Genomic DNA, 144,179 nt, shown 5'->3' with positions numbered 1-144,179 from the left:
ATACAGCATGGGCGTCATAATTTTTTGACGTACAGGAGTGCACAGAATGCAGAGTCCAAAAATTTCCTATTAAAAATAATAGATTTATAAGCTGCATTACATGTCCACCTTATTTTCTATGATGCGTCATATTTCCATGCATACAGCATGGGCGTCATAATTTGTTGACGTACAGGAGTGCACAGAATGCAGAGTCAAAAAATTCCCTATTAAAAATAATAGATTAATAAGCTGCATTACATTTCCACCTTATTTTCTATGATGCGTCATATTTCCACGCATACAGCATGGGCGTCATCATTTTTTGACGTACAGGAGTGCACAGAATGCAGAGTCAAAAAATTTCCTATTAAAAATAATAGATTAATAAGCTGCATTACATGTCCACCTTATTTTCTATGATGCGTCATATTTCCACGCATACAGCATGGGCGTCATAATTTTTTGATGTACAGGAGTGCACAGAATGCAGAGTCAAATATAATTTTCATATTTGGTTCTCATATTTGCCAGCAAATTACATTTCTACTCTAGAACTGTAAACTCAGCCTCACACAAATGTAAGGGAACAATGAAGAAATTAGTTTTGACTCTGCATTATGTGCACTGTTATGCGTCAAAAAATATGACGCACAATCTGTATGCGTGAAAATATGACGCATAAAGGAAAAATAAAAACGGCGGCCATTTTATGCAGGAAGTGATGTAATAGGATATCCTGTTTACAGAATCTGTACTGTGAGTTTACTTTTACTTTCACTTTGCAGTCTCAGATTATTCTAGACTGTGTGGCTGTGTGAAAAGTGTTGTCCTGTGTTTTACTGCTTTTGTGTCCTGTGTACCTTGTCTATTGTGCTTTTGTGATCATAGTCTTGTTGTCTAATATTGTCTTAGTATGTTTTGTATACTTTTGTCAAATCCAGTGTTTCTTTTTTTTGTCTGTGGGAGTCTGTTCTGGGTAGTTTAAATTTGGGGTTAGTTGGGCTATTTTTCTTAAGTTTTCTTTTTCCTTCACTACTCTACCTTTCCCCATTTCCCCCTTTTACTTTTTGTTCACATTTTTTCACCTTTCTAATAGTAAAGATGTCAGGTAGGCCACGGCTTGCCAGGATGGGTGAGGAGGAATTGGGGGGATCCATTTGGCTTGTTTGCCATTTCCTCCCACTCATGCTGGAGGCTGGGGGCCGTGTGATACAGGGGTATCACACGGAGGCACGTAAAGTCCGGTGGGGGAAGGTGCGCCATCACTTGGTCCGGGTCTACGGTAGCATGAGGAATGACCATCAACTCAAGCACCGCTGGGCTGATCTGATATCCAGGGAACAGGATCTGCTGGACCACCTGGGAATCAGGATTGGTGGCCATTTTGGTGAGTACAAATCATTTACATGTGAATAATTGAAAGCTGTGTGGGGACACGTGATGATTGTTACCCAATCTGCTAGATAAGTAGCTGACTGTGTGTAATGCTAGGGAAACCTAATGTGTATTTGTTGCACAATGTGTAGGAAGACCAATGCTAGCAGTCAGATGGCTCATGTTTTCAACACATACCGGATGCCTGTAGCTGTATGTAATGTAGTGTTGCCTTTGTGTCAGACAAGCGACACGTTAATGCCTCTATTTGAACTCTACAGGTCATAATTGCCAGTGAAAAAGGGATGTTGAAACATCATACCTACATATGTAGACGCCATAGCTAGACAGAAATTTGTAAAACCATGATGATGCTATAAATGAGTGGTGCCTTCACGTCAATTGAAGTTAGCTATGTTTTCCACACATATGTCACATGTGTGTCTGGTTGGTGTGTGTTGAAAATGACCACCTAGCCTGTTTGAGTTTGAGGGGTCATGCAGTCCTCAAGTAACCAGCTTTTGGATGTCTCTCAGGGATGCACATGATGAGATGAATGCACCCCGATATTGTTGGGGCATACTAATGGAGGTGTATCTTTGACACCACATGACTGTCCTGGCCACTGCATGTGTGTAGTAGGGTGTGTAACTGTAGCAGGAGACTCATCCAATGTAAATGTTGATTAAGAATTCTTCCATGCAGTATGAGCATGTGTGAAAGTGTATCATTACGCATGTCATATTCTCACATTGTCATTGTAACTGCAATTGTTTGTCAGTGCACGGAGTCTGAGTATATTCTTCCTTCCATGCTTTACAGGTGGACCTGCACCGTACACCGTGGGAGAGGTGGCTCATTTTGAGGACCCCGACACCTACAGTGAGTGTGGCCTGAGTGCTATTTTTATTGTTTGCTAGTGATGCATGATGGACTACTGTGTGTTCAACAGAATTCAAGGTTTGATGCGCTGCCCATTCATTGGTATTGTTGCATTAGTGGGATTTCAAATATCACTTCAGTTTCTGTAGACCAATGCTTAGCCATCTCTCAGATTTAGGGGCTGTAGGTCATTCCAGTCGGCCCCGCTATGGGGAGTGGGATGAGTCATGTGGAATACACTGGTTAATGTAAGAGTTGCTCTGGGACTTGGCTTGGACTGAGTCTGCATTTCAGACTGACATTCTCCCAGATAGCTTCTGCAAAAGGCTTGTATTAAATATGCAGCTTCCTAGTTGAGGATGGACTGAGTACACTGTAGATTGGATCTTCCGGGGCATGTACTTCCACAAGTTGAACTAGAAGTGTGTGGGACTAGAGTGCAATGGCCTAGGTGTTCATTCTACTCATGATCATGGGTGTTCTTGCTCCTCTGTGTGTGTGTTTAAATATGCCTCAGTGGTAGTATGTGATGTTGGCCTGAGTCAGTGCATTTTGACATGTGTGGACCTTGGATAGGACAATGTTTGGCTGACTCCAAATTGTTGCTAGCCCTTCATTGGTGTTGTGTGTGGAGGCAAATACTTGTTGACCTTTCTATACACTCCTGGGTGTGCATTGAATCTGGGATTGTTGGTTGTTCTTCCCACCCCACCCTCAAAGACTGCCATGTGATTGGGAATAGGGTACCTAGGACTGTAGCAACCAGTATGTTACACATACTTGTGACCTTTTGCAACTTAGTTTAGAACCTAGTGCACACATTCGGTTATGGCACATGGGTTCAATTTTTGCAAACAACAATTTACAAATGGCATCGAGTGAGGGTTGTGATAGTTATCACATAGAGTGACATATGTAGTGAAGTCAGTATGCAGAAGAGGTTCAGCCATAATGTCAGCTGCATTAGCCATTATTTGGATGAGAAGTTTAGGCTGATGTCACCCATCATGTAGAGACATGGATATGCTAGGTGTGAGATGGCCTTTTGTATGCAGGCTTCACATGTACTTCCTCTGAGACTTTCAATGAACTATGTTGTGACAATCGCTGTAACAAATACAGTACAAGTAATGTGCAAATGACCCATTGTGCAATTCCACCCAATGCATTTCCTATGGTAAATAGTTGCCATATCTCTTCACAGCTGCAAACATGAGTGCCGCAGAGAGACACCAGTTTGAACGGCGTGCAATGCGATACCGGCACATCCTGCAGGTGCAGTCGGGGTTCAGGAGGATGGCCCGCAAATACCAAGCAGATCGGGCCTCTGGGGCATGGTGGGCCTCACCACAGGGTGGCCCTACATTGCCCACAACAGCCACCACCACCACATCCACCAGGTCTCCCCAAGTGGCCCCAGCAACGGCGGGGACAGTTGACCCTGCCTCGTCAGCAAGACCTGGACCCAGCCATTTCCAACACCCAGGACAGTCCAGTGGGCATACAACTACTGCCACACCGTCCACCTCGGCCAGCACACAGACTGCAGCAGCCCCTCCTGTAGACCCAGCGGCATTCCAGGCATTAAGCCGTAAATTGGACAAAGTTTTTTCAAAGGTGGACAAGCTAAGCCAGGATGTGGCATATATTAAGAAAAGGGTTCGTTCCATCAGGCGGACCCTACGGAGGGCCAACCTCTAGGACTTTTGCCATGTTTTACTTTTACCCCTCCCCTCTCTCCTCTTTCCTTTTTGTACTGATAGTTGGGTTTTGGGGATTAGTGTTAGGTTAGTGTAGGTTGTTAGCTTAGTTAGTGTTAGGGAGGAGGGTGGGGGTCCTTATTCTTTCTATTTTTCTTTTTTGTGTGGGTGGGTGGGGGTCAATGTTGGGATTCATGTTAGTTAATAAAGAAAAAAAAAAAATATATATATGATTGTTTAGGATAGTATAGTATGTGTGTAGGTTAGTATGTGTTGTCCTGCATGTGTCCTGTCTCATAATGGTGGGTGGGGGGTTGATGTTTAGATCGTTTCGTTATATGTGTAGAGTAAGTTTAGCTTAGGTTAGTTAGGGACAGTTGTGGGTTAGTAGTAGTCAGGTTAGATTAGTGTAGATATAACTTTTCCCTTAGTTGCCTCTGGTGTGAATAAATAGGAATAAACATATAGTTAACCCTTTGCATGATGCGTTAACTGCTACTTTATCATGGCCTTGACATCAGTGTAGGTGAATGTTTTTCTATGACATTAGTGTCCTATGCTACCCACCACAGAAAATGGAGGGTTAACATGCCAGCTACCCGTGTGCTAACTTGGTAAGTATCCACCATTTGGGAGACCCACCATTGGTAGTTTACATCGATCACCAAGGATTTGTATTGATGAGTAGGTATTCTACATCACAAAGTGTGCTTCCAGACTTGTTATTGTGGGTAATTTAATAGGTCGGACTGCAGTGTGATGTTCAGGGAGATCTTTGTGGATGAGGTGTTGTTAACACTCTTGTCTTGTTGCCTTCATTGCTGACCTAAATCATGTGTGTAATAATTCAGCATGACTTCCCTTCATGGAAGTATACTCAGAAAGGGTGATTGATGCAGTGGTTTTTTTTTGTTTGCTTAGATTTTGCTGCATAATTTCATGTTTTAGTATTGCATGGTGCCTACATTTATCAGCCACCATTAGTTGACTTGAATTGCTATAGATGGAGCATTATTCTGTCCAACACAACATGATTGTGTGTGGTTTGTCCCTTCATCAGTTATTTTCCTCAGGATGGTAAGGCTATGATGCAATCCTGGCCACTGCACAGATGTATCAGACTACATGATGTCAGCACAGTTGTATTGACAAGCTACTTGGTTGCCACACACGCACTTTAGAGTTATCTACTGCACAGTTGATGTGTCAAATAACACAGAGACATATTAGGTGTGCAAGTGCTATTTATTGATAGGTGCTGTAGTGCAAAATGTCCATTGTCCATGTTTGCTGAGTCCGTTCTAGTGCATTCTTACATGGTGATCCTACAGAAGGGGTGTGGATGATGCTCCTGACATGCTGAGGTGATGTCACAGACATTGCAGAGGGACAGGATTTGGCGAATAGTAGGAGAGAGACATTCACTGGCAATGGTGACAAGTCATACAGTGGTTAGCAGAACAGTCATTGAGTGTAGTTGTAGTGAGACTGGCATTTGACAAAACGTAGGACCTTGGTCAAAGTAGGCCATGGTGCAGGGACTAGTGCTTCCAGGTACTCTTCCATGAGAATGTGATCTGTTCCATGTCTTCTTCTTCTGATGTGTGTGTTGCCTGGTTTGTCCTTGTTGTTGTTGGTTGTGAAGGGGCAACACACACCTCAGTGTTAGAAGACGTGGAGTCAGACATCCCGGGGGCTGCTCCCTGTGAAGTTCTTAAGGGCAGTACTGCTGCAAGGAGGGCCTGCTGCTTTTTGAGAATAGCAGCCACATCACGATGGTAGGCAGCCAGGTCGGCCCTGAGGGGTTCAATGTTGCATTCGTGCACGCGTTGACTGGATTGCAGTTGTAGGTGTTGTGTCAACTGGATTACAGCTGTGCTGATTTCCTTCTGTGTTTTCGCAAGTTCCTGCCAGAGAGATGTTAGGGCTTGCATGGCAGCTGCCTGATCTGCAAATGACGTCATGCAGGAACGCTCCCCCTCAAGGCTGGCTGCCATGTTTTGCATACCCACCCGCACCTCCTTGGCCAGCTCCCGCTGTCCACCAACTACAGTTCTTTCAAAGCTGGTGCCAGTGTCGTTAGAGTCCTCAGCTGTGTTGGAGCTGGCAGGTCTTACAATTGGGGTGGTGGGTGGGTCTTCTGTGATGGCTGCTTGTTCTGTGCTCCTCCTTGTGACTGAAGGTGGGATCTGGAGGCTTTCAAGGACCTTTTGGATGGTCTCCTGGGAAATGTTTATGGGCTCGTCATCCATGTCATCAGGGAAATCAGGGACAGGCATATCGGCAGGAGATCCATGTTCCTCTGCAATGAAACAGGGTACAATTAGTGTGTCTGTGTTGTGACAATTTTGCCGTAACATGCAAGCCTTTTGATGACTTTACTTTGTGCTCTGGTTTGGTATTGGTATCTGCTGTCCTTCATATGAGCATTGTTATAGGCCTATGGCCCACCTGTGTGTCACATGTATGATATAGAGTTATCAGACTTGTCTGCCTAATCGCCTCTAGGTGTTGCTTTGTACCAATTAGGGAATAGCCTTCTTTTTGTCCTACTTGTCCCTCTGTGTATATCTATTCTTATGTCGCGTGGGCTCTCATTATCCTAAATTTGACTACTGGATTTCTAAGCAGCAGGATCGATAACGGTGTGGGGGACTGAGTCTGACCCACTTGTCACCCTAAATCTTTTTTTTTGCTCTGGCTAACTAGCAGTGCCTCATGTCTCCCACGGGGAAGAAATGATTAGGCAGCCGAGCGCATGACATCTTTGGAACTTCTCAGGGAAGTCGTGGTCACTCAGATCCAAACCAACTCTCTCATTTCCAGTATGATCTCATATACAAATGACAAAGACAGTATAAGTTTTATATGATGATTTCATAAAACAACTGTATTTTAGATAATAAGGCGTGAGCCGCAATAACCAGAACAATACAACATAGTAGAATTGAAATAGTCACCAGGAGAGTAAAACATAAGAACAAAGCTATCATAGTGCCTAACAGTTTCTACTCTCCCTCTGCTTGTTCTATTTAGAGCACAGCATGTTAAGCTTCTAGCTTGCCTTTCTGAATCACTGGGGAGACATCAGCCCTCATACCTGAGCAAAGGCCTGTGATCTGGTTCAGCATCTGCAACAAGGCAGGCAGCGTCTAGTTGTGGTTCTCTGTTCGGAAACTCCCTCTTGCGTGTATTGGGACAAGGAAGTGATTTTATAACTAACATGGCATCGTGATCACAAAATGTCCCTACGCAGGAATGCCACATCTAAACTCCTACCACGTCTATCGGCAATGTACCAGACTGTATCCTTGACTAAAGCACAGAGTGAATATGTTATGGAGAACTCCAGTGCTGAAGTAGGCAAAACAGTGTGAAATGAATAAAAAACAACACCGTAGAACTGGCTATTTGAAAAATAACAGTGCGAAGCCTAATAAAAAGCATTTAGTGCAAAGTGCACAGAGGCTCTAAGCTGTCAGCAAATGAATAAAATAGATTCAGGGCAAAGTGCACAAAGGCCTAAAGCCTGAAGCTAATGTGCAAAGGATACGTAAAACTTACCACACTACACTTTCACTGGCTGTGGGTGTTGTGATTGCTCTGGCAGCACACTTGCCTCTCAGGACCTGCCCCAAAATCTTTTTATTCACATTGACCTAAATGTAATTGTTATGTGGCATATCCTATGCATGGCAATGTTAGGATGTGATATGGATGTAAACATTGTTGATGTTTCCAGCTGATGTTGGGTAATGTGTGTTTAATTGGATTGCCCTGTTTATCGTATCAATCTCCTATTTGGTTCTCAGACTGTGCAGGTGTGTTTCAGTGACCAGTTGCATGTGTCCCCTCCTCAATGTTGTTGTCTGAGCAGTATGACATTAGTGATGTTGCCTTGTTAGCCAGGCACGTGAGGGACCCTGACGTATGCAGCATGTGTGTGTCCTTAGTGCTGTGTGGCTCCTATTGCTGTTTACTTTGGCTGATGTATGTGTCAACTATGGGCATTGGCATTTGAGTGTACTGGTGCCTTTGTCTTATTTCTAGAAATAGTTGCAGATGTCATCCTCACCCCCTAATTTAGGTAGGTATGTTCCATGGGGAGGTTCCTGCCATTTGCTACTATAGCTGCACAGAGATCAGAGGTGTTAGTGTCAACTGTTGTCGCAGTTACATTGCAGTTGTTGTTTTGGCTACTGGATTACTGATAGGGACCTAGTTGATGTAGGATACATTTTGACTGACGAGTGCCTGGATGTAAGTTTGACGTAGTGGCCTTCCCACCTGTCGCTGCTTTCCCTTAGCTCCATTGTTGTCATGACAGGATGGCCCCATGGGACTGTTGTTGGTGCTGTGTTTTGTCGTGCCCCAGCTTCTGTCTGTGCTGGGTATGCCCCCCTGCCGTGCACCTTTACCCATGCCACTTCATATATATGCTGACTTACATGCATTGTGTAGTAGGTATTCCCCACCACGGTTGCAGTTATCATTATTGCATTATAATTCCCCATGTGACTTACCCTGCATGTGTGTTGTCTCATGGTAGTCTGCGCTGTCCTGTCCTTGAATCCCTGTGACGATCTCCTCAGGGATGACGGCTGCGACCATCTCCTCCATGTGGTCCAGGGCCTCCTGTTGTGCTGGACTCCCCCCTCCAGTCTGCAGTGCTGCCTTCCTGTTCCTGGCCATTTTTTCCTTTGTCCTACGTTTGCAGTCATGCCAGCGTTTCTTACACTCGTGACTGTTCTGCGTTCTTTAGCCACACTGTTGATCTTGTCCACAATTTGTTGCCATATGGCCTCTCTCCTGCTGATTGGCAACTTAGAGGTGATGAACAGTTGGTGCTGGTGTTCCGTCACCTCTTTAACCAGGATTTCCTGCTCCTCTGCACTGAAGCGACACTTTCTTTTTTTTCTATAAATGTCCTGGTTCCTGTATGGATTATCCTGGCTGGTTCCTGGTCTGCTATCATCTTCCTGGGGTCTGTTGTGGCATCTGGGATCCATTTTGGCTCTCCTCTGCTGAAAGGGCAGTGTTCGCGGGTGAATTTGACGCTATTGCGTCAAAATAAACTGCGCTTTCCGGGTTGCGCTGTCGTAAATCGACCCACAGCCATTTGCGTCACGTTAACGTTGGTTTCCTTTACGACTTGACGCCACTATGTGCGTCACAAAATAATGACTCCCACCTGTTGGTTGCGCCGCTGTGCGTCAAAGTATAAATTTGACGCCCGCACAGCGCATCGAAATGGCGTTAGCCGGCGGTAATTTTTTTTACGCAAAACTGCGACGCGCAGCTTTGCGTCAAAAAGTATAAATATGGCCCTAAGTGTATCTTTGCTAAACGGCGCCACAACCTATAGCGGCTGGGTAACTTTGAAAGTGGTGGGGGTAAATACCTGCATCCAGTTGGATCGAGGTGAAACTAGCAAATCTGGCGTCCATTAAGGTGGTTTGGATGGTGGATTTTCCCTCTGAAAAAACGTTGAAGACTGCATTCCTAAATAGTGCATTTTAAATTTCATAAAATCAATGGGGTTCCTTCTGAAGAGCACAAATGAAATATGTCAGTACCTTTATGGTATGCCAGGCAGGTCTTATCAGGCACAGGGTGAAGTTTACCTTCCTCAAGACAGCTATTAAAAAAAATGGTGGTAAAATAATGGATTCTCCAGCATACTTTTCTGAACACTTTGCTAAAGGACAATACATGATGCAGGCAGTGTTTTTAGAAATGATGTTACACAACATCGCAATGTACTTCACTTCTTTTTCTCATGCTGCCTTGTGCCTCTTCCAAATAGATTCCAGATAGCTGGCCTATAACTGCAGTCTTCTGACTGTCCCAGAAACTAAGGGCCAGATGTAGGAATCGGTACCATAGCGAGTCGCAGAAGGTGTCTGAGACACCTTTCTGCATACAATTTTGCGAGTTGCGAATTGGTAGTCGGTCTCACTCGCAATTTGCAACTGGCAAAATTTTCTTTTGCTACATCTGGCCCTAAGACCCATATTTATACTTTTTTTAGCGCCGCATTTGAGCCGCTTTTTGACGCAAAAACGGTGCAAACTTCCAAAATACAAATGTATTTTGCAAGTTAGAGCCGTGTTTACGTAAAAAAATGACGGAAATACAGTGCTAAAAAAGTATAAATATGGGCCTAAGAGGCCAGCCCTAGACAATGTCCTGATTTTTCAGGAGAGCGCTTTACTTGCAGAATGATGACTTGTAACCATCATCTTTTGTCCAGGAACATTACCACTCTTCTGTCGACCAGTTGTAGTGCATCATTAGTCAAGGCCTGAATTCATTTGCAAATAAGCTTTAGAAAGATGATCTATTTTGGGCTACTACTCATAATGGTGCACACATTTCATACTGTAACCATTATCCCAATTTCAGCTTCAAGACTCAGGTCCGATTTGCCATATCTGGAGACCTCAAGTGTGCTTCCCAAAGTCATTTGCTTGAAATACAGAGGTTTTTTTGGAGACAAGGAACAGGCACATCTAATCTTGGATAAACAGGGACAAATCCACCAATGCCCTCCCGCCCCCAAGATTGGGTTTAGCTTTGCTTACAGTTCCTAAACAAAGATCTTGAAGTTTCATACTATTATGGTTAGTTTATAAGGACTGTGGTCTGGAACACATAATCGGAATCTCTAAGAACTGAGATTACACATTTTGGCAATGTGTGGGAACCTTGCTCTTTAAATCTGCCTTTTCATAGAGGCAATTTTAGGACAACTATCATCCCCTTTTCTTAATAACCCCGCCTCCTTAAAATTCCCACCAAACTGTGGCCTGTCATGTCATTCCTATCATGCACACCATGCAACAAGCTTTGAGGCATGCATATCGAGGTCTGAGTAAAGCACCCTGCCCTCCACTGATCAATAATATAGCATTCTCCGTATCTGGTAAGCATTCTATTGTGTAAGGAGTGAACTTAGAATGTGATCACACAGATGATATGGACATGAAGGAGGACATTGTGTCAAAAATAAACAGCTACAGAGTATTAAAAATACACTCCACGGAAATGGTTGTGGTTTCTTACTTGTTTAAATGGGGGCTTGTGTTTAGCTGCTGATGATGCACATAAAAGGTAATTATAACAATGTATTTTATTGTGCTGTTTGGTATTTAGAGGGCACAAAAAGTTCAGAATGCTGTGCCAAAAGTCCAAAGTAGGTAAACGGTCTATTGAGTGAGTGTGGAATGGGAGCGCCAGAGGCAGCATGCTCGAAGCAGCGACGGGGGAACTGATTATTAGAACATTGCTCATAGCATGGAGCGATTATAATAAACGAGTGTGAAGTGCACCAAGGCTGACACAGCGAATTATTCCAAAATGTATGTTCACAGGCTTGGATCTCGTACACTACAGCATTGTTTGTTTTCCATAAGTTGTAACATTACACATACAAAAACACATCATGCATTGCAGATGGAAAATTCATTAAAATGATTTAACATAAAAGACTAGAAGCAAAGCTCTCACCTTACTGCTCCTCCCTGTTTTTGCTTTTCTGAGCTCGGGCATTTAGAGCACGGATCCCATGCTCCATACTAGTCACAACAGAAAAGCTCAGGGGGTGTATTCTAGTTGGAAAAAAATTGTTTTGGACTCCTGAGAGTAACACCTCTGCAGGGGCGGTTCCTCTGCTATGGTGGAGGAGCATCGCCCCCTGCCAGCAGCAGCCACTGCAAACCTTTTACAATGAAAGGGGTGGCCATGGGAGATGATGAAGACGAGGGGAGTGCACTGTGCACTCCCCCAGTGCAAATGTATGTTTGGCCCCCCGTCTTGGGATGGCCAAACACACATGCTCACTGTACTCTCTCCAGCCTGGCACCGTGCTGCCGGACTGGAGAGAGCAGGCACAGGCTCTTAGTCTGCCTGGGACCGCCATGGCCGGGAGCCTCCAGCTAATCCTAAACTGCTCTGAGCAGCATCAGGCTTGGTCACAGAGCAGGCTGGGAGCCTGTGCCTGGAGTGACGAGGGAAAGAGGAGCAGTGTGGCGACAATGGAGCAGGTATGTTTTTATTATTTATTTTTTATTATTAAATGTTCCCCATCATCTCCCCGCATGACACACCCACCCCTTCACTGTGACTGCACCTCTGACACGATTATTTAAAGTGGAAAGAAACTATGCTGGGTCTCTTCACCTGCCCCAGCCCACAATCACACTTGAGTCATGACGGACAACAGCAGTTGCTAGTTGGCAATGAAGGAGTTAGAAGTCAGAGACACATCCACTCCTTCATTGTTCTGATGGCCTTCCCTACCCCTAGCCATTTAGTCGATGTCCTATTACTTACAGGTAATCTTCATTACTCCTGGAGTCCTCATCCCATTCATTATTAGTCTAGATGCCTATCTCCACAACAGAAAAAAGAACGTAAGGAAGCTATCCCCTACTCCAACCTCCTCCCCATGGGAGTATATAATATGCATTTACCGAGTATTCCTTTTGAACATACCAACCCCACAAAAGAAGGCTGGTCCTGTGAGAGGGGGAACGAGGGATAATGAATAAAATGAGGACTAGTGGACCAAGATTAATGAAGATTACCAGTAAGTAATAGGACATTACCCCCAGGTCCCTCTGGTCCTTGTCCCTATTCATTACTAGTGGAGAATACCAAAGCCAGAAATACCAGCCTTCCCCAACAAGCAAACGCAACAAGAAATCACAAAGGGACACCAAACTAGCAAATGCAGGATCTAAAAGTGATTTATTCAAAGCACAGGGAAAAGAAAAGAATAACCCACAAGCTGCTTAGGAGAAGACAGCATGCAGGACCCCCAAACCAAAATTAGTATAACCCTCCAAAACATTCTGGAGTTGATAATGTTGAACAAAAGTATTGAAGAAGCCCATGTAGCAGTATTGCAGATTTCAGCAATAGACACCCCACTCAACTCAGCACAGGAAGTAGACACCCCGTGTGAAAAGAGCCAGCAAACTAAACAGAGACAGAACCCCAGAAACAGATTACGCCAATTCAATAACCTGTTTCAGCCACCGACTGATGAACAAAGAAAAAACCTTCTCACCTTTAGAAGAAGCCCCAAAAGACAAAAACAGGGACCCAGACTTTCAGGATGGCTTAGTTGTATCCAAATAAATCTGTAACGCATGGTTAACATCAAGCAAAGCCCAATCCAGGTCATCATCATCGCCCACACCAGGGGCCATCACTGGTAAGACCACCTCCTGGGAATGATGAAACTGGAAGCCACCTTCAGGACTAAAGAAAAATCGAGCAGTAAAACCATACCATCAGCAGAAAAAGACAAAAAGCGTTTGTGAGCCATAAGGGCTTCCAACTCCCCAATCCATTTTGCAGAAGTAATGGTGACCAGAAAAACCACTATGCAAATGACAATTTTCATATCTGCCATCACAATGGGTTCAAAAGGAGAAGGCAGCAAACCCCTTAAAACCAATGGTAATTCCCAGAAAAGAAAAAGAGGCCAAGCTACAGGGCATGAGAGGGAAAAGCTGTGCAGCAGAAAAGAGACCAGATCATTCACATCCACCAAATTACCCCAAGGTGAATAGAAATCCTTGATTGCAGTCCAATGGGCTCAGAAAGTGAACACAGAAAATGCTTCTCATGACCTCCCCACAAGAATTGCAGGACATCAGATAAAATAAAATCATTTTTTTAAAGTTCCCCAAGTGCCTCTCATAGGATTTCAAAGAAGCAGGCTTTTTGGAGTTCTAGATGGCCAGAGCTAAGTGGCGGGGGAGAACCTTGTGCTGAAACCCCCGCCTATCAACTTCCAAACTGGCAGCCAAAGGTGATGGAGAGCCAGAGATGGAACTGACCGTAGAGGGGAAGGCAAGCAAGGAATCTACCAAGGACCCTGAATTGCCAATCTCCGAAGAGTGGGAGACCAAGACCTCTGAGGCAAGAAGGTGACCACCAGAATCACTACTGTGGATTCCCGCAGCAACAAGGCCAGAAACCGTGGAACCAGAGCAACAGGCAGGAAAGCATGCAGCAAATGATTGGGCGAAGGGACTGTCTGAGCATCCACCACCCAGGCTCCCTCCTGGCAAAAGCAGGCACAAAACCAGAGCATTTGAGCATTTAGCCAGGAAGCAAAGAGTTCCATGCAAACCTCTTGCACACTTGGGGAAACAACCCTGAGAGAGACAGAGTTCCTGAGACAGAGGAAAGAAGCGACTGAGAGCATCCGCTACTCCATTGTCCATCCGCAGACGTAAGTAGCCACCAAAGACTGCAGATGCCCCTCCACCTACTGAAACAAAGGACTTGCCACAACATTCTGGGAGGGAGCCCTGATATCCCCCTGGTTGTTGAGATGGGTAAACGTCACCTGGATGTTGGTCCGCACCACCAAGTGTTGATCTGCCAAAGTATGCTGGAACCCCATTATAGCCCTGAACACCACCAACAGTTCCCTCTAATTGGATGAATAACTGCCCTCCTTAAGAGACCACCGACCCTGAAGACACCGGTCCCCCAGGGTAGCTCCCCAACCAAAAGAGCTGCCATCTATGGTAAGGACCAAAGGACGATCCAGCTGCAGAGGAAAACCCTCTGGAGAGATTGCCCTGCAGAGACCAGCATTCCAAGGCCAGAACTACAACAGGAGACAACTGAACTAGCATGTCCAAGTCCTTGGAGCAAAGGTCCCAAGTTTACAAAAGATGAAGCCAGAGGGGCCAGAGATGAAAGTGAACTCATGGAACAGTGAATACTGCAGCCACCATGTACCCCAAGAGGCAAAGCCAAGTGCGGACAGGCACAACAGACAGATACAAGACCTCCAGAGCCAAGGACCACAGTGCAACCACCATGAGAGGAGGCAGAAACACAACGTTGAGATCGGTTTTGATACCAAGCCCTTATAAATGTCAGATCTTGGGTGGGAACCAGCTGACACTTCTCAGATTGATCAGAAACCCATGAGCATGAAGAGCAGAACAAACTGACTGGGCATCCTGAAGAACCAAGTCTCTGGAGGGGAGATTAATCTACCAGTCATTCAAACAGGGGTACAGGTGAATTTCCTGAAGATGCAGGCAGGCCACCAGAGGAGCCACCAGGTTTGTAAACACCCTCGGGCAGACTGGAGACTGAACAGAAGCAGCCTGAACTGGAAGTGGGAACCGTTGACACAGAACCTCAAAAACTGCTGGTAGAGAGGATAAATTGGGGCATGACAGTAACAGTTCTGCAAGTCCAGAGTGCACATCAAATGCCCTTTGACCACCAACGGAAAATTCTGCTGCAACGTCCCCATCTTGAAGGGGCCATGAGTCACAAACTTGTTCAAGGCCTTTAAGTCCAAAACCAGACAGAGACCCAGGATGGAATTTGCTACAAGGAAAATTATTGAGTTAAAACCCTTCCCCATCTCCAAGAGAGGCACCTCCAGGATCGCCCCTTTGGCTACAAGAGGGTCAATCCCCTGGACCAAAGCAGTGTACTTCACAGGATTGGCAGGCCAAGGGGTCAGTCTCACCCTTGAAGAAGGAAGGGACCACCCCAAACTCAATCCTTTAACCAAACTGAACAATGTCCAAAACCCAGACATCTGAAGTAGACCCCCTCTAGACAGCCAAAAAATGCTGCAGCTGACCTCCCACGCCGACATCCAGTTCCACCATATTTTCAGATGCTAGGCTTCGGGGGTGGGAGAGTTGGGTTAACTGTCATGACCCCATCTGTTGAAAACTGCCCCGGGAGTGAACAAACTGGCACCTGGAAGGCAGATGCAGCGGAAGACTTGCTTTGGGAAGGTTGACAGTACCCAGGCAAGGATTTAAAAGAGGAGGAAGGTTTCTTCTCTTTAAAAGGTGTATGAAGCTTCTCTTCCAGTTCAGCTCTGAAGAAAACCAACCCCTGGAAAGGCATCCGAAGGGCAGAAGATCTCTGCTCAGCCTCCGTCTTCCAATAATGCAGACAAAGATTACTCCTTACCACCACTCAAGCCCCTCTAGAGAGTGTTAATGCCCTCACAGCATCAAAGGACACATCTGACAAGAGCTCCACCAGAGCAATCAGAGGACTCATCCAAAGCATGATAAAATAACTTTAAATTAGAAATCAGTGACTTCGCCACATATGAGCCATAAGTTCCGTCTCGAAGAGCCAGATGGGCTCCTGATGACACATTCTTCAGGGTGACATCCCCTTTCTTATCCACAGCATCCCTGACAACAGCATCCTCAGCAAGAGAGGTGCACCCCACCAAACTGGCCACCAGTCAACCGGAATGGAGTCCAGCAGTCCTTAAGCATGTCTTGCAAGGGATACAGTTTTGCCATAAATATGGGCATCAAGATCTTATTGAGATGATTTCACTCCCGCTTAAGAACCTCCTAGGTGGACAGGTATATCAATAGAAGTAGAACACTGAAAACAGGGAACCAGAAGACATCCCAGGCACCTCATCATCTGGAAAACCCATATTTGTTTTCACATGACGAATAAGGCCAGATAATATGTCTTTAGAACTGTACTTCCCCTTTTGTTCTTCAGGGGACACATACTCCACCTCAGAACCTGAAGAATGAGATAACCACAGGCACTGTCCCCTCAGGCCTGCCAAACATCTCCATTTCCATAGGGGTCTCTTTTATGAGGCACTTCAGGCAGCATAATTGTCCTTTCTCCTCAGTTGATACAGAAGGGGTGAAGAACAGTAGAGCAGGAATCAGTGGAGACGGAAGAAGCAAGCTCCACATGCCTTTTCTTATGGATGTGCTTTCCAATTGCAACAACTATGCACACCACCACAGTGAGTAAGGCAAAAAACTGCTACCAGCAAACAACAGTAGACAAAAGGAGTACACCTGGGAGCAACAAAAAAATCCGCTGTGCGATACTTACCCTTGGGCCCCCTGTATTTGAAACCACAAAAGGCTGAAAATGCTTAAAACCAGCATCAGGCACTTTCGCACATGCACAGTAAAGACTTCTGTCCCAAATAGAAGTCAGGCAAGGCTCTACAATGGTAGCAACGCACCTAGGCCTGCATGCAGTCCAAGAGGCGTGCTCCACAGTCAGGAAACAATGGAGGCATACAAACACTAAGACCAGCAACAGAAGACTCAAATAGCAGTCTACCGGTGTCCATACCCTGCACCTCCCCACGAGCCCTGCAGACAGGAAGGCGCAGACCTAAACCTTCCTTTAATGCCAGGCAGAAGGGAAGAAGGAAACAGCAAAAGCCACTCTCACCCGGCAGGAGTAACTCCCTCCAGTCCTCATGCCATTTTGTAGTCGAGACAGAAAAAAGAAGCGAAGAAATGCTGGGTAACTATGCATTATGTACTCCCAGGGTGTGAGGGGAGGGTATAGCATTCCTTATGTTCTTTTCTCCTGCCGAGGATATAGACATCTCCACTACTAATGAATAGGATGAGGAGCGGATGGACTGGGGTAATGGCACTGTTTTAATCCCACCCTGGGCAGGTAAATAACACCCAAAAAGAAAACTAGTATGAAAATGAAAAGCCATCCTCCCCCCAAGTTTGTCATCACAGGCCTGATCCAGGGCAAGGAAGAAATCTCCTGTCCAACACATGCGTGCAGGAAGCCTCAGGCGATGCCACATTCCCATGACCCCTCCCCAGAAAAAAAAACAGAGATTCACTCCAGTTCATGATAAGCAGGAACTGCAATTTCTTTCAAGCTGCTTGGTCTTCTTTTGTATCTTTTTCAATCTTCCCAGGGTGTGTGGGCCACACACCTCATGTCTATTACCACCAGTCGTCCTTTGCCTCAACTCAGGATCCTGAACAAAGGTCAAATATCACTTACTTTCATTTTCCAAAAGATTACTGAATGCCCAGAGAGATTTCTTTCATTCTACATACACCAAACTGTTATTTACAAATTGTGCAATTAACCCCTTCTGTGCTGGGGAAGTAATGGTTACGTCCACCGGCACAGTGCTCATGTGCAGCCTGGAGCTCGGAGGGAGTGCTAGAACTTCAGGGATGGGAAGGGAAGCCCTTCCCCTTCCACCCCAGTCCCTCCCCATCCCCCCAAATGACGTCAGCACGCGATCACGCGCTGACATCATTACAGGGTGCTGGTCGCACTGGAAACCATTTGTTTCCAGATTGCGATTGGAGAAACAGGTAAGTTTCTCCTCTGGTGGGTGGGGGTTTTGAAACAAAGAGGCAAATATGGAAAGGAAAGGGTTTTCCTTTCTCCTGGTGTCTCTTTGAGCATTCCTGCTGCCCGATCGCATGCGATCGGGCAGCAGGAATGCCCACTAGACACCAGGGATTTGCTTTTTTTTTGTTTTACCTTCTTGTTTCTGTGTGAGGGAGCGGCCCCTTGGGCAAGAGTCACTCCCTTTTGGGGGGCATGTGTGTTATGGCCATTTCGGCCTAATATTTTTAGGCTGATCTGCCACCAAGGGAGCAGAAACCACTGGAACGGCCGGGATGTTTTTTATTTGTTTATTTATGTGGGGGAGCATAGCATTGTTGGCCATTTCTTCCCCCACCCCCTCGGGTGCAGATCGGCCTATTTTTTTTAGGCGCATCTGCCCCCAAGGAGGGCAGAAGCCACTTAGGCACCAGGACTAATGTGTGTGTTTAGTGGATGGGGGGACGGCCCCTTGGGCAAGGGTTGCTCCCCTTTGGGGGGGCTTGTGTTTTATGGCCATTTCTGCCCCCTTTGGGGGCAGATCTGCCTATTATTTTCAGGCTGATCTGCTCCCATGGAGGACATAAACCACTGGAACGGCAGGGATGTTTTTTTATTTGTTTATTTATGTGGGGGGGGCATAGAACTGTTGCCCATTTCTGCCCCCCTTGAGGGCAGATCGGCCTATTTTGTTTAGGCCCATCTGCCCCCAAGGGGGGCAGAAGCCAGTTAGGCACCAGGGATAGTGAGTATGTGTGTGTTTAGTGGATGGGGCGGCCCCTTGGGCAAGAGTCACTCCCCTTAGGAGGGATATTATTTATGGCCATTTCAAGCAGCCTCTTATTTTTAGGCTGATCTGCCCCCCAAGGGGGGGCAGAAACCACTGGAACGCCAGGGATTTCTTTTGTTTATTTATGTGGTGGGGCGCCCCCTTGGGTAAGGGGCAACCCCCCAAGGGGGGCATAGAACTGTTGCCCATTTCTGCCCCCCTTGGGGGCAGTTTGGCCTAAATTTGTAAGGCCCATATGCCCCCAAGGGGGGCAGAAGCCCCTTAGGCACCAGGGGTAAAGTGTGTGTGTATGTGTTTAGTGGACGGGGGCAGCCCCTTGGGCAAGGGTTGCACCCCCAAAGGGGACATAGAACTGTTGGCCATTTCTGCCTCCCTTGGGGGCAGATTGGGCTATTTTTTTTAGGCCCATTGCCCCCAAGGGGGGCAGAAGCCACTTAGGCACCAGGGATAGTCTGTGTGTTTTTTTGTTTGGGTGGCGGCCCCTTGGGCAAGGGTCACTCCCCATGGGTACACACTACTAAAGATATTTTCTGCGCCCCTTGGGGCAGATAGGCCTATTTTTTAGTAGGCCCATCTTCCCCTATGGGGGGCAGAATCCACTTAGGCACCAATTTTTAAATGCTTGATGGTGGAGTGTTTGTCAACTGGCGAAGTATTTGCATTTGTGATAAAAAAGTCTCCTTTTTGTTCTAGTTCAAAGCTTTTGCTTTCTTTGCTGTGGCTCCTTGTGGTTTTGGTTGTGTTTGACCTGCAGTTTGCATAGTTGCATGTTTTAGGTAAGTAAAAACAATTTAATCCAAAGGAGTATTGTTGCCATGCATGAATGACATGTTTGTAGGTGGTGTACTAAATGCAGGATTGTGTGTGGACTTGTCCTTAGATTTGTGCACAATGATATTTGTTCTGTCTTATTTCTAATGTGCTTTTCTTTCTTTCTTTTTAGTGGGATATCATTGGTGATTGCTGTGTCTGTGCAGAGTAGTTGCTGGTGAGTCAAGCTTTTTCAGGCAAGTGAGCGGTATAGTTTTTGAGTTTATAACTCTTAGTGATAAAGCTACACTTTATTACTTATCTTACACAGTGCTCGTTATTGGTTGTGCATTTGTCCAGGTACTTTTTTCAGGAAAGATCATGGCTAGCCGCAGGATGACCGCTCAGCAGTTTGTTGGTATGCTTTTTGAGTCATGTCTGATCATGATTATGAGACGGACTCTGCATCTGAGGCAGAGGAGGAAGTGAGAGATTCTGGCAGTGAAGTTTCTGTCGGAGAGGATCTTCTGATGAGGAAGCCACTCTCAGTGCATCTAAAGGGCCTTTTTTAGAGGAGGATACTGATGTGCCATTAGTGCAGCAACCTGGGGCTGAAAGGTTTCCTGTTAGAAGGCCTGAACTCTGGGTTGCCCCAAACATGAAGCAGCCAGAGTTGCCTGCCTTTACTGGTCTCCCGGGGTGTAGAGTCAATACAGAGAACTTTTTGCCTGTCAATTTCTTTGAGTTCTTTATGGATGATGTGTTTTTGGAAGAGATTGTTGAGCAGACTAATTTGTATGCGGAGCAGTATTTGAGGGAAAACGCTGCTAGACTGAGGCCACACTCCAGAGCTACCCAGTGGATTCCCACAAATTTGGAGGAGATTAAAAGGTTTTTGGGTTTGACTCCTTTGATGGGGTTGATAAGGAAGCCGTCACTGGCTTCTTATTGGTCTTCTAGTCCCTTGACTGCAACAGCTATATTTCCTGCAACCATGAGTCGTAATCGGTATTTGCTTCTTCTTAGGTTACTGCATTTTGTTGACAATGCATTAGCCTTGCCACAAGATCACCCTGATTCTGAACGTCTTTTTAAGATTAGGCCTGTCCTTGATCATTTTGTACATTGGTTTTCAGAGGTTTATGTTCCAGGCATTGAAATAGCTGTGGACGAGTTTTTGGTCCTCTTCAAGGGTCGTTTGGTTTTTAGGCAGTACATTCCTACAAGAGGGCATGATATGGAATTACATTGTATATGCTGTCTGAAAGTAGTACAGGGTATGTGTATCGTTTCCGTGTCTACACTGGTAGGGATTCCAGTATTGAACCCTGGTTGTCCTCTCACTTTTGGAGTTACTGAGAAAATTGTGTGGGAACTTGGTAGACGACTGTTCAACAAAGGTCACCATTTGTATGCAAATAACTTCTACACTGGAGTGCAGTTGTTCAAGGAATTATTTAGAGTGGACACTGATGCTTGTGGCACAATTCGTTGTAACCGGAAAGGCTATCTAAGGCAGCTTGTCTGTAAAAGGCTTGAGAGGGGACAGTGCAGTGCCTTGCGGAATGATGAGCTGCTTGCTTTGAAATTTTCAGACAGGAGGGATGTCTACATGCTAAGTACCATCCATGATGAGAGTATTTCCCCTGTGACTGTTTGAGGCCAGGTTGCTGAAGTGCGCAAACCTGTGTGCATTTTAGATTATAATAAACACATGGGAGGTGTAGATAGAGTTGATCAGAGGTTGGATCCTTATACTGCTATTTGTAAGTCTTACGTTTGGTATAAGAAGTTAGCAATTCACCTCTTCCACTTGGCAACTTTTACTGCTTTTATTATGATAGGTCTCCAGAGTCAAAGATGACATTTGTGAAATTTCAGGATCCAGTGATAGAGAGCCTTATTGTGGTGTAACAGGCAAGAGCTCCTAGTGAAGCAGTTGTGGAGGATGTGGCAAGATTGAAAGATCGCCACTTTGCTGAGCACATTCCTCCCACACCCAAAAAAAGACTTTCCAGCTAAGAAATGTAGTCTGTGCTCGAAGAGGTATCCGGAGGGAGACTCGTACATACTGCCCAGATTGTCCTTCAAAGCCTGGGCTGTGTGTGGGTGGTTGTTTCAGGAAATACCACACCAAGAAGAATTACTTGGAACTACCATGAGTGTAAACTGCCTGTTTTATATTTTCATGTGTTCAGTTTCATGGTTGGCATTTCTGTCATGTACTCAGTTAGAGCTTTTGTGTTGGAAGTTTTATAATTATTTCTAATTCGTTAGTGGTTTCTTTGTTTTTAAAACAAAAAACAAAGTGATGCCATGGTGTATGGAGTGGCGCTTGGCTGACAGTGTACATGTTGACTTGCTGTTGGCTACTGCAACACACTGCCAGCCAGTCCACACACTCCTATCAGCTGGTGTGATTGCTGTATCAGGCATGTGGGCATCTGTAAGTGATGGGCCCTTGAGTGGCATTGTCTGTCATTGCGAGTGTTGTAATGTGCTGGGCCCGTGGCTGGCGGCGTGAATGGTCTTGTGCATGTCATGTATGAAAGGTGTGTGAATGGACTCTAAAGCGGTTGGTGCCTTGTCGTGGCTTTACAGCCCACAAGCTGTGAGTCATTGGTTCAGTTGTTTAGCCTTTCAGTTAATAACAGTGCATTTCATTTTTGTGAAATCTAAAATTGGATCCACTGAACCATCACTCACCCTTGTGCCAAATCCAACCAGTATGTGTGGTAAAAATGACGAAACCTGCTCTGCTGTAATCAGGCGTCGCAGCACACCTGTGACATGCTAGGTGTCTCGGGTAGTACCCCGATGATGAAGCATGCCACCAACCTGGTTGGTCGGTGAGGGGTCTTTTTAACATAACCTAAGTGTGTTTCTTTTCACAATTTTATTGTTTGGAACATCACATAAGTATGTGGACACACCAAAATGATCTATTGCAAAACTACCTGTGTTTGGGACGGGTGCACCTATATTTTTGGTCCCGGGTGCGGCCTTCATCTAGGGAAACCTACCAAACCCAGACATGTTTTAAAAATAGACACCCCAAGGAGTCCAAGAGGTGTGGCTTGCCTGGATGCCCCAACAATTTCTTACCCAGACTCCTCTGAAAACCTCAAAATTTGCTTAAAAAAGCATATTTTCCTTCATTTTCTTTGTAGGGTCACCGCTGCGACACAAATTTCCTACCACCCAGCGTTCCCCTCAGTCTCCCTAGTAAAATGATACATCACTTGTGTGGGTCCCCAAAGCACGGTCAGCCTAAAAGATGTATAGAAGAAAAATATGTGCTTATCAAGTCCCTGTGCTATCTGCTCAATCACTATAGGTTTTTGGCATTTTTCTATTTCAGGCACCTGGGCCACCCACACAAGTGAGGTATCATTTTTATCGGGAGACTTGGGGGAATGCTGGGTGAAAGTAAATTTGTGGCTCCTCTCAGATTCCAGAACTTTCTGTCACCAACATGAGAGGAAAAAGGTTTTTTTGGGCCAAATTTTGAGGTTTGCAAAGGATTCTGGGTAACATAACCTGGTCAGAGCCCCACAAGTCACCCCATCTTGGATTCCCCTATGTGTATAGTTTTAAAAAATGTACAGGTTTGCTAGGTTTCCCGAGGTGACGGCTGAGCTAGATGTCAAAATCCACAGCTAGGCACTTTGTAAAAAACAGCTCTGTTTTCTTTGTGAAAATGTGATGTGTCCACATTGTGTTTTGGGGCATTTCCTGTTGCGGGAGCAAGGCCCACCCACACAAGTGAGGTACCATTCGTATCAAGAGACTTGGGGGAACGCTGGGTGGAAGGAAATTAGTGGCTCCTCTCAGATTCCAGAACTTTCTGTCACCGGAATGAGGGGAAAGTGTGTTTTTTTGGCCAAATTTTGAGGTTTGCAAAGGATTCTTGGTAAGAGAACCTGGTCAGAGCCCCACAAGTCACCCCATCTTGGATTCCCCTACATGTCTAGTTTTCAAAAATGCACAGGTTTGCTAGGTTTCCCTAGGTGAAGGCTGAGCTAGAGGCCAAAATCCACAGCTAGGCACTTTGTAAAAAACTGCTCTGTTTTCTTTGTGAAAATGTGATGTGTCCACATTGTGTTTTGGGGCATTTCCTGCTTCGAGAGCTAGGCCCACCCACACAAGTGAGGTACCATTCTTATCAGGAGATATGGGGGAACGCTGGGTGGAAGGACATTTGTGGCGCCTCTCAGATTCCAGAACTTTCTGTCACCGAAATGAGAGGAAAAAGTGTTTTTTTAGCCAAAGTTTGAGGTTAGCAAAGGATTCTGGGTAACAGAACCTGGTCAGAGCCCCACAAGTCACCCCATCTTGGATTCCCCTACGTTTTTAGTTTTTAAAAATGTGTTTGGTAGGTTTCTCTAGGTGCTGGCTGAGCTAGAGGCCAAAATCCACAGCTAGGCACTTTGTAAAAAACAGCTCTGTTTTCTTTGTGAAAACATGATGTGTCCACATTGGTTTTGGGGCATTTCCTGTTGCGAGAGCTAGGTCCACCCACACAAGTGAGGTACCATTCTTATCGGGAGACATGGGGGAACGCTGGGTGGAAGGAAATTTGTAGCTCCTCTCAGATTCCAGAACTTTCTGTCACCGAAATGAGAGGAAAAAGTGTTTTTTTAGCTAAATTCTGAGGTTTGCAAAGGATTCTAGGTAACAGAACCTGGCCAGAGCCCCACAAGTCACCCCATCTTGGATTCCCCTAGGAGTTTAGTTTTTAAAAATGTGCAGGTTTGGTAGGTTTCCATAGGTGCTGGCTGAGCTAGAGGCCAAAATCCACAGCCAGGCACTTTGTAAAAAACAGCTCTGTTTTCTTTGTGAAAATGTGATGTGTCCACATTGTGTTTTGGGGCATTTCCTGTTGCGGGAGCAAGGCCCACGCACACAAGTGAGGTACCATTCGTATCAAGAGACTTGGGGGAGCGCTGAGTGGAAGGAAATTTGTGGCTCCTCTCAGATTCCAGAACTTTCTGTCACCAAAATGAGAGGAAAATGTGTTTTTTGGCCAAATTTTGAGATTTGCAAAGGATTCTTGGTAAGAGAACCTGGTCAGAGCCCCACAAGTCACCCCATCTTGGATTCCCCTACATGTCTAGTTTTCAAGAATGCACAGGTTTGCTAGGTTTCTCCAGGTGAAGGCTGAGCTAGAGGCCAACATCCACAGCTAGGCACTTTCTAAAAAACAGCTCTGTTTTCTTTGTGAAAATGTGATGTGTCCACATTGTGTTTTGGGGCATTTCCTGTTGCGAGAGCTAGGCCCACCCACACAAGTGAGGTACCATTCTTATCGGGAGACAGGGGGGAACACTGTGTGGAAGTAAATTTGTGGCTTCTCTCAGATTCCAGAACTTTCTCTCACCGAAATGAGAGGAAAAAGTGATTTTTTTAGCCAAACTTTGAGGTTTGCAAAGGATTCTGGGTAACAGAACCTGGTCAGAGCCCCACAAGTCACCCCATCTTGGATTCCCCTAGGTGTTTAGTTGTCAAAACTGCACAGGTTTGCTAGGTTTCCCTAGGTGCCGGCTGAGCTAGAGGCCAAAATCTACAGCTTGGCACTTTGCAAAGAACATGTCAGATTTCAATGTAAAAATGTGATGTGTCCATTGTGTGTTTCCTGTCGCGAGCATTAGGCCTACCCACACAAGTGAGGTACCATCTTTATCAGGAGACTTGGGGAACACAGAATAGTAAAACAAGTGTTATTACCCCTTGTCTTTCTCTGAATTTTTTCCTTCCAAATGTAAGACAGTGTGTAAAAAATACGTCTATTTGGGAAATGCCCTGTAATTCACATGCTAGTATGGGCGCCCCGGAATTCAGAGATGTGCAAATAACCACTGCTTCTCAACACCTTATCTTGTGCCATTTTTGAAATACAAAGGTTTTCTTGATATCTAATTTTCACTTTTTATATTTCAGCAAAATAATTGCTGTATACCCAGTATAGAATGAAAACCCATTGCAAGGTGCAGCTCATTTGTTGGCTGTGGGTACGTAGGGTTCTTGATAAACCTACAAGCCCTATATATCCCTACAACCTGAATAGTCGAGCAGAAGTAACGGTATATTGCCTTAAAAAATCTGACATCGCAGGAAAAAGTTACAGAGTAAAACGTGGAGAAAAATTGCTGTTTTTTTCACCTCAATTTCAATATTTTTCTGCTGTTATTTTCTGTAGGAAACACTTGAAGGATCTACACAAATGACCCCCTTCTGGGATCCAGCATTGGTTTCTCACCCATTTCTGTCACTAACTGGAAGGAGGGTGAAAGCACAAAAAATAGTAAAAATGGAGTATGTCCCAGTAAAATGTAAAAATTGTGTTGAAAAATTGGGTTTTCTAATTCAAGTCTGCCTGTTCCTGAAAGATGGTAATTTAACCACCGCAAACCCTTTGTTGATGCCATTTACAGGGAAAAAAACACAAGCCTTCTTCTGCAGCCCCTTTTTCCCATTTTTTTGAAAAAAACTAACTTTTCGCTGTATTTCGGCTAATTTCTTAGCCTCATTCAGGGGAACCCACAAAGTCTGGGTACCTCTAGAATCCCTAGGATGTTGGAGAAAAAGGATGCAAATTTGGTATCGGTAGCTCATGTGGAAAAAAAGTTATGAGGGCCTAAGCACGACCTGCCCCAAATAGCCAAAAAAGGCTCAGTACAGGAGGGTAAAAGGCCTGGCAGCGAAGGGGTTAATTAAACTTTTGGGACCACACTGAGCACCAAAATTTGTCTAGCAGACCACAACATATCGCCGTCTATTTACACTTTTTTTGGATAAATCTTATACAAATTGGACAGATTCAGGACAAGGCTTTGCCTCTCAATTCACGGGAGACTGCCCTCACAACAAAGCCACATGTGTGGTTGAGTCCCTTTTTTGTGTTGGAGGTGTCTGAAGTTCAAACACATTATACTGAATTTCTGTGAGTTAATGCATGAACTTTACACAGAACAAATCAGAAACAGTCAGCATAAATTGCTTCTTTGTGTTTCCGACTTATTTTGTCTAAAATTCATACATTTAGGGCCCGGTTCACAAAGATAGTTTAAAATTTTGTTTGTTTATTCATTATTTACAAACTACACGTTTAATTTTAATTATAGTATTTTTATGACTATGGAGACTCTGAAGTCGGGGCAGACCAATCCGCATAAAAAAAACTAGAACAGGCCTTTCTTTTTTTGTGCGGTCTCTCCGCCATGAGTGGTAAATGTCACAAAAGTCTATGTTTAGTTTTGTGAATCAGGCCCTAACTTGGAGAATTATATATTCAAACTCATAGGCAAAAAAAAACCGACACTTGGCTCATCATGATTCATTTTATGTAAGGTCACCAAAAAAATCCATCTTAGTAACATGTGAACCCCCATCTAAATTTAGCATCTTTATAGCAGAACCTACACAAAGAGAAAAGGTGTGCTTTTAAGTCTTCAGAATGTGAGATATTAGAATCTAGAATTATCCTAGCAGGGGCTAAGGATCAACTAAACATGGCATCAATCAACACTAATTTACAGCGCAACCAATTTGGCTACACAATGAAAATCCAATTTAGAAATAAAGTTAAAGGGTTTTATTACACATTTATACTCAGGTTAATATAAACATTTCTCAAGAACAAGCAGTAAAGATACAAAATCACTATGGGGAGACCAAAATGGTGGAAAAAGTCAAGTGGGATTAGCATAAGGCGCAACCAAACATTCAATAACCGCAATGCAGAATATTACCAAAACAAATTGGTGTTCGGAGAATAAACACTGACCTAATCTTTTACACATTAGTGTAACTTAAAATCATCCAACAAAATAAGCTGTGGCCAACAGAACTCTATTAACAGGACCTAAAGAATGAGTATGTCCAAAAATACAAAACATGAGGGCAAAGAGTAAAAAACAAATATAGAGCCAGCATTTCAGAAGTGTGGCCAAGAGTCTTCTTAATGGGTCAGGTGAAATTCTAAGTCACTCTCATCCAGCATCTGGTACAATGCAGAGCAAGGGAAAAGAGGTCTGTACCTCTCCATTTACTATTGATTAGGGAAAGTCCTAGTGAATACTGTGATTAGTTCATTTAGTAATACCAAAAAATCAGGGGATCACGTCATTCAGTCTCCTGATATTACATGACAAACTTTGCAACACTCTTCTGCGTTCCCAAGACCACCGTGGGAAGGTAGCTGTCCTTGATCTCTTGTACATCTTTGCAACATCATGAATAGGGGAAATCTTCACATTCTCAGTCTTTCCATGTACCTTCTACGAGGTTGTTTTCTCAGGCTCTCTATTAGTACAATAATAGCACATCTATCCTCACACTAACATTTCATATGAAAGCCACCTGCAAAGAAATGTCACATTAGCAGAAATTAAAAACAATTTCTCATGTTATGGAAATTTTAGGCCTACAACAGTCAGGCTAACATAGAATCAGAATTGCACATGTAATTAATTTCTTTAAGCTTGTTGGCTTTGCATTATAAAATGTCAGTTACATTCTCATTTAAACTTCACTTCACGGTTAACATAAAATTAAATAAAACTGTTAATACATGTACATAAATACAGTGAAGACCTCAACATTTGACTACAACATTAATACACACATGAATATCAAAAGCATTATCATTTTAAATGTAAACATTCTCTAATAATATAAATATAAATATAAAATCAAATTCAATTATTACATTTCAATTATTATGGTTGTATCACACAATACATTTCACTAAAACTACAGAGAATGCCCTTCATTATGGACTTCGAGTGCACCACTTTCACATTAGTCCATCATTAATTCACATGTTATATTTTCATTATGGTCACACAGAGATCAACATTTTGACTACAAAGGTAACAGCCATTTCTCTGCTGCACCAATAGTCACAGGGTGGCCAGACTCGAATAGCTGTCATTTTTACTCTTACACGCTTCCACAGGCAGACCTCTATAAAGAGACCCCTCACTACAAACCCTCCCACACCCTCTGCATACTTTAACTGTGTTGGTGGCCAAAACATTAATAACATAAATAAGGACTGATTGCACCTTACAGGGAAAAGTACTTGTAGCAGGCAATCCTCTAGACAAATCTGATAGATAAAGGGAAAAAGCAATACAGTATCTATGACTCACCTCTGCTGAAACCCATTCAAAGCTGGGATTTTCCTAGCTACCTTGTGGTGCTAAGCTTAATTTGCATGCAGGCTACCTGCGTGTCAGTTTTTATAGCAGAAAGAAGTGCCCCAACCACACTGATTCATCAATAGGAAAGCACAATTAACAATACTGAAGTCTAAATGGAGGCAAATAAATGCCCATCTCAATCGGTAGGTGGCCATAAAAAGTGCATGACATACAGTCCTCATCCCTGGTCAGAAGCACTCCTCAGGAGATGAGCATCACAGCTCACCAACTCACTCTCAACCACCATCTCCGCCATCTACACATGCAGACATATGCATGTTTAGATGGTGGTCCGCAGGGCTGCAGGGTTTCTGAAACAGACCCCCTTCCTATCTTTTAACATATGCCCCTGAGAGGTGGGAGTCCCCGGGCTGCGGGGAGGGGCTGTAAGCCCCCCCTGCGCACAATTAAAGAAATGCCCCAGGGAGGTGGGGGTCCCCAGGGATGTGGGGAGGCGTGGCACCCCGCAACAAATAATAAAAGTGCCGGGAAGGTGGCCATCGCCGGGGTTGTGGGGGCCGAGCAGCCCCCTTGCACTTGAATAAACAATGTCCCCAGGACTTGGCCCACCTGGGAGCTTCAAAATGATGAAGCGTGTGAGCCTACACTTTGCTTTTGTTTTTTAGAAATGGTCTCAGCCGTGAATTGTGTCAAAAACATTTTTTAATTCTTTTTTGCTCGGGAGGTCCCTCTGGGACCCCAGAACCAGAGCTAAAGGGGGAAAGTGACTCTGCGATGGCCCCTTTTGTTTTTTTTAACACTTGTTTCTGGGACTCAGCAGAAGCCGACATGGCTGCAAACACTTCCTTGTTCAAGTGTTGGCAGCAAATCAGATCTCAGCACAAAATCGTGAGGGGTCACAAATCCTTTGCATCCATGTATATACATATTTGGAGTTTCTTTAATTTCTTGAAAACTACTGAACGTATTTACACCAAATAATAAAAAGGCTCCTTTCTGGGCCAAGATCTACCATTCTGCCAAATTTGGTCCCAGATTTAGACTTTTTCATGCAAAACTGCGCTAATGCAGTTTTGCGTGAAAAAGTATACTGCCGGCTAGTGCCATTCCAAGATACCGTCCGGGTGTCATATTTATGGAATGACAGTAGCTGACAATAAGGCCCGGCAAGCGTCATCAAAAAAGACAGGTGGGGGAGGCATAGTGGGAACAGGAGGTTGTGCGTCAAAGGCTGATGCAGGTATGGGCAGAGGCATGAAAATGTCTCTAACCAGACTAGCATCATTTTTTGACGGAAAACCTCCATGGGCATGACTCCTGTCCTGCCTCCTGTCTTAGTGTTACTCTTAAATTACATCAATTCTTGAAAGTCTGAATTTATTAAAATAATACTTTAAATCTCGACTTAAATTCACTTCCTTAAACATGTATACCCTCTCTACGTACTTATGTATCTATATGTTTATTACTTTACTCCTATTATAAAAGAAAAACATTGACTCTCTTCAATGTACTAATCTATGTCTCACCCCATGCCTCTCTCAATGTATCCTCTGCCTCCATTCTCTGACTCACCCAAACATCATTCTACCTATGATCTCCCCTAGATCCATCTAGACTCTTCCCTCTTGTATCCCTCCTTGGATCACCCCAAAACTCATTTTATTATTATGATCTCCCAAACAACCCTTTCTAAATTCTTCCCTCATATATCCTTCCTTTGACTCATCCTAAACCTCATTTTACTTGTATGATCTTCCTGATCCATTTCTAGAGACTCTTTCCTCCTACATTTCTCCGTACTCATCCCAAACCTTGACTTACTACTATGATCTCCCAAATATTACTTTCTAGACTCTAACCTCTTTCATCTCTCCATTATCCTATTAAAACCAACTAACAGACACCTCTCAAATTAATTTAAAAATCCCCACACTACAATTACAATTTCAATCTTGTTACCACTGCATTTTCCAAGATGAAGAAGCTGAGTTTAAGCTGTAGTAAAAAGAAGTGACATTAAACTGTATGAGGCAGGATTGTTATTATTCATTTTTTAGGTCTAGTGCTAGCCAGGAGCTTTTGATTTTACTAAAATCAAATATGTAATATACTTGCTAAAAGGGACTTTCGCACAACCTTCTTCAGTAACTGGTCTGGTATTGTGCAATATTTTTTTTTTTCATCCATTACAACATACAGTATGGGGTAATGTATGGGCCTACTTTATCTATTTGCTAACTTCAGCATGAGTGGAAGCATTCTGCCCTTTCACAAGCAGCATATTCACACACAAAGTAATTCCCTTACATGCAGGGGACACTTTGGCAATGTGTGCTTTTTGAGACAACAATATTTCCCTTTCATTCATTGTATTTAGATTGACCTAGTAGCATCCCCAAAAAACAAGGCTTTGCCCCCCAAAAAATGTTAGGTCAAAACAAGCACTGACTAAGCCAAAAGGCTTTTGACGAAACCCAAAACTAATGGCTTTGCCATTTCTTATATTAAGGTAGGTTTAAAAATAGACTCAGCCATGTTTCAAGAAAAAAGCTAGAGTTTGATAAAGTTGAGTAAAGGGAGGTACAATTTAGTTCACCATTTGGACGATGTCCTAATTACTGTACTATGGATTCCACTGATCCTATTTTTCCCTGATGGACTTAATGTAATATGCACATTTGCTACAGTAGGAAGGACCGTTACTGGAGATGCTGTTTATCAGAGTCTACTATTTACTCCCATTGGCTTGGTAAGAGTTGTGCGGAGAGTACAGACCGTTCCCATGCCCTATTATGCACATGCATTTTCTGAGAGAGAGGTGTTAGTGTGGAGGACAGTCCCTCTCCACATCCTACTATGCACAGCCATTATTTGAGAAAGCAGTCTCAGCGGAGGGGCCAGCCTCTCTTCACACACTCCTATGCACACCCATCATCTGAGAGAGAGGTCTGACTGGAGAGGCCAGTCCATCCACACACGTGCTATGCACATCTGCCATCTGAGAGATAGGTCTGACAGCAGAGGGCAGTCCCTCCCTTCACACGACTATACACATCTGTCATCTGAGTGAAATGTCTGAAAGGAGAAGTCAGTCTATCCACACAGCTCACTATGCACACCTGGCATCTGAGAGAGAGGTCTGACAGGAAAGGCCAGTTTATCAACACACTGTACTATGCACACCTGTCATCTGAGAGAGAGGTCTGAATGGAGAGGCCTGCCAATCCACACAAACTACTATGCACACCCGTCATCTGAGAGAGAGGTATCACTGGAGATGCCATGCTCTCTTCACATACCATACAACACACACCTGTCATCTGAAAGAGAGGTCTTAAAGGAGAGGCTAGTCCCTCCCCACATCCTACTATGCACTGCTGTCATCTGAGAGGTCTGTCAGGAGAGGCCAGTCTAACTACACATGCTACTACGCACACCCAGCATCTGTGACAGGGGTGTCAGTGGAGTGGCCAGTCTCTCTCAACCTACCCTACTACACACACAATCATCTGAAGAAAGGACTGAAAGAAGAGGCCAGTCCCTCCCCACACCCTACTATGTACAGCTGTCAGCTTAGAGAGAGGTCTTACAGGAGAGGCCAGTCTATCCACACACCCTACTATGCACATCTGTCATCTGGGGAGAGGAGGCTGAGCAGAGGGGCCTGTCTCTCTTCACACATCCGCAGCGGTCATCTCTGAGAAGTCTGAAAGGAGAGATCAATCCTTCCCTACGTCCTACGTCCTACTACGCACATCTATCATCTGTGAGAGATATCTGGCAGAAGAGACCAGTTGCTCCCCACACACTACTACACACACTCATCAGCTAAGAGAGAGGTCTGAAAGAAAAGCCCAGTCCATCAGCATACCCACAACAAACCAATCTTCTAAGAGAGGTCTCAGCAGAAAGGTTAATCTCTCTTCACACACCCTATTATGCATACCCATCATCTGAGGGAGCGGTCTGAAAGGAGAAGGCAGCCCTCTCCTGCCCTAATATGTAGAGCTGCCATATGAGAGAGACATCTGGCAGGAGAGGTCAGTCCTTCCCCATACACTACGACGCACACACGTCATCTGGGACAGAAATCTGAAAGGAAAAGGCAGTCCATTTATACCATCTAATATGCACATCTGTGATCTGAGAGAGAGGTCTAACAGAAAAGGCCAGTCAATCCACATCTGTACTATGCACACCTGTCATCTAAGAGGTCTGACAGGAGAGGACAGTCCCTGCCTACACACTTCTATGGACACCCATCATCTGAAAGAGAGGTCTGAAAGGAAAGGCCAGTCCATCCACACAATCTACTATGTACACCTGTCATCTGAGAAAGGCCTGACAGGAGAAGCCAGTCAATGCACACAACCTACTATGCACACACATCATCTGAGAGAGAGGTCTCAGTGGAGGCATCTGAAAGCAGAGGCCAGTCTCTCTCTACACGCCCTATCTTAAACACATGTCATCTGAAGAAGAGGTCTGAAAGGAGAGAGCAGTCCCTCCCCATACCCTACCACATACATTCGTCATCTGAGCGAGATTATGAAAGGAGAGGTCAGTCCCTCCCCACACACTACTACGCACACCCATCATCTGAGAAAGAGGTCTGAAAGGCATAGCCAGTCCATCAACACACTCTCCTATGCACACCCATCATCTGAGGGAGAGGTCTCAACAGAAAGGCCAGTTTCTCTCCACACACCATACCACACACACTTGTCATCTGAGAGAGAGGTCTGACACGAAAGGCCAGTCCGTATACACACCCTACTATACACAGCTGGTATTTGAGAAAGAGATGTCAAAGGAAAGGCCTATTTAGAGAGTCTACTGTATACAGCCATCATTTGAGAGAGGTGTCTGACAGGAGAGGGCAGTACCTCACCACACACTACTATGGATATATGTAAGGGTAGTCCCTTCTTACATCATAGTATGGAGAACTATTATCCAAGAGAGGGTTTTCAGTGGGGAGGTTAGTCCCTCCCATATACTACTATTGTCCTACAATTGTATTGAGATCCTGAGAGAGAGACTAGCAAGACTAGCTTGCAAGGTCCAGGGATCGAACCTTGCCTCATGAGATTCATTAAATCTCACAAGCATCTTGCGTTACCCGCATGGAAACTAACTGAGCCTGCCAGGAGGTGTTTTACAATCCCAGGAGCTTCCAGCGAGACCCAAATGGAGACTTACTGGGCCTGCCGTGTGGTATTCTACGGTCCTGCAAGAGTATCTCAAGATCGTAAGTAGAAAAAAGGGCCAAGGCTCAACCAATAACTATCATGCTTATTGCATGGTTGAAACAATACTGTGATGTGATTGGGTGCAGAACCAGTGATAGCTCAGATTTTCCTTAGTACTCTGGAGGAGAAGGATGTCTGTTTGAGTTGTGCTCAGCAGATGTCATTTACTATGGAGCTGAAAGAGGCTGGTGTCTTCAGCTGCTGTATTTAAGAAAAAACTATTAATTCAGGTAGTTAATCAAATAGTTTATAAACTCTCTTTTAAAGTGTCAGTAAGTGCACTAATTTTGGTAAACTTATTCTACAGAAGGTTTACAGAGTGAAAGGCTCGGGAGGTGTACATATATTAAGATAGCTTTTGAGAAGTAGCGATTAGAGTATAAAGAGATACCAGCAAGTACTGCAGATTGTGTTCAGAAATGAAATGCAGCCACCCATGACCTGCCTCTCCAGCGACCCATTCCTGGTACGGACACTGCCATGCCTGAGTTGGCAGAAAGGCAATAAATGACCCCAAAAAGTGTGCATGATGTCACATGGTTACTCTTGCCACACTTGGTAGCAGTATCTCCTGTGTATATGTAGCCACCTAATGGTGAAAGACCACATAACTGAGGGAACAGTTGGCTGCAACATTGACCCCACCCCTAGTGTCACCAGTAAAAAGGTGAAATTTTGGGCTGAACTAAACAGGGGGGCTGCCAAGAGAGCACTCTCTCTGTGCTTGCGGCCGCATGCACCTGCTCTCTGGGTTCGGCTAACCCAATGTTGTCCCGCTGCACAGAATTTGCTTGCAAAGGGATAGCACGGCTGTCGTCATTGTCTCCTTCAGACTCACTGGAAGAGGTGTCGTCGGATGGGACTCCGACGACTGAAAAATCACTCCCAGATTATGCCCCATTGTCCTCTCCCTCAGATGCTGTCTCAGTATCTGCTGTCTCAGTCTCTGAGCCTACATCAGAACTGTCCTCCATAACCCGAGTTAGGGCTTGATCAGCAGTCATCCAACTAGACGCCATCTCTGCTACTGGCTAAACTGTCCCTCTAAATGACTAGCCTACATAGAAGGCAGATAGTCACAAAATTGCTCGTGGGTATGTTTGATGTGTCCAGTAGGAAATGCCGTCACCTTACCTTCGCTTCTTCACCAATTCGTCAGATTCTCTGAAAACACTGAAAAAAACAAAAAAGAATGTATTACTTCACCTTACCACATACCAATCATCACAGCCTTTAGCACTGGTGGCACCCAGTGCGACAGTCATTTTTGGTGCTCTGCCTCCCATTACCTCCTCTTCTAATTCCCTCAGTACCACCCAGCAAAAGTGCCCCTCATATCTCTATAGTCCCCCTCGCATAACATTTGTTTTAAAGCGCAGGTAACGCTTGCCTTTACTAATCCACTCAGCTAAATACATATAAATGTATATCCTTTGCAGAAGGACAATAAACCATCTGCGCTACTTTAGGGTAACTGCCACTAGACAAAAGACAGACATATATATATGTATATATACATATATATATGTATATATACATATATATGTATATAGAGAGAGAGAGAGAGAGCGACACTAACTCTCTACATAATTGTTTTTTCATACGTGTGCTTTCCCTTGGCAAAGCACACATATATTTAAAAAAAATTGCCCCATAGAGGGTCAGCCGAAGGGCTGACCCCCAACATTTTCTTTTTTTTTTTTTATATTCCCTGGGGGGACCCGATCGCCTCCCCAGGGGAAACTAGATTCTTTTTAGATCCCCCAGGGGTCGACCCTTGTTCGGAGGGCCGACCCCGCCATTTTTTTTTTTTCTTTTTTTAAACATTTTACCTTTTTTTTTATCTGGGGTTGCGTGGTCATCCCCCAAAGCAACCCAAATGTATATTTTTTTAAAATAGTGCCCCCATGGGGGGGTGGCCCATTTATAAGGGGGCCGACCCCCCCAAAGAAGATCCCTGGTGTCTAGGGGCGTTTCCTGGCCATGGATCGCAGCCGCGGTGCGATCCATGCCCAGGAAACGGTGCCAGGGATGCATTGATGGAAAGGGGAGAGTCTCTACTTTCCATTAATGCCTCTCTGGCATCTGGGGAGGCCATTTTGGCTGACGTCACAAAGGGGCATGACGGGGTCAGGGGGGAGACGCGAAAGTTGTTCCGCGTCCTCTAGATAAAAAAAAAAGATCCTCCGTTGCAATGCACCAGAGGATTTTTTTACCCCCTCCCTGTTGTCGGCCACTGGTCGTGACCCGTGCCAGGGAGGTAGTGCGGGCATCGGCTAGTGGCCGACACCCACACTTAATGGGTTAATATAGTTGTATTAGTCTTGTATTGTTGATAAACTGTTTTGTTATGATTTCTTTGCTTAACACTTATTATAAATTTCAAAGATATTATACTATTGCAATATTCACTAAAACTGGCAGTTCCATCATCAGGGACTGTAAATATGTTGGAGCATGTAAATGTATCTCTTTAGTACTATGCACATCTTTTATGCTACAGAGACTATGCAGCTTTTGTGACTTGTCATGCAACAGTGTGGTGTTAGTAGAACGATCAGTTCTTGTCCACACTGTAGTGTAGGTACCCCTGATAAAAGAAAGAGGTCTAAGCTCAGAGGGCAGTGCATCTGCACGCCTATCAGTTGCTGGAGATGTGATTTTGGACAGGGCAGTTATTTTGCAGATGTTACCATATACATTTGTGACTCTGAAGAAAGTTTTAAGCGAAGCGTTGTGTCCTTGTGCACATCCTATTATGTATGGCTCACCTTTGGGAGATGTCTGAGAGGTATGTCCCCACAATCAAACATGGATACCAGTTGTCCAAGACACATTTCTTAAGAGAGAGGTACTCCAGTTTATACTCTACGATGGACATTTATCACTATGAAGAGAGGTATGCACAGAGATAGCAGTTTCTACCCTCAGCCAACTTTGCACATATGTTGGTCTGGGGAGATGTCTTAGCTGACTTAGCAGTATATTTCCATATCATAGCCTCTGTAGTTGTTATGCAAGACAGACTTCTCAGGATACGGTTAATTTCATCTCCATATCTTATTAGCATCCCTGTAATATTGGGGAGAGCTATGACCAAAGAGGTAAGCCCCTTTTGACACCATAATTTGCACACCCATCTTCCAAGGAACAGGTCACAGGAGAGAGGCCTCTCTCCCCACACTGTACTACATAGACTTATCAAGCAAAAGGGACATGTCAGCAAACAGGGAAGTTCCTCCCCATAGCCTACTATGCATACTTGTCAGTATGAAGAGGAATGAGCAAAGTGATACATTTTTCTTAAACCCTACTGCAGACACCTCTCAACTTGGTAAGACATGTTAGCAGACAAGTCCGTCCCTTCTTAGGCACCATTGTGTATCCCTGTTGGTCTAGGGAGAGGTGTCAACAAATAGGCCTTTACTTGTACACACCGTACTGCACATCCATGTTGTCCTGGAGATAGGTGTTAGTAGAGAAGAGAATGTTTCCCTACACACTACTGTATACATCTGGCATGCTGGGGAGAGCTGTGACTGGATAGGAAAATCTGTGCCTATACCCTAGTATATATGGTTATTTTCCTGGGGAGAGGTCCTATTTCGTCCTCTGACTGTGCAGGTGTATTTCAGTGACCAGTTACATGTGCCCCCTCCTCAATGCTGTTGTCTGAGCAGTATGACATTTGTGATGTTGCCTTGTTACCCAGGCACACGATGGACCCTGACATATGCAGCATGGGTGTGTCCTTAGTACTGTGTCGCTCCTATTGTTGTTTACTTTGGCTGATGTTTGTGACAACTATGGGCATTGACATTTGAGTGTACTGGGGCCTTTGTCTTGTTTCAGGAGATTGTTGCAGATGTCATGCTCACCCCCTAATTTAGGTATGTATGTTCCATGGGGAGGTTACTGCCATTGGCTACTTGAGCTGCACACAGATCAGAGGTGGTAGTGGCAACTGTTGTTGCAGTTACATTGCAGTTGTCGGTTTGGCCAGAGGATTGCTATTAGGGCCCTAGTTAATGTAGGAGGTATGTTGGCTGACGAGTGCCAGGATGTCAGTTTGACGTAGTGGCCTTCCCTCCTGTCGTGGCTTTCCCTTTGCTCCATCATTGGCATGACAGCATGCCCCCATGGGACTGTTGTTGGTGTTGTGTAATGGTGTGCCCCAGGTCTTCTCAGAACGGGCCATGCCCCCCTACCGTGCCCCTTTACCCATGCCACTCCATTTATATGATGACTTACATGCAATGTGTCGTAGGTATTTCCCCCCCCCCCGGTTGCAGTTGACATTAGTGCATTTCAATTCCCCATGCGTCTTACCCTGCATGTACGTTGTCTCCTGGTAGTCTGCGCTGTCCTGTCCTCGAATCCCTGTGATGATCTCCTCAGGGATGATGGTTGCGACCATCTCCTCCATGTGGTCCAGGGCCTCCTGGTGTGCTGGACTCCCCCCTCCAGTCTGCATTGCTGCCTTCCTGTTCCTGGCCATCTTTTCCTTGGTCCTGCGTTTGCATTCATGCCAGCGTTTCTTGCACTCGATGACTGTTCTGCATACTTCAGCCACACTGTTAATCTTGTCGACAATTTGTTGCCATATAGTCTCTCTCCTACTGATTGGCAACTTTGAGGTGACAAACAGTTGGTGCTGGTGTTCCGTCACCTCTTTAACCAGGATTTCCTGCTCCTCTGCACTGAAGTGACACTTTCTTTTCTTCTTAAAAGTGTCCTGGTTCTTGTGTGGGTCCTCCTGGCTGGTTCCTGGTCTGCTGTTATCTTCCTGGGGTCTGTAGTGGCATCTGGGATCCATTTTGGCTCTCCTCTGGTGAACTGGCAGTGTTTGCGTTTTTTTTTTATGCTATTGCATCACAAAACGGTGCATATCCGGTTTGCGGTGCCGTAAATCGACCCACAGGCATTTCCGCTGCGTTAACGTCATTTTCCTTTACGACTTGACGCCGCGGTGTGCGTCAAAAATAATGACTCCTACCTGTTGTTTGCGCTGCTGTGCGTCAAAGTATAAATATGACGCCCGCACGGCGCACCAAAATGGCGTTAGCCGGCAGTAATATTTTTTATGCAAAACTGCGCCGGCGCAGTTTTGCGTCAAAAAGTATAAATATGGGCCATAGTGTTTTCCTACACCGTACTGTGCACTGTTGGTATACTGTGAAAAGGTCCCATTTGAAAGTATACTTTCTTCCCACACCCTACTAATGGGACTATAAGCATTAGTATTGTAATAAAGGAAAGTGTTAATCCTTCCTCCCAAAAAAGTTTATGATCTTGTGAGACTCTCACAGGATCGTAAAAAAAGAAGTGAGGGACACAGAATTTTGAGGCAAGGTGTTACTGGAGAGACACTCTACTAGACACACTTGTAGCCTTGGGTAGAGGTTTTAGTGAAGAACTCAGTCTCTCCTAACACCTTAATATGCATTCTCTCATACTGTGTAAAGGTCTCATTGGAGAGGCCACCTTCTCTCCATACCCTACTAGTGGGGACTGTAAGGCATAAGTACTGTAATGAAGGAAAGTGGAAATTCTTCTGCCCAAAACATTTATGATCTTGTGAGACTCTTGCACGATTGTTAAAAACAATGTGGTGTAGAAAATCTGTCCCAAGAGGAAGGTTACAGTACATTAAGCTTGCGTGTCTGCACAATCTAATACTCACACCCTACAATACAGAGCTAATATGTATTCAATGTAGTTTGAATATTTGAGCTCTCAATATTCTTGAGAGAGATGGAGAAATATACAAGTTACAGTAGGTATTTGTGTTCCCCCACTCTTGCAAGTGACACACAGGTGGGGCAGTATTGTAAAAAATGGGATTTATGCAATTAATTCATCACATATTGTTGCAATAGTGTGGCACTGAGACAAACCTTTGTGTTTATAGTGTGTAATGTTCAGTTTCACATAGAATTGGATGCATTCCTTGATGTTATTAAGGAAGATCCTGTTCCTTTCTGCAGTGGAGTACAATCGATCTCACCTATGGAAACCTGGTATAAGAAACCGGATGTTGTTGTGATATATAGAGCACATGCCATGGTGGTGAAGGAATGCAGAAACTGTTTTATTGACATGCTTCTGAGATTCTTAGGACAATTTTTTTTGACCGTTGTCATTTCTGCTTTAGATATATATTAAAATATACAAAGCCAGTTTGAGGAAAGAGAGACAAAAATGTTGAAAAAGTCTCCTTCATTTGGATTTCAAGCACAACACCGGTGACTGTGCCTATTTCATTGTTACCACAGTGCACTATCATGAGGTCTGGGTGTTCACAATCCAAAATGCTCTCAACCATTGGTAACAATTGATGACACTTCATACCTCTGAGGCCAATCCCAAGTTATCTCCAAGTTTGGAAATCCAAGACTCTTGTCAATACCACAATTAATGGTATGTTCGCTAGCCAAGTGGATGAAGTTGCGTCCCACAATCCAGAGGCAAACCAGGGTGCAGTATGGAGATCTCAGTCACAACAGGAGTGCTCAGCAGAATGAGTAAACTCCAGGAGCAACATAAAAATATTTCAGGAGAGAGAAAATCGGAGGTGGCAAAATTACAAATGTAATTGGTAGATTTTTTTGGCAGTTAGAAAAGTAGGTTAGGTTGTAACCATCTACTGTTTGTATGGTGCACAGTTACTTGATAAACAATATACGCTTTTCTATTGGCTGTTTTTCATATTTTGGTATGATACAAAATGAGACTAGTGAGAGTCAATGTCAAACCTCTGCAGGTAAAGCTTGATGAGGGGGTTCTTGTATAGATCCATCAAGACTCTTGTGAGAGTTGCATCAAACTTGACAGAGTAACCCTGCACGAGCTCTTTTTTTTGATCTTCCAAGAGTCTTGTGAGTTGGATTGTACAGGTAGAGAAAAGAGCATTTATTACCACAGTACCAGTGCCATTAACTTGTTAAAACAACCATAAAACAATCGAAGTAAAGCACAGGTAGTGCATGTTAATTATTAAACTAAAATAAAAGGTTTAAAAAACCATTGAATGGAATTATTGCACATGTAGTGCATATACTGTAAAACATGCACATTTCTTCTGCATAGAATGCATGGCTGAGGTTATATTAGAGTCCACCAACCAATAGTTGACTTTCAATCTTTAATTTTTTTTTTAAAGCTTCAAATTGATTGGCTGCAAGGCTTTAGGGTTCAGATACTTATATGTATTGTGTAACGTCAGACACCTGAGATTACCCTTGGTGGTATGGAGTTTGACTTGTGCTTAGCAAAGGTAATTTGACTTTTGATTACAGCTGATTGGTGTATTCAGCTACCTTCAAGAAACAGCTTCATGTTCAGGTCATTAAAATATAGTGTAATTTAATTATGAAGTCTCTAACTAAATATTCAACATATTAAAATAAAATAATTTATTTAGAATCAACTTTCAATATATTTGTTTATTATGCCAGTACTAATTATTTGGATGTTTAAAATGCTAAATAGAAATTAAAATTGCTTACTATTAAATGTTAGCTTATTGTATTTTTCATATATTATTCAGTTCATAGATGATTATCGATATAGTTTTCAGATCTAGGTGTTTCTCAAGGGTGATTGATGTATATGCAGAACTTTTTAACTTACTGTATATATTTTTAGACACGGGATGTCCTATACACTATTAAACATATATTAGAGTGTTTTGCACTAGAGAGTGTGCACTAACTGAATTGAAACATAGGTGCGGCTTTCTCGTGTTTAGATGAGGAATGAATTGTTTACTAAACTGTTTAACACTTCGGTTTGACCCTACACAAAGGTGTTTTGTAGAGAGTGCATGTTTAAATGAAACTGAAGTATTTATACTCTAAAAAGTTGTATGTTGTGCACTGAAGGTGTTATAAAATTGCACAGAATTTAATCTGTTCACTATTAAAAAGTGTTGTGTTGTGTGCTGTAAACATATAGGATTCTGTTTCATAAAGTAATTATGCATGTGTTTCACTAATAGAAAAAGTAGATGGGTTTCTAACGAACATGGAGAAGTGTCAGTAGAGAGACCAATTTGTTAGTAAAGTCCATTTGTGGTATTGTTTAACTTGTAGAGGAGTGTCAGGATAGATGGTGTGCTCCTATAAGTCTGAACCATTCACTCTGTATGGACTTGTATAAGATGTAGTTACTCTGTCATGAAACACTACCACAACCAAAGTGTACCCTGTTTAATTCTGGTAGGAGAGGGTCTAGTGTTCGTCTAAAACCTCCTACACTAATTTTTCACTCTCTTCAAAGACACCAGTAGAGACCTTGCTGCTTATACACCTATTCATAAACCATATTGTGTCAGTAGAGCTGCCTCCTTGCAGGTGTAAATTACTTACTGAAGTCTCGTACACCAAACCTATAACCTTTGACAGATCTATTAGTAGAGAGTGAAAGTTCTGATAGAAGTGAGCCATTCACGCTGGATAGATGTATATTACAAACCTCTCATTTTAAATTAAAATTCACTAACCCTTGTGTCCCCTCTGGTAAAATGTAGAGCACAGTGGCTAGTGTCTGTCTGAGACCTGGTACACACAAGCTGTACTCTGTTCACAGATATCGGTAGACGGCTTGTTGTTTATAAAGCCATGTAACACAGGAGGTACTAGCTTTCAAAGGTCTTTTATACAAAACATTTGGGGGGTGATTCTGACCTTGGCGGTAAAATGCCCTTACCGCCGGTCAGAAGACCGCCATAACACCGCCGCGGTCAACCGCCACGGTCATTCTGACCCACAACGGCCAAACCTCCAAAAATCCGTCCTCCACTGCAGCCCGCCACATCGGCGGGCAGCGATAAACTGGAGATGACCAAACCTCCACCGTCACGCCAACAGAAATACGCCCATGCCATTACGACCCACGAATCCACACGGCGGTCATTCAAACGCGGTATTCCATTGGCGCTACACACCGCCGCGGTCAGAATACACACACATCACCAAAACACAGCCACATTGGCCAATTTGAAAAACACACACCTGATACACATACACACACCACTCCCACACAATCAACCAACTATAAAACACACACCCACATCACCCACAAACCCCTGCGACCCCAATTACTGAGAGAAGGAGAGAGAGACACAGCAGACAATCCAAAGCAAGACACACTGAGGCACACTACACCATCACACACACCACATAGTAGCACAAAGCACCACTCACCAACACACTCCTCATCACATACACCACCCCACACCTCACCCACACCACCCCATGGCACCCCAAAGGCATCCACGATTTTCGGACCAAGAACTCCGGGTCATGGTGGAGGAAATCCTAAGAGTGGAACCCCAGCTCTTCGGCTCGCAGGTGCAGCACACCAGTATAGCCAGGAAGGCAGAGCTATGGCAGCGGATCGTGGACAGGGTCAACGCGGTGGGACAGCATCCCAGGAATAGGGAGGACATCCGCAAAAGATGGAACGACCTACGGGGGAAGGTCCGGTCGATGGTCTCCAGGCACAACATCGCGGTCCAGAAGACTGGCGGCGGACCCCCACCCACCCCTCCCGAATTTACATCGTGGGAGCAAGAGGTCTTGACCATCCTGCATCCTCAGGGCCTCGCAGGAGTAGCCGGAGGAATGGACTCTGGTAAGTCCCATCTCAACTACTATATCCCCCACACCCCACCAGCATGCCAACCCACACCCCCACCCTCACCCCCAACCCCCCAGCACACATCCTTCCTGACAATGTCTCACCAGCACAACCCACCCATCCCAACACCAACTCCTGCATGCCAACACAAACCATGGGCACCCATCACCTAAGCATGACCACTGCACTAACCCCTCCCCCCCACTAAATACCCTCACAACACCTCCCTCCAGGGAATGCCTGCACTGGGGGACAAGGGCACCCACAACACGCATGCTATTGCACACACAGAAACAATAACCAAACTCTCTTACCCCATGCAGGACCCGAACGACAACACACCAGCCAGGAGGGTCCAGAAGTGTCCATCCCACCACCGGAACAGGCCCACACTGAGGATAGCAGCTCTGTCGACAGTGAACCTGATGACCAGCCCGGACCATCGGGGACCTCTGGGCAGTCGGTTCCCCTCACCCAGACACAGGCCACACCAGACCCGACCCCCTCTGCCGACACCAGCACAGCTCCCACCCAGCGGGCCCATGCCTCTGTCTCTAGGACAGCTCAATCAGCGGTGTGTCTGCCACTACAGGGCACCCAGGCTAACCCGACACCCCAACAACAACAGGGACCTGGGGGCAGTGGGAGCGGGCACACCGGCCAGGGGACAGAGGCCGTGGGAAACCGGGCAGCTCAGAGGGCTGCTGTGCGACAGGGGGGGGAGGAGAGGCCCAGGGAACCCACTCTCCAAGAGGCCCTCACCACCCTCATGGGGGCCTACCACCACTCCCAAGAAACGATGGCGACGGTACTGGCCAGGTTCACTGAGATCCAGGCACAGCAGGAGGAACGCTACATGGGCTTCAGGGAGGAGCTGAGAATCATCGGGATCGCAATGGGGACCATCGTCCTGGCCCTCCACAGGATAGAGGACGCGTTGCGGGACCATGGTGCACCACACAGGGCCCCTGTCACTAGGCCGGACCAGGAACAGCCTACCACCTCCGCCGGCGCTAGTGGACAGGAGGTCCCAACACCTCGACAGCCCCCCAGAACCCCACCTCCTGCTGAAGAACAACCACCCCGTAAGAGGAGCCTGAGACCAAAGAAAAAGACAGAGTAGGATGTCAAGACCCCCGCCAGCAGGACATACCCCCTCAAGTCTTCCCACTGTCCCACATTGCCACCCTGTCCAACCATGAACTGCCTATACTCCATCCTTCCACAGGCAAAAGAACAATGCACCTGTGAGACTGAGAACTGGACTCTGCCATGGATATTCCTCCACCCCCACCCATCACCCTTAGAATCACATGTACCGGTATCTAGCACTGTAAATAAATCACATTTTGCACACAAACCTGTTTTGAGTCATGCTGTATTATTAACAAAGGGATAACATATTACTGTTCAATTTCTGTTCTGTCAATTAGTCATGACAACATACCAATGTCAATACGCTGTATTTCATGGGCGAACCAAGCAGAAGTCAGGTACTGAGTCAGACAGCACTGAGAAGGGAAGGGAAAGGCATAAATTAATAAAAAACATCTGTGGGGAACTACAGAAAGTACAGATGCAGGAGGCTAGAAGCAATTGTGAAATGGCGTGGGTGATTCTTACCTGGGTGTTACTGGAAATACTGTTGTATCACTCTGTCCCTATTGTCTGTGTCGTCCTCAGAGTCTTCCTCCTCTTCACTCTCCACAGGCTCCACGGCTTCTACAACACCACCATCTGGACCATCCTCCTGCAGGAAAGGCACCTGGCGTCGCAAAGCCAGGTTGTGAAGCATACAGCACGCCACGATGATATGGCACACCTTCTTTGGTGAGTACATTAGGGATCCACCAGTCATATGCAGGCACCTAAACCTGGCCTTCAGGAGGCCAAAGGTTCGCTCAATCACCCTCCTTGTACGCCCATGGGCCTCATTGTAGCGTTCCTCTGCCCTTGTCCGGGGATTCCTTACTGGGGTCAGTAGCCACGGCAGGTTGGGGTAACCAGAGTCACCTATTAGCCACACACGTTGTCTCTGTAGCTGCTCCATCACATAGGGGATGCTGCTATTTCGCATCACATACGCGTCATGCACTGACCCTGGGAACTTGGCATTTACATGGGAGATGTACTGGTCAGCCAAACAGACCACCTGGACATTCATCGAATGATAATTCTTTCTGTTTCGGTACACCTGCTCATCGTCTTTTGGGGGTACCAAAGCCACATGGGTCCCATCAATGGCACCAATGATGTTGGGGATATGTCCAAGGGCATAGAAATCACCCTTCACTGTGGGCAAGTCACCCTCCTCGGGGAAAATGATGTAGCTCCGCATGAGTTTCATCAGGGCAGACAACACTCTGCTCAAAATCTTTGAAAACATAGGCTGAGACATTCCAGATGACATGGCCACTGTGGTCTGGAATGACCCACTGGCCAAAAAATGGAGGACTGACAAAACCTGCACCAGAGGGGGAATCCCTGTGGGTTGGCGGATGGGGGACATCAGGGCTGGCTCCAGCTGGGCACACAGTTCATGGATAGTGGCACGGTCAAGTCGGTATCGAAGGATTATATGGCGTTCTTCCATTGTCGACAGGTCCACCAGCGGTCGGTACACGCGAGGATTCCTCCTTCTCATCCCAAGTCCCAGCGGACGGTGCCTAGGAAGGACAACATGGAGCACAGAGTCAGCCAAACCACAGGTACGTACAGACAGCTTGCACAGTTAAAGAATGGCAATGGGTTGAAAGGCGTGTATGTGTGGCAATGCAAGGCCTAGGCCTGTGTGTCGCAGTCAAAATTAAGCCATGTGGGCCCTTGAAATGGCGGCTGTCTGACCTGTGAAGTGGGACAATGGGATGTGAGGTCACTGCGCTGGCGGGGCACACCGTGGCGGTAGGCGGTCGAAGACCGCGGCGCAAAGCCGCATTGGTTAACATTGTAGCCTATGGGTTTCAGGAGCCAATAACGAAGTGCGCCGGCGGTCGCGGTACGCACCGCCGCGGTACGCACCGCCGCGGACGTGACCGCCATTTTCTATCTGCTTAATCACTCGAGACCTGATCATCCACAGGAGAGGACCTATACTGCAAGTGCTGCTGTGACCTCGGTCTGGAAGATACAATGGCTGCTGTGACTGGGGAAAGGGCCCCTGCCTTCACGTCTGAAGAATTGGACAAGCTCGTGGATGGGGTCCTCCCCCAGTATGCGCTACTCTACGGTCCTCCAGACCAACAAGTGAGTACCCCGGGTGCTAATGGAATGGGCTATGCCTGTGTGGATTGGGGTGGATGTAAGTTGGTGGGGTGGGGGGCGAATGAGGAGTGCAACGCCCGACAGATGAGAGCATGTGCCATATGGCAAAGTGGGTGGGGGGGGGCCAATTACATCTAACATGCAGGCCATTGATGATTTCCTCCTTTCCACCCTGTACATGTCTAATAGGTCAGCGCCCATCAGAAGATCGATATTTGGCGTGCCATCGCCAAGGAAGTCCGGACCTTGGGGGTCCACAACAGACGGGGCACCCACTGCCGCAAGAGGTGGGAGGACATCCGCCGCGGAACAAGGAAGACCACAGAAACACTGCTGGGGATGGCCTCCCAACCTAGGAGGGGTGCCAGTCGCACCATGACCCCCCTGATGTCCCGGATCCTGGCGGTGGCCTACCCTGAATTGGATGGGCGCTTTAAGACATCACAGCAGACACAAGGGGGTGAGTATCAGCACATTCTCCTATCTTTCTGCGCAGTGGAGGCGTCTGGGTGGGGGAGGAGGGCTGTGGGTGACATTAGGCCAGGGCGCTTTCTGTAGTGTAGTCCTCTCCCTTAGGCATGGCCCTGTGCCCCCGGCCCCCACCTCTGTAGGGTGACAAGTACAGCCATTGAAGGTCCAGCATCTCCCATGTGCGCGTTTGACGTCTCTTGGCCTGTTGTCTTAGTCAGTAGTACTGAGTAGTGTACCCCGAATGCGCGGCTTAGTGCATTAGGCACCTGTGTCTGTCCTCTCCGCCAACGGTGTTGACATTGCATGCACTCAACCTGGTCTTCTTTTCTCTCCCCCCACCCTTTCTCTTCATCTTCTTGTGCATGTGTGCATTAGCATCATCAGGCGGAGGAGATATGGCATCGGAGCACGAGGGAGCTGCAGGACACAAGGCCCCGGTGGGCCCAGGAACAGACAACGAGGGCACCAGTGATCCGGAGGGCGAGGGGAGCACCACGACGGGGACCGCTGGTGAGAGCAGCGAAAGCGACACGTCCTCGGATGGGAGCTCCCTAGGGGTGGCGGCAACATCCGTGCCCCCCCCCTCTACAGGTACAGCCGCCACCCAGCGCACCAGCCCCGCCCTCCCAGCAGCCCCTCAGTCTTCGCTCCGTGCCGGTTCGCCCAGGAAGGCGCGCGTCTCCTTCGCCCCAGGCACCTCAGCCCCTGCCCCTGTTGCCCCTGCTGCCCTCAGTGCGGAGCTCATTGACCTGGTAAGGACGCTCATTGTTGGGCAGACGACCCTTCTGAATGCCATCCAGGGTGTGCAAAGGGAGGTGCAACAGAGCAATGCGTACCTGGAGGGCATTCATTCGGGTCAGGCTGCCCATCAACGAGCGTTCACTGCTCTGGCCTCAGCACTGACGGCAGCCATTGTCCCTGTTTCCAGCCTCCCTCTTCTGACTGCCTCCAGCCTGTCTCTGTCTCCTGTTCCTCAGCCTATCCCATCCACACCATCAGACCAGCCTGCACACACCTCAACACCCAAGAGCAGCTCATCCAAACACAAGCACCACAGATCCCGCAAATACTCACCCGAGCAACACCCAGATGCAGACATGCCAACAGCCACTGCCACCCCTGTGTCCCCCTCCTCCTCGTCTCCCTCCTCCCTCCCTGTGACGTCTACACTCACACCTGCATGCACCCCAACATCAGCCAGTGCTTCCATCACCACCTCACCCTCCAGTACAGTCCACACTCGTGCAGTCACCACCCCCACTGCCATGTACACGTCCCCTGTGTCCTCTCCCACTGTGTCTGTCACCCCCTCTTCCAAGACACACAAACGCAGGCAGCCACCCACCCAACAGCCATCCACCTCACGACAGCCTACAGCACCAGCACCTTCACCCAATGACAGCACACCTGACTCTCCTACAACCACCTCCTCTACCTCCACTTCCATCTCCACTTCTCCTACCCTTTACCTTGGCCCTAAAAAACTTTTCCTGGCTAACCTTAACCTCTTTCCCCCCGATGTCCTCCCCCCTCCATCTTCAAAGAGTCCCAAGAGCACCGCATCCACCACCAGCCCAGCTTCGGGTGTCACTGTTGTGCCTGGGTTCTGGAGCCCACCCTTTGGCAGCAGTGACACATCGATCAGCAGCAAGGACACGTCCAGCCCCCCCCCCCGGCAAGAGGACCCGCAAAACCAAGGACCGCCGTGCGAGGACCGACAGGGCTGCCCCCAAGGAGCAATGTGCGGCCACTTCACCACCCACACCATCTGGGGGAGGCAAGGGCCCGAGAGCCCCATCAAAGGAGCGGAAGGGCAGCAGGAGCGTGGAGAAGGTGGACCCCACATGCCACATCCCAGCTGGGAAGGAGGACACTAAGGAGGCCAGGAGTCCGTCCCCGAAGAGTCCAGAAACGTCACGGTCCGAGGGCGACTGAACAGGGAGTCCAGGCCAGGTCTGGCTCCCTTGACCTGCTGGATGGGCACCACTGAACAGGGCCCGCGGTGCAGAAGAGCACCGCTGAACAGGGCCCCGCCGTGGAGATAGGCACCGCTGAACAGGGCCCGCGGTGCAGAAGAGCACCGCTGAACAGGGCCCCGCCGTGGAGATAGGCACCGCTGAACAGGGCCCGCGGTGCAGAAGAGCACCGCTGAACAGGGCCCCGCCGTGGAGATAGGCACCGCTGAACAGGGCCCGCGGTGCAGAAGAGCACCACTGAACAGGGCCCCGCCGTGGAGATAGGCACCGCTGAACAGGGCCCGCGGGGCAGAAGAGCACCGCTGAACAGGGCCCCGCCGTGGAGATAGGCACCGCTGAACAGGGCCCGCGGTGCAGAAGAGCACCGCTGAACAGGGCCCCGCCGTGGAGATAGGCACCGCTGAACAGGGCCCGCGGTGCAGAAGAGTACAGCTGAACAGGGCCCCGCCGTCTCAAGCACCGCTCCGCTGGGCCCTTCCTCTCAAGCACCGCTCCGCTGGGCCCTTCCTCTCAAGCACCGCTCCGCTGGGCCCTTCCTGTCAAGCACCGCTCCGCTGGGCCCCGCCGTCTCAAGCACCGCTCCGCTGGGCCCCGCCGTCTAAAGCACCGCTCCGCTGGGCCCTTCCTCTCAAGCACCGCTCCGCTGGGCCCTTCCTCTCAAGCACCGCTCCGCTGGGCCCCGCCGTCTCAAGCACCGCTCCGCTGGGCCCTTCCTCTCAAGCACCGCTCCGCTGGGCCCTTCCTCTCAAGCACCGCTCCGCTGGGCCCCGCCGTCTCAAGCACCGCTGCGCTGGGCCCTTCCTGTCAAGCACCGCTCCGCTGGGCCCCGCCGTCTCAAGCACCGCTCCGCTGGGCCCTTCCTGTCAATCACCGCTCCGCTGGGCCCCGCCGTCTCAAGCACCGCTCCGCTGGGCCCTTCCTCTCAAGCACCGCTCCGCTGGGCCCTTCCTCTCAAGCACCGCTCCGCTGGGCCCTTCCTGTCAAGCACCGCTCCGCTGGGCCCCGCCGTCTCAAGCACCGCTCCGCTGGGCCCCGCCGTCTCAAGCACCGCTCCGCTGGGCCCTTCCTCTCAAGCACCGCTCCGCTGGGCCCTTCCTCTCAAGCACCGCTCCGCTGGGCCCCGCCGTCTCAAGCACCGCTCCGCTGGGCCCTTCCTGTCAAGCACCGCTCCGCTGGGCCCCGCCGTCTCAAGCACCGCTCCGCTGGGCCCTTCCTCTCAAGCACCGCTCCGCTGGGCCCTTCCTCTCAAGCACCGCTCCGCTGGGCCCCGCCGTGTCAAGCACCGCTGAACAGTGCACCGCCATCTCAAGCACCGTTGATGGTTCATTGTGCCCACCATGCTTCCTCCTTGACCAGTGGAGACTGTCATCCACCTGATGGACTGTGGCTTTGCACTCCCCAGGATGGTCCAGTGGGCAATCCACCCACTGCAGAGACTTGAGAGACTGTGGCTTTGCACTCCCCAGGATGGCACAGTGGGCAGCCCACCCACTGTAGAGACATTGAGAGACTGTGGCTTTGCACTCCCCAGGTTGGTCCAGTGGGCAGCCCACCCACTGTAGAGACATTGAGAGACTGTGGCTTTGCACTCCCCAGGATTGAACAGTGGGCATGGTGGCTCCTCGTGGATCTGGCGTCGTGGACTCATGTGGCTGTGGTGCCCCCCCCTTCCCTTCCCCCTGAGGTGCCTGTAGTTTTTACATCTGATGCCCCTGCAGTGTTCTCTCCAAAGGACTCAGGTCTCCTGTGTGGGCTTTGCCCTTGTTTCTCAAGACTTTGGCCCACGGACATGCTGAATTCGTAGGATGTGCCGGACTTGGTACTTCAGTTATACACTGATGTGTATGTCATTTGTTTTGTTGTGGATATCTTTCATGGTTGTACGCTAATTTTCTGGAGCTTTTTGGTACATAAATATTTATTCCAAATATGATTATGTCCTAGCATTTTTCAGGGGTGTTTGGGTGGTGTCACTGTGACTTGGTGCTCTGCATTGGTGAGTACATGATTGGGGGGGGGGGGGGTCGCATAAGTGTGTGCCCGTAACCTTTCGTCCTCCCCCTCCCGTGTGTCGTAGGTGCAGTACTCACCGTTGTCGTCTGCGCCGGACTTCGTACTCGTGGTAGATGAGAAGGTAGACGAGAGCAAGTAGGATGTTTAATTCGGGTTCCATGCTGTCCTCCGTACTCGTGGAGTGTGTTTTGGTGAGCGTTTTCCCGTTCGTAGTCTGTTTCCGCCGTGTTTTTATCGGCGGTGCTCCCGCCCCGGAAAAGGTGGCGGATTGGTGAGTTATGATAGTGTGGGCGGTACATTGTCTGCCGCCTGCCTGTTGGCGGTGACCGCCGCGCTGTTTGTCTGTACCGCCGCGGCGGTCGGAGTGTTAAGTTGGCGGGCTGTGTTGGCGGTTCCCGCCAGGGTCAGAATTCCATTTTTTGGACCGCCAGCCTGTTGGCGGGTTGGCCGCCACTTTAACACCGACCGCCAGGGTTAGAATCACCCCCTTGATCTCTTTTGAGCTGTCACTTAGAGAGACTGCTGTTGCAGGGCAGTATGAGATAGGATCACTGTTTGATGAAAGTATACGATACAGAGTGTGTTGCATGATTAAATATAGTTGCACATGGCCTCCTCGTTCTGTCAGTAATTCTAAAGAGACTGTGTATTCTGCTCAGAGGCATCATTAGAGTGGGTGGTCTTACTGTACTAAATCAAACACCCTATACTCTCAGACAAAATATCTTTAAAGATGGATGACTTTCCCAGTAAAGCCTTACGCCATCAGTTCTCACCATGGTGCAATGTCTCGACAGACAGGCTATGTATTCATAAAAAAGAAGAAGCATTTAGCCTGAGCACACTTATAAGAAAATGAGCCCTACTCTCTAGGAACTGAATCATACAGAATCTGTGGCGTGCTAAAAAGTGCTAATAGATTGCCTAGCATTTGCATCGATCCTTCTACATGCCTCCTTATCCTTTTGGGAAGTGTCAGTACACAAATAGCTCTTTCTGATCTGATCAGAACATCCTGTTCATTGTGAGAAAACATATGTTGAGAGAGATTGGTATATGGGATATTGGTATATTAGTAAACCCATTCACCTCCACCGTTTCAGGTGTTCGGAGCCATAGGGAGAGATGATGTACTGTCTTTCATGAAAGAGGACTACAACCAAAGTGTATCCTGTTTAAATCTGGTAGCAGAGGGCCTAGTGGTTGTCTAAAACCTTCTGCACTAACCCTTTACTCTCTTCGGAGGTATCAGTAGAGACATTGCTGACTATAAACAAATTCATATACCATGTTCCCTCAGAGTAAATAACTTTGTGAAAAGATGAATTACTCACTTAACTCTTCTACACTCAACCGTTAACCTGTTCAGACCTATTAGTAGAGAGGGAATGTTCTGATAGATGTCAGACAATTACTCTGTATAAAATTGTTTTAGAAACCTCTCATTTTACATCAAATTTACTATCCCTAATCTGTTCTCTGGTAAAAGGTAGTAGCACAGGGGCTAGAGTTTATCGGAGGCCTTTAGACACATTCTGAACTCTTTTTAAAGATAATAGTAGATAACTTTTCATTTTTCAACTTGCTGTTTATAAATCTATGTAGCATAGAAGGTACTAACTATTGGAGGCCTTCTTCACTAAACATTTGGTCTGTGTTGAACTGTCAATTAGAGCGACAGCTGGTACATGGTAGTGTAAAATTAGATCTGTGCTTGATGAAAGTCTACCATGCAGAATGTGTAATATGTTGAAATGTAATAATGTAGGGCCTACTTCTTCCGCCATTGAGTATACAGAGACTGTTTATTCTGCTCAGGTGAATCCTTAGAGAGGGTGGAGTTACCGTACTGAACTGAACACCTTATTCACTTAGTCATATAGGCCCTCATTCTGACCTTGGCGGGCGGCGGAGGCCGCCCGCCAAAGTCCCGCCGTCAGGTTACCGTTCCGCGGTCGAAAGACCGCGGCGGTAATTCTGACTTTCCCGCTGGGCTGGCGGGCGGTCGCCTTCAGACCGCCCGCCAGCCCAGCGGGAAAGAGGCTTCCACGATGAAGCCGGCTCGGAATCGAGCCGGCGGAGTGGAAGCTGTGTGACGGGTGCAGTTGCACCCGTCGCGTATTTCACTGTCTGCGCAGCAGACAGTGAAATACATGTAGGGGCCCTCTTACGGGGGCCCCTGCAATGCCCATGCCAGTGGCATGGGCACTGCAGGGGCCCCCAGGGGCCCCGCGACCCCCCCTACCGCCATCCGGATCCCGGCGGTCGGACCGCCGGGATCTGGATGGCGGTAGGGGGGGTCGGAATCCCCGCGGCGGTGCAGCAAGCTGCGCCGCCGTGGAGGATTCAATGGGGCGGCGGTACACTGGCGGGAGCCCGCCAGTGGTGCCGGTCCGACCGCGGCTTTACCGCCGCGGTCGGAATCCCCATTGGAGCACCGCCGGCCTGTCGGCGGTGCTCCCGCGGTCCTCCGCCCTGGCGGTCTTTGACCGCCAGGGTCAGAATGAGGGCCATAATCTTTAGAGAGGAATGACTTTCTTAGTAAAGCCTTTCATACCCAGCCCCTATCGTAAAGAAATGTGTCAACAGAGAGGTTATGTTGTAATTAAAAAAGAGAGATTTAGCCTATATACACTTATGAGAAAAGGAGTCCCTTTCACCAGAAACTGAACCATACAGGATCTGTGGCTCATTAAAGTGTGATAATAGAAGGCCTAGGACCATATTCATACCTTTTTAGCACCACATTTGTGCCGCTTTTTGGCGCAAAAACGGTGCAAACTTACAAAATACAATTGTAAGTTTGTGCCGCTTTTGCATAAAACAATTACGCAAATGCGGCGCTGAAAATGTATAAATATGGACCCTAGTGTTTTCATTGATACTTCTACATACATCCCTTTTCCTCTTGAGAAGTGTCAGTACACAGATAGCTCTTTCAGATCTGAACTAAACATCCTGTTCACTGTGCGAAAACATCTTGTTAGAGCTATTGGTATATTTCTAAATCCCTTCACACCCAGTGTCTAACCTTACCAGTGCTGTCTGAAGAGATTTGTGCTGTTATAAATCTGAAAAATTCACTAGCTAAGGGCTTGTGTAGGAGGAAGTTACTCCTTCATGAAACAGTATCGCAACTGAAGAGTGCCCTGTTTAAATCTGTTAGCAGAGGGTGTAGAGCTTGTCTACAACCTTATACTCTAACCCTCTACTCTCTTCAGAGGTATCAGTAGAGACCTTGCTGTCTATAAACCTATTCAGACATCATGTTTTGTCAGAGTAGATGCCTCTCTGCAGGGAGAGGTTACTCACTAAACCCTTCTACACAAAATCTTTAACCTCTTCCGACCTATTACTAGAGAGGGAATGGTCTGAAAGAAGTGAGGCAATTATTCTGTAAAGAATCCTTTTATAAACCTCTCAGTTTACATCAAACATATAACCCCTTATCTGTTGTCTGGCAAAAGGTAGCACCACAGGCACTAGTGTTTGTCTGAGACCTTTTGCACACATTCTTACCTCTGTTTAAATATATTAGTAGACAGCTTGCTATTTATAAAGCTGTGAAGCACAGAGGGTACATTCTCTGGGACCTTCTACAATAAAAACAATTGGGGCCTGATTCTAACTTTGGAGGACGGTGTTAAACCGTCCCAAAAGTGGCGGATATACCACCTACCGTATTACGAGTCCATTATATCCTATGGAACTCGTAATACGGTAGGTGGTATATCCGCCACTTTTGGGACGGTTTAACACCGTCCTCCAAAGTTAGAATCAGGCCCTTGGTCTCTGTTGAGGTATCACTTAGAGAAACTGCTGTTACCTGGTACTCTAAGATAGGATCCGTGTTTGATGAAAGTCTACCATGTATATTGTGTAGGATACTAAAATGTAATAGCACAGGGGCTACTTCTGTCAATGTTTCTACAGAGACTGGTATTCTGCTCAGAGGGAGCCTAGTGTCTGTCTATAACCTTCTATACTAACCCTTTACTCTTTTCAGAGGTATCAGTAGAGACCTTGGTGGCTGTTAATCCATTTATACACCATATTGTTTCACAGGAGACACAGTTGTGCATGAGTTAATTACTCACTAAATTATTTTTATTGCCAACCTGTAACCTCTACATACCTACCAATAGAGAGGGCACGGTCTGATAGAAGTGAGATTATCGCTCTGTATAGAATTATATTACAAAGTCTGGTTTTACATCAAACTTTATTATACCTCATCTCTCCTCTAGTAAAATGTAGCAGCACAGGGGCTAGTGATTATCTGATGCCTTTCACACACATTCTTTACTCTTTTCACAGATATTAGAAGATACTTTGCTGATAATGAAGCTATGTAGCACAGAAGGTACTAGCTCTCAAAGGCCTTATATACTGAGCAGTTGGTGCCTGTTGAGCTGCCACTTCAAGACACTGCTGTTACGGGGTAATATGAGATAGGATCACTGTTTCATTAAATGGTACCAGAATATGTAGTGTGCTGAAATGTAACACAATGCCTTTCTTGTATTTATTTGGAAGTACTCTTCATAAACTAGAAATAAATAATATGTGTCCTAGATTTTTTCTGTATTGTTTCCAGTCAGTTCAAGATGCCAACAAAGCAGCAGAAGACAAGGAAGAAAAAGCAACAGTACTACAAAGAAGTGCCCAATCATGAAACAGACACACAGAAAGAAAATAATGGTAAAGGAAAATTCAAAGATAATAAGAGTAACAAATGTCTCAACATCTTACAAAAAAAGTGTTACTCTTCAGAAAATAAGAGCCGAATCACACAGATTTAAGAACAAGAAATTTGAAGGACTCCATCAAACGTTCTTTTGTAGAAGAGTAATATATAACATTATGAGAACCATGAAAACAGTAAAGAGCAATAAAGTGTTGCAAAAACAGAAACATGTTGTTGAGTTGGCAAAGCCTCTGTACTAAAAAGAAAGCTATTTATTCTCATTTTGAAGAGAAAGAGATGTTTAGATAAATTGATTAATTCACTGAAACAAATGTGGGGAAAAGATACATTTGAGTAAAGCAAACATTTGCAGTATTTAACAGGGAGAGTGGAAACACACTTCCAGGACTGAGGCAATTTTAAATGAGTTATTTAGGGCCAGATGTAGGAAAGATGCAATTTACGAGTTGCAAATTGCGAGTCCTTCCGACTCGCAATTTGCAACTCGCAAATTGCTATGCAGTACGGTGTCTCAGACACCGACTGCAACTCGCTATGGGGTCGCAATGACCCACCTCATGAATATTCATGAGGTGGGTCGCAAATTGCGGCCCCATAGCGAGTATAGGCACTCGCTAACATGGAGGCCTGCTGTAGTCAGCAGGCCTCCATGTTAGCGACCTGCTTTTCAATAAAGCAGTTTTTTTTTTTTTTTAAATGTAGCCCGTTTTCCCTAAGGGAAAACGAGCTGCATTTAAAAAAATCCGAAACCTTTTGTTTCGGTTTTTTCAGGGCAGGGAGTGGTCCATTCACAAAGGGGAAGGGGTCCCATGGGGACCCCTTCCCGTTTGCGAATGGGTTACCATCCACTTCAAGTGGATGGTAACTGCGACTCCATTTGCGACCGCATAAGCGGTCACAAATGGAATTGCATACCATTGCGAATCGCAAATAGGAAGGGAACACCCCTTCCTATTTGCGATTCGGAAATGCATTTTGCGAGTCGGTAACGACTCGCAAAATGCATTTCTGCATAGGAAACACGCATTTGCGAGTCGCAAACGGCAAATTTTGACGTTTGCGACTCGCAAAGTGCTTCCTACATCTGGCCCTTAGACTCTAATAACTGAAATAAGAAAATCAGGTTGTCTTTGCAATTGACAGAGATGGGGTGGATATGAAATCAATGATAGCACACCGATTGAAAAGAAAAAATTAGTGGCTAGAAATGTGGAAGAAAAAGTAACTAATAAAGTATTAGGTCAACATCTTCAAAATCCAGTTTGTGAGTGTAAATGTAGAAATATATGCAAGATAGGACAACACTCCTTTGACAAATTTAGGCTCTTAAACAAATACAGCAAAGGAACTGTGAAACAGAAAATGAAACTACTCCAAAGTCTTGATCCTTGTCGAGTAAAGAAGCTCACAAACCTTCAAGGACATTCATTGGCTTGCTTATCAAAGGAGATCTGTGATAGTAATTTCCACTGCATCTGAATGCTGTCTGTGCACCACACTAAAATGCATAATCTTGTAAGAAGATTGTAATTTGTAAAAAGATCAGGTCTTCAGCTTTAAAAACTAAATTATATGTTATTAAGAGGTACTCATTCGGATGTCAGTTCTGTAATAGATGAAATATAGATGCAATACTTTCAGCCTGAAAGACGAGGTGAAGAGACTGAGATGGTTGTGGAGAAAAACACTGAAAATTTGAATACTAGCACAGCCTTAGATAATTTTAAAAAGGAAATCAAGGCATATGCAAGAACAACTACAGAAATTTCAGACAAGGTGTGTGTTTGTTGCAGGCAAACTCACTACAAATCACAAGTCAAAAAAGTTGATATTTGTGAAAACCAGGAGAGAGCAATTTAGCCCATGGTTAAAACTTGCAGTTTATTTGATTGCTGAAGATAGGTTTGAGTTGTGGAGAAGCCAGATTATTGATAAATTTTGTATTGACAAACTGCAAGATAATAAAATATCTGCTAGAGGAATTCATAACAAATTGAACGTTTTTCTAATTCCTATTGCGCTTCAAAACCTGAATGTGCATGAGACTATTCTCATACAAACAGTATATCCCTTCCAAGCTATTATTAGAATGGGCACTGAAAATATGAAATGACCTTCTTCTGAACTACTAAAAGGTTCGAAAGGATATAGACTTGTGTACTTGCGTTTGAATATGAAGGAGAATATTGAAACTATAAGGGCAGATCGCAAAGGAGAAGAACCATGGTGGTTCTAGTAAATGGAGTATGTGCCAACGAGAAAAACAATTGGCAGGAACTTGTCTTGATTGATATGGTTATGGCAACTTTACAATACCTTAAAATATCAAATGTATTTTACAAAGATATTGATGTAGAGGAACATCTTAACCTGTCTTATAACAGAAGGTTCATTATCAGCTTCTTCTGCTCAGTCTGAAAAGGTTGATTTAGGTGAAGGAGAAGAAATATATGAAAATTATAACATTCACCTTCTACATTCCAAAGATATGATGTTGGATGCTTTAGAATTATACCAAATAAAGCACGCAAAAGGAGAACCAGCAAGTGTGTGGAAAAATAGCTTAGAAGCACTATGTTTCCCCATGTTGTTTCCTGCAAGAGAAGGTGGTCGTTATGATGAACGTCCACCACAGACTCCTGCATCAGAATGTAGATGCAGTAAATTGCATTCTGATGATCCCCGCTTTAGGTAAAACATACCATACATTTTCCACCTTTTGTTTGAGAGTGATTTATCAGTGCTATCATAAGCTGTGGGCCATGTTATGAGAACAGGCACATGGCTTAATGACTTTACTGAAAAAGATTTTGTGCAAAAAGTACATGATAAGGAAGAGTGACTAGAAAGTAATTTGAATGGTATGGCTTGTCAATGTGGTACCAATGAATATTGGTTACGTCGTCATGGTGAACTGAAGTGTATGTTATGAAATACGCTTTGTTATTTCGAGCTGTGCAGCGTATGCTTGGGATGATCTTCATGACATTTCTGGGCAAGCTAGTGGAAATATACCATGGATTGATTTAAAGTCTGCAGGCAAATTGTGTTCCAATGATCCTGCTAATGTTTGTAGATACTTCAAGCACATATTTGCAGCATGCTTCTTTTATCTTCAGCAAAAAAATCCACCTATAGTTGAGTTTGTGGACTTCTTCTGGAGAAACAAATACCAAGGTAGAAAAACACCACATATATATGTTATTGTGGGTGAAAGATGAACCAAAGTTTGGCCAGGATACTAATGAGTCAGTGTTATCATGTATTGAGCAATATGCAACTTATGACATTACAGAAGAGTCTTAAAACAGAACTTTTAGGCAACAGGTCTTGCGATTCTAGTCCCATAATTGTAGCAAGCATTGTCAATGCAAATACTAAATTAAGGGGCATATTTAAGAGCCCCTACTGCCATTCTAATGCCACATTAGCATCATTTGTTATGCTAATGTGGCGTTAGAAGGCCAAAGACCCTGCACCATATTTACAAAGTGGTGCAATGCACGCATTGCGCCACTTTGTAACCCTTTGCATGCATTATGCCTGCATCAGGCATAATGCATGCAAAGGGGGCATTCCACCTTTAGGGTGCCCAAAAAATGGCTCAAAGAAATCTGAAAGATTTCCTTGTGTCATTTGTTTCGGCACGTTTAACGCCTGCTTGGGGTAGGCGTTAAAAGGAGGCTTCCATTGGTTACAATGGGCCCTTGGGTGCTTTGCAGGATTAATGTCAATATTTTTAATGCTAATCCTGCAAAGCGCTGGACTAGCGTCAAAAGTTATGACGCTAGTTTAGGCCTAGCATCAACATGAAAACATATGTTGAAGCCGTTTACTAAAATTGAGTATCTTGCTCAGTTTGATCCAGAAAGCACTGAGCTCCTTCAAACAAATGTGATGGACACTTACTCCCTAATCAAAGTGTACATCTAGAAAGCATGTGTTTGTATGAAGTACTGCAGTACTATACATACAGAAATAATATAGATGAAAATATTGAGCATGGAAAATTTGGAGTGACCAGTTATATTGGATGTTTAGTGAGCCATGTAAAACCCAGTCTCATTAATCATTGTAAGTTGAGCTGTCAGGTGAAAAATAGAAATCTTTTACTTAGCTCTCTTGTAGTGTTTTAAACCTTGGTGTTCAGAAAGTGAGCTCTTAAGTGACTACGGCCCTTATTATGACATTGGCGGTAAATGCCGCTTGCCGCCGTGCTGACAGCTGCCAACTTACCACTGTGCTGGCGAATATCCGTTCATCATATTATGACACACAGACACCAATCTCACAGAATACAGCCACATACACAAATCCGCCAGACCAAAGGTCAGTGTAAAAGTGGCAGTCCCAAAACTCATACCATTATGCCAACAGAACAATGCCCATCACATTATGACCAACGAATCACCACAGCGGACATTCAACGGACATTCAACGGTGGTAAACATTTGGTGGTACATACTGCCGCGCTCACAATGGACACCCACATACAAAACAACACCACATTGGACAATTCAAACAACACATACCTGACACCCATATACACACCACGCCCACACACCCACAGCACTATAAAACACATGCCTACATTACCCGCAACCCTTTACGAATACAAATCATTGCCACCAGACAGACACCAAGACCACTGCCTCAACTAGACGCAGACACCACTGACACCCATACACCCCTCACACCCTCTTCATCACCCATCCCCAACACATTACCCAACACACCCTCACCAACACACATCATATAACACCCATGGCGCCACAAAGGCACCCCTGTTTCACTGAGGAGGAGTTAAGGGTCATGGCGGAGGAAATTGTCAGTGTAGAGCCACAGCTATTTGCAGCACAGGTGTAGCAGATATCAATAGCAAGGAAGATGGAGATATGGCAGAGAATCATGGACAGGGTCAACACCATGGGATGCCACCCAGGAACAAGGGACGACATCAGGAAGAGGTGGAACGACCTACGGGGGAAGGTACGTTCCACAGCAGCAAGACATCAGCTCGCTATCTAGAGGGCTGGCAATGGACCCCCACAACTCACAGTCAACCTTTAACAACTATCAACCCCACTACCTGCATGCCATCACTCCCATCACTCCACTCCATTCCACACACTCCACCATCACATCACACTAATCCCAATGCCAAGCCCTGCATGCTGTACCAATGCATGGACAGCCCTCCCAGCCCTGCATGGACACACATCACCAAAGCATGCACAGCATAGGGAAACTAACATAACCACTATACACCAACATACACAAGAAAAAGCTGGCACGGAACAACAACCATAGAGGAGAAGCTACAGAAGTACAAATGTCAGACACCTGAAGCATAATAGATCATTTACATCCCCACAGGTACCCCAGCCAATGTCACTGGAGAAGAGGTGGCACCACTATCCAGTCTCTCAACAGAAGAGGCACACATTGATGACAGTAACTCTGGACTTCTGGATCTGAACGATCTATCTGGCCCATCAGGGACCAATGGACAGTCGATCACCCAAGCACAGTCACAAACCACCACAGAGCCTCCCCCATCAGGAACCAACACCACAGCACCCACCCAGCGTACCCACACCTTTGTCCCTAGGACACGTCAATCAGCAGTGTGTCCACCTGTACAGGGACACACAGGGTTGCTGGCAGACATGGCCAACATTATGAGGGAGGCAGTGTCACACCAGCGGGCCTCTACGACTAGCCAGTTACCTGTACAGCCCTCCACTTCAGCTGCCGCTAGTGGCCAGGAGGCCCCGCCACAGGACCAACAGGCCTCCAGCACCCCTCCCCTGGCAGAAGGTGAACCACCCCGCAAATGTTCCCTGCGAACCAGACAGAAGCCAGAGACACTTGCCGAAACCACTGCTAGGAAATGACACTCTCCTGATTGTCCCCCTTGTGTCCCACTCAGTCACCTTGTCCACCTTAAAATGCCATTGCTCCCCTTCAAATGTCCCCATGGACAATGCACCTGTGCTACAAACAGACTGGAACAATACCCTGGACTTTCCTCCATCATCACCCCATCCCATTGCACTTTCCCCTCTAGACTTCAGCACTACAATAAACACCCTTGGATAAAAATCGACTACTAGTAATTCATGTTATGCAAATTTGTATTGATAGAAACAGCTACTACCATTGCAAATGAACTGTACATAGAATGAGCATAGAATCAATGACCTGTAGGTGGCTGTTGAGATCACACCCGGAGAATGTGTCATATCAACATCTGTGCCTGTCCTCCAGTGTAGCCAAGCCCACCAGGGGTCTGTACACGGGGTATGTCTCCATCTCCTATTCATCTGCAGTGGTAGGTATCTAAGGGACACAAGAGTGAGTAGGCTGTCACAAACTGAACAATGGAGGCACAACAGCAGTCCACAATGTGCAAACATGTAATGGGTCAGTGTAATTAGTGAAGTATGTGCCTATTGATCCTGTGACGCAGCAATAATCGATAGGCCTGTTCACCTCCCCTGAAATGACGACCGCCTGCCCTGTGTGGATGGGTAGGTGGGAGTGAGGTAATGTTGCTGACATTGTGCGCCATGATGGTAAGCAGTCATGTACCACTGTGCAATTCCTCATTGGTTAATATTAGGTCCTATGGAGTACAGCGGCCAATGGTGATCTATGCCGGCAGTGACAGTATGCACCGCCGCGGACGTGACCGCCATTTTCAATCAGATTCCTCACTTGTTTTCTGACCTTCCATAGGAGAGGACTTACACTGCATGTGCTGCTGTGGTCTGTGTCTGGAACCTACTATGGCCAGTGTGACTGTGTAAAGGGCCCCAGCCTTCACTTCTGGGGAGTTTGAGCGACAGGTATGTACACTGTGAGCAAGATGCATGTGGCATGGTTGCTTGGAGTTGTGTGTAAAGGACTCGTGTAAGGGGGGTGGGTGGATGTTCTCTTGGCGGTGTACATCTTGTTGGCTGGGCTATGTGTGTACCAATGGTGATGCAAACGGGTACGATTGGGCCAGTTGTGTGACTTGCTGGACTGTTTGTCTAATGGTGTTTTCCTGTCTGTATTGTCTCTGCAGGTCAGCGCCCATCAGAAGAAGGGAATATGGTGTGCCATATTTAAGGACAGGCATTCCCTGGGTGTCTATGGCAGGCGGAGCACTCACTGTTGCAAATGGTGGGAGGACCTGAGACGCTGGGCACGAAAGACCGTGGAGGCCCAGCTGGGGATGGCCTCCCAATGAGGAATGGGTGCCCGTCGGACCCTGACACCCCTGATGGCGGACTGGCGGTGGCCTACCCTGAGCTGGATGGGTGCTTGCGGGCATCACAGCAGCCACAAGGAAACGGAGTTCAGTGGCTAACATTACCACTTACATCTGGTGGGGTGGTATGCGGGTGGTGGTTGTGTGTCCTTGGTTGCCCCTAGGCCAGGCCAGACAGAGCAGCATTGGTCCTCTGGTGGCTAAGGGTTTGAATGGGAAAAACTGCTTACCTAGCTTGTTAGTATTCACTCCTGGACAGGGCTGCGTGGGACCCAGGTGTGCTGCAGTTAGCAGCGTGTGCCCCTCCTGATTCCTTGGTGACTAGCCATTTTACTGGTAGTGCTGTGCATAGTGCGTAGGCCTGTTGCCTGTGTGTGAGGGTGCTGTGTACGCCAACGGTGGTGTTGATGCAGTCATTGACCCTTTGTACCCTTTGTCTCTCTCTCCCCTTTCTTGCTTTGTCATCCTGTCCTTATGTGCATTAGCATCATCTGACAGAGGAGCAGAGGCACCAGTGACAGAGAGAGCTGTTTCCCACAGGACCCTGGAGGCAGAGTCAACCAATGTTGAGGGCACCAGTGGGATGGAGGGCGAGGGGAGCACCACGGTGGGGACAGGAAGGGAGAATCCATACTCTGATACCTCATCACCTGGGAGCTCCCTGGTGGTGGTGGACACCTCTGTGACCATCCCAGCTGCAGGTACGGCCACCCCCCTCGTACCAGCACTACCCTCCCAGTAGCCTGTAGCAAGTTGCCCATGCCCTCTCACCCACAAGGGTGGGCATCTCCTTTGCCACTGGCACCTCAGGCCCTGCCCCAGTGAGCCCTGCTGCCCTGAGTGAGGAGGCCATTGCCCTCCTGAGAACCATCTCTGTAGGGCAAACAACCATTGTGAATGCCATTCAGGGGCTGGTATCCCAGATGCAGCAATCAAATGCATTCATGGAGGGCATTCACTGTGGATTGGCGGCCCCACAGAGATCGATTCAGGCTGTGGCCTCCACTCTGATGGCAGCCATTGTCCCTGTTTCAACCGTCCCCCTTCCAACTTCCACTTCCCAGTCTCATTCTCCTCAACCCCAACCCATCCCAAGCACACAGCCAGACGAGCATGCACACAAGACAACACCCAAGAAGGTCACAGGCAAACACAAGCACCACACTTCATCCCACAGGCACTCACACAAACACCATTGAGTTGCAGACACAACAACATCCACTTTCTCCACTGTCTCCCCCTCCTTCTCCCACCCAGTTAAGTCTACACTCAGACCTGTATGCACTACATCAATATCCACTACCAGCATCAACACCACACCAAGCAGAACACACACCTCACTGGCAGACACCTCCACAACATGAATGCATGTGTCCCCTGTGTCCTCTCCCACCGTGCTCCCCCTAAAGTACACAAACGCAAGCACTTAGACACCCAACAGCCACCCACCTCACAACAGCATACAGCCCATGCACCTGCAGACAAATCCAGCAGACAAACACCTCCAACAACCACTACCTCATCCTCCACTCCCATTACACCTCCCTCCTCCCGCCCCAACGTCCCTAAAAAGCTTTTCCTTGCCCAACTTGACCTCCTCTCTACCCCTCCCCCCATCCTGCACGTATGGGCAGGGTAGCACGGACTCAGCCAAGCACCTCAGCCAAACACTCCACTGGCCCATTGGTAGCACCACCTACTCATGGTGGTCGGGATTCCTCACCAACAATACTGAAGGGTGAGGAGTCTGCACCAGCTGCTAAGAAGGGGAAGGAGCCTGCACCAGCTGCAAAGAAGGGGAAGGAGCCTGCACCAGCTGCAAAGAAGGGGAAGGAGCCTGCACTAGCTGCACAGAAGGGGAAGGAGCCTGCACCATCAGGCAGAGGGGGGAAGAGCCCATCCACAAGTGCAAGGAAGGGTAAGGGATCCCCAACCTATGAGCAGGGAGAGAGGAAGCTGACAGCCAAACACCGCCACCACGAGCAGCTGTCACAGGGCCCCCACTGCCAGCCGTGGTTGTGCAGCTATCGGAGGCTGCAGGTACTGAGCAGGAGCCTCCCACAATCACCACCACAGTGTATCCATCGGAGGGTGCAGGGGCTGAGTAGGAGCCTCCCACAATGACCACCACAGTGCAGCCATCGGAGGGTTCAGGGGCTTAGCAGGAGCCTCCCACAACCACCACTACAGTGCAGCCGTCACTGCTGGCGAAAGCCATTCAGTCCAGCTTCCAAGGGATGCTGTGCGGCTTGCCCCCACCAGAACCAGTGGGCAAGACACCCACTTGAGAGACTGTGGCCTTGCACTCCCCAGGGCAAAGAGCAATAGGCATGTTGCCCCCTCCAGAACCAGTGGGCAAGACACCCACTTGAGAGACTGTGGTCTTGCACTCCCAAGGACAAAGAGCATAGGGCATGTTGCCCCCTCCAGAATCAGTGGGCAAGACACCCACTTGATATACTGTGGCCTTGCACTCCCCAGGACAAAGAGCACAGGGCATGTTGCCCCCTCCAGAACCAGTGGGCAAAACACCCACTTGAGAGACTGTGGCCTTGCGCTCCCCAGGACAAAGCAATGGGTTTGTTCCCGCATCCGGCTGAGGAGCCCCCCCGAGGTGCCTGCCTATTAGACAACTGATGCCCCTGCATTGTTCTATCCGGATTGGTGCAGGATTCGAGTGGGGCCTTGGACTGTGCCCTGTGGCCATGTGGGCCCTTTGCACTATGAACTGGGCAGTGTCCCTTTTTTAAACATGTGTACAGATCTGTATCATGTCCAAATCAGAATTTTCATTTTATTGTTGAACTGATTACAATCATTTTCTTAAATTCCTGTTGCCTTTGCAAAATTCTGCTGATTTTTGTGCTCAGATTGTTTTTGTGATACATAAGGTTGTGTGTATGCCGTGTGTATGTCGGGTGTGTGTGGTGCGTGTGTGTGTCACTCTCATTTTCCTCTCACCCTCCCTTGTGTGCTAGGCGTCTGTACTCACCGTTGTCGTCTTCACCGGCGTTGGTGTTCCAGGTGGAGCATAACATAGAAGATCATCAGAAAGACTTGCAGTTCGTGTTCCATGGTGGCATGGTTCTTCCCTGTGTCTCCAATAGTGAGTCCTTTCTCTTCTGTGATGTGTTTCTGCTAGGCTTTTGATGTCGTTGGTACCACCCCAAAAAAGGTGGCAGAATCATGTCTCAAAATCTGGTGGGCTGAACTTTGGCTTCCACTTGACTGTAGGCGGCTACCACTGTGGTGGCTGTTGTTTCCGTTCTGGCGGTCGTTGTGGTACATTGGCTGTCTGTTGGAGATATCACCCCCATGGTCATAATTTGGCAGTAATTACCACCAGCATGTTGGCGGTATTACTGCCACTTTATCACCGACCGCCAGGGTCGTAATGAGGGCCTATGACTGTAACGAAGATGCTTTCAGTGCAGTCACAGATAACATCCAATGTGAAGTGTTTCCCACATATCAGACAATGTTAAATGATGAAGTCCAATTGCTATAGAAGTGTCAAAGGACATCTCACAAGACATCCAAGCTCTGGGCCTAATAGTCACAATCCCTTTGACCAGCCTATCATTGAAAATGAGGCATCCTTAGCTATGCATGAAGTAGAAAATGCTTTGGCCAAGTGAGGAGTGAGAGCGTTGACTTAGAAATTTTGATCCCACAACTAAATGAGCTAAAGAATTTTCAGCAAATAAAATCTGTAGAGCATGGACTGCTACATGATAAGTCTGAATGTAGTTGTAAAATATTCAAGCCTAGACTTCTCTATGTTAGTGGTCAGACAGGTACAGGGAAACGTTTTCTGACTAAAGTGATCACTGCATTTGTTCACAGAAATACTATCTGTGATCTGTCATGTGTTGTAACTGCTCCTATTGAAATAGCACAACATTAAAGAAATCACATTGCACATACTACTTATGTTGCATGTGGAAAATGACAACAAACTAGAAAAGTTATCGGGTGGTGCTTGTCATGAGGTGTCCAGAATTCTCAAGTAAGTGAAAGTTAGGATTATTGATGAGGTCAACTTGGTATCAAACCTTATATAAGCTTTCATTCATTTGGGGATGCAAGAGGTCTGCAGAACTGACTATAATGTTCTGTTTGGAAGTTAACACGTCATCGTTTTTGGTGACCTTCTACAGTTGACTCCGATCAAAGGTCAACTAGTTTTTAAAAACCTTGTGTTTGAAGAAACTAAAATGCAATTAGGGAGTATTGGAAATGTTAACATTTGGTTACATTTCTGGTACACTGAATTGACAGAAAACATGAGACAGGCAGCAGATCTAGAGTATGGGAATATATAAAAGACATGAGAATGGGAATAATTAGCAAACAAGCTAAAAAAAGATGTTGCTTCTTACATTACAAGATTTCTATTCCCACACAAGAAGCCACCAGCTTCTATAATGCGACACAATAAGAAAACTCAGAAACAGATTGTGTACCTAATGCCAATATTACACAAGTGCAGACAATTTAACTCAGAAATGCTTTATTTGGAAAAACAGGAAACAGTGGCTCCTAATACTGAAGACTAAATGGAATATCAAGGTTTAAAATTACCACTATGCCAAACAGTGGTAAAGAAATTGGAATCTTTAGAGAAACAGTTTGACATACTGCTGCTTTAGAGAAGACTCTAAGGCCCATATTTCTACTTTTTGCTGCAAAACTGCAACAAATATAGTGCTAACTTGCGTCATTCCAGGGTGCCATCTGGGCGCCAAATGTATAGAATTCCGCAAGCCGGCGCTCAGGGTGGGCGAGCGTCAGGAAAAATGACGTTAGCTGGGTGGGGGTGGCAGTACGGGGGAAGGGGGTTTTGCCTCAAAAAGTTACACTAGGCTGGTTAGAGGCAAAAAAATGTTGTTAACTAACCTAGTGTCATTTCCTGACAAAAAACCATTCATAGCACAAGACACCTGTCTTATAAAAGACAGGAGTCATGCCCACCACCCCAAAGGCCCCAGCACAGGGGACCAGTGTCCCCTGGGCATGCCCATTGCACCCATTGCCATGGAGGGGGCCCTTTTCAGGCCCCCCAATGGCACTTTAACAAAAATACTTACCAATACTTGCCCTACTTACCTGGAACAGGGTCTCCCATCCTCCGGTGTCCCTCTGGTGGGGGGGAGGGTGTTCCTGGGGCTTGGGTAGGGCACCTGTGGACCCACTCCATGGTGTTGAACCATGGAAATGGGATCACAGGTTCCCTAACACCTGGTCTGACCCAGGCATTAAATAATGGTGCAAAGCAAGCTTTGCACCATTATTTAGCCCCTTCTCCCACCCGTGTGTCATTTTAGCACAGGGGGATAAATATGGGGCAATGGAGATAGCACCATTTTTTAGATGGGAACGCCTACCTTGCATCTCATTGATGAAAGGTAGATGCATGCATCCAAAAAATGGTGCTGACACCAATATTTTGACGCTAGATGTGTCTAGCATCAAAATATAAATATGGAGTTAAGTTTGCGCCAAATTTACGTAAAAAAATTAAGCAACTTTGGCACAAACATAGTATAAATATGCCCTAAACCTTTGTAAGTACTGCAGAATAATTTCGCGATTAAATCTAAACGTCAAGAAGGGGTTAGTGAATAGAGCAATGGGAAATGTGATAGACCACATTACATATCCCAACAGAATAGAGTATGAATATATTCTGATTAATTTTGATCACATTGAGGAAGGAAAAAAAATAGGAAGGTACACTGACAGATTTCTCCTGGGAACAAATCTGGCTATGAAAAGACAACAGTTTATCTGTGTTTGGTCTATGTTGTCACCATTCATAAATCTCAAGTATTAATATTGGCTGCAGCTATGATAATATAGGTCATGGTCTTTAAAAAAGGAATGCCTTATGTTGCTTTATCAAGGGTGAGGACAGATTTAAACATGTTAGAACAAAGAATCAGAATTGCAGTTACCATGAAAACATGTCAGATAAGTGTCATTATACTGAGCGCATATGCCACATTACCCAGCAATGTTTCATTGTCTCTTTGTTTTTGTTTTGCAGGCCTGAAGCGTAAATCCCCTGCAAGGGGATGACGCCGAAAGAAAACCTGGAGCTGAGAATGCCGGAGAGATGTGAGGATGCCAGGAAGATGCCTGAATGCCAATATGTCAGCAACGGCATGGGGAAGCAGAGGAACTGGGTGGAGCATTGTCAGGAACATAGTAACAGGAAGCCATGGGCTGAGAAACACTCGTATGGCAATCGGCTGTCTGTGGTGGAGCGCGCAGCTTTATAGGCTATGGGTTCTGCCTAGGAACCACACACAGAGAGAAGGCCTAACAATGTCACACTTTGACAACACTTTTCAATTTAGAACATACTGATAAATACACATGCATCTACTGCATTTATATGTGATATGGTTGACCATTGTAATGGTGGTACACAGTTCACTTTGAACTTGCAATGAGATGTACAGGAATGGTAGTACTAAATGTGTTAGAAAAGGAGGGAACTACAACTAATGATTTCTTTACTTCAAACTATTCATGGAACCATGCATGTGTAAATTGTTGCTATTCAGGCAGAATAGACATTCAATCAGAGTGATTTGTGTAAATTACAGTACTAGACTGCATGTCAGTGTATTTTTAAAAACTATTGGTGAAAGCTGTACAGAACTATTCTTGTCCAGACTGCACATCAGAACTGTTGTATACATTGATTTTAAGACACAGATCAAAATATCAAATTCTAATGCTACAAAGATGCAGAGCTGATGGTAGCAAAATCAACACTGATATCACCAACTTTAAAGCTGGTCAGATATCAATTCATAAGTAAACATACACTACTGTGGCTATTGTTTTCCATCAATGACACTCCACCAATTCTGGTCACTACTCAGTCTATCTTAACAATTCATCTGGCTGGACTAAAATTGATTATGTTTCTCTACAGTAAAGCAGGGATAACCCTGGAAACTTCCAAATTCCTATCTTATATTTCTTCAATCAAAGATCTAGAAGAAATAATATTTAGAAATATGTATGTATAAATAGGCACAAAAACATCAAAGTTAGTTTTAATTGTCATTATGTGGCCTACCAAGGATAATGACTATACAATGATTGAACTTGTTCTAATAATAATAATTGGACTTAAAACAAATAAATGAGTATCAATGTTTGCTATTTACCAATGTTGGTCTCATGCACAAAAGACGTGGGGTTTTTCATAAATCTAAGTGATTTTTTTTTTTAACTAAACACACTGTTACAATTCTGGTGTATATACATTTTACATACTACATCAGGATATATTCAGAATAAATGCAAATTCCATTACAAAAAGTATGATTTTGTGAGAGGTTTGTGAGAGAAAGCCAAGAAGCACTGCCCCCTTGGACTTAATGTGATTGCCTCTGTGGCTCTCGTGAGCTTTCGCAAGAGCGGCCCATTATGGTGGCCTTCTCTGGCTCTCGTGCGAGATTGTAAAAAAGAAAAAAGGTAAACATAGCACAAACAACATATATCATCAAACTGAAGGGTGGCTCTGAAAAGAGCCATTTTTGTTAACAGTTTTCAACAAAACTAAAAATGTTTTTGTGTTTTCAAACATTTAATTTATTTTGCTATTTTAACTTTTTTTAAAGTGTAGGAAAAAAACATACATCTTGAGATATTAAACAAACACCATCAGCATCTCCTTAAAAACAAAAAGGAGCAAAATTTACAACAAACTGTTAAAAAACACTACTGCTGGGGGGGGGGCTTGTGCTCTTGAACAAGCTTGTTTTGGGCAGACCTACTTGTCGCTGATAAAATATGATCTGCTTACACAAGCAGCAAAATAGCACTTTATTCAGGTAAGTAGAGTTATTGGTCACCTCTGCTCTTACAAACTGCACAGGCACCGTATTGCACGGAGCAAATGGTGTTGAAGACTATGTAGAGTTGTATAGCTCTGCTATAAGAGACAACTGTGCCCATGCAAGCCTTTGTGGATGCATAGATCTGAGGTGTCTCCACATCCTTGTGGTACTCATGCTATACTGTTTATTTTTGCACCCTCAGCTGAACTATTTGCTGCAAAGTTAAAAGGTAAGATAAGTCACTGAAACTTTCTTGCCACTTGGCCTCATGTCAAAGAATTGCCACACCAAGGATTTCTTGGGTGGCTGAAATGAATGAATTGGTGCAGAAGCACCTGGCTGTTCATTTGACTCTGATGAAGACATCTTTCTGCTGAAACAGAAACAGGAAAGGAGATGGAGACAAATATCTCAACTATCACCAAAGTCCAATAGTGATATAAAGCAAAAAGGATGGAATCTTTTCTGCTGAATAAAGACATCCATTTAATCCTTTCTGAGGGTGTGTGTCCTCTCCTGCACCTCTTGTGAGTGTCTTGTGGGGGTCTCGGGAGACCGTAAAAAATACTTACTTCATAGCTTCTATAGAACAATACATAATTTATTTTTTACCGGTAAGAACATGTCTAATGTTCTATTTTGTTCCCCATTACTGTAAAACACTGCAATTAACTTGATTCTAAATATGCATTCTCATGAGTGGTTCACAAGAGCAGAATAGGAAGTTTATGCAGCTCCTGTGAGCTTCTCATGAGAGCCATTGCTTTAAAAAAGATCCAACTATCTTTTATTCACTATTCTATTATAGAATAGCATTAAATAATAACTAAAAAGATGATAAAGAACCATATGCAATAGATAACAATGAAATTTAGAACTTTCAGATCTGGTGGGTGTCCCGCGCATGTCTAGCAAAGCTATAGCAAGAGTAATGACACTGCAAAAAAACATTACTGGTGACATGTCTTGATGCCAGAGTTACAATAACTGAGCAAACAAACAGTTTCTGTTGAAATATTGACTATTTAACTGTTTAGTCCTCACACAGATTTTTAAAAGATTTTGCAAACTGTGAACCATATCCTTTAAGGTCACAATAAAAAAACATTCTTTTGACAAAATAGTGTCTGAATACAACATGTAATATAAAATGATTTTACAATACATACGCTCACAAAAATAATGAATTTACTTTTTTTTTAAAACAAGAAATTAACTGAAAAAAACTGAGGATAAAGTAACGTTATAGTTAGATGAATTTCTAAGGGACAACATTAAAGTTTTGAACTAAAAAAACACAGACGTTCAGTTGTTATAGTTAGCAGCACTAACTATAACTTGCGCCCTGCCATTCATTGCTTATGACGTCAAATATGACATCACTCATGACATGTTTTATAACATCATTTATGGCATCACTGATGACATCATCCAAGCTTCACTTTCCGGCATATTGATTTATAACTTACTATGGCATTAGAGGCCTGCCAGTAACTACAAAATAGCTCAGGAGAATTTCAGCCACCATTCCTGCCATCACAGACACAACTTCCTTAGATTTAAAATGCATGCACTATGTCCAACATTGAATTTATACCCTATGCCACACACCAGGGGCTCCCAAGCTTTTCTATGGCCTGCATCCCAAGGACATGTTTGATTATTGTTTATACCCCCTACAAAAGTAATATCATATTTGAAGATGAATAGTCAATGTTCTTTTTTGAATCGCAGATTGAACTACATACAGTACTGTAGGTAAACAAATTGAACTAAAAAAAATATCAAAAATCAATCCCAATTGTAAACATAAAATTCAATGACTTATGTGTTCCTGCTTCATTTATGATTTTCTCAAAACGTGGAACTTTCTTGCTGATTGTGGTCTGTAGATCTGCCTGTAGTTTCTGGTGAATTCCTAGATTTTGCCTTTATTGACAAAAGAGAACTGAATCCAGATTCAGATGTTATTGATAATGGAATGAGAACACGGAGTGCTTGTTCACCAAGTCTTGGGAACATATCCAGTGCTGAACGCCAAACTCCTCCAAAGTCTTACTTTCAAATTGCATTTCAAGAGATCAATTTGTCTGCCAATCAGGCAGATCTTCCTTCAGCTCTTCATCAACGGACATTTTTGGCAAATTGTAGGTTTATGGATTCATGATCCATTCTTCTGAAATCTTCAGGTCTTCAACTGCAAAATATCCATCAATGATTCTGACATAATTTCCAAATGAGTTAAAAGTTCTTAATGGTCAATAGGATTAATGAATCATCAACCACCTCTTCAAGTGAAGGAAAATGTGAGAGATTGCCTCTTTTAATTATTCATATGCAAAGAGGTAACTTTTCTTTGAAGGAATTTAACTTTTCGAAAGCCTTCAATATGGTTATCTCTTTTACGTGAATTGAAACACTCAGATGATTCATACAAGTAAAAATGTCAGCCAAGTTAACCAACATTTCAGTGAATTTCTGTGTTTCCAATGCACCAACCAGATCACATTCACGCTTCTCAGGAAAACATTTGATTTCTTTCCGAAGTTCAAAGAAGTGGGTTTAAGTTTGCCTTGTGACAGCCAATGGACTTCTATGTTGAAAAGCAAAACTGAATGCTCACTTTTTTGATGTTCACAAAATGATTTCAAGATGCACTGGTTCAAAGCATACCCCCTGAGCCAGTTGATGATCTTCACATAAGTATCAACGTCTTTCTTCAAATTTGGAGGTAATGTGATCAATGCCACTGGATGCTGAAGAAGTAAACGATGGGTTACTGGCAAGTATGGAATCTCCTTTTTCTTCATTGCAGCAAAGTCAGATTTATTACAAACTCTTGCAGGTGCCCAGGAAGTTCACACAGACCCAATGACTTTCATATCTAAATCATGTGTGGCAAAGAAGGCTTTCACTAGCTGCATCACATCCTTTGCAGTTGTGGCACTTTTCAGATCTTCACAAAAGAGGAACTCTTACTTCACATCATCAATGACATACCTCACTAATGTCATGAGTTGACTACATCTGGATACATCAGTTGACCCATAAAACTAAATAGAGATGTTCAGAGCACTAGATCTGACATCTGGGATAACGTGGTCTAAAGTATCTTCACTCAAACCACTGATTTGGTTTCTTGCTTCTTTGCCCCAATAATTGTTGTCAATTCCAGTACACATGGCTTGATGAGATTTTCTGCAATTTTATGAGACTTCTTGGGTTTGGCAACCTGAGGTGCCTCTTGGTATGAAGGAAGAAGTAGTGATTGTTCAACATAAATGAAACCCAACTTTGGGAAAGTTCCTCCAGAATCAAAATGAGCTCTTATGATTTTGAATGACCCAACATCATGTCCTTCAACATCAGCTCCTCCATGCTTGTTCTTGAAGTTCTTGAAACTTGGATGGCTTAAGATTTGTGTTGTAAAACACAATGCTGAAAGGAATGCACCGGGGGTTTGATTTCCTGTTGTGCAAGTGAAACCAAAGCGAACATAGTCATCATTCCATTTCCTTCTTTTTGACATGATGAAAGGTTAAGCTGCGAAACAGAAAGAGTAAAATATGAACTCACTTACCTATTCCTAAAGCCAATTTTGGCAAATGTTTCCTGAACAATATTTCTCTAAAAAGATAGGCCCTCATTACGACATTGGTGGTAAGTCCCGCTTATCGCCATGCTGACCGCCGCCAACATACTGGCGCCGCGGCGGATTACCGCTACCCACATTATGACACACACATACCAATCCGTCACTATACAGACACACACACAAGTCCGCCAGACCAAAGGTCAGTGATAAATTGGCGGTACCAAAACCCACACCGTTCCGCCAATAGAACTATCCCCACAGCATTATGACCCACAAATCTTCACGGCGGACATTCAACGGCGCTAAACCATTGGCGGTACATACCGCTGCACTCAAAATACACACAACCTAACAAAACAACACCACATCAGACAATTCAAACTACACATACCTGACACACTTACACACACCGCACCCACACACCCACAACACTATAAAACACCCACAAAAAAATCCACAACCCCTTACGATGACAAAAAATATTGCCAACTGAGAGAGACAGACCAAGAGCACCCACAGAACCAGAGTCACTGAACACCATCACCCATACACCATCCACTCACCTTACAGTACACACCCCAACACATCACCTCACACACCTTCACACACACCACACACACTACACCCATGGCACCACAAAGACACCCCAAGTTCTCAGAGGAGGAACTAAGGGTCATGGTGGAGGAAATCATCTGGGCAGAGCCACAGCTACTCGGATCACCGGTGCAGCAGACATCCATTGCTAGGAAGATGGAGATATGGCAGAGGATCGTGGACAGGGTCAACGCTGAGGTACAGCACCTAAGAACAAGGGATGACATCATTAAGAGGTGGAACGATCTACGGGGGAAGGTGCGTTCCGCAGCAGCAAGACACCAGATAGCAGTAAAGAGGACTGGCGATGGACGCCCACCACCTCCCCCACAACTAACAACATGGGAGGAGCGAGTCTTGGCAATCATGCATCCTGAGGGCCTGGCAGGAGTAGCAGGAGGACTGGACTCTGGTAAGTCAACTCTCTATTACTACCACCCCCCCTACCTGCATGCCATCACACACCTCCGTCCCTGCCCTCACCCCCATCACCCCACCACCTCACATACACCCCACCATCACAACCCACTCATCCCAATGCCAAGCCCTGCACGTAACACCAATGTACGGACCCCCATCACAGACCTTCATGGGCACACATCACTAAGGCATGCACACTAGAGACAATCACCTAGCCCACCAAATCACTACTCACACAAGGCTAAGCTGCCATGGCAATAACAACCATAGGGGGCAACACACCCATGCACAAGATGGCACACACACAAACAATAATACTGCATTTACATCCCCACACGGTTCAGGGGACAGAGGCACAGGAAAGCAGGGAAGCTGGGAGGACTGCTGTACGACAGGTGGAGGACAGGCCCAGGGAACCGACTCTCCACGAGGCACTTACCAACATCCTGGGAGCATACCACCGTTCCCAGGAGACGATGGGCCAGATACTGGACAAGTTGCAGGAGACCCAGCTGCTGCAGAAGGGACAGCACCTGGGGATCAGGGAGGATTTGAAGCACATCCATGCCACCCTGATCACCATTGCAGGGGTGCTGGCAGACATGGCCAACACCATGAGGGAGGCAGTGGCACACCAATGGGCTCCTGAGACTAGCCAAAACTATGAACAGCCTTCCACCTCTGCTGCCGCTAGTGGACAGGAGGTCCCGCCACAGTAACAACAGGCCACCAGCACCCCTCCCTCCTACAGAAGGAGAACCACCCCAAAAACGGTCCCTGCAATCCAGGAAGAAGCCAGAGAACATTGCTAAGACCCCCGCAGGGAAATAAGACTCTCCTGAATGTTACCCTTGTGTCCCCCTGCCCACCTTGAACTACCATTGCTCCACTTCCTATGCCCCCTTGGACAATGCACCTGTGATACCAATAGAGTGGACTCTAGCCTCGACTTTCCCCCATCAACAACCGAGCCCATTGCAATAACCCGTCCACTTATTAGCACCTAAATAAACACCCTTGGAACAAATACAAGTATGGAGTCTGTCAATTGATTGAAATATGTATTCGTTTTGCAAGCTGTAAACATTGCAATTCAACTGTAGTGTAATGTATACATAGGTATGACCTGTAGTTGGCAGCAGTCAACACACTAGGAGCAACAGTGGGGCACAGATATCTGAAAATAGAGATGCCAAAGGGTACAGTAAGTGGCCATAATAGTGGGAAAATCAGCCTGCCATTTACAACGTCCAGCACAAAACTGTCAATGGAAGGTGAAGTTACAGTGTCTTACCTGTGTGTCACTGGAAGTATTGTCGTATGATTGATGTTCTGTTGTCCTCATCCTCATCCTCTGTCTCCTCTTTGTCACTGTCCACAGGGTCCACTGCTGCCCCCACCCCATCTCCAGCCTCATCCTCCTGCAGAAAAGGCACCTGGGGTCTCAAGGCAAGGTTATGCAACATACAGCATGCCACAATGATCTGGCACACCTTCTTGGGTGAGTAGCACAGAAACCCACCTGTTAGATGGAGGCAACGAAACCTGGCCTTCAGGAGGCTGAATGCCCTCTCGATTATTCTTCTTGTTCGCCCATGTGCCTCATTATAACGTTCCTCTGCCCTTGACCTGGGATTTCTCACTGGGGTCAGTAGCCATGAGAGGTTGGGGTAACCAGAGTCACCTGCAAATATCGATGGATACCTGTTAGCCAAACACTAACCCATAGGGCCAAGAACATACCCATACACCAACATATACTGGGTTGGAACCATGGGGTCACCTATTAGCCACAACCAGTTCCTCTGGAATTGAGCCATCACATATGGGATGCTTCTATTCCTTTGGATAAAGGCATTGTGCATGGACCCAGGATACTTAGCATTGACATGGGAGATGTAATGGTCGGCAAGGTACACTATCTGCACATTCATGGAGTGAAAGCTCTTTTGATTTCTGAACATCTGTTCATTTCTTCGGGGGGGATGGGACATATGCAATATGTGTATGAACAATAGGCCCAATAATGTTGGGGATATGTCCCATAGCATTCACTGTGGCCAAATCCTCCACCTGGTGGAAAACGATGTAGCTGAGCATGTGTTTAATCAGGGCAGACACTATTGAGAACATTAGCTGAGATATTCCTGCTGCCAAGCCAACTGTCACTTGGAAAGAACCAGTCACCAAGAAATGGAGCACAGATAGGACTTGCACAAGAGGGGGTATACCAGTGGGGTGACGGATAGCAGATATCAGGTCTGGCTCCAATTGGCTACCCAGTTCTGTGATTGTGGCCCTGTCCAGCCTATAGGTGAGGATAATATGCCTGTCCCCCGTGTTGCCGAGAGGTCTGTACACGGGGGGGGAGACCTCCATCTCTTATTCAACTGCAGCGGTTGTACTCTAGGAGGCAAAAGAGTGAGCAGCTGGTCAGTATTCCACATTTCCAAACTGTACCCTGTATTGCATATTCTGACAGTAACAGTATGTTTTTGGATAGGCCGAAATGGTGCCTATGTGTACTGTGACACAATTAGGTGTCATGGCCTGCCCCCCCCCTTAAATGGCGCCTGCCTGTCCTGTGTGGATGAACATGTGGAAATGAGGTAATGCCGCTGACGCTGTGCGTCGCAGCGGGAGGCAGCCGAGTACCACAGTGCAAATCCTCATTGGTTGTCATTGGGCCCTATGGGTTACAGTGGCCAATGGTGAAGTACGCTGGCGGTGACGGTACTCACTGCCGTGGGCATGACTGACATTTTCAATCTGTTCTCTCACTTGCTACCTGACATTCAACAGGAGAGGACCTACCCTGCAGGTGCTGCTGTGACTTGTGTCTGGAACCGATCATGGCTCAAGTCACTGGGGAAAGGGCCCCTGCCTTCACCACTGCAGAGTTGAAGAGACTGGTGGATGGGGTCCTACTCTAGTACCAAATGCTATACGGGCCACCAGACCAACAGGTGAGTACACTGTGAGCAGCGTGCTGTATGTATGGTGGGCAATGTCTGTGCGTAAGGGGATGGGAGGGCTATTGTGGGCCACGAGTGTAACAGGCCGGACTGTATGGCTGATACCTTTTTCTATGTGTATTTTTCTGCCGGTCAGCGCCCATCAGAAAAAGGGTATATGGCATGCCATCGTCAAGGATCCTGGGGGTCTATGGCAGGTGTACCCACTGTTGCAAATGGTGGGAGGATCTGAGATGCTGCGCACAGAAGATGGCGGAGGCTCAGCTGGGGATGGCCTCCCAACGAGGAAGGGGTGCCCGTTGAACCCTGACCCCCTGATGTTCTGCATACTGGGGGTGGCCTATCCGGAGCTGGATGGGATCTTGAGGCCATCGCAGCAGCCACAAGGGGGTGAGTACAGTTTCCAAATTACTACTTGCGCGTGGTCGGGTGGTCCACAGGTAGGCATATGGGCCTGTGGGTGCCTCTAGGCCAGGCCGGACATTGTAGGGTAGCTCCCATGTTGGGCAGGGGCTGATGAACACCAGCTCCTACAAAGCTAGTAGGCATCCACTACTGGGCAGGGGTCTGTGGGTGTCAGGTATGTTGCTATTGGCATTAGGTATTCCTGTCCTTGGACTGGTGACTAGCATTGTAACTGGTAGTGCATTGCATAGTGCGTAGGCCTGTTCCCTGTGTGAAGGTGCTGTGTACGGCAATGGTGTTGTTGGGGCAGCCATTGACCAAGTGTATCCTTTGCCTCTTCCCCCCCTTTTTGTTTTGTCACCCCATCCTTATGTGCATTAGCATCATCTGGCAGAGGAGCAGTGGCACCGGCGACGGAGGGAGCTGTAACCCACATGGCCCATGAGGCCGAATCCACCGACGGTGAGGGCACCAGTGGGATGGAGGGCGAGGAGAGCACCGCGGCGGAGACAGGAGGGGACAGTTCTGACAGTGATACCTCCTCCGATGGAAGCTCCCTGGTGGTGGCGGACACCTCTGTGCCCACCCCAACTACAGGTACAGCCGCCACCCCTGTACCAGAACCGCCCTCCCAGCAGCCCCTCAACGAGTTTCCCGTGCCTGCTCTGCCAGGAGGATGGCATCTCCTTTGCCCAGGCACCTCAGGCCCTGCCCCAGTCAGCCCTGCTGCCCTGAGTGAGGAGGTTATTGACCTCCTGCAATCCGTCTCTGTTGGGCAGTCAACCATAGTGAATGTCATCCAGGGGCTGGCAGCCCATTTGCAACAAACAAATGCATTCCTAGAGGGCATTCACTCTGGCATTGCGGCCCAACAAAGATCAATCCAGGCTCTGGCCTCCTCTCTGATGGCAGCCATTGTCCCTGTCTCTAGCCTCCTCCCTGCAAATTCCTCTACCTAGTCCCATTCCCCTCAACCCCAACCTATCCCAAGCACACATTCAGACCAGCATGCACCCAAGACAACACATAGGAGTGGCTCAGGCAAACACAAGCACCACACATCATCCCGCAGGCACTCACACAAGCACCATCCAGATGCGGACACACCAACATCCATGGCCTCCACTGTGTACCCCTCCTCCTCCTCGTCCACCACCCTCCCCATAGCATCTCCCTTCACATCTGCATGCACCACATCCTCATCCACTACTCCCATAACCATCATGCCTATAACTACACACCGCTCACTGGCAGTCACCACACCCACTTCTATGCACATGTCCCCTGTGTCCTCTCCCACTGTGTCTGTGCCCCCTCCTCCCAAAGTACACAAACGCAAGCACTCAGACACCCAACAGCCATCCACCTCACAACAGCATCCAGCCCATGCACCTGCACCCAAACACAGCAGACAGACACCTCCTACAACCACTCCCTCTTCCTCCACTCCCAAACCTTCACCCTCTTCCGGCCCCAGTGTTCCTAAGAAGCTTCTCCTCTCCACCGTTGGCCTCTTCCCTACCCCTCCGCCCTCCATCCTTCATGTCGAGCCAGGGTGGTCAGAACCCAGCCGAGCACCTCAGCCACCTAGTCAACGGCCACAATAATGTCAGCAGCTACTGCAGGTGGAAGAGGCTCCAGGGAAACAGCCATCAGCACTGACAGTGTGCCTGCACCAGCTGCCAAGGGGAAAGGCAAGGAGGCACCTCCAGCTGCCAAGGGCAAGGAGGCACCACCAGCTGCCAAGGGCAAGGGGCCTGCACCTGCAGGCAGGAAGGACAGGAGGCCTGGTGCTGGGACTGATTCTGAGCCCCCAACACCAACCATGGCGGTTCAGCTGTCCAAGGCTGCAGGGGAAGGGCTGGATTCTCCCACCACCACTGCCACCAGCACCACTGCCCGCACTGCCACCACTGAGCAGCCGTCACCGCCGGCGGGCAGTGTATAGTCCTGCCTCCATGGACTGTAGTGTGTCCTGGACCATGCAAATCCTGTGGGTGTGACACCCAGATGAGAGACTGTGACCTTGCACTCCCCAAGTGCTGCATCACAGGGCACCAGGCCCCCTCCAGAACTAGTGGAAGAAGCCATCCACTCACCCCATCTTTGCCAGGATGAAGCACACTGGGCACAAGGCCCCATCCAAAACCAGGGGAAGAAGCCATCCACTCACCACCTCCTTGCCAGGATGAAGCACATTGGGCACCAGGCCCCCTCCAGAACCAGTGGAAGAAGCCATCCACTCACCCCATCCTTGCCAGGATGAAGCACACTGGGCACAAGGCCCCTTCCAGAACCAGTGGAGAAGCCATCCACTTGAGAGACTGTGGCCTTGCACTCCCCAGGACCAAGCAGTGGGCAAACCACCCACTTGCGAGACTGTGACCTTGCACGCCCCAGGACCAAGCAGTGGGAAAACCACCCACTTGAGAGACTGTGGCTTTGCACTTTCCAGGACCAAGCAGTGGGCAAACCATCCACTTGAGAGACTGTGGCCTTGCACTCCCCAGGACATCGCACATGGCATGTAGCCCCCTCCAGGACCAGTGGTGTTGTACCATCTTCTGGCTGAGGGGCCCCCATTCCTCGTTCCCCTGAAGTGCCTGTGTATTTTCGACCTGATGCCCCTGCGGTGTTCTCTCCGTGTTGTTGTAGGAGTCAAGTGGGACCTTGGCCTATGTGATCTGGCCCTGGGGCCCACGGACATTGTGGACTGGGCAGTGTCCCTCCATTTGTATATATGGATATACTGTTTTAATTTCGGAGCACGATTTTCTATTATTTTATCTTATTACACTCACTTTAATCAATTCCTTTTGTCCTTGCATTATTCCTGAGGGGTACGGGGTGAATATGTAATGTTACTGCATCTGGTTATGTGTATGGTGTTGGGGGTGGGGGTGTTGTGTGTGTGTGTCACTCTCGTTTTCCTCTCCCTCCCCTGTGTGCTAGGCAGCAGTGCTCACCATGGTTGTTTTTGCTTGCGTTGGTGTTCATAGTGAAGAAGGAGATAAACGAGCATGGGGAACACCTACAATCGGGCTCCATGGCGGCATGGTTCTTCCTTGTGTCTCCATGGGTGAGTCCTTTGCCTTCTGAGTACTCTTTCCGCTGTGCATCTGATGTCAGTGGTACCTCCCCGGAAAAGGTGGCGGATAGGCCTGTTATAATAGAGTGGACAATATATTGTCTTCTGCCTGGCTATTGGCGGTTACCGCCGCGGTGCTTGTTGCTACCACCGTGGCGGTCCGTGTGTTAAAGTGGCTGTCAGTGTGAGCGGTTTCTGCAATGGTCATAATTCCATTTTTGTTACCGCTTGCCTCTTGAAGGTATTACCGCCGCTTTATCACTGGCCGCCAGGGTTGTAATGATGGCCATAATGTCAGATCGACATAGCACTTACAGCAAAAAATGAGCTACAAGTGCTGGCATACTACAAGACACCAACTGCACCACAAAAGAATCAGACAATGCACCTCACCCTTAGCCATCCAAATGCATACTACATTAGTGAAAATATTTTTGTGTGTTTAACATTCCAACACGTCAAATCTTGTCAATACATGTACTCGACAATCATGAAAGTCACCTGTTGATCAATTCTGAAAATTAATTGATCATAGTTCAACAATTTATAATGTGTTATCAATTTATTCTTGTAAGAAATCAGAATTTTCATTTTGAAATAATGGAAAACATTTTGCAATAATATTTCATTTTCAACTTTTCCATGAAAATAAGATTTTGAGCCTAAAGTTTTTGTGCAATAGAGCTTATAATTGCAGTGATTTTGTTTACATACACACTAAAGAAAGCTGTACAAAAAAACACACAGACTGCAATGGCAATCTGACGAGTGCTGGCACAAAACAATTGAGACGCAGAAGGAGAGGGGGAGGATCACTGACACGGCCATGAGATGCATGTGAGAGGGTGATGGTGAGGTGCGATCAACCCTAGTAACAAATAGATGTACATGTGCCTATTCTTGCTGGATTCCTATTATGCGTACAGTACATAATTTCCCTCTTTGTCGCACCCCCCTAAAATGCCATCTCACACCCCTTTGGTGTACGGGCACCCCAGGTTGAGAAACCATGCCATACACTTTACATCAAGCATAGTTCTCACTAACAATCAACCACAGATATATGGGAAACCCTCATTGAGTACGGTGCTCAATCTATATATAACTGTTCAGAGAAAGCCAAGTTCCTAAAAATAACGAATGTCAGTCCCAAAACAAATAACCTACTACAGGCAGCTGTTGCCTGTATCAAACACCTGAAACTCAATGAACTACAATGAGAAATTAAGTTGATGTCAATAGAAAACTGGGTACTGTAAACAGTGTTTACTCTATGGAGAAAGTTTCATTTTTACCACACGGTTTGAAAACAGCAAAGCTTTCATAAGATATACATCACAAAGAGTTAAAAAGTTTCTACTAAGAACAGTGTGCACTCTATGCAACAGCTGTCAGAAAAAACACTATTTGCTAAAAATAACCAATAACTGAAGGTGCTAAACATTCTAATAGCTGCACCCTCTCCACTGTCACGAAAACTACAGATAGCCTATCTTCTTAACAAAGACAAGCACCCATATTTAGGGTATTAGCTAGTGCACACAATCGTCTAAGTTATGTAGAAATTGTCATGCTGACACGATTCTGTCAAATATCTCAAGGCTGCTTACAAAGGTTAGTATCTACTATGCAGAATCTTACTCTTGTTGAAAGCTTGTTCTGCAGAACCAAAAAACGTGTGTGGAACATAACGAACACAAGTCAACTGTCACCTGCACACAGAGATTGTCTTCAATACAAAAATGTATAACATGTTCAATACCTCTACACACCTATGGTGCATTAGCGGAAGTTGTGTTTTATAAAGACACCCATTAACTGGACCCAGGATGTACAAAATTAGGTAGGCAATAAATATTGTACTTACTTGCACCTATGTAAACTATAAAACAAACTAGCCCACTCATTGGTTGATGTCATCAGTGATGTCATCAAGTATGTAATTTGAGATGTCATCAGTGCTGTCATAAAACATGTCATGAGTGATGTCATATGTGAGGTCACAAACAGTACTTGGCACGGGAGCAGGTTATAGATAGTGCTGCTAACTATAACTGATGAATTTCAGTGTTTTTTTAGTTCAAAATGCTAACATTGTCACTGAGAAATTCACCCAGCTATTAGTTACTTTAACCACTATTTTAAGATTGCCCCACAATATGTCAGTATTAACTGCAAATATGCCAGGATTATGCAGGAGTTGGCACAATTGTGCTAAGAATACCATCATGTTGCAAGAATTACCGCCATTATGCATGTTCAGATTTGCCCAGTTGCTTAGTAATGCAAAATCGATATTCAGATTTGCACTATCACTCACAAATTCTAACTGCAGGTTTAAATTTGCCTTATTATTTAGTAATCATTATTACACGTTTATATGTACCTCACCACCCTGTATACCCCTACATCATATCCAGTTTTTCACCATTACTTATTCATGTTAAATTTGTGTTCAGATTTGCACTCCAAAATCTTCACTGTTGGGGCAAAGTTTTACCAAGATTTAGATTGAAAATGTGTCAGCATGGGCACATTTGCACCATGAAACATTAATCCTAATACATGTTCCGATTTACATCTGTTACTCAGTAATCAGTGAGATTTTCTCCATCACTCACTAATCTATGCGCAAACCAAGATTTTTACCATCATTCAATAATACTGCAGCATTCCATTAGGAAAGATTTAAACAAAAAGTCCAAATTTGCTAATATTACAATAAGCTGTTTTCATCTGTAAATTACATTGATGGTAATTTAGCATTTGACAGAGTCACCAAAATTGGTGGTTTCCATGATCATCAAACCTCTGACTTCCCTTCTCTATTTAGAAGATGGCAGTGGCAGGTTTACAATGGTGGAGTCTCATCTGCCTCCACTGATGCAAACCTTTGACCTTCCTTTCTGTCTGCCTCAGGGCCTCTAGTCCGGGTTACAATCACTAGACTTCCCTGCCTGGGAGCAACATATGAGACATGGAAATCAGTTTGTGGCCCTTACACCCAGGGAGAAAACTCCATGTCTTTCAGGACCATTTGTTTTTTGTTTCCCTCCAAAAAATTAACACTTCACAGGTTTGTTAATGAAAAACAAAATACTTTTCAAATAAGGTGCAACAAACATGGTAACTTCTTTGAAAGGTTCACAGTTGTCATTGCATGGCATTTGTAAAGAAGACTTTAGAGATCCTCTCCCAGCAAGAGTGAAGGTCTGTGGTCAATGGTCCTTTGCTAGGAAAACGGAGACCTGAGCTCTCACTGACCTTGCAGGCCAGGGCTGGCTGCGTATATCAGGTCCTTATTATTTATGGTGAGGACCCTAAACCCCTAACAAAATTGGAAACACTGTAATTACACATTTTATATAATACAAAATTGCCAGCCTTCAAGCAATCTGAGGGACATGCCAACTCATGGATATGCACAATTACAATAAATTTTCAGGCATTCATCTGGGAAGTTTGTCAATTTCGAAGCGAAAATAATATACTAATCTCTCTAGAGTATGGCCCTCATTATGAACCTGGCGGTAATCACCGCCGACCGCTGTGGCAACGGTGAACAGAAGACCGCCATTGGCGGTGGACTGCACACCGCCGAATAATGATGTCAATAAGATAAACCTCCAAAAATCCTGCAACCTCCACCCACCGCCAGGGCATGCAACTACGGAAAGGCAGTACAGCCCACCCCGCCACCTCCATGCAGACAAATCCTCTGCCACCAAATAATGATGCACAAATCAGCATGGTGGATAGTGAATGCAGAACGACCTTTGGTGGTATGGACCACCACAGCCAGTAATGGGACCCACCAACAACAAATGCACACATTGGCAAGTCTGAAACCCACACACCTGACACACAACACTATAAAACACTCACATACACACCCCACAATCCTTTGCAATGCCAATAGCACGACTGATATTGACAACACAACATGCATACACTGAACCCAACATCACACAAGTCACACACACAAATATACCACCAAAACACATACATACCCCAAACACCATCACGTCACATGCACAACCACACAACAGAACCCTCACCAATACACCTACAACACACCACCCACAACACTCACCATGGCACCCCCTAAGCACCCCTGCTTCACAGACAGGGGGCTAAGGACCATGGTGGACGAAATACTCAGGTTCGAGCCACAACTATTCGGGGCACAGGTGCAGCAGACACCCATGGCCAGGAAGATGGAGCTATGGCAGTGGATAGTCAACAAGGTCAACGCAGTGGAAAACCATCCATGCACAAGGAACAACATCCCCAAGAGATGGAACGACCTTCGCGGTAAGGTTCGGTCAATGGCATCCATGCACAACATTGCCATACAGAAGACTGGTGGTGGTCCCCTACATACTCCCCCTGAATACACCGACTGGGAGGATAAGGTCCTGGCTACCCTGCACCCTGAGGACCTCACCGGACTCATTGGAGGACTGACCTCTGGTAAGTCAACTACAATACCTTAATAGTCACCACACCTGTAAGGCATGTATCACCCCATCCCTTCACTACCGCCAGGACCCCATCCACTACCCAGTCCACAACAGCCACATCCAAGTCCCCTGCATGCCCAGAATCCCACAAACAAAACACCATCCAACCCCTTGTGCACAGTCACCTACCCCTGCATGGAATCCCAGTGTCACTACAACCCCTACAATGCACCTCCACCCACCACATAAAATGCAACTAAACGTACACAAGGGCACCTTGCATGCCACGGCAGGGGAATAAAAACCAACAAATAGTGCAGAGCAGTGCAGCAATTGCCGATAAAGTACCTGACACCCACATGTCTATTCCCCCCACACACAGGCACCACCACCCATGCCACCAGGACGGAGACGTCATCGCATGCCGCCCTCCACCTGAAGACAGAGGCCCCACTCAGGAGAGTGCAGAGGGATGTCTGGAAATAGAGGAATTCCCTGACTCATCACACAGTCCTGGACTGTCACCCTCCATAAGCCCCACCCAGGATACCACTGCCACCCCTGCCACCCAGCCACCATCATCAGGTCTGGCCAAACGACCCCACACCAGTGTCTCCCGGCCACGGACAGGTGGCCCACATGTACAGAGGCCAGAGTCTCCACCCACCAACAGGCAGAATGATGAAGGGCCCAGTACAAGTGGGACTGCCAGACCTGTGCAGGGGACCCAGGCACAGGGGCTAGAGCCAGTGGGAGGGCATCAGTGGCCCGGGGGGGTGGCCAAAGGATGGATGCTGCAGCCTAGGAGATGATATCTGAAGTTCTGGGAGCATACCACCATACCAGGACAGGATGGGCCAGATCCTGGCCACCCCAGAGCAGAATCAGAGGCTGCAGATAGCACACCACCAGGAGGCCATGGAGCAATTGAAACAGCTCAGTGCCACCATGTCCACCATTGCAGCGCTGCTGCAGTGCCAGTACCAAAGGCAGCCTGAGTCCTGCACCCACCTGCAAGCCCCGACCACTAGCCAGGACACTGCCCTGCCATCTACATCTGCAGTAGCTACTGGACTGGTGGCACTGCCAGAGGACACACAGGAAACCAGCAGCCCTACCCCTGCGTCCGAGCTGCGCCTTCACAATCGTGCCCTCAGACCCAGACATGCCACAGAAACACCAGCCAAGACCAAGCCCAGCGCCAGGAAGTGACTCTGCCCTGAACTGTCTTCCTTGCGTGCCACTGAGCTACCGTGTTGACATGCCACTGCCATCACACCATCTTCCAATGGACACATGGACAAAACCCAACACTACCAACAGCTCTATGTACATATGTACCTGACTATGTATTTGCACCATGTGCCCACTCCCTTTCACTGTCCCAACACTTATGTATATTTTGCCATTTAATAAATACACCTATGCACTAACATTGTATGTCCCTCATCAATATGAGATAGGAATTGTGATTGTGTATGCATTAGCCAGTTAATATCATATTCACACCTTTATGGCAGGTGGGGATCCAACGGACTGTAGTGTCTGAAGTATGTCACACTATACCTAATATTGGGTTCCGTGGCACATGCCATTTCCGTCATCATTTAGCATTTTTTCTGACAAAAGACACCACAGTACCTATTACATGAGTCAGACTGTAAGTATGCAGTGGAGACGTCAGCATCATTGAACAGTACCTTAGAGTCACTGGAAGTATAGGCGGATTAGCTGGGTCCTAGATTTGATATCTTCGCCCTCTTCTTCATCACCCTCATCCCCTCTCTGAGGTTTCAGGGCTGGTTGGGCAGCACCCTCCTCTTCCAGAAGGTGGATAGCTTTCCTCACATCCAAGTTGTGCAGCATGCAGCAGGCCAACACTATCTTGCACACCTTGTCTGGGACATAGCACAGGGATCCCCCTGAGAGATGGAGGCAATGAAATCTAGCCTTCAAGAGACTTATAGTGTGCTCAATCACTCTTGTACGTCCATGGGCCTCATTATAATTCCTCTCTGCATCTGTCCTGGGATTCCTCACAGGTGTCAGGAGCCATTGCAAGTTGGGGTAACCAGAATCACCAGCAAAAGTGGGTTAAAGAGGACCTGAACAAACTGCCTTTACTTGCATACAGCCTGGCTGTCAGCTATGTACTGATCCAGCGTCATACACACTCACCTATGAGCCAACCTCTTTCCCTTTGTAGTTGTTCCATCATGTGTGGCACACTGCTGTTTCTTAGGGCAAATGAATCATGGACTGATCCAGGGAACCTAGCATTGACATGTGATATGTACTGATCAGCAGTACACACCAATTGTACATTCATGGAGTGATATCTCTTATGATTCCTAAAGGCCTGTTCTTTCACTCTTGTGGGTATGAGGGCTATGTGGGTTGCATCAATGGCACCTATCACATGGGGGATATTATCGAAGGCATAAAATCAAGATTTGATGGTGGGGAGTTCAGCCCTTTGTGGAAACTGGACATATGTTTGCAAGTGTTGAACGTAGGCATCCAGGAATTTGGCCAGGATTTGGCTGAACATTGGTCGTGAGACCCCTGCACCCATGCCCACTGTCACCTGAAATGAGACGTAGCCAGAAAATGGAGCACAGATAGCACTTGCACAGTTATAGGGATGGCATGCTGATTTTGATTTACCGGTTTCAGAACGGGATCCAGTAATGCACAGAAGTCATGGATTGTACCTCTACTGAATCTATAGGTGACAGTGATGTGACGTTTCTCCATAGTTTCCAGATCTACCAGGTTTCTGTATACAGATGGGGCCCCCCTCGCCACATGGGTCTGTACCTGTGGGGGAGGAAATAACACATTCTGAGCGTCTGCGTACACTTGCATCCCATGATGTCACAGTATTTTTCAAAATGCGACATGTAGGTAACGCACACAAACTGAAAGAACGAGGTACACCGTCAGGCAAATGTGTGCTGAGTTAACTCTGTCATAATGGCATCACAGTGTGGACACACTTCCAAAGATGGGTACATGTGAGGAATAACGAATGATGTCAGCAAGCAATGAAGAGGAGAGAGATTGGGGCCCTGGATGAGGCACCTGTCCAGGCTATAGAGAAGTGGTGGTAGCAAAATGGCAGCCTCCTGCCATCCAGGTATGATAGAGTGGAAGTGACTTCATTCCGCTGGTGTAAGTCATCATGGCGGAAGGCGGTGTTCACCGCAATGCACCTGATCATTGGATTACATGGTTTTCAATGAGGGACCTGGGCCAATCATAATCGCCACCGGCAGTGACGGTGCACACCGCTGCGGTACGTATGCCATTTTGTCAGACCCTTGACACTTGACTCCTGATTCCCGTGAAGGGTAGTACTCCAGTGCGTGTGCTGCTGTGTCCTGACTCTGGTCCCTGAGATGGCGTGTGTCACAGGGGAACGGGCCCCGGCCTTCACAGCGGAGGAGCTGAAGAAGCTGGTGAACGGGGTCCGAAGTTGTATGGGCGACCAGAGGAACAGGGAAGTTAGCATCTGTCATCCTTAGATGTGTGTGATTGTGGCGGATGCCTGTATGCATGTGGGTTCGATGTGTGACTCTCCAGCCGTAGTTTGTCTGGTACGTTCTGCCTATGAGTTTTAAAAATGCATGTCAACAATGGCTGTTCCATATGGAGCAACATTGCATTTGTATTCGGTGCACACATACTGATGTCTGTTTCTTTGCTCTTTGTGTCCCATGAAGGTCAGCGCCCATCAAAAGAAAGGCCTGTGGCAAGCCATCTCCAAGGAGGTGTGGACCCTGGGTGTCTACAACCAGCAGAGCACTCACTGCAGGAAGCGGTGGGAGGACCTGATGCGCTGGGCCAGGCCCAACTGGGGAAGGTCTCCCAACGAGAAAAGGGTGCCCGTCGGACCCTGACCCCCCCCTAATTGCCCGCATACTGGCAGTGGCCTATCAGGATCTGGATGGGCGCTTGAAGGCAGCACAGCAGTCACAAGGGAGCGAGTAGCAACACTGTTGTGATATCACTTTGATGGATGTATTTGGGTGCTGTGGGATGTATGCATTGTAGTGACAGGTGTGTCCCTGCAGTCCTGCCCCCTCCAAGTCCTTCGGATGGTGTAAGTGCTAGCTGTGGCAGCCTCTAATGGCCAATGAGGGGTCCCCTTTCTGTGATCTGGTATTCATTGTGGCCTTATGAACCTGTAAGTGCATTGGCTGGGCATGGTCTCTCATGGGTGTACTTCACACAGTGTATGAGGTTTGTGTTTCATGAGAGTTATTTGGGTTATTCTGGGGTCATGCCCATTAGTCAGGGGCACATTCATTACGTATATTGTCTGTGCTGAGGGTACGGTCGTGACCTGGGTGGGAGTGTGTGTGAGCCAAAATGTACATATATTCAGGATTTTACATAGTTCTCCCTTGTTTTGTTTCCCCACCCCTGTGCTCTTGTGTGCTTTGTGTACATTACCATCATCTGGGAATTTCAAATGTACTGGCCAATGGCCTTATTAGGACAATACTGTTTTTTCCTTAAATACATTTTGAGATGCCAGTAGTGCTGTTGGCACAATATAGTGACGTTGTTCAGTGTTTCACTCTGGGGGTGTGGTGTGCACATGTGTGTACATTGGTGCCGGTCTTTGTTGACTTGTGTCTGGTAAGTGCATCTTGTTATGGTATGTATGGCTTGGGATGTGGGAGGGGTTGGGAGTGCATTGCAGGGTGGGTCGGGTGGGTGTGTAACAGTGCCCTTTCTTCCCAGCTGTACTTGGCTGTGATACTTACCGTTGTCATCTTCGTCGTTGGTCACGGTCCTGGAGAAATATGGCAAGGAGCAGCACTGGCATTATTTCCAACTCTCGCTCCATGTCTGTCGGCATTTTCTGTGTGCCTCCAGTGACTGTTTCCTTTTATAATGTTCGTTTCCACCACGCTTTGCCTGGCAGTGGTTCCTGACCCGGAAGTGCTGGCGGTCTGGTGTTTCATTATTTGGTGGGCGGGTAGGTCCTTTCTGCAGGCCTGTGGGTGGCCTCCCCCTTCCTCGTCGGGACTGCTAAGATGGTGGTGTGTGGATGGAATGCCACTTGTTTTTCATATGCTTCATTATTTGGCTGCCCGGAATGCCAGCCTGTTGATGTAGTTACCGCCACCGCCGGTGGAGTGGTGTTTACCTCCATGTTCATAATAACCACCTATGTCGGTAAATCATTGCAGGATTTTGGCCCTTATTTCTGTAGGTCAGATTAACTTTTTAGCAGAGGCGTCACTTAATCACTGAGATTTGGGGGCTGTGAATCTCAAATTTACCAGATAAAAATGCAGTGGGATGCAGGGTGGAGGGTGAGATGACCAAGGTTTGGCTGGACTGTTTCCCAATGTGGAACAGGGTCAGTACTGATTTGCATTAGGTGGGTCTCTGTCTAGAATGGCACAGTGGGTGTAAAATGATGGGTTGAATCCCGAGCTATTGCCACTGGTACTCTATTTGAAAGCATTCATCCTTTTCAATGCCTTTTGAGTGTTTGAGTGACAGCAGTATGCCTGGAAACCTTCCAAGCATATTACTGTCAATGTTTCTAAATAACAAAAAGTTGTATGTTTTCCTCCATTAAAAGTAAGTTTCTAGGTTCCAATTTACTACTTTTGTGGTAAACTGGTCACTGTATCTATTTATTTAAGATCTGGTCCAAAAAAAGTGAACAAGTTATAACCTCCTAATGAAATGAGAACAATGAGAAACACCAAGGCAGGCATATCAGACCTGTCACATCCGAAGCACCCCCATTGAAGATGTGCCCCTGCCCATCCTTCCTGCATCTACTAGTTCTCGCTGGGAACTTATGATATGGTCACATGCAACACAGCGACATGAAGTCCCTGCCCTGGGGTCACTTATTTTAAATTGATTTTCACTGCACACACTGTTGTTCGTTTCTACTGCAGGAGACTTGATTGTAGAGTTGCCAAATCGGTGCATGTGTCAGGGCTCAAGACTGAGTCGCAAATAAAGGATGGTGTGTAGGCAAATAATAGACCCAGCTATGCCACTGCAGAGCCATGGATCTAGCTTGGCTTTAAGTGTCTGTGCAAACGCTGAGCTATGAACATGTTTGGCATGTATATCTTGCAAGACATATAATGTAAAAATATGAAACAACATCCTCAAAATTCAAAAATAAATATTTCTTTAACATTTCACCTTAGTACATCAGATTATATCACTGCACAGAGAGACATTTATTACAAGTGATAGTTCTTAGAAACATTAATGGCTCACTCCCCAACAACAAACCCATTTGTGAACTACCAGGCAATCCAGTAGTCATGTAAACTATAAATGTGGCCTAGGTTTTCATTAATTGTAGATGGAACCCATGCGTTATTTGTAAAATATAAAGTACTGGGGCCCAAAGCTCTGTTTAGAAGCTCATTACTGGTGCAAGTAAACGTTGGCTCACTGAATATTAAGGCTTGTCGTCTGGAATCCACCCCATGCCTCTTGTGTTCACTATCAGACACTCCCTACCCCTGTATTTCACTCTTACACATTCATGCTTTCTCACTCCATGAAGTTGTTTCCATATTTTTCTTCCTTCATTTTTCTGCTATGTGTGTTTTTCCAGTGGCGGCTGTTGACATTTGAAAGTGGTGAAGCGTAAAAGTCGATATAACTTTTATGTAGCAAGTGACGTGATCAAGCTTAATGGACAAACATGGGGTCCAGGTTGGGTCCTCCTCCTGGGAAAATATTGAAAAAAAGATTGTCAAATGGTGCATTTGAAAGCACATGATTAAGCAAGACTTATAAAACAGTGGGAATGTACAGTCTTGAAATATTAAACAGATTAAAAACTGCCACATATCTTACTGCATTAATATATTCTAAAGTTACTGTAATGTGAAAATTGTACAGTGCGACAACTTCATCCCTTTAAAGTGTGTGCTTGCTCAGTGTCTTGCACTGCATGCAGCATCAACTTTGGAAGAAAATGCTCTAACCAGGCTTCAGGAAGCACTCACAGTTGCTGGCTGCAATTAATCATATGGAAAAATTTGCACACGAGTCTTTAAGTAGGATGAAAAAAGTGGGGGGCTCTCTAAAACGAAACATGTAAGATAAATGTCTGTGATTTCCATTGTGTGCCACACGTATTTTGATTTCTCTATGAGATTTAATTGCATCCAGCTATATAACACAACAAATGACATACACCTAAAACCTGTCAGAAGGATTGGCTTTGTCAATGGTAGTTGTTTAAGATAAATGCGTAACAACAATGATTTGTTATAAATAAATAACATTGGAAATCTTTCAATTCTGATATTGTGAGTATTTGAATTAAATAGTATTGACACCTGTGGAAGGTGTTTTCGCCTTTATGTTAGATAGGTATGCTTTTTACTCTGCATATCTCGACCATCTACACATCTTCAACTGCCTCTTTTCCTCTTCAGCATCCTCTTTTCACTCTTCCCCAAATCCACTTCTTATCTTCCTCACTTCACCACTTTCAAACATACACTGCACTCACTCACATTTAAGCAATTTATTTCTTTTTGCGTTTGCCTTGTAAATATTTTGACATCTGTGTACCCCCTTCACACGCATTTCCAAAGAATTTCAATTGCAACTGGAATACATGAAGATAGTTCTGTGCGCTCTGTTGAAAGGCCAACCCACTGACAGGCACTTTGCTTTGGCTTCAGCATCAGCGCTCTCAATCAATCCCTAATAAACATCTGGCAAGGTTCAGCGTATGTACTATGCAAGAGTAAGTAGATGCACAAAAAAAAATACAGAAACACAACATGATAAAGTAGCTAACGCTCTTGGGGAATACAAGATAAAGTAAAACATGTGAAATAAAAGAGGAACTAAAATAGTAGCATACATTGCCTTAATGCTTAAAACATCCATTGTTCTTAATTAATATTTGTGCAGAAATGTGTAAATTTTTCAGTGGGACCTAGCCCTCAGCTCTACTGGAGAAACTGCCCCTGCAGTTTTCCCCCTCTTAGACTCTGTATATGTGAAATGTAGAAAAGGTGCCAGTCCCCAAAAATGAGTGTTGAATGATCACACAACTTGGACAAACAGGGATGCAGGGATTGATTCCAGGTTATCTGTTTTCAGATTTTGAAATTCTGCTGCCAGATATTTATATATTCACTGAAAAAAACAATGGTTATAGAGACGGTATAGTTAGCTTCTGAATTTTCTCACACAAAACCATAGAAATTCAGCAGTTATAGTTAGAGTTATATCAAGTATAGGGAGAGAGAGTGACAGGACCGTGGGGGCCATAAATAGCAGATCCCAGCTTGTGGGAGCAATGCTTTCTTCAGTTTGCCTGCACGTATATTTGTGTGTGGGGAAATAGATAAAAACTCTATTTTCTGCCAGCGGGAGCTGTTTCACAGCTACCACTGTCAGAAACGGACTTTGTTTGCTTTTGCTTGGTCAGAGCTGTCAAAACTCCCACCAAGCAAAAGTAAACAGCCATTTTCAGGACATAGAAGGAGTCTGCACTGGGGGGGGGGGAGGTGGCAGTTCCCAGGGCCATCACTGGCTCCTTGAGGGGGGCGGAAGCCCCCCTCTAATAACTATTGCCCTGAGGAGGTGGTGGTCCCAGGGCCTGTGTGGGGTCTGCGTGGCGCCCAGCTCTGTATTTTAATTGAGCCCTGTGGAGGTGGTGGTCCTCGGGCTGTGTGGTGGGCCACACACGACCCGCACTGTATTTAAATAGAGCCCTGGGGATGTGGTGATCCCTGGGACTGTGGGGACCATGTGACCCCCTGCATCATATCAGTTCAATGTCTGGGGGAGGTGGCATTCCCAGGGGCTTTGAGGGGCCGGGTGGCACCCCGCATCCATTTCAGATAAAAGCCCCAGGGATGTGGTGATGCCCAGGGATGTGAGGGGCTCGTGGCCCCCATGAAAAATGTAATTGCCCCTGGGACCTGCCCCACCCGGGGGCTTTTTATAAAACAAGCACAGGAACCTGTGCTTGTTTCTTTTTTTCAGTGGATCTGTGCTGAAAATTAAAGAAATTAATGCTTTTTAAGCCCGGGGGGGTCCCTCTGGTACCCCAGCACCAGAGCTATAGGGTCAAGGTGTCCCTACCCTGGCCTCTTTTCTTATTGTTTTACTTTTTTTTTAGGAACTCCGCAGCAGCCGAGTAACAAGATGGCTGCCAACACTTCCTTACTGAAGTGTTGGCAGCCAATCAGATGAGATGGGGAGGGTTTGCGGAGCCTTCTCAGCCCCATATATACAAATGTGTTTTTACTTTAATAATTAAACAAAATACTGAATGTATTTACACCAAATAACAAAAGGGGTGCTTTCTGGACCAAGAGCTACCTTTCTGCCAAATTTGGTGTAATTCCGTTCAGTGGTTTGGGCGCTACCACTGTTCAAAATCCGTATGGAAAAATTAATGGGGAAAAAGCCTTTTGGGATCCCCTTTTTTCTCAGCAAGTTGAATTTGGTGATAACCATGTGCAAATTTTAAAAATGCATTTAAAATGCATTTTTTAAATGTACATGTAAAGCACACATGCCCTTTCGGCATGTGTGCACCTTACATGTTGTTAAAAAATGTTTTGGGGTGCAGCAGAAGTGGCCTTATGCCCCCAGCACCCTGGACTTTGCATTTCCCAAAATTGCGAATTCCAGTTAGGAATTCGCAATTTGGGACATGCAAAATATTCGCAAATATGGGCCGACAGGCCCATAGATGCGAATGGGGGCCGGTATTGCTTTTTGAAATTCAGTAATAGCATTTGCAATTTTTAAGAAATCGATATTACCGAATCGCAAATATGATGCATTGCATTTTGCGAATCAGAAATAGCGATTTCTTAAAAAATCGCTATTTCTGATTCGCAAAAGGCTTTTTTCATACATCTGACCCATAATGTATGCCTTTTTTGCAAGGGCGGACGTCTTTTGATGTGTAACGTGATGAAATGCCTTCTAACGTTACCCAGTCAAAATACTTCTACAATTGTTTGCTTTCCGGCAATGCAAGTTGTTTCTCTTCCATACATTTTGAATTAATTATAATGATCCACCTATCTATCCATCTTTATGCCTGTTTGTCTGTCTTTGATTTTCATTGCACTTACCTAACCTGTACTCTACCGCGGTCTCTGAGAACACATCGCATTCTTATTATAGGCTGTAGTGGGGGGCCTTGTCAGTAATATTGCATTCCGATCGTTTCCAGTGCCCTGCTTGGATATGACTGAGAATACTTTCACATTTCTGAAATATCAACCTACTGTATTCATGCAACCACAGAGTTCATTCATCAGTTCATTACAACCATTTTATTACAGTGGCAATGTGTCACTAATATAGTGCCTCACATTTAATCAGTATTTTAAAGCACCTTATGAACGATTTCACACTGCATTATAGCTGCACATTTGGCGCTTTCCAAACGTCTAAAATTCAAGTGTCATTTTTTTCATAGCTTCCGCTATTTTAAGTTATTTCCAGCAATAATTTCCAAGAACGGCTTCAGTAACTCTATAATCAATGCTCAGAACAGATCTGATACAGACAGTAAATGTGACAAGCATTATTTTATACTCTGTGCTAATCTTCCAGGAAGGACATATTTCAGATAGATGCAAGCTGCTAGCAAAGCACTGAGACAATGGAAAGCGGAGCAGGGGAGATTGAAAGGAACAAAAGAGTACCTTTTGTAAGGCCTGTCTGTCATAATACGTCCATTCTGTGGATTAACAAGGCAGGTCAGCCGCATATTACACGTCCTCGCTCTCACTTTCAAAAGGTTAAATTGAAAAATTGCTAAAAAAAATCAGTCTATTAGAAAGTCACATTTATATTTAATATTGTGTATTACCCAGCTTGATGGTGGAACATTTCTTTGATTTGCGGCTTCTAAACGTTCAGCTTTCGGCTTCTAAACGTTCAGCTTTCTCTGAAATGTATGAAGTGGTCTTTTAAGATAAAATATAAAAGAAGGGAAAGGTCATCGTGGACTTGATCTCTTTTCGGGCTATAAGTCATTCCCCGTAGTGTCCATAGCTCTATGAAATGTCAGCTAGATAAATGTTAGTCTCTTTCGTTTTTGCAGCATGTTATAAAAAATGTATAAAAGTAGGCATATAAATGTGTCTGGACAAGGTGTGGAGCGAAAAGTATGGCCCTAGACCCCCCGTGAATGTTACATAAAACAAGATGTCACATACTGAGAAACTCATTCAAATAGATATACCTAAAGATGGTATAGACATGTTTTGGTGATGGCTGGCAGGCCCCAATCAGGTACAATCCCTCCCTCTAAGTGGACAAATGTTTGAAAGTTACCATGACATGGGTACATCGTAGGAGTCATAAACCATTAGTTCCCATTTGGTTTGAGTGTGCAGTCCACATCAGCCTGTGCAAAATTTTACCCCAAATCAGACAGGACAAGGTTTAAATACTACTTTGACAGAACAGAGTGTAGGAATGGCAGCCCTACTGAATCCAGTGAATTACATGAACCCAGGTGCATTGACAGTGCAAGTGACAATAGGTCAAGTTATTATTTTATATGCTCCAGGCATGACTGAAAATAATCCACACATGTTAAATGTCTCAAATGTTCAAAATGTTCAAAATGTCCTGAATACCCCAGTCGTTCCAAATGTTTTTTGCATCAAACAGTGCACAGGAATTTGTGAGCCTGAGTAGTTCTGAGATGGAGAGAAGGAATTATTTTACGAGAACGTTGACCCCATACACATTTTAGATCCAACTTCAATGAGAAGTCAAACAGGATTTACCACTGATGCAAGGCTTCCTTAGAGATCATCACCGTATTGTGTGCCCAGATCAGAACAGAGACAGAATATTGGTTGTAGTACTCTGACTAGAAGATTTCCCTTTAACACTCTCAAAGACATGTCTATTGCGAGGACCCCAGATCAATCAATTGCAGGTCCTTCAAGAACAGAAGTATTGCAGAATATGCAAATAAGTTTGCAAGGCTTCATTCCCAGCAATTAAATGAGTGACTGAATAATTTGAGTCCTGAGGGTACCACAGGAGTAACGAGTTGCAGTGCAAGAGCAAAACACACAAAGGAAGAGGTAGACCATTGAATATACCTAGATTGAAATTAGAATTCAATGAGATGATATTGGGAAATGTAGACACAGTTCACTTAGATATTTAACCTGAATAAAAATTATGGTTTGTGTGAAAATACATAATAAAATTTGCAGGGCAATTTTATGATAGTCTAGCTGAATTAACCCAGAAATATGATGTTGATTTGGAGAAATCAAAAGCCTTGAAGAGAAATTACAGAGTAGACTTTACTGAGAAGGACATATTGAACATGAGACCTCCTGGAATGAGATTGCAGATTAGGGGCCATATTTATACTTTTTGACGCAAAACTGCGCTAACGCAGTTTAGCGCCAAAAAAATTAGCGCCGGCTAACGCCATTCTGAAGCGCCATGCGGGTGCCGTATTTATTGAATGGCGTTAGCCGGCGTTAGCCGACCGGCGCTGCCTGGTGTGCGTGAAAAAAAACCACGTACACCAGGCAGCGCCGGCGTAGGGCAAAATGGCGTTTGGGCGTCCAAAAATGGGGCAAGTCAGGCTGAGGCAAAAAAATCGTCTTAACCCGATTTGCGCCATTTTTTTTTGGCGCCCAGACGCCATTAACATGACAAAGACAGGAGTCATGCCCCCTTGCCCAATGGCCATGCCCAGGGGACTTCTGTCCCCTGGGCATGGTCATTGGGCATAGTGGCATGTAGGGGGGCACAAATCAGGCCCCGCTATGCCACAAAAAAAAATAAAAGAAATACTTACCACAACTTACCATTTCTTCCCTGGGATGGGCCCCTCCATCCTTGGGTGTCCTCCTGGGGTGGGCAAGGGTGCAGGGGGTGTCCCTGGGGGCTTGGGAGGGCACCTCTGGGCTCATTCTGAGCCCAGAGGTCCCTTAACGCCTTCCCTGACCCAGGCGCTAAAATCCGGCGCAAATGCGGGTTTTTTAGTCCCGCCCACTCCCGGGCGTCATTTTTGCCCGGGAGTATAAATACGACGCATATGCATCGCAGTCATTTTTTAAGACGGGAACGCCTACCTTGCATATCATTAACGCCTAAGTATAAATATGGAGTTAGTTTTGCGTCGAAAAAAACCACGCAAATTCGGCGCAAACGGAGTATAAATATGCCCCACGGAGTATAAATATGCCCCTAGGTAACTAATTTGTTACATTTAGAAATGGGGAGCTTCAGATAAGTGGGAAGGAAGATGGGCAAAGAAAGAGATCAGAAGAAAATTAAAACAGAACTGCTTCCCACAGGAGCAAGCCAAGTTGAGGGAAATGTGAAAATGCCTCCCATGAGAGAAACTCCTGGTAGTGGATATGGTTATGTACCTTGGACTAGGAGTGATATTTTGTCCTACCCGAAATTGAGAGAGAAACCAGTGGAGTGGTGTAGGCAGACAGAACGATTTGTGAACCCTTCAAAATGCCTGTGGGAAGATTTCCATACTTTGTTTGACATTGTGGTTCCAGATGATTTAGGAACTCGGTGTAATATTGCTGTTGATTGGCCTGACAGTGAACCTCCAAGAAATCCAGTGACAATTGCGCCGTCTGAAGAGGTGATGAAAAAGAATCAGAAAGCGATGGTCTTTTTGAAAAACAAGGTGTCCCCTAAAAACATTGATTGGTTGAGGACTGACAGAATGACTCAGGAATCTAAGGAGTCGATACATTACTATTATTGGAGATTGTTGCAGGCTTTCAAACATTTCAGTGGTTCTGAAGCCATTTCAGGCAAAGGATATGGGTAATTTTGTGTTCAGATTTGTTCAGGGATTGAAGCCAGACATAAGTAACATGATTCAACAGCATTTGATTTGTTGGCAGAACACGACAATTGATGAGATCCTGCGGTATGCAATATATTGCAGCAATGAATTGGAATTGAAGCAGAAAAACTTGAAAGAGAAGGTGATGGTGATGCAGTTGAAAGCTGCACAGAAAGCTAGTCAGAATCTAGAGTTTGCAGGGAATACTAGTGGCATGCAAAGAGTGCAACAACAAGGCAGTGGCGTAGCGTGGGGGGTACAGGGGGGGCCGGCCGCACCGGGCGCAACATCTGGGGGGGGCGCGCTCGCGAGTGCTAAAATCCACGGGTTAGGGGGCGCAAATTACTTGCCTTGCCCCGGGTGCTGACAACCCACGCTACGCCACTGCAACAAGGTAATGGTTATCAACAGCAGGGTAGAGGACATAGCGTTCCTGTAGATCAGTTTGGAATTCTGAATGTGGCAACTTTGAAGAGAGCTGACACAGTTGTGGCCAATTCGGCCTTTTGGAGGAGGAAGTGGACGCATAATGATGTAAATAAACAGGTACAAAGCAATGGAGCTGTACAAGCACAAAGCAATAATCAGGTTCAAATTCAGAGTGTTCAGAGAACCCAAACGCAAAATGCAAATGTGTCACAGAGACAATAGATGCAAGTTCACAAGGCCCAATGACCCAACAAACAAATGTTTCCCAACAGAATTTAAATTAGGTTACAAAAGTAGATGCAAATCAGTTGACATCACAGTTTCCTTTAATTGATCTAGGTGACGATGATTTTACAGACATTTTTCAGTTGAGATGCCCCAAAGAAGATGAGGAATGCATGCTAGGTGCTTTCTTAGAAGTGGATCAGCATGATCCATACGTGGATGGTTATGTGAATGATCACCATGTGTAATTTCTAGTTGACTCGGGTGCCACATGTTCTACTATCAGAACAGCAGAAGTACTAAACTTACCATATTCCGGAAAGTGAATTCAAGTTGCAGGAGTTGCAAATAAACAATTGTCCAAGCCAGTAGCAGAATCTGTCCCCGTAAAAATAGGTTCCATTGAAGATGAGCATCAATTTGTGGTATGTGACTCGGGTCGTGTAAGTCTGCTTGGACGCGACTTGCTATGCAAGTTGATTTGTTCTATTAGTTGTACCACACGTGGTATTGAGAGCCACATGAATGATGAAGATGCCGCATTTAAAATTGTGAATCAAACTCCGAGTGTCACATTGTATCCAATGCTGACATGTAATGACTTACAGAACATTAGTAAAGGAGTTGAGCCTACCAAGATAACTATGAAACCGAATGTACTGTAGCTGAGAACTCCCTCATACAACATGACTTCCAAAACAATTGCAGGAATTACCCCTATGATCAATTCACCGATAGAATAGGGAATCCTAAGAAAGACAATAGATAGTTCATGTAACTGCCCCATTATGGGCTGTGGAAGTCCAGTGGCAATTACTGCATCATCCAGGATTTTCTCAAAATCAGTGAGATAGTTGTCCCAAGTTGTCCTGTGGTACCAAATCCAGCAGTGCTTTTATTTCATATTCCATGTGAAGCAAAGTGGTTCACCATGATGTACAGTGTCAAGTGTTCTTTTCCATACTGTTGCATAAGGAGAGACAGTTTCTCTTTGTGTTTTGGCTTGGCAGTAGTGTTTTGGCATGGTGCAGAGTCTCACAAGGGTATACAAAGATCCCCTCAATTTTAACCAGATCGTGAAAAAGAATATGGAGTCACTTAAATTCCCTACCATTCACTCTTGGTCCAGTATATTGATGACCTACTAGTGGCATTAATTACTCAGGAGGGATACCATTACCCTGTTGAACCACTTTACCTGAGAATGGACATACATTTTCCACAGCTAAAATGCAGTACTGTAAGAAAGAAGTCTTGTTCTTAAGTCACCACATTGAAAAAGGTGCAAGGAAGGTGTCACAAGAAAGAATCTCAGCAATTCTGAAAATGAATCCCCCAAAGATACAAAAAGAAGTCAGGATGTTTCTAGGAATGGTTGATTAGTGTCACCAGTAGATTCCAAATATTTCCCTTTTGCCCAAGTCTTTACAAAGAGTGACACACAAAGATGTGTCTGATCGATTACTGTTGGATGAGAACTGCAAACGTGCTTTCACAGAGCTGAGAGAAACTCTTTGTCGCATCCCTGCTCTTGGAATACCTGATTTAGAATAAATGTTTCACTTTGTACAGCTGCGGGAGGAATAGAGACACTCTCTCTTTTTTTACTCAGTTGCATGTAAGTCAAATAGATTTGTGGCTTATTTTTCTGCTACTCTTGATCCTGTGGCTTCAGCATTTCCTGGCTGTCTTAAGTCAGTTCCTGCAGACTACATCAGCATAGAACAGTGCAAAAGCATTGTTATGGGTCATCCTTTCAATGTCTGTTTGGTGGAAATTTTGTTAACCCACGCCAAAACTCAGCATCTTACTAATGCAAGTCTTACATGTCATGAGCAAATATTTTTGGCCACTCAAAATGTCAGTATTAAACATTATAATACTTTGAATCCAACAAATTTGATGTCCATACCTGTGAATGATAAAAATGTAAATGATGATAGTACTGATGAAATCCAGCATGACTTTCTGATGTCACTGAACTAAGCCAAGACCTAAGATTTAAATCATTCCCCTACCTGAAAACGATTATATCATGTTTGTTGATAGCTCATATTTAAGTGACAATGGTGGTATCCAGAGAGCTGGTTATGCTGTTTGTACAGTCTCAGGTGTAGTCGAGGCCTCCTGGGTTCAAGGAGTCTTTTCTAACCAAGTAGCTGAATTAGTTGCTCTTACAACAGCATGCTGTGATTCTGAACAGCTAAAGGTGACAATTTTCACTGACAGTCAATTTGGCTTTGGTGTTAGTCATGACGTCAACCAGTTGTGGTCTCAGGGAGGCTTTTTGACCTCATCTGGATCTCCTATACATAATGGAGATAAGGTGTATAATTTTTAAATGCATTACAGTTGCCTGCACACCGCAGAGCCACTGATTATGTAACTCTCAGCAACAACTACGCCGATGAGGTGGCTAGATAATGTGCCTTGAATTGTACTGCCTTTAATAGCGAGTGAAATAATAAGGCATGTCACACTCTTCTGTTAACTGCTACAGATACCTGGGAAGAAGTTAAGAGGTTGCAGGAAGAAGTGTCAGAGGAAGAACAGCAAGGTTGGGTCAGAGAAGGTTGTGTCAAAAGAGATAAATATGATGTTTGGGTTTTGAGTGATGGAAGGGCTGTGATGCCTAATAGTTTGTTACCAACCATTGCTAGGCATTACCATGAACCAGTTCATATTGGTTGTGATACTATGGTTAGGAGTTTCAAGCAAACTTGGTTCAACCACAGATTCGGATTGATGGCAGAGGCCCTATTCACAGATATGATACCTGTCAAGAAATGAATGTAGGCAAACATACGGCGGTAACACTGAGTCCCAAAGGCAGATCAGGAGGACCTTTCAACAGAATGCAACTCAATTTTATTGAGCTTCCTGCATGCAATGTACTGAGATACATCTTGGTCATTGTATGTGTTTTCTTTCGTTTGGTTGAGGCTTACCCGAACTGGAGAAATTACTTTCTTACAGTAGCAAAACTAAAGTCCAGGTTGGCAAAAGTATGTGCTTCTACCTCATTGAAATGGTGCATTGCCTCTTGTTTTGATGAGTTTGTGCATTAATCCAGACACAAAAACTGGCCTATTCTCACATGAACTTTTCATGGTGTGTGCTATGAGATTACCAGCTGTATCTGCAAATGTTCTTGTGAATATCAAAAATGACTTGCTACTGGATTATTGCAAAATGCTAGCTGACGTGGTTTGTTCTGTGTCTCATCAGGTTGGAGAAGCTACTGTAACGCCGCAGCAAGAGCTCTGCCAGCCAACTTGGTCATGGTCAAGAAGCATGTGAGGAAGTCCCACTTAGAACCACGTTGGAAGGGGCCACACCAGATCGTGCTAGTGACTACAATGGCTGTGAAGTGAGCTGATCTGCCCAATTGCGTTCATGCAGGCCATACTCACAAAGTTTCATATACCCTTGATGATACAACACCTATCCCTGAAGGGTCAGTTACAGTGAGTGGAAGGGATTAGCTTAGTGAAGCTGTTGGGGATGTGCAAATGACTGATACAGCATAATTGCGGTCGTGGGGGGGTCTGAGTGTGTCAATAGCAGTGGTTGGTACAGAAAGGTCGAGACTGAAACTGTTGGCTCTGCAAAGTTCAGATGCTGACAAAGGACCTAGGGCCAAATGTACAAACCCATTTTCCCATAGAAACAGAATGGATAAAACGCTTTGGTACATCTGACCTTTAGTGCTGTAGCAAAAAGAGTTGTACCCAAACACAAAGGGCTAAATGAGTAAATTGTATCAGTAGTGCAAGTGCCCCCAACGATACTGACAAACCAGTAGCTCGGAGATCAAAGAGGAAGAGAGTTCCTAAAACGTATGGAGCACCTGAATGGGCATATTTTGTAGCCAATAAATGGGACAAGAACTTTACAACCTTTTGCTTTAACAATATGTATCCAGTTGAACACGCTTGAATTTGTGCTTGTGACATAACTGAACTTTGAAATGTCATTGCCACTTGATGAACTGAGATATTATATCCTGGATGTGTTTATTGGTGATTTTTGAACTTCACATTTATCAAGAATATTTAACCTTTTGTTGGAGACTTTTGGTGGAGAAAACATGAAGATTTTAGAAGATCAAAAAGATTTTTGCCTTTAACATTTGAACTTTGCTAAAGAGACAATTTTTGCTATTTGCTTTGCTCACAAATAAAAAAGGACCGAAAGAGACAATTGATATTTTTGCTGCAGAAATTTGCATATTCTATTTTACATTTTTAGATTTTTTTGATTTTTTGGTCTGAAATTCGAGAACTCACGGAATCAAATAGAAACAAGAGTAGTAAGCTTAAGTACTTATGTTTAGGAGTGTTAGGTGTGACAGTTATAATGATTATTTTATTACTTATTGGATTAGGTTTATACACACCTATTAGTTCAGAAAAAGGTAAATCCCCAAGTGCCCTGAGTTCTACAAGCCTAATAGCAAATAAAAAGTCCTTGTTCAATTAGAAAGATTTACATGCAGATGGTTCCAGAGGTGATTTGTCTACAAATGTATATTAAAAACTGTTATAAAAATATGTAAACATTATGGAGGTTAAAGATTGTTAAGTCTGCACCCAATTGCCTTCATCAGTTAGTGAGGGAATCACACATCATAGAATCCCCTTGTCGTATGGAATTTCTTGCAGTTTATTACTGACTCTTTTTTATCTCCAGCATTATTATTCAAACCATGAACTAGTTTTCTCAATTGTCCCTATCATGAAACATTTGAGCAGCATTGCCGAAGCTAAAAACATCGACATAGTGGGAGGTTTCTTTGAACCTACTTTGACAATTGGTACAGTCTATGCCCATAAAAACAAAATGACCTGTATTCTTACCCCAGTAGAAAAGGAGTTTATAGAACAAGTAGAAGAAAGAAGAAGAGAAATGAAAGCTAAAGTAGAAAAGGAAGTACTGTCACATAGTTGGTGTAAAGAAGAAGAAGCTCATTTATTAGCAGGAAATCAAAGCTTGTCAGGAATAAGGCTGTGCGCGGTCCAGGTCCCGCCCGAAATTCCGCTGCGTGTGCACCACTTGTCATCCCTTCCTGTTCCAAAAGTGGTCATCAGCATCGCCTGCCCTGTGGTAAAGCTCATGTAGCTGCAGGGTCAGGATATTGGTGGACAAGATGCACTTATCAGTGCTATTATATGAAGGGACTACAATTGCCAGGTTTTTAGAGGCAGCAGCCATCTTGGGGTGTGGCAGGCCTATAAAGCCCAGCCACACCCAAACACCTTGCTCACTATTTTGAAGACTTCGATGCAGTCAGACCTCGTGGGGGTTCCTCTGAAGAAGAGCATATTTCCTGCATGGCAGATTGACAGTGAAGCAGAGTATCCTTGTTTCCATGGTGAATTCAGATACGAGTAGGTCGTACTCGTAGCGGTAAGATCTTGATGAGCCCAATCTTGAAGGGGGTTGTTACTTCCAAAAGTAAAGCGCCCCTTAGCACAACGAGCAAACCGTTTTCAGTTCAAAGAGTAAAGAGGCCTTGGCGCGACGATTAAAGCGCTTCGGATCACATGAGTAAAGCAGCCCTTAGCACAACGAGCAAAGTGCTTCAGGCCGCATTTGTAAAGCTCCCTGGGCACGGCAATCAAAGTGTTTCAGTTCACATGAGTAAAGCGACCTTGGCGCAGCAATCAAAGCGCTTCAGTCCACATGAATAAAGTGCCCTGGGCACGGCAATCAAAGTGCTTCAATCCACATGAGTAAAGCGCCCTTGGCACGGCAATCAAAGCGCTTCAATCCACATGAGTAAAGCGCCCTTGGCAAGGCAATCAAAGCATTTCAGTCCATATGAGTAAAGCGCCCTGAGCACTGCAATCAAAGCGTTTCAATTCACTTGAGTAAAGCGCCCTTGGCACGGTAATCAAAGTGCTTCAGTCCACATGAGTAAAGCAACCTTGGCACAGCAATCAAAGCGCTTCAGTCCACATAAGTAAAGCGATTGGGCACGGCAATCAAAGCCCTTCAATCCACATGAGTAAAGCGCCCTTGGCACGGCAATCAAAGTGCTTCAATCCACATGAGTAAAGCGCCCTTGGCAAGGCAATCAAAGTGCTTCAGTCCACATGAGTAAAGTGCCCTTGGCACGGCAATCAAAGCACTTCAGTACACATGAGTAAAGCACTCTTGGAACGGCAACCAAAGCGCTTTGGTCCACATGAGTAAAGCGCCTCTTAGCACAACGAGCATAGTGCTTCAGACAAAGCAAGTAAAAGCGCTCTGTGGTATATGGAATAAAGCGCTTCATGTATAACAAAGCGCTTCAAGTTCAATGAGTAAAACTTTCAGGCCTAGATAGTCAATGTGAAAAAGTTTAGGAGATAAACGAATTATAGTTTCATTGTTTTTTGGGAAGCATAATATGTGAGATACATATTTAAGTCTTTGAGAATATGTGAGATACATATTTAAGTCTTTGAGAATTTCTAGGCTGAGATCAAACGTTTTTGTTTATGAATGTATACTGGTTACATGATTGATATTCAGAGTATGTCCATAGTCCAAGGCCCTTGCCATCTCTAGGTTCAGAGGTTGCAGTTTGTTCTTGTTCCATGATTCAAAGAAGGGGCTACGCCCAATTCAGAAAGGGTCTCAATCTGATATCACGGAGACGCCTTTATTCAAGAGTCTATTAGTGAGTTAGACTGTTATGAATGAGTATGTGCATATTTGTTCTAACCTTTTCTTTTCAGATCTCTCTCCCTGCAGTTCCCTACCCTAATTCCCTTCCCCCCGCCTGGCTTCGTCATAACTCTGTGCTATAATAGCTTTCTGAGTTGGTGACACCGGGAGGTGGGCCTTTTGTTCAGCAGCGTACAGATCCCAAGGAAAGGGCACTGTGACAAAGCTCCATTGTCTTAGGTTGGCAACATGTAGGGAAGCTGTGTCAAAGACTGACACAAAATTTTTAGGAACTAGCAAAAGTAGACGTGTTTTTGTTTGAGAGTGTTTGGACATTCATGTTAACTGGAGAAGACCCTGCCATACCAATTGTTTATTTCATCTGTGGGAAAGGTGTTTATTTTAAGCTACCTAAATAGAGGTATGGAACGTGCTATATATGAGTAGTCTTCCCCAAGACTTATCATGTTGAGCCCTTCAGTGATCCTGTTAGGGGTGAGAAGTCAAACACACAAGTGAGAAGAAGTGCCAGCGTTTCAGAGATTGTAGGAGATATTTTTGGTGCCATATTTACATCTGTGGGAGTGATCTTGAATGATTAGAAGATAAGGAAGTTGTCACCAATTGTAGATAAGCGATCTAGAGATACAGAAGGTGCCTTCTTGTTAATAGACACAGAAATGATTGCCATAAGATCAATGGCTCTGCAAAATTGTCTTGCTTTAGACATCCGTCTATAAAAAGAGGGCAGAGTTTGTAAGATATTGCAGGTTCAACAATGTTGCACTTACGTTCCAGACAATAGTAAGGAGCTGAGAAAGTACATTGCAAATATGAAAAACTTGAAAAAAATCTTAAGGAGTTAGAGACAATAGGTGCCTGGGAATCAATAATGAATAGTTTTTCAGTAGTTGGAACGTGGTTTGAAAGTTTAAGGAAAGGGAATGTTGGTAGGATGCCGAGACCTATATTGATAATAGCTTTGTGTGCTTTAGTTGCATTTGGTCTCTACACGTTATGCAAGAAGTTGGAGGAGATGAGAACAAGGAGAGAAAAAAGAAAGAAAGACATTGAGATGAAGACTAGAAGACATATCTATTACAGTCATATAAATCAGTTAGAAGAGTTCAGAAGATCTTTCCCCCAATGACCTCAAAGATTTTGATCTGTCTCATTAAAATTGAGAGATTGTAATCTGATGTGAGGGTTTGATTCACCATCAGAGGGGAGATTGATGTAGAAGAAATGTTGTTGATAATCTTGACTTCCCAATAATCATCTATATGTGACAATTTTTGCATTTTGTTATTTGAAGTCTTAATAGATTAACTGTAAAGTGGTGCACTGAAAGCCCATGTTATTGTGCATTCACTGTAGAGTATTGATTTTAACTGTTGTGGTAAAGCCCTAAAATGTCATGTGTAATCAATTAATTCCATTCTATATGATTCTTTATCATGCTAGTTAATAGTGTGCACTAAAATGATATAAACAGTTATTTTGTTTTAAAACTACTATAACATGAACACTAACAAAGCTTAATAATGATGAATTTATAATTGTGAATAGTATATATGCCTTGCTTGATATAAATGAATTTGTCATTTTAAATCACTTTAGTTACCCTAAGTGAGGTCCACAAGGCCATGTTTCTTGACTGTGAAGAAAATGTTTAGTAACTCTTGCAAACATGGCTTTTCTTTCGGACTTTGTTCCCATGAAATGCTAGCTTTGAAATAGATGTCCTAATGTTTTACACATGGGGAGCCTGAAAAATGAACATGAGCCTAGTACATTCAAGAACTGTGGAAGTAGACAGTCTACATTTGTTTCAACCCATTTGGATGAGCTAAGAGGGATGCTTTTCTATGGTGTTAATGGGAATATTTACCGATGTTGCAGTTCCATGTTGCATGATGGACTTTAATTGGAGAGTTACACTTTCTGAGTCATGTGGAGTGGTGGATGAGTAAATCATCTTGCACTTTGGACTTAACTATACCATCCTCAAGCTGGATTAGCAGCATTCTTCTTGCCCTTCCTTTTAGGAGCAGACCCATTAGGTACAGACCTCTCTAGCCTTATTCATTCCAAATGCTTTACTGAGACCCAGACATTTTCCCAGACCCATGAAGAAGATTCTTGACAGAGCTTCTGAAATGCTGAAGCCTTCCCTTTTTACCTACTTTCTGTCAACTTTGATTGATAACTTTTTGCCCCAGATGCCATTTTTCCAAAATCTTTTTGTCCTTTTTCTTTTTACTTCTTGTCCATGTATTTAGCCCAGCACATGTTCACGTGTGACTTGCTAATCTGTAGGGATTTCCATTACCCTACCTAGCCAAGCTCAGATGACCTTCAAATTGCCTTTATGCATAAAATAACTGAACAGTGCTTGTTTTCTGTCCATCAGAATATCCTTCTGATGTTTTATATTGCTTTTGTTGAATGATTAGTCCTTTTGATGTCACTTTATATAAATCTTTACCATTGCCTTGGTCAACCCATGGTGATTCTGTATCTTTATAACTTCGTCTTGAGAATTGTCTACATAAGTTTGAGACTGAGCTTGTAATAAAACCCATTAACCTTATTTCAGACTGCAGTTTTCCTTGTGTGGCCACATGGGTCATGCTGTCATTTAACAATATGTTGTTTGAACTTTTGATGTTCTCCACCTGTTCATGTGGGGTGAAAGGATGTATTGAGTTTGTTAAAGCATAATTCTGGAAATGCTTGGTCAAGCCTAATCCAGGAGTATGTAATATGATTGAATTTCCAGGGTATGAAAACTACTCACACTGTCAGGATTTGAATTATTTGAAGTTTCACAAATGAGGAATCCATTAAACCTATGTATAAGATGATACAGTAGTGCAATCTAGGAAGGATGCATCCAGATGCCACTTGAGCATGCAGATGCCTAAGTAAAATACAATTATCTTTTTTAACAGATCAGTTCAATTAAAACTCCCATTGTTGTGACTTTGGTTGCATGGAGTGGGGACTACCTAAAGACGGGAGGAAAGGGAGCTAGGCCAACGGTCAATGTGGTTTCTGAAAAGAAGTATCTCAGATTTCTTGTCACTGATTTTTCGGTAGCTATTCACATCCAGACCTGAACATTTTGAAGACAAGTTGCATGATAATTTGCTCACAAGGAAGTGGTGGGATCCAGTTGATAATTAGTTGTGTGTCACTGATGTATAAAATCATGACATAGCAGGAAGATCTATTCAAATAAATCAAAGGGCACATTTAAACATAGAAGAGCATAAGGGACAGAGATGAACCATGCATAATGACATGGAATGAGGTAGAGATCATAAAGGGTAGAGAGCAACAGATTGAGAGTAATTAAAAAGAAATGTGGAGAATCACTCAACCACTGAGTCTTCAAAACAGATCTTCAAGACATTTTAAAAGATTAGAGTGATCAGTGGTACAAAAAGGCTGCTGAGAGAGCCATAAAAAAGGCTGCAAAGAGATCCAGCCACAGGCGCAGATCCATTGCTCTAAACAGTGTAAATATTTGTGATCCATTCACAAATGCAGTGTTTAAGACCTACATAGCTGACCGATTGTCTGATGTGCGCCCAGTGGTTCTGTTAGCTAAGCAGTCATCCAATTAACAAACACAAAGATTGGGAGCAGCTGCAAACCAAGAGGTTGAATCCCAGACTACTGTTTCATCACCAGTCAAGTCTTTTCATAATACTGTACACTCTTTCCATATTAAGGATTGCCCCAAAACAAATGTCCCCTGCCTTTTCCAGAACAAATCAAGAGAAAAACTGGAACCCAAGCTCGCCATAAAGATACACTTTTTATTTTACCAAGTAATTTGTCCCAACCTTCAAGTCGTTTTTAGTGCCCCAGAGTGATTTCAAATGGCTGTTGTGCTTCATTGTGTTTGGGACATACTATGGCAATAACCCTTCTACAAGCGTTTATTTGGCATGTCGTCCACTGCAGCAAAAACAAAGTAGCCTTTATCACAAAAATGCAGCAGCTTACCACTGTCGGCTAGGAAATAAGGTACTCTAGTGGGCTGTGCAGATTCAAGTTTAAGTCCCCCTCAGACGAAGTGAAGACATTTTTCTTGCTTACCCAGGCACAGTTTCCGAACTTCACAATGCTTCATGAGCATAGTCAAAAACATTTCCCTATCTTAAATAAGTATTACATCTGTGCCAAGAGCATACCAGATATTGCACGCACTCACGCAGCCAGAAAGTATTATCCTGCTGTGCTCAGGGTGTGGTTAGGAATCCTTGCTGACTAGACCACACAAGAGTTTCACAAAACGTCTGTCTTTATTACAGGCTCACACTCACCTCAGTGAAGGGGTTCCAAGCCGTGCATTGTGCCAGGTGTAAATGGTGGCGTTGGGCCAGAGGAGTTCTGCTCTGTGCATAGAATATCAGACTCATGGGATTCATGTGCCAATCCAGTGCCATACGTTTCAGGGAAAGGACGTAGACAGCCCTTACAGACTGCCCTTTCCAAGATGGAGGTGTATCAGAGGATTCAATTTGAGATTCATAATCCAAGATAAAGTGCAGTTTATTTTTACTTTGGTGTCAATTGCTGATTGAATCATGTAAGCAGCCATATACAAGTGATGGATGTTTCACAAAGCATTTGTTCTCTTTTTGGCACGTTCTTTGCTGCTTTGTTACTATTTGTGTCATGATTATTGCTTCGTGCAAGTGGAAATTCTACTGGATTACTTCTGAATATTCAATCTTGGCTTCTTTCCTGATGTCAAGGGGAGTTTGGTGCTTTCCAATTACCATCTTTGTTAATGCTAGATAATTGCTGAGGAGGCTTTTAACACTTTTTTTTAGCTTTTCAATAGAACCGTCCAATGGAGACTCTTGAGTCATTTCATATGTACTATGGAGGGCAGAGAGGCACCTTGTCTGCAGTGAGGAAACACACTCTCCTCGAGCAATCAAGAAGAGAGTAAACACCATCTCACCATCCAGTAATAAAGACAGACGTTTTGTGAATTACACTTTTTTTGAGTAACCATGTCTTACTCCCGTACATTGATGAGTATGATACATCTTTGGTCCGGCGGGCTGGGTCTGTAATACACGGATGAAGACTTGGTGGACTTGTTGGCTGCTCATGATGGCTCTCCCAGGGAAGTCAGATTGAAGTTCAGCTACTTCGTTGGCACTGGACACCTTTTCGTTGGCACCGCTCCCTACTACTCCAATTGGCTTCCTGCTGGCTCTGCGGTTCCGAGGAGGGCGACAATGTCCACCTGCTGTGGGAGTGTGCCCCTCTGGCTCCGTACTGGGCCTATGTGATTTTCAAAGTTAAGGACATTGTCCCTTTCCGGGGTCCTACCACACCTCAGTTGATCCTTCTGCTTGACATGGTACAGTGCCCTGACATTACTAACCAGCATACCCAATTGCGATGCACGGTGTTGGCTACTGCAAAGATATGTATCCTCCAGCTGTGGAGCTCTGCTTTTTCCATCCTCTGACTCCTGGCTCCAGGTCATCTACAAGCTGGCATCCTATGAACGCATTATCGCTAGGCTATATGATCGCTTGAAGAAGTTTCTGGATACTTGGGTTGTTCCTCAGGGCCCCTTGACACTGTCATGGCTTGCTTTTGTGGAAGCCTGCTTCTGGTCTGCAGGATTCCTGCGCCTGACCTAGGAGCCCCAGGATGGTGTCTGGCTACTGAGTCTGTCTTTGTTCGTTTTTCTTCAGTCTGTTGGGACACGCAGTGAACGATCAGCCCTTTTGCTTTCGTGTTTCCCGTGTTTTTTTTAGCGTTTGTTTCTTTTCAATTCATTCTGTTTCCTTTTTACCCGACCCTTATTTGTGTGTGACAAGTGAATACCAAATTACCAAATTTCTCCAAGCTATGCCAGCATACTTTAAATTTCACCCAGGCCTAGTAAATACCACTGGGTGAGATTAATTTCAGTATTACATTAAACAAACTTTTGTTTATCTCAGTGAGATGTGCTCAGACATAGGTCCTCTCAACTCACTCTCATGGGATTCAAAGAGGTTCTCACACATAAGGCTCTTTAATGCCAAAACCAATCTGTGGTTCCCTGTGTTCATGTTCAAAGATAAGAAGACCAAGTAATTTAGGTTGGACTGCGTCCCTGAAGCATGACTAAGGGTGCTTGGCATATGTTTGGTCACTGTAGTGGCGCTGTGTGCAAATAAACAATGGATCGGGATCTGGATAAATATCTGTAGTAAGAATATCGTTTAAAGTAATTGCCAGTGTTTGAGAATAATTCAAGCATATCTTTTCGGTGTTTCTGCTTGAGACACCCTATGTGCAGTAGGTATGCTAGACGTGGCACCTGATGTACATATGTTTCTATATGACTCAAAACACATCTCACTGTTGAACCCCATAATGGCCACAACCAGTCTGGGTTTGCTTGAGCTGCCATTCAGAGGGGCTGTGGCCTAGATGTCTTGGCTGAACTGATGCTGTTAGTGCAGAACAAGGCTAATTTTACAGGCCTGGGCCCTTTGTGTTGTGGGAGAGACAGCAATAACAATGATTGGGGCCAGTCACCAGGATGTATTAAAGCATTTCACCCATCACTATTTTGTTTTTCTCTGTGTGACGCCCCCCAAAATACAACTGGTATGTCTAGACATGGGCCTTAGCTCACTGCAATAGTTAGCAAACTTCACATCACTAATTGAGATCTACCAAGGTTGAAACCATGAGGAGGTTGCTTGAGTTCCGATTCAGTGGAAGGTTCGAACTAGCGGTTTGGGTTGCAGTGCTTCTCTTGAGGCAGTGCCAAGGATGATTTGAAGAATGTTTCAGCATTGGGGAAAGAATGTTAGTCACGAATTCTGGTGGTTAAAGGAAACAACCCATCCTTTACATTTATTGTCTTTGAAAGTGATATAGATGCAAGTGGGATATTAAATAGCAGAACTAGTTTTGCATGTAGGGAGGTGTTATGTTTACCGTTTCCGTTCCATGATTACAAGAATGATCAAAAACAGAAGAAAAAAACAGTCATAAAAACATAAACTAGTGCTCTAAAATTGCACGTGACATTTTGTTTTTTACATTTAAGATGTTGATTCTAGGGAAATTGCACATTTTAAGGTCTGCAGTTTCCCCTTCACAGGTCTGACTGCTTCATGTGGAAGCCCCTACCATTATTTCTTGCAAATAGCTTTTTCTCTTAAAGCTTGAATTGGGCCATGTGGAAAGCCCTGTCACATCTATTGTGCAAACAATACCACTGAGGAATTGCTTTACTTTACCTCAATGTTATTATAGTATGACATGGATACAAAATGCTCAAAACTACACATTATATACTGATAGATGATGTGAAGTCTTTCTACTGCATCATTGATGCACCCATGTAACTCCAAGCATGTATATTTATAGGTGACTTCTGGATAAAACCTCTGATACTTTGAAGCATTTATTTGATCCCATATAACAATTTTTATTGTATATAGTTTATTTTCTTCTCATCTTTGTAAAACAAATTGGACATCCTCCAGATCTCACCATGAACCCGCTTTCTTCAAGAGCTGCAGCGAATTATCACATTCTTGGACCATTACCAAACCAGTAGGAACAAATGGTTTGTTCAACCTTCAGGCAAGAACTCTAATACTGAAACCAGTCTTCATCTTAAGCTTGACCAGTGACATTTGATGATCTAAGTGGCCGTGGTGCAAGGTCAGGAGATGTCAGGAGTCACTGAGTCTATAGATGAATACAGGCAGGCAAAAGAGTGTCTCTAGACTCCCACCTTATGTCCTGTGGGATATCCTGTAGGAGGCTGAGGAAGTGCTTTCAGCAGCAGCAAGGTGCAAATTGTGAAATTTACAAAATGAAAGATGACAACGAGTAGGATCAAGATTTTTGTCACTCATTCATTTGGTACAACTCATCCACCAGAGACCCTGCCACAGAGGTGTCGCTGATTCTCCCCCAAATATATAGATTGTTGACATTGAGTCTTCCTTCTTGTTCTGGTCATTAGAAGATAGGGGCAATTTAATGTATCAGATACAGCAGGTGTCTTACAACCGGATTGAGGATGAGGGCCACTCATAGGCAATGAGAATAAGAATGAGACAGAATCCACCCGGAAACCCTCCTTGGACCTGTGTGTTCCACAGTCAAGAAACCTAACAGAAGCAAAATGGACAGCATTGCCCATCAGCTTGGACACTTCTGAAAGGTGTTTGTATTCCAGACCTAGGCCCTGATTCAGACTTTGTTGGAGGGGGAGGTGCTATTTATTGCACCTGATAAATAACAGTACCTTGGGGAATCTCACTTATCATGTGTAATGAATGGTACCTATTATGAGTTTTTGGGGAATGGCAAGCTGAGTTTGGTGCTTACTACATCAAAGTCTACATGGTATGGTAAATTCATTACACTTTTCCCTTGTTAAATTCCAGCACATTAACCAGCCTAATATTAACTAAGAAAGAGGAATTTAATGCACCTCATAATTACTGTATGCAGTAAACACTATACACTTCAGAATTTCAATCCTGTCAAAAACCGTGGTTCTACAAAAGAGTTGGAAAATTCCAACCAACTGGTAATCAGGACCCAAAAGGTAAAAGTAACTGCAGTCTATATTTAAATCCTTGGGTACCACATTCAGCTGTCCTTGACTGGTATCTACTTGCAGTGAAAGTCCATGGTTCTTATCCTGCAACAAGCTACCACTAACATGTGGATCCCTTGAATTGTGACCCCAAAATACACCTGTTTTCACTGGAGCGTGCACTCACTTCATGAAGCTCCTGGTTTAAATCAGGATTTCATTCTATTACATAGAAACTCCCTAGAAGAAACTGCTATTTCTCCTAGAAATGTACCCCCTTATTTTAAAGTGCATATCATGTGTAGTGTGTAAGTGTAATTACATTAAAATAGCCAACTATATCCTCTGCAGCGTCTTAAGTACATCACGAAAGAAAGGGAAACCATATGTCATCAATGAATTAAGCAACATGACCAACCTGAACCAATTGCTACCAAAGTGATGTGTACATTTTCAACGCACCCACTCCTGCTTCCCTAGGTTGCAGCAGATCCGAAATGAGGATACTGGGCAATCATCAAATTAGTTTTTATGACATTGTCTTTGTTACCAGATCCATACACAGGCTATTCCCTTTGGTGATGTAACCAACATTTTCATGGGTGTAACTCTCCCATGAGGAATGAAGTTAAAATTGTTTGTAAGTGTGACTTTCCTCTGTTGGAATGCAGCTAAAATTTGGACATGAGACACTTCTGTGGGAGAATGATTAAAATCATTGATGTGCACAACTCACCCTTAATAAAGTGCCCTTAAGTAGTAATTATGTAAAGGAGAGTGCTTCGAGAAACGGATGGTGTTCATGACTCTTCTGCTTACCATTGTTGGTGTTTGTGTGTTTTGCTAACTATGGCAGTACAACTAATCATTGTAATGCTGACTCTGTCCTGTGGTAATGTAAGAAAAAAAATGTTGGCATCCACAAATGTCTATTGTGGGAATGCCACCAAACAAAATTGGTATGTGCAACTCTCCCACTGGCAATTGATACTAAATGGAAAATGGTCATGTGCCACTGCTAGGTAATAAAATCAAATATTGGCTTGAAGTGTAACTTGCTGATTGTTTCTAGATTCAGAATTATCATCAATGATACTTATCAACTCATCATCACCTGCTTTTAATGATTTGGTGTTCACGTTATAAGTATCCTTATATAAAACCTTTGCTGAAAAATTTGCTCTGGCTAATTTGTTTTCCACGAGGAATTGTGATATTTTTATATAGACTTGGGGGTATTGTTGTTGTTGTTGTTCAAACACTGCTATTTTGCCATAATGTCCTTTAATATGGTGTTTATCAATTTTAAAGAATGCCATTTCTCTGTGATTCACTGAGACGTTTCTACTTTGTCCCTAGGCCACAGCACTTCAAACCTATTCTGATAACACTGTAGCAAAATCATAGCTAAAACCTTTCATGGCATCATGGACAAGTGACTCAGGTCACACAGACGCATTGGAGAGAGAGTGAAGCAGATCTTTATACTCTCTTGGCTACGTGAATGTCAAATGCATGTGAACCAGCTACTGTAGACAATGGCGTAGATAGGTTGAGCTGTCTAGATTGGAGGAATGGCCATCTTGTGCCTGCAGTACACAAATTCCCATTGAATCGGACACAGCGGACGTTAACCATTAGATAAGAGATTTCTTCTAGAGTGATCAGGATGGTGCTGTATTGCTACTTGCTTCTCAAGGCACCTGCTCTGCAGGTGTCCCTTTAGTGACTTGCAAAGCAATATATTTTTATGCATATGATGAAATAGGGTGAGAATGCATAACCTGGCTGTGCCATTATGTGCTGCAGGAGTGACACAAAAGGTGAAATCAACAAAACATCTAGGGGCATATTTATACTCTGTTTGCGCCGGAATTGCGTTGTTTTTTTTTACGCAAATCTGACGCAAAGCTAACTCCATATTTATATTTTCGCGTTAGACCCGTCTAGCGCCAAAGATCTTGGAGTTTGCGTCATTTTTTAGCGTGGACACCTACCTTGCGTTAATGATATGCAAGGTAGGCGTTCCCGTCTAAAAAATGACTCCAAGGCATGTGCGCCTTATTTAAACTCCCATGCAAAAATGACGCACGGGAGTGGGCGGGTAAAAAAAAATGACGTCCAGCCGCTTTTGCGTCATTTTTTAACGCCTGGTCAGGGCAGGCGTTAAGGGACCTGTGGGCTCGGAAGGAGCCCAGAGGTGCCCTCCCATGCCCCCAGGGACACCCCCTGCCACCCTTGCCCACCCCAGGAGGACGCCCAAGGATGGAGGGACCCATCCCAGGGAACTTAAGGTAAGTTCAGGTAAGTATTTTTTTTTTTTTTTTTTTTTGTGGCATAGTGGGGCCTGATTTGTGCCCCCCTACATGCCACTATGCCCAATGACCATACCCAGGGGACATAAGTCCCCTGGGCATGGCCATTGGGCAAGGGGGCATGACTCCTGTCTATGCTAAGACAGGAGTCATTTCAATGGGGGTTGGGAGTCCAAAAAAATGGCGCAAATCGGGTTGAGGCTAATATTTTGCCTCAGACCTGACTTGCCCCATTTTTTAACGCCCAAGCTCCATTTTCCCCTACGCCGGCGCTGCCTGGTGTGGGTCATTTTTTTTTACGCACACCAGTCAGCTGCGCCGGCTAACGTCATTCCATAAATAAGGCGCCCGCATGGCGCTTTGGAATGGCGTTAAAATTTTTTACGCACAACTGCGTTGGCGCAGTTGTGCGTCAAAAAGTATAAATATGGCCCCAAGTGTGTGTTTTAATGGCAATAATGTAAAGTGGTGCATTGAAATTGTATGATTTGTGTGTTTTAATAATTAATTTAATCACTTGAAATATAACATATGTATGCAAATATATTCATGTATCTAGATTTTGGAGAGCCTTTAGTGCTTCACTGTAAGTCTGTAGATCTTTACTGTAGTCACAGTATAGGGAAAAGTACACCAGAAAAACAACTTTAGATTGGCTTGACCTAGAGAGAAGTTTAATGCAGCTTCCCTATGTTCACAAAGGTTACACAAAGGTATTGGGAATATTTGTACTCATTCCCATAGTTTGTGGTTAGTCATATTTCTTTGAGGTAGCCAATTTTGAGGGATTAATATTGTGTGTGCACTTCTGCATAGGTGATTTACATTCAAACTGCCTCAATGGGATGTGCCAACACTATACAAATTCCATGGCATTACAACCTCTCACTTATTTACATTTAACGTGCATCTTCAACAGTCCACTTATTTAACTTTAATAAAAAACTCCAAGTTACAGGCTTTACATGAAAAAACTCTGACTTTCTGAAAAAAAATCCACAGATTTTTGTGTCTTGATGTGGATGGACCTTTATTAACTTCTTACTCGCACCTTGTTACAATATTTGATTTCCACATATGCATCATTATACGTCTTGTCAGAGCTTTAATGGAGAACATAATTGAATGGTGCCAGAACCTTCCCATACCTTTTTAACTTTACCAATCTAGTTCCTTACTTTTTACAACCATCTTGTGATAGTTAATCAGTGGCGGGCAGCAGTTTTAGCAGGAAGGGGGGCGAGCGGGAAGCACACTCACACTCATGCTTTCAAACACACACGCACACATGCACATTCATTAACAACACTCATCAACATTCAAACATACACGCACACACCAAACATTCATTTAAAAAGATCACATACACACACACACTTACCTTCAGCCTCGGATGTCCTAGGAGAGTTGGGACTGCTGCCTTCCCTCACTGGCTGACCTTAGGGCAGCCAGTGAGGGAAGGCAGCAGTCCCAACTTTGTCACAGGGTGGGATGGGGTCGGTGAGACTTCTGACCCCACCCCACTCAGTAACGATGTGTCACTGATTGTCACTCGCCCTGGGCGCTTCAGGGCTTAAACCTGAAGCACCCAGGTAGAGGGCAATGGGTGACGCTTCCCTCAGCACCCGCCGGAGGGCCTCGAAGCACCTTTTTTCAGCTGAGGAGGTCACGCCCACAGGAGCTGTGACCTCTTCAGCCCAGAAAAGTTCAGCTCAGGCAGCCAGGAGTCTGCGCAAACCGCACATTTCTCGCTCCTGGCTGCCTGACCTGAACATGAAGAGTGTCCGTCAGGCTTACCTTTGTTCAGCCTGACCGGCACTCTCAATGAGGGGCAAAAGATGGTGGGGCATGGCCCCTCCGCCCTAGAGGACGGGCCACGCCTGTAGTTAATTCTGACATTTGAGATGCCTCAGCCGAAGTGAAAGGAGTGTACTGTGCTGTTAAACCAAGGGAGGAACAGACAGCTGACCAAGAAACAAGCTCTCTTGCCATGTTCTCTGCTGCATGAAAGAAATGAAAATATGCCCACTTAGTTACTTTTCAAATGTAAAGGCTGCTTGGAAGCCATTATTGGCTTTAATTGATAGAGTAAATTGAAGAGTATTCTTTTTGAGACGGTATGGCAATGTGACCAGATGAGCTGTGGCGTAGGTGCTTTTATTGGACACAGAAAAAAATATCTGCACTAGATGCCATCTGCAAGTTACTGAGATCTATATTTTGGAAACAGTTCTTTTATCCTAAACTAAAAGGTTTTGCACACTTTGTGGAGGCCTATCTTATACTATGTGGAATGCAAGTTTTGAATAATGACATACATATTAACAGAGTTTTCTATCACAGGCTGGGATCTCATAACACTAAAATACACAAGTCACTGCTTCCCAATGCACTAACCAGATTTCAGTTATTTGACTGTGGTTACACTCGGTGATGCAGTCTGTGATTGATAGGACATGAAGGTCTAATTCACAGAAGGAATCGTGATGTTGGGGCCCTAGGCTCTCATGTTAGTAAAAACATACGACGCAGACACAGTGTTAGGGTTGTGCAAACTGGCTTTATTGGCAGGGTCACCTGACTGGTGACACCTTTGTTGGTTGGGTGTGGGGTACAAGGCCAGCCCTCAGCGGAGAGGCTGGCAGAACACTAGAACATGTCCAGCAGGACACTACAGGAATGAATAACTTCCATCTTTTCAAATAATTCAAAACACTGGCATCCACTGGCTCGTTGTTACGTTGTTCAATTATAAAGTCTGAAAATAAACTGAAATTTGACTCATTTAACTTTTTTTGACACAGCTGCTAAGTGGCCCGTTGTCATGTGTGTTAAATTCAGCCACTCATGGCTGGTCAGTTTCCAGCATGTTGCATTCTCGAACTTGTGTTTAATTTTTAATCATTCTACGTAGGTGCTCCAAATCCCAACGTAAAAAGCGTTGCCGTCTAAGGATGACATGAAGAGCCTTCGCAGCTGTGTTTTTTAAATTTTGCAAATCGGGCTAGCGCATTTTGAATAATGCTACTTCTTGTTTTGCATGTAAAACCAAGTACAAAGCCCTTTCACTTGTTTTACGGAAGTGCACTATTTCGTTTGCATCATGCATGAAAACAAGTATTGAAGATGCAATTTATTTTGGCTCGTGTAGTAAAAACATTGTTACTAAGTTTCATTAACAAGTAAAACAGACATAGCAAGCAGCAGAAGGGCAAACCTTTCTGAAACCAGCTGTTGACGGGAGCCGGGTCAGTGGGTCATGCTCCCTTCTTAATTTGACAAAAACAGTTCCCCCTAATTAACGTTAAAAGGCACGGGACGCTCCACAGTTGAGAAGGCTCAGCTGAAAAGGAAGGGAGGGCTTCTCCTGTGCTGGAATTCCGAGGGAGGGACAGTGTTAGGTGTCTGCTGCCTGAAAGAAATGTGAATGTGCCCATTTTGTTCATCTGCATATGCAAAGGTTGCTTGTTAGACTGCATTGGCTTTAATTGATGGTCACTTGACGAGATATTTATTGTAAGGTGACCTGATAAGCTTTGTAGTGCATGCTTTTAATGGAAAGTTACAAAAGATGTTTGCACTAGCTATAGTACACATGTTACTCAGATCTATTCTTGGAATGTAGTTTTTGTCTTAAACTTTTTTTGCACTTTGTGGTTGCCTGTCTTAAAGTGTGTGTAATGCAAGTTTAAAAAAATGACAGATATTCACAGTGCTTTCTGTCACAGATTGGGCCCTTGTAACACTAACATACACCTCATTAAGGCCCATATTTATACTTTTTGACGCAAATCAGCGCCAGGGCAGATTTGTACCAAAAGGTATACTGCCGGCTAACGCCACCCCAACGCGCCAGCCGGGAGCCTTATTTATGGAATGACGTTAGCCGGCACTGCGGCCTGGTTTCCGTCAAAATAAATGACTCAAACCGGGCAGCGGAGGCGAAGGGAAGACTGGGGTTGTGAGTCAAAGAATGGTGCAAGTCAGGGTAGAGTAAAAAATATTGGCTCCAACCTGACCTGCCCCATTTTTTGAGGCACAACCCCCATGGAAATGACTCCTGTCTTAGCAAAGACAGGAGTCATGCCCACCAGCCCAATGGCCAGGCCCAGGGGACTTCTGTCCCCTGGGCCTGGCCATTGGGCACAGTGGCATGTAGGTGGTCCAAGTTAGGCCCCCCATGGCACTCTAAAAAAAAATATATATATGCTGACCTGCACTCACCATGGATGGGTCCCCCCATCCATGGGTGTCCTCCAGGGGTGGGCTAGGGTGGCAGGGGGTATCCCTAGGTGCAGGGAAGGGCACCTGTGGACTGCCTCCATTGTCTCCCACCATAGTAAAGAGCCCACAGGTCTGTTAACGCCTGCCCTGACCCAGGCATTAATTTTTGACCCAAATCTGGGTGTACATCATTTTCCGGCTCCGCCTCCCTGCCGTGCGCCATTTTTGCTCGGTTGGATAAATATGGTGCACAGTGTTTAAGTCATTTTTTGGACGGGAACGCCTACCTTGCATGTCATTAACGCAAGGCAGTTTCACGCATCCAGAAAATGACGCACACTGAGAAATTGTGTCACTAGCGGGGTCTAATGTCAAAGTATAATTATGGTCTTAGTTTTGCGCTGAATTTGCGTAAAAAAAATGCAGCAAATCCAGTGCAAGCAGAGTATAAATATGCCCCTAATTCCCCACTTCCCAAACCTGAATTCAGTTCAGTGGCCTTCAGGTTATACACACAGATATCTGCAGTGACTGCATTAACCACTAGAAGTTTCGCAATGTAAAATAGTGCATCTCTAATTTATTAGTTTAACTTGCATTTATTTTTTATTTGAGGTGTGTGTTATTTTATATTCAGTTACTTGAAGGTCAAAGACCAACAAAACAGTTACAGAATATATATTTTTTTAGCCACACATTTGATTCTGCCACCACGCTCAGTGACTCTGCTCCGATTGGGCTCAGTATCACAGTTCCTTTACTTTTTTAATGCACTTCGACCTCTGTCTGAAACAATCCAAAGAACTCCAATATAAGCAATAGCACAACAGTGCAGATGTCTGTCTTACACCAAAAACTAGTAGCACACAGGCAGTGCAAGCTTTCCTCCCTCACAGACAGGTGCCAGTCAAGTAACAGCAGTGCAGTCTTCCTAGTGCTTTGAGACTTTGGCACAATGTCATTTACTGAAATGGCAACTACCTCCCAAATCTGATTTATCAAAAAACTGAAAAACATGGCATAATTTCCTAAAATAAATCTACCTTCCTGATAACCTATTCTCCCACCATTTAGGTGGGAAATAATATTTTTTTTTAATGCACCAGCTCTTAAGCCCCCTTTAATTTCTCTTGAACAACATACTGTGTTCACATTCTACTCTGTCAGTCTGCTACTGTAATTCTTTCATTTTAATTGAAGCATTTGCTTACAATTTCTTCTTAGCTCTTGGAAAACACATCCAATTTAAACTATTTTCTTCTAGACAGATGTTGGAGGCGGTGGATTCTGATTACCTGAGGTTGGGCAATAGCTAGGCAGAACTCACCACTCCCATCAGGGGTGGGTGATTACACTCACTGTATAACCTGCACTCACCCTTGGTTAGCTTGGCACAGAGCAGTCAAGCTTATCACAGGGACAATGTGTAAAGCAATGACACAGCAACACCACATAACAATTACGCTGAGCATCACAAAAGAGACTTCATGTGGGGTGTTCACAAATACATTTTATATTCAACACACATTGATAACACAGTATAAATAACATGTAACTCTGGGCAGGAATCACCATTTGAAACAACACTAGCAGTACTAGGCCCAACTGTGTTGGAGTATGCACACATGAGAAAAATAATACATTCCCTTCCAGCACCCACATGAGGTGCCAACCGTTCTCAGCACGAGACCCAACTAGCGATTACCCCAGCTCAATTATACACTTTCCTAGGGTGCACCCTGGTACACAACGATAGCAGCAATAGGTGCATACAAAGCAATGCAGCACTTTAGCCTAGCTCCGTGGCCTGGGCCGCACAGGTAAAATCTAAGGTCAACCATGTCAATCCTCTGGCAAGAACTATTGTGTCTGGCAACACTGTCATATGCTGTAACAGTCACCCACAATGGCTTCCACACACTCACTCCACACCGCCAAGCGGTGCCATGGATATCAGGTGGCTCATAACTTACGCACTCGCATACACTTGCTCCCACACCCTAATGAGGTGCTCTACTATCCGGCAGGATAGCTATCACTGCGCTTGCAGACCCCTCCTTTGGCCCCAAACCCTTCCTCCACCCTCCAAATGGCCCTACTACCCTGCCTCCAACTAGCTGAATATGCAAACAGCCTTTCCCTGGGTGCTAGGCCGCACACAGCTGTAGTCACTCTTGTTCTGGCATTTGGGAATGATATGGGGGAAGGAAGAGACACCAGCTAAGCAGATAATAGTCAACAAATGGAGGTTTGTCCACAGCACAGGAAGTTAATTGAGAGGTCTCTGCACTGTGCTTTATGCCACACGCCCAGGTCTGTAAAAGCATGGGGCGAGGATCATTGGGGACACACACTGGTAACAGTGGCACCCAGCCAAACCAGTCACTGTAATACATGATAGTTACCAAATCCGAGGCACAACGTCTGGGGCGCGATGACGCAAGTAGCCCTGGGCAGTCCTTGCTGAACACGAAAAGATACCAATCTGTACCTCCATAGATGGAGGTGCTACATCAAGTGCACAATGATTTGAGTCGCACCAAACGATTCTGATCACCAACACAATGTGCTCAATGTTGTACCTCCCTGAAACGAGGCATCATGTCTGATGCGCGATGACTTGAGTTGCATCAGGCAGGTTCCAATTGCTCACGCAAAGTCCTCAATGTCATACCTCCCTGGAATGAGGCACAACGTGTGGTGCATGATGACTTGAGCCACACCATACAATCCGGTTAAACACACAAAAAGGATTTCAATTCCGTTCCTCCCTGGAATGAGGCACAACATCTAGTGCATGATGACTTGAGTCGCACCAGATGACCCAGACACACACAAAAGATACAAGTTCCGCTGGGCCATACGAGGTAGGATACGACATGGCTCCTGGGACTCCCACACCTCCAACAGTCACCGCCTATGATACGGCAACAGCACACAACGAGGATGCAGTTGGGAGTCACATTAAAGAAATGTGCCACACTCAACAAAGGCGGGTCATGCGGGTCCCACACCGGTAAATCCGCTCACAACAAACCAGCAGCTTCTGCGTGTCATACCCCCACAATGAAGGGCCACACTCATTGAAATTCAGACAAGACTTTATGCTTACTGCACCAGGTAAAACTGGTCTCCTGACAGTGTACTTGCTTCAGCGCAAGGAAACCATCCAATTCATCACTAACAACTATGACCCAATACCCTTCATGGAACACCCAAGCTTCTGACCCCAGACCAATGCCAACACTACCCTTGTGCACAGACCCTCTGGACCATGTCCAGCTTTCTGCAACGCCATTGTCAACCTCATTGTCCCCCTTGCCATTGATTTCCTCCACTACGTCCTACTCGGCGATCTCAATTTCCACCTCAAGGACCCCAACAACACCAATTCTATCTCCCTCCTAGATAATCTCAGCAACATCGGCCTCACCCAAATGGTAACCACACCAAGGCACAAAGCCGGACTCATGCTTTATGCCATCTTCACTTCCAGCAATAGAATCATATTCACCCACATCATAGAACTGACCTGGACCGTCCACGACATTGTCTACTTTACCATCTCATCCTTAAGCACCACAGCAACCCTCACCAAAGCTGGGGCATGGTAACCGAGACCCTATAGACACAGGCCGGGGGCACCTCATTACCCGAGCCCAAGGCAGGCCTAAACCAGGCAGTCCAGAACTTCACCTCGTGGATCAAATGCACCTACCTAGTCACCCCACTAAAACCAGCAAAAAACAACCCCACCTCCAAGCAAGCTAGATGGTACACTCCTGAGCTCTGGAACTCCAAACACAACTGTCTCTGACTCGAGAAACGATGGTGCATGGCCAAGGACCCCTCCGACAGAGCAGCCTACAAAGCAGCTCTCAGCAATTACCACCACCACATCAAAGCAACCAAAGAGCAGCAAACACCACCCACAGCGACACTGCCACCAACCACACAAAATAACTAGAAAAGAAAGTAGATTGTTATCTTTAGTGAGGCCATGATCTGGCTCCCTGAGGCCAAGTGTCAAAACCCCTCCCTCTAATCTATCCAGCTAGGCCCACAACTTGCAGAGGTCTGTTGTTCCAGGTGCCCAAGTTTTATAGCTATCACTGGGGAATGCACAGATGTGCCTTCCCCAGCCCCCAGTGAAATGAAGTTGGAATTAAAATTGAAATGCACACTTCTTAGGGAGATGCCTTTTTAGGTCATTACTGACAAAACTGTGTTTACCATGGAAAGGGGTTAGCCCTTATGAGTCTAATGATAATAAAGACCATGAGGCTGCTCCACTGCAATCCACTGTTGCAGTTCAGGTTCAATTGTACCGTATTCCCATGTTAACCTATGGGAAGAGCAACTCTCATGTGTAGTGAAAACAAACATGGGTATTCTTTCACTATAGAAGCACATGTGCCCTGGCGCACACACAAGCCTGCAGAGGCAGGCTAGACACAAGTTAAAGGACAGCACACGGGTGCAAGTGCACCCTTTCAGGCCTGCTGTGACAGGCCAAGTACATAGGTGCACACTATAGTGCATATGTGGACATACTGGTAAGCGCCACTGTAGAAGCTTCAGAAAATCATAGGCAGGAACTCATCAGGAAAAATGTATTGTAACGTGACACAGAGACTATGACTTGACTATGACTTGCAGAGTCAAGTTCAAGAGTCTGAATTGCAGTACTCCATTAAATCTTTTATGCATGAAAACCACAAAGGCATGAAAATACATCATCCAATCAGAACAACAGAAAGGTCATTTATTCAGCAAGAACATGTTGTGATGTTGATCAGGAGATGCATAGTGTTACACATAAATTAGGCATCTATCCAATCAGATTAAAACAACATTTCATGATGGCAACATGATACAAGATGACCACAAGTGTGACCTTCACATTGCTCAGATGGTTGAGCCTTTCCAAGGCATCACCAAACCAGTTTCTTCATAACCTCTCCTCAGACCTATGTGGACATCCAGATGTCTGTCTGTTGCTGGGCGATTAAAGCAATGCATGCCCTATGAGGTGTCTCTTTAAGCAAGCCTTGCATTACAAGCTATCTATCAGAGTTAATTTAGTAAAGGTCGTCCATAATTTTGCATATGTTTTTCAGGCCTGTTCATCATTGAGTGTCACAGGATGAGGTCAGGCCTAGGGAAATATAAAATGGATTGTTTAGTCAGTTTCCACATTTCCCTCCTCTGAAAATCAGTGATGACATGGTGTTCCTAATCTTCCTGGAACTGTCTTACACCCATCAGTGTGGATATTGTGTCTGGTATGCATGCTGTTGCTATCTTGGGAATCATTACTGTTGCTGTCTTGCATCATCCTTTGTACCTCTTGCTCAAACTTCAGTGGATACAATATATATATCAATATATGTAGTTTTTGTGTAGGCAATGTTGCACATGGTGCATTTTCAAAACTCTAGATAGTCATTAGTTATTATCTGTTGTGTGTGTGTAATTAGGAACAAATATGTGTCTCCTCCACCTGGAATCTGAGAAGCAAAGTTGGGCCACTACTTACTAATCTAGTCTTAACCTTACAACAACCCATTCCTCCTATTATGATCCCTACACTTGTACTTGATATTATGCATTATTATCAATGACAACACTTATTTGACAGGAAATGGAATGTTGATGCTGTTCTATGTCTTTCACAGCTAAGTTGGTAAAGGTGATGTACGATATTACTCTGTATTTTGTTGTTCACTAAGCACTGTTGGAGCAGGTGTGCACAAACATCAAATGACAAAATACATATACCTTTGCATCATACTTCACTTTCAATTTAATATCCTTCTTTGTCCCTCAAAGCATGTTTGCTCATCTCTATGTGCTTACTTGCACTGATAATTTGTGAAAGAAGTTCAAATTCTCAAAGTTCAAAGTCTCAATGTCATTTAATGCTCCTATTTTGAAGTAAGAGAGATCCATGGAAAATCAGCAGACACCATGAGAAGTAGCACATAGAAAACCACTGATACCCATAGTCGTTTCTTGGTCGGATTGAAGAGGAGTCGGACAGTGTTGCCTTATTAAATTTCAAAAGAGAAAGTCAAACTGATAAATTTCCTATACCATATATTTTGCCCCCGAGGTCACCAGTACTTGAGGCAAAAAGGTATTGTAGAATGGAGGCCAAGGCAGTATAGAACTGAAGCTTTAGTGAGGTCTTTCAGACAGAACTGTAGGCAATCAAGGTTGTAAAGTTGAAGCTGATGGTTGGTGAAGTTGACGGTGCCCCTAGTCCTCGTAGTTCTACCCTTTGAAGGAGATGAGGAGATCCTTAAATGTTGCAGTTGTAGAGGACCCCTCTACCCGAAGCCAACAGCCTGTGGTCACAGTACCATGGAACAGCAATCAGTTGTGCCATAGTCCGTGGTACCCTTTCATTGTGGAATCAGAAATTAACCAGCATTTATTGCTCACTTGGGTACTTTGTATGAAACAGGGTCCGCTTACACCCTCTGTCTCTTGAAGGCGTGCAGCACGAGCAGCCCTTGTCGAGCGGAGACTCTGCCACAGTGGTGATGGTGGAGCCGCCAGTTTTTCCACTCGTATCTGCTGCTGCAGATGTCTATGTTCCTCTGCCTACTTGGTGTGAGAGTTGTGGATCCATGAGTTCAGTCCCTCCCACTTCACCGGTGACCAAGGCCCAATCACCTTGTTGGAGATCATGTCCAGGTGGGGTTGTCTAGCATGGAAGGGCCTGCAGCACCTAATGCTGAAGGCAATGCAGCATTGCTTGCAAAATGACTTGATACTAACAGTTCAACACTAGATATGTGCATTGGCCAGTCAACAGTATTTCAGTCAGTACTCAGTTTGGCCACTTTGTCAAAGATGCTTCTCCTGATCAATGAAGCAAGTCGTAGTACATCAATCCAGAACAACTCAGCAGAAACACAAAACCTTATAAAAGGACATATCTCACTGTTTTATGGGGGTAAAAGAATTAAATCAATCAATTCACCCCCTCCTCTTTGTGCACACCTAATTCCACAGTTTATTGTACCACCTGTCAGCTGTTACTCATATCAAAAGCTAGATCATTATAATGCATGTAACATACAACATCACTGTTAGTAGCACCATTCCTTTTAACTAATGTAGGCAGGACAGTAATATTCACATATCAAAGGCACAATCGTTATCATTGCAGACCATACATGTACTTTATTGGAAACCTGTAACTCAACTAGGTGAGGCTAAAGTGGTGCTAGGGGTAATATACATCTAAAATGTTTTTTTCCTTTTTTCTTATTCTAAATCAGGAAAGGCACGCCCAGTCTAGGTATGAGAGAGGAAAGGCTCTCTCTTCTGTGAACAACCACATCATTCTATAAGGGGAAAGGTATATTGAAATATGACATAAATCTGAACACAGACATAAAATAGCTCTCCCTCACGTCACTGCCCCACACTTGAAACATAAACTTCTCTAATTATACTTGAAAAATAATATGCAGTAATAAATTTGGAAAGCGCATTACCATCAATGTTAGGAGCCAACCATCATTGTATAGTCAAGTGGATAACCAATGCATCAAGTCCTTCTCTTATAGTGTAAGTGTAACACAGGACATACATTTGGAAATTACATAGTAAATCCACCAATAATTTTATATACATTTTTTGTTACTGTCCCTGTACATAAAGTCCCTTTTTCATACCATCACTGAGACATTTAATAAGTAAGAACAAATAGATGCTATTGGATAGCCCTTCTAATAACATATACTAGTACCATCTTAAATGGAAATCAGCACACAAAAAATAAATATCAATGACACTCAGTAACAGTCTAATATTCACACAAGCTATTTCAATAAACAAAAGGTAACCCAAAGGTCAGGAGAAAACAAATGTTACACCTATATACAGCCAGTATTGTTGGAATACAGCATTGTATCCTTTTTTTCTCCTTCAACACACAAAATAAATGCATTGAGGCCGGGGGAAGGGGGGACCTTGCAGACATCTCCGCTGTCAGAAGCTATTTCCCCTTTCTTGTACAAGTGTGATGTTGTGAAATGCAGATGTCCCTTTAAGACAAAATACGGGCAGAGTAGGAGACACACACCAATCTTTACTTGGTGCACACGGTCTGTAGTTGTTGTGTGGCTACACTCTTGCATAGTGCAAAAACACAAAACAGGATGCAATTCACATTTGGCACCCTTATCTTCAAAAGCACATTACTAACAGCTGTACTGCAGTACTACATTGCACATCTTAAGGTATGGAAGCATCCTTAACAATGCGCCCTAAAGGACGTGGACGATTCTCATGCAAGTGTAACCACACTTGCCTGAACAACGCATGGCTTTTTCTCTGCCTTAACTACGCATGTGCTAAACTATGCATATGTGTGGTTAAGGCAAAGAAAAAGCCATGCGGTGTTCGGGAGAGGATGCGGAGGACGCGGTGCGGTAAGTGGGGCTGGGGCAGGAGTGAGAGGTGGATTAAGGAACTGGGGTGGGTGGGGTTTTGGGGAAGGCTATTTTTTTTTACGGGGCAGGCGTGGGGCGTTTGGGTATTTTGTCAAGGGATTAGGGTGGGGTTGGGGGTATTTTTTATTTAGGGCTCAGGGTGGGGGGCTTATTGTAGTTTACTTTTAAAGGGATGGGGAAGGTTTAAGGAAGGGCGGGAGGAGGGAAGAGAGAAGAGGAGGAAGGATCAGGAGAGGACATGGTAAGGTAAGTGGGGTTAGGGCAGGGTTGGTGGGTAATTTTTAGCAGTGGGGGTGGATTTCGGGCTTAGGGTGTGTGGGGGTGTCCGGATACTTTAGTTTTTAGGGGCAGGAGTGGGGAGGTCAGGGTAATTTCTTTTTATGGGGTGGGGTAGGGGGGTCAGGATCATTTTTTTGGAGCTTAGGGTTTGGAGGGGAGGTCAGGGTAGTTTACTTATTAGTGAGGAGGTTTTAGCACTCAGGGCGGGTAGAAGTGTCAGGATAGTTTAGTTTTTGGGGTGGGGTCAGGATAGCTTTCTTTAGGGCTCAGGGCTGGTGGGGGGTCGGGTAGTTTATTTTTTAGGGCTGGGGTGAGGGTCAGGTAGTTTTTTTTAGGGCTCAGGGTCGGCTGGGGGATGTCAGGGGAGTTTACTTTTTAGGGGTGGAGGTCGGGAATAGTTTTTTAGGGCTCAGGGTGGGTGGGGGAGTTGGGGTAGTTTACTTTTTAGGGGTGTGGGTTAAGTAGGTTTTTTTAGGACTCAGGGTGGGTGGGTGGTGGTGTCAGCAAAGTTTAGCTTTATGGGCCAGGGTGGGTGGTCGAGGTAGTTTTTTTTTAGGGTTCAGGGCGTGTGGGGAGTGTCGCGGTACTTCAGTTTATAGGAGCAGAGTCATGGTTAGGATAGTAAATTTTTAGGGCTCAGAGCGGGTGGGGGCTCGGGGTACGTTAGGTATTGGGATGGGGGTAGTTTTGGGCCTCAGGGTGGGTGGGGAGGTTTCATGACAGAATCATGCATGCGGTTTTGCATACATTGCCACACATGCCTTACTAGGCCTGCTTTTACAATGAAATTTGTTGTGAAGGCATGTGTGGTAAAGACATGCGTGGATACGATGCGGTCGTGGTTCTGACTGCATTGTTAAGGCATATGTTGTTCAGACATGTGATTCCATCATACAACCCTTAAGGTGGGAATAACTCTATTCTAATATAGGTATGGTCAATACACAAAACCAGTATGGAAAGTATGTAGTTGCAATCTACCAACGCATGAACGCAATCCATGTCACTGTATAATATATATTAAGATGTACCCCCAATTCTCCCATAAATTATGAATACATAAAACGGAACATATACAGATGAATACAGAAAACACATCTTCTCATTCATGTTCTAAAACCTAGGAAAAAACATGGATAGAAAAATACTCCTCCCCAAACCAATTATATTAGTAATCGATATACACACATATACATACACATGCACACACATATATATATATATATGTGTATATATATATACATATATATATATATATACATATATATATATATATATATATATATATATATATATATATCCAGCATCATCAATTAGCTAGAGAAAGCACGCATTTCAGAACTTTTTAATACTGCCCACCTTAGGCGATATGGATCTGGACTTGCTGGAGGAGTGGAGAACCCAAACAGCTGACTGTTCCACCAAACTCATGGGAACTTTAATCACCCAGGCAAAAAGACGAATGGATGAACAAATCATTAAGATTGAACAATTGACCAAAGATTTAGAGAAAATAGCCAACCAACAAGAAGTCTCTAATCAGCTTGCCAAAATGGAAGAACGAATTAAGAATAAGGAAGAAGAAATTAAATCACGTAAGGCACATAAGTTCAATAGAGACAAAGTGGATTATGAACATGGAAGAATCTATACGTTTGCTCGGAAATATGACAATGTAAGAACCAAAGATGTGTCAGCAGAAGTTGCCATACACCATACATCCGCTGATGACAGTTCGGAGATAGGCTTCTCTGCAGATGAGGCACCACGTAATAAATTGGATTTTCAGGGGGAAATGCGTCTTATACAAATGATCGCGCCACCCCCTGGCCAAAACCGCAGACGGGGGCGAGGAAGCGGAAGACGAGGTGGGGCAAGAGGAAGAAGCAATTAACACAAGGAATAGGATTGAATTTTCATTCCTCCATTAGTTTGAACCACTGGAGTACTGTTGTTAACATCTCCAACAGCATCCTAACAGATAATCAGATACGCATTCTCGATTTAGGACTTAGCTTCTGTCCTAATGTCCAATGGGACTATATCAGTACACAGATTGAGCTCTATAAATTTGTTCGCAAATTATGATTAATTAAACATTTCTCCAACAAGGATAAAATCCGCTTTGTAGAAAATGTGAAAAGCAGGGCTCCGTCTTCAGGATTTAATATTGCGGACAGCACAGAATTGATTGCTATTAATGATCTAGCTAAGGAAAGCAACAAATCCAGAAGCTCGGCATATGACGAAACCAACATCAACACCTCTACGCTTAATGAGATGGGGTTCATCACTAATCTCTATGAAGCCAGTCATTTAAAATCGTCGAGCAAATTCAATCCTCCATTACCAAGCAGAAATTTGATTGATAAATTTCATGAGCTAGTAATTGGTGATATTGACAAATTCTGCATGAAAGTTCCATTAAAAACTACAAACAGATCCAATTTTACACAACAAGACTGGAAAGATTTGAATGTACTGAGAACCAATGCATCTATTATCAGCAAGCCCTCTGATAAGGGCGGCAATATCGTCATCATGTACATACGAGATTACACCAAAGAAGCTTATCGGCAACTGATGAACACGGATCATTATGATAAGTTGCGGATTAACCCCATAACTCAATATCAAGTGACGTATCAGGAGATGCTTAAAGAATGCCACATCAAACAACTTATTGATTATGATGAGTTTACATATTTGAAGATTGACTATCCTAGAATTCCACGTATTTACATTCTGCCCAAAATCCATAAGAACAAATCACACCCCCCAGGCAGACTGATAGTCAGTATGAACCAGTCTCTGCTAGAAAACACCTCGCGATATCTAGACCTGTTGTTCTTTGCACCTTTGTCACCGAATTGCCATCTTATTTACGTGACACCAATGATTTTCTGGCTAAGATACATAACATTCCTTGGCATAAAGATTATTTAATGGTCACCATGGATGTGACCTCTTTGTACACCTCTATTAAACATCAATATGGGTTACAAGCATGTAGATATTTTTTACAAACATGACCTATTGAATTTCTTGAACACACAGACATGCTTTTATCCATGTTACAATTTTGTTTGACCCATAACCTGTTCTTATTTGACAATGATTGCTTTTTACTAAAACAAGGGACGGCTATGGGGGCTTCTTTTGCTCCCACATATGCCAATTTATATATGGGCTGGTGGGAGAAAGAGGTGGCATGGTCTGCAAACAATAACATCTATATGGATAGGGTCGTTCTGTGGGTGCAATATATTGATGATCTTTTTATTATTTGGGATGGCTCTGATCAGTTACTTGAGGAATACATAAACACACTAACTGATAATCAATTCAACATTCATTTGGAAACCACCTTTAGCAGAGAGACTATTGAATTTTTAGATGTCTTACTACAAGTGAGAAATGATCAGTTAGAGACCACCATATATCGCAAACCCACGGCATGTAACTCTATCCTCCATGCCAATAGTGGGCATCCCACAACATTAAAATGGAGTATACCATATAGCCAGTTTCTGCGGGCTCGCAGAATATGCTCTGATGAGAGTAGATATGATTTAGAAATCAGGACAATGAGAGAAAGATTTCTAAATAGAGGATATCCTCTCAAAATCTTGGTGGATGCACAGAATAGAGTCAAAAACAAAAGCAGAGATGAGTTACTTTTTAATAACCTACACCTACAAATAGTGAGATAAAACAACTGTCCCCTAGAATATTTCTGCAATATAACCAACAACATGGCTCTTTGAGAACTATATCACAAAAGAACTGGCACATCTTACAGAATGATCCCAGTATTAGGGATATTATTGACCCACATCCATCCATAAATTTCCGTAAGGCTCGCTCACTAGGGGATCATTTGACTAGAAGTTTTTTCGCTACAAAAGAAAACACATCCTAGTTGAGCAAAAAAAGTTTGGGATTTTGGAAGTGTGGCCACTGTAAGGCGTGCAAATATGCACAAAATACGCAAAGATACCAAACTTTTGATGGTTGCCATTGTGACATCAAGGATCGCATCACATGTGACACTGAATTTGTGGTTTATGTTGTTGAATGTGGATGTCACAAAAAATACATTGGCAGTACCATCCACAAGTTAAAAGTTAGATTTTTACAACATTTTAGAGCCATTAAAAACCAAGATAGAACATATCTCTTGGCTAAACATTTTTGGGATATACATAAAGGTGATTCTAGTACACTAATATTTTATGGTATTAAATCTATCAAAAACAATCCTAGGGCTGGTGATAGAACATCTGAGCTCAGACAAATGGAATCCAAGATGATTTTATTACTTGGTTCAGAATCCCCCTGGGGGCATAATCTTGATGCGAAATTACATGTCCATTTATGATAAACCACAGAACATGTATTCCCTTTATGAAAGGAGAGGGATTTAAAATGGTATGAAAGTTTGCTTATATTGGACTGTGGACATAATGCAATTTTCATAACTGCCGTCCATAAGGGGTGATTATAATGATGTATACGATTTTGAAGAATTTATGGTAATATATGTTTGTCCCTGATTGATTTTTTGGTCCTTCGACCTTTGATTGTTTGATTTTTTAATATATTTTTTGGACTTTGCCTTTGTTGCCTTTAGATCTTTTCTTCCCTCTAGATCTTTTCTCCCTTTCAAAATTGAAATCTTTAGAAGAGTAGATGTATAGATATACGTTTTTACTACAGTTTTTCACCTGTAATAGACATGTAATTTTATATAGAAGTGGTCGTGTTTAATCAGCACCTTGCACTTTATCCTGTGGCCTTTTCTATCTTCATTTTTAATACCTGCATTAATTATGACTCTGCAATATAGATTGTAATAGAGTAGATCAGCCTCATAAAATAAACTAATTTTCTTTCAGGTTATCAACCTCAGACCCTTTGAAAGATCTAGGTAAATTCAAGATCTAAAGAACAAAATGATCACATATAGGGGCCAAATTATAGGTTGGCATTAAAGTTGTAGGCTATACAAAAGACAAAACTTTTAGCATGGTTTAGCTATATATTGTGATTATTTGAATATATTTATTGCACTTGACACTTTATAATCGGTTTGAGATTATGAATTCAACAATGATTAAGATTTTATTTACTGTAAAATTGTAACAACAATGGATGCTATTTTAGTACTTAACTGTAGAATTTTAGCTATTTTGCTGATAGGATTGCATTCATTAATAATTTACAACATTTTATAGTATTTAAAACATTTAAAATATTTAGATTGTTTAAAATATTTAACATATTTATATATAAAAACCAACATTGGAGAATACATTTCATAAATATTTGATAAATCAGATTGATAATTGTTGATTAAGACAAATTAATGATACTGGTTTTAAAAGTGTAACAATATAAGCCCCTTTAAAATGTCAATTTTGGCATGAGATTGAGATAATGATGATAGATTTATGTGCAAGGATTTTGCTGCACACTAGGCGAATATATTAATGAGACATAGAATTGATTATTAATTATTAATTGTTAATGTTTTGTTAGGTTTCTATCACATTATTGGCATACATCATGTATTAATGAAATATGTGTGGGATACACAATGACTCAATGTCTTGATTACCGAAAGTAACTTACGTCAATATTGTTGAGTTGGAATTAGGCATTTATATGTTGATTGTCTCTAGCTTTTTGCACGTTTAAAGATGGCCGCTGTAGTAGATCACACTAGAATGTAATGAAAACAAATGATGGAGTTTATCTTGTATATATGGTGCCGGTTTTATGGCTAAGTTTGTCCAGTAGAAGGCGTTTTGCCAAAACGCGTTGACAGTCACTGCAGGATTCTATGTAACCACTATATGGAATAAACTTGATACAATTTAACTCTAAATTGTTGAACTTAACTTCGTCCTAATGATCGGAATTTAACTAAGGGACTGGTGCAGCCGTCGGATGGTGATTGCTCCATCTGTTGAGGATTATTATATATATATATATATATATATATATATATATATATATATATATATATTCACACATATATACGCATATACGTACATCCCTGCGTCTAGGGTGTAAAATCATACAAACCTTAAAATTAACAGTATCAAAATATATATTAGGCATCGACATTCCGCTGTACATTGGCTATTCCTGGCTTAGGTAGGAAGGTGTGCGCAATTTTACAATGTAGTCATAGCCGGCTGTGTGAGGCTCAGTGTACATTTGAACATCATTGTGCAAGTGTGCACATACTGGTAACCAATGACAGCACCGGTCCCTTATTGGACACCATAGGGGAAAGGGTGCACATACTAACCTGCCAGGCCAGGTTCAGCACATTTCAGAATACCATTGCAAGTGTGCCCACTCCAACCCTCAGTGGCAGGTCCAGTGCATTCTGGTTAGCAACACTTCCCACCATGCGTAGGAAGGGCATTGGCACTTTCACACTGTACTCACAGTGGGAGAGTGCCCTGGGCCCTAATGCCACTCACCTGAAATCAGCGTAACCTATGGTAAGGGACGACCACCTAGGTAGGGAGAACCCACATGGGGGTTCGTCCTTGCCTGATCAGGGAACACCCTGGTGTCCCTGCCCTGCCTTATGCCAACCACCCTACCCCCCCTTCAGGGGGTGCCCTAGGAGTAATGTTAGGCATGCTTCAGATTGGTCAAGACATTAGAGATGCCACCTTGGGCACAGACACACCTGCACCTCAACTGGCCTGCACCGTCAGGCCTGATACACGTAGGTCAGGCTATTCTAGTTAGTGGCACACATAATGTATTTCCCACCAGCAGCCAGGCCATACCTGCCCTGGATATGGGGAGTATCTTTTACAGGGCACTCCGAGGTACAGTACCTCAGTCACCCACATACCTGCCCCTTACTGGCCTATGTAGAAAGGGCACGCACACTTTTCCACTGCAGTATAGTGTGGGAAAGGGCCCAGAGTCCTAAGACCAGGCCAAGTGAGTCAGCAAAAAGCCGGGAGGAAAAAGCTAAACGTTTGTGAGATTGCTGGGATAAAATCTTATGTGAAAACCTGACTTCTGTGCTATTTCCTGCACCTGAAGCAATAACCAAATTGCTGCAATAATAGAAGTGTAGAGAGAGCCAACATCCAAAAACTTTATGGGTCAAAAACTGTACTGGTGCTGGGCCTAATACATGTCAGATACAATGTTACTTTGCACCAACAGCACACCTTTGGAGAGTAAGTACTTGAGAGGAAATGTGGTTCATTATATGGTGTGGTTGTGCGACCTTACTGTGTGATAAACACAACTTGTCTTGAGTCCAGTCAGGCTAGTTGGTAAAACCTTATCTCAACCCTGGGTAGCTGTTCCTTCTAGCCATCACAAAGGAACTAGTGCAAAGCATTTAAAAATACCAACACAATTGAATAAGGAAGAAACTTGAAACAAAGGAAATCTGACACCAGTTTATAAAAATAGAACTTATTTGTATGAATTTTAGACACCAAAACAAACAAAATCCATTGGAGGGTTCCAGAGACATGAGTTTCTAAGTAGGTCGTAAATCACACCTTTTCACTCAGAATGTAAGCATTTGCAACTACCGCAGCTAGTGGTTATTTTGAAAACTTCATAAAAAGTTTTGTTCTGATACTCTGGCCCACTTTGGGCAACTAACTCTGGTATGGACCCGGTCACAGGGGCCAGCAAGCTTAACAGGACAGTCAACTTGCAATCAAAAGAAGCCTCCAGTTCAGTTCCAAGTCCTATGGACGAATTACCCGAGGCATTAATGGAATGATCATGATGGTAGGGATACAGGATACTCAAGATCATTAGGCTACTGATCCTGTCAATGGGCGTCTTCCTCAGGACATCCTTCAATCCACAAACATCGAGGAGTGACTTTGGTCACAGCGTTTGATATCCCTTGAAGTTGAAGGAGAAGTCCAGCCAAAAAACAGCTTCCACTGGTCTAGTGGTCTTTGGTCATAGCAAAACCAGTTGTTTCCTTTAACTGTGGCTTGTGTGCATTGAGGGCAACCAAACTGCACTCTGACAACTGTCTTGTGTCCAGCAGACTCTGGTGCATCTTTTGAATTCCAGGGTTCAGTCTCCTAGGCTGCACTTCAACAGTCAGTGGTAAAAAGGCATTTGTGGCTATCAATTATGCCAAGGAGGCTTCTTCAGCTTTTGTGGCCCTGGAGCTTTAACAGAAAGTCAGCCAACTGACTCTTGGAGTTCACCTCTTCCAACAGGAGCTTGGGGATGACTTTTCTCAAGCAGGACACTACAGGCACATTCCTTTATTTGCTGGCCTAAGGAGCAGCAGGTGCAGTCCAGTTTTTGGTGCAGCCTTCTTTTCCCAAGGAATGGGTGGGGAGTCCTTCCTCATTTCTTTTCCAGTGCAGATGTAATCTGAGGTGAGGGTAACAGGAGTGCCATTTTTATGCTCAGAATGTGCCTCAGGGGATGCAGTGACAAACAGCTAATGGACTACCAGGTCCCCTCCATCCTGATGTAGACTTCCTGCAAAGTGTGGCATCTATCTGTCCCAGAGTGGCAGAACCCTTCTCGAGATGTGTAGAGTTTGCTAGCCCACCCTTAAGGTTGTTTGGCAACTGTTTTCCCGCCCTCTATGTTGGCAATGCCAACCTGTCTACCAGAACAAAAGGGTAGCCCCGTTCGTGTATGTCCACCATTTGTCCTTCAAAGGTAGCTTCCGCTTTTAAGCTCACCTTCTGGGCTCACATCCGGTTTGGCTTCCTGCCAGGGAGAGGTAACATCTCTTCTAATAGTAGTACTCTATTGTGTCCTTCCCTGGGAGTTGTTCACACCTGTCTCCAAAAGGGGAGAAGGTTGTCTCATAGGCAGCACCTGTAAATGGGCACTAGAAAAGTTTGGCAGCACAATGGTAACTTTCAAATGTTGCCTTTTACCCAAAAGTTACAATAAATTCGACTTGGGTATTAAGCCAGGCTTAATGCAATGATTCTCTTGATACCTTGAAGTACCAAATGTATTAGTACCAGTAATAGGTAGCAGAGCTTGAACCCTATACTTGCCTATGGGACTACTAGCCTTTCTACAATGAAAACAAAAGTTTGGTGATTTTACTTTTAGGACATGTAAAAACACATGACCTACTTTTTAATATACAGAACCCTGCCTTATGGCTCAACAGATTATATTTATATGTAGTAAAAAGAAGCCCTGTCCCTTTGAGACAACAGTTTAAAACTGCTCTACCAGTCTGCAGTGGCAAGCTGGGATACATGATTTACTTTGTCACACTTGTGATGACACAGTAAGTGCTGGAATCCATGAAGGACACTTTAACTTGCAGTCCCTGGAAACCCTTATTGCCATTTACTCAGGTCTTATGCGTAAGCTAACTGATGCCAGTTGGGTATAAGCCAACTAAACATACACATTTAGGGGTCAGAGCACTGGCAGTGAGGTATTGTTAGCAGGCCTCTGTGCACTCATGGATTCATTACACTAGCACCTAATAGTTAAAGAGGGCAAAAGTGGTAACAAACCTGCAAAAAGCCATTTCCTGACAGTACCTATCCAAACAAAAGTGTGTAACCTTGGAGTGATGTGAGATGGCGACCTCAGTCTGAATTCCAAACTGGAAGCAGATGTCAAAACTGCATATCATCAAATGAAACTCATAAGCAAGACTCTCCAGTTCTTTTGCATCAAATCGAATACATGGTATTTGGTACCCCTGTCAATTGAAAAATTGACTGCTGCAAGTACTTGTGTGACCGTCTACAACCATACAAAATCCAAAAGGTTCAAAAGTACAAGTTGAGGCACAATTGGGCAGGGAAACTTTTGTGACCTTAAAAAAACACTATCAAACATATCCAAAGAATACACTGGCTCTCAGCTAAATACAGAGTCATGTTCCAAGTTCACTTTGTAATGCAACTTACAAGTACCTGAGGGGCAAATTGTGCTATAGGCCCTGTCACCCTGGCACTCAATCCCCACCATCAAAGGGAAAGCTCCTGATCACCCTCAAAACTAGATGAAAAAACAGGAGGAACAGCCCCCCCCCTGCCTCTGGAACAGCCTGCTTAGGTAAATATGTGATGTCCAATCACTGATAGAGTTTGTGACTCAAGACACATGCTTTTACAATTTTGCAAGCACCTCTCATGCCTCTTCAAGTATCCAATATTATGGCTTTCTTTTTTTTTTTTTATGCGTGGTGCCTATGTCTCCTTGTGTTCACTCAATGAAACCAAGTTGCTCACTATTGGATGTCCCATATATTAAGCCATGTCATGGACGGACGCAATAGTTGAAAAAACAGAGAAAGGAAGAAGGCTACATTTATGGTTTTTCTTAGTGACTGCCTGTGTCTATGCATTGTGTTATTTTGTTGTTTATGTAAAAAGTGACACCATTTGGTAACTGATACTGTTAAGTGTACCAAAGTGGTGCCCCAGAAGTCTTGATATTACACAACGTGTGATTTTATTAATGTAGACCTTTATCAGCTCGGAAACTTCATTAAAGTTCTACTTCACTTTCTACAGAATCGTTGCCTGCACCCTGCAACAATCACAACAAACACATTTTTAGCTTGCTTATCACCATTAATTTGCACATCATCTTTCTAATGTCAGCAAAAACCTCCTGTATCCAAAAGAAACTATGTAAACACCAACCAGCTTGTGGCATCATGCATAACATAACCTATGGAACTTGTACTTAACATTGTGGTAACTTTACATACTATGTAACCAACAGGGGCAGCTTCTTCACAATGGCGAAGGATTGTTGCCCCCTAGCTAAGCCAGGACCTGAAAAATAAAACAATATATCATTATTCTTTTGTTTTTCAGCTCCTGGCTCAGCCAGAAGCATGTGAAGGGAGGGCGAGGCTGGGCTGCGTAAAGGGAGAGAGGGGAGGAGTGGTGGCGTCTGTGCACTTGTAGGTGCGCATGTGTGTTTGGCCGGCTGTCTCAGGCTGGCCAAACACACATTTGCACTTAGGTTTCTCCAAGCCAGCTGTGCTACACAGACAGACGGGTTGGAGAACCTGCACAGGCTCCTGTGCACTGTCTGAGTGGCAGAACAAGCCTTCCAGACCAATCCTGGTGCTCCTCTCATGCTAGGTTTATCATGAGAGCAGCTCCAGGATTGCTGGAAAGCCTGTACAGGTGTCCCAGTGAATGCTGGTACACCAGAAGAAGAGGAGAGGAGCAAAGCGGCAGGTGGTGACGACGGGTACAGGTGCTTTTTTTTTTATACTATTTTTATATTCAATCCGTCCCTCCCCCACTCCCTCCTCCCCTTGAGATTTGCAGAGGCCGCCGCTGGTAACCACTGAACTAGGGTTGGACAGATTGTTTACATTGTGAACACGCTAATATCGTGGAGTCATGTATGTGATCTATATAACTCTCAAATCAATAAATAAACAAATAAATAAACATGATTAGCAATTGCAGTGTCACTGTTCTTGATAAAATGTATTTTGAATCAATTCCTAACTGGCAAGACTAGCCATTTTTTAAACTAGAGCTACTCTGATCACCCCGTTGCAACATTTGCCCGAGCCAAAAAAACTAAAACAACTGTGCTATCCAATATGTTATAGAGTGTTTTAAAGTGCATATTTTTTTGTGTGACAATTATTATTATAGAATAGTCATGATTTTTATGTTGGGTTCAATATGCAAATAATGAATTAGTACGTGTGTATTTGAAAAAAAAATTAATATGAGGTTTAGGAGTGGGTTTAATAACATGATTTAATTATTCCATAGATTGGTGAAAACTCCATGTTGGATAAGATGGAATTTGCTGCTGCCTTTGCTTTTCAGTCCTGCATTCACCCCCACATCTTTTTCTACCCACAAGCTGGACAAAAACAAAGACTGCTGATTTTATGTTTTTTTTAAACTGTTATGAATACAAAGGCTTAATAAGGAAACCGTTAATGTACTCAATAGGTTGTAATATATATAGGGGCATATTTATACTCTGTTTGCGCCGGAATTGCGTCGTTTTTTTTTTACGCAATTCCGACGCAAAACGAACTTCATATTTATACTTTGGCGTTAGACGCGTCTAGCGCCAAAGTCCATGGAGTTTGCGTCATTTTTTAGCGTGGACACCTACTTTGCGTTAATGATATGCAAGGTAGGCGTTCCCGTCTAAAAAATGTACTCCGAGGCATGTGCGCCGTATTTACACTCCCGGGCAAAACTCACGCCCGGGAGTGGGCGGGTCAAAAAAAATGACGTCCAGCTGCTTTTGCGTAGTTTTTTAGCACCTGGTCAGGGCAGGCGTTAAGGGCCCAGAGGTGCCATCCCATGCCCCCAGGGACCCC

The sequence above is a fragment of the Pleurodeles waltl genome, chromosome 2_2 (genome assembly GCF_031143425.1).
Source record: "Pleurodeles waltl isolate 20211129_DDA chromosome 2_2, aPleWal1.hap1.20221129, whole genome shotgun sequence".
Taxonomy (NCBI): Eukaryota; Metazoa; Chordata; class Amphibia; order Caudata; family Salamandridae; genus Pleurodeles; species Pleurodeles waltl.
This window is presented reverse-complemented; position numbering follows the sequence as displayed.